The following is a 144179-nucleotide window of genomic DNA, read 5'->3' on the forward strand; positions in this document are numbered from 1 at the left end:
CGTGTGCTGGCGGTGGTATTTCCAGACTTGGACAGGCGCTTACAGGAGAAGCAGCAGCAGGAAGGGGGTAGGTACATGTGTGTGTGTTGTGTGTCACCAGCATTTGTAAGTGCACAGTTGCATGGATACACTGCCAGGGTTTAAAGGTGCTGTGCAGATCCTGTTACCCACAGTATAGCGGTGCTCTCCTGCCTCCCTTCCCCTCCTTGCAATGTGTTCCCTGGTCTGTGTGCAGTCACTCCTTCACAAGGTTATGTAGGCTGGCACTTTCTCCACGTGAACTATGCCTGTAGCATCATGTGTGGGGGTGGTGTGTAACAGGTTTTGGGACCTTGCCTGTGCCCTGTCCAGTTCAGTACTTGTGGGTTCCATGTCAGTTGGCACTGATGCTGAGTCCAGACATGGGAGTTAGTCTCTCAAGTGTCATGCCTTACAGCACGCATGTCCTATGTTGTGGCCTGTGACATGATGTGCATGAGTGTGCGAGACGCATAGTGCAGGGATGGTGGCGTGTGTTGCAGTCATTCCCATTCAGGACCATGGAGTTGTGTGGCCACTACTGTCCCCTGGGGCATATTTTCCTAGGTGTCATGTGTGTCATCACAAAATGTGGACACTCTCAGTGTCTACAGCATAGGTTGTGCTCTGTGCCATTGTCCCCTGGCACCATGTATATTGACGTAAAATATAGTACAAGTGTCCACTGTACAGCCTGACCTGATTTTCCTTGTTCATACTCACGGTGGCCAGTGCCTGTGTGTCTTGTTACAATCATCTGATGATGACCATTTGTACATGATTATTTGGACAGGCGCACCTTGGGTATTTTGTGTCCAATCTTGCATTTATCCAGCCCATGTGTATTTCACCCAGACTAAGAGATGTAAGTGCTTCCTGTGTCTCAACAAATTGTCTCATGTAGGGGGTGGTTGGTGCGGGCAAAGCCTACATGTCAAAACCTGATATCTCCTTGCTAGGTCTGGCCAGTGTGTGATGTTTGTCTGCACATACACTCAAGGTGCAGTGAGCCAGTCATGGTGGGCATGTTTTCAGTATTACCTATGCAGCATGTGCCTCAAGTTCATTGATATGGTCCCTGCTCATCCCTATTTTCGGCAACGCTGTGTGGTGCAGATGCAGTGCTGGATTGTCCCCATTGTCCTCTGTTAAACTCCATTTCATGTCATTTGCTATTGTGTCATGCTCTCCATAGTTTTTCAGTGGCATGGTGGGTCAACCAACTGTGTGTTCCATGCCCTACATCTGTACCTTGTTTTGTAGATGTTACTGATCTTTCTTTTCAGGCTATGCACTGTAACCTATGTAGATTGGACTCATGTGACATATGTATACAGGTGTATGATTAATTGCTGTCTCTTCACCTTGCACACAGCATCGTCGGGGGACACGGAGGGAGACATGAGCACAGACGGAGCGGAGGGACCGAGCACCAGTGCCAGCGGTGACATCGTGCCTGGCACATCGAGTGGAACTGAGGCGGAGGAGAGTGAGGCCGAGGACCTGTCCACTGGCACGACAGAATATGAAGCTGACAGGTCCGAGGATGATCTCTCCGAGTGGGCGGAGGCTGCACCAGCAGCTGACAGCGGCACAACATCTCTCCCCGCCCCCTCCATTGCCATCAGCCGCCTCCCACTTGCTCGTGTCCCTTCCCAGCGTGCCCAGTCACCACATGTCTCCTTCCTGCCAGGCACCGCACCCGCTGCCCCTGTCTCCACTGCTGCCGCCAATGCCGAGTCTGTGGACATCCAGCGGCAGTTGCAGGTTGCTCAGGCTGCGATGCTTAATGTCCTCCATGGCCACAGCCAAGTGCTGAACAACATGGAGGCATACTTGGAGGGCATTTTCTCATCGCAGGCTGACCAACGCAACTTGCTGAGGTCCATTGACTCGACACTGACTGCAGCAGTGGGTCTCCTGCAGCGCTACATCCAACCCCCTACCCCTGACCCATCCACACTTCCCACTCCCATGCCTGTCCCACATACACCCAGACGTCAGCATGCACCCACCACAACAGACACAGGCACCACACCAGCAGGGAAGGTCAAACGCACACCTCCTGGCACACACACACAGGGTGAAGTAGGCACACCCACTGGGTCAGGGGGCAAACGTAAGCCACGCAGCCAGAGTGGGAGTCCGCATTCCACCAAATCCACTCCCTCCAAATCCCCTCCCCTCAGCTCTCCTGGCCACATATCCGGCAAAGACTCCTTCATGGCCGCTCTGTCCCTGAGCCCCACAGTGACACCACCCCGCAAGCGGTCAAGGGAGTCCCCGGTCAGGGTGGTTGAGTCCCCCCGTGTCCACACCCTCCCCCAGTGGCGCTGCGACCCATCCCTCCGCCCCCCCCCCCTCCTTGGGGCCTGTGGTTCCTTCGGGTGCAGGGGAGTCGCTGGAGGACCTTGCTAAGGTGTGCAGCGTCATCCTGGCCTCCGCCTTTGGCCCTGCCCCACCCCCTGTGGTGGAGTCCTCCATCCCTGCACCCACGACGCCTACCCTTCGCCCTCATGTCCCTGCGGTGCCTGGTCCTTCCCCCCCACATGATGCCCTCCCCGCTCTGGAAGACGAAGGAGTCTGACTGTGCAGGCAAGCTAGGGGACACACGTCCCACTGTGTCCCCCACCTGGATTTGAACTTTGGATTGCCCTATGGGCATTGTACATTTTGAACTTTCAAGGGACAAACAGATTTTTGGATGCTGAATAAAGCAATTTATTTTTCCTTAGTACACTACTGTCTGTCTGGTATTGCTGTTGGTCGACCTGCCCCATTATTTTGGGTGGTGATTATGTGTTGGGTGTGTGGGAATTGTAGTCTTGTGCTGGTCATAGGGTGGATCCTGGTATCTGTGTGCCATCACAAGCTGTTGGCTACATAACTTTGTTCATGTAAGCAGTTACTGCATGGTGACATCGTCCCAAGGTGTGTTCCTTCCTCTGTGTAACCTGACATCTTCCCTGCAGGGTCGTTCCAATATGTGGTGCTGAGCTGTGTCTACATTGGCTGGGTGTGTGACGGACTCGTTAGACTTGGGCCATGCATGCTGAGCAATGTCTCCACCTGCATCATTCGTGGCGTCCTTGGTGGTCACTGTACTTGTGTATGTAGACTGTGGCCATGACTTCATGTGTACATGTTTTCTTTTTGGCGCTATGCATATGTATACTCCCAGCCTCGCACACATGTGGTACATGTACTGCAGGATCTTTGTGCACCTGACTGACATTTGTGGGCATTGGATCTGTGGGTACTCCACCCTTTTCTTTGCAGGGGCACTGCTGTGAGTGTTAGGCACCCACCCCTCCTGTGTCTGGGCACTGCTGGGAGGACTCTGCACACACCCCTCTTATGACTGGGCCCTGCTGGGAGGCCTCTGCACACACCCCTCCTGTGTCTGGGCACTGCTGGGAGTGTTAGGCACCCACCCCTCCTGTGTCTGGGCACTGCTGGGAGGACTCTGCACCCACCCCTCTTGTGACTGGGCACTGCTGGGAGGACTCTGCACACACCCCTCCTGTGTCTGGGCACTGCTGGGAGGACTCTGCACACACCCCTCTTGTGACTGGGCACTGCTGGGAGGACTCTGCACACACCTCTCCTGTGTCTGGGCACTGCTGGGAGGACTCTGCACACACCCCTCTTGTGACTGGGCACTGCTGGGAGGACTCTGCACACACCCCTCTTGTGACTGGGCACTGCTGGGAGGACTCTGCACACACCCCTCTTATGACTGGGCACTGCTGTGAGGACTCTGCACACACCCCTCCTGTGTCTGGGCACTGCTGGGAGGACTCTGCACACACCCCTCTTATGTCTGGGCACTGCTGGGAGGACTCTGCACACACCCCTCCTGTGTCTGGGCACTGCTGGGAGGACTCTGCACACACCCCTCTTGTGACTGGGCACTGCTGGGAGGACTCTGCACACACCCCTCTTGTGACTGGGCACTGCTGGGAGGACTCTGCACACACCCCTCTTATGACTGGGCACTGCTGGGAGGACTCTGCACCCACCCCTCCTGTGTCTGGGCACTGCTGGGAGGACTCTGCACACACCCCTCTTGTGACTGGGCACTGCTGGGAGAACTCTGCACACACCCCTCTTGTGACTGGGCACTGCTGGGAGGACTCTGCACACACCCCTCTTATGACTGGGCACTGCTGGGAGGACTCTGCACCCACCCCTCCTGTGTCTGGGCACTGCTGGGAGTGTCAGGCACCCACCCCTCCCGTGTCTGGGCACTTCTGGGAGGACTCTGCACACACCCCTCTTGTGACTGGGCACTGCTGGGAGGACTCTGCACACACCCCTCCTGTGTCTGGGCACTGCTGGGAGGACTCTGCACACACCCCTCTTGTGACTGGGCACTGCTGGGAGGACTCTGCACCCACCCCTCCTGTGTCTGGGCACTGCTGGGAGGCCTCTGCACACTCCCCTCTTGTGACTGGGCACTGCTGGGAGGACTCTGCACACACCCCTCCTGTGTCTGGGCACTGCTGGGAGGGCTCTGCACACACCCCTCTTGTGACTGGGCACTGCTGGGAGGACTCTGCACACACCCCTCCTGTGTCTGGGCACTGCTGGGAGGACTCTGCACACACCCCTCTTGTGAGTGGGCACTGCTGGGAGGACTCTGCACCCACCCCTCCTGTGTCTGGGCACTGCTGGGAGGACTCTGCACACACCCCTCTTATGTCTGGGCACTGCTGGGAGGACTCTGCACACACCCCTCCTGTGTCTGGGCACTGCTGGGAGGACTCTGCACACACCCCTCTTGTGACTGGGCACTGCTGGGAGGACTCTGCACACACCCCACTTGTGACTGGGCACTGCTGGGAGGACTCTGCACACACCCCTCTTATGACTGGGCACTGCTGGGAGGACTCTGCACCCACCCCTCCTGTGTCTGGGCACTGCTGGGAGGACTCTGCACACACCCCTCTTGTGACTGGGCACTGCTGGGAGAACTCTGCACACACCCCTCTTGTGACTGGGCACTGCTGGGAGGACTCTGCACACACCCCTCTTATGACTGGGCACTGCTGGGAAGACTCTGCACCCACCCCTCCTGTGTCTGGGCACTGCTGGGAGTGTCAGGCACCCACCCCTCCTGTGTCTGGGCACTTCTGGGAGGACTCTGCACACACCCCTCTTGTGACTGGGCACTGCTGGGAGGACTCTGCACACACCCCTCCTGTGTCTGGGCACTGCTGGGAGGACTCTGCACACACCCCTCTTGTGACTGGGCACTGCTGGGAGGACTCTGCACCCACCCCTCCTGTGTCTGGGCACTGCTGGGAGGCCTCTGCACACTCCCCTCTTGTGACTGGGCACTGCTGGGAGGACTCTGCACACACCCCTCCTGTGTCTCGGCACTGCTGGGAGGACTCTGCACACACCCCTCTTGTGACTGGGCACTGCTGGGAGGACTCTGCACACACCCCTCCTGTGTCTGGGCACTGCTGGGAGGACTCTGCACACACCCCTCTTGTGAGTGGGCACTGCTGGGAGGACTCTGCACCCACCCCTCCTGTGTCTGGGCACTGCTGGGAGGCCTCTGCACCCACCCCTCTTGTGACTGGGCACTGATGGGAGGACTCTGCACACACCCCTCCTGTCTCTGGGCACTGCTGGGAGGACTCTGCACACACCCCTCCTGTGACTGGGCACTGCTGGGAGGACTCTGCACACACCCCTCCTGTGTCTGGGCACTGCTGGGAGGACTCTGCACACACCCCTCCTGTGACTGGGCACTGCTGGGAGGACTCTGCACCCACCCCTCCTGTGTCTGGGCACTGCTGGGAGGACTCTGCACCCAACCCTCCTATTTCAGGATATGTACGCTTAGAACATACACAGGTGTGGGTTCGCTCCATGCATACGAGGTGGGGGTACGGGTCGTACGTACACTGTTGGCATGGGGGTACGCTCCATGCATACGCGGGTGAGGGTACGGGTCGTACATACACGGTTGGGGGTACGCTCCATGCATACGCGGGTGAGGGTACGGGTCGTACTTACACTGTTGGGGTGGGGGGTACGCTCCATACGTATGCGGGTGAGGGTACGGGTACGCTCCATGCATATGCAGGTGAGGGTACGGGTCGTACTTACACTGTTGGGGTGGGGGTACGCTCCATACGTACGCGGGTGAGGGTACGGGTCGTACTTAAACTGTTGGGGTGGGGGGTACGCTCCATACGTACGCGGGTGAGGGTACGGGTTGTACATACACGGTTGGGGTGGGGGTACGCTCCATGCATACGCGGGTGAGGGTACGGGTCGTACTTACACTGTTGGGGTGGGGGTACGCTCCATACGTACGCGGGTGAGGGTACGGGTCATACTTACACTGTTGGGGTGGGGGGTATGCTCCATACGTACGTGGTTGAGGGTACGGGTCGTACATACACTGTTGGGGTGGGGGTACGCTCCATGCATACGCGGGTGAGGGTACAGGTCGTACTTACACTGTTGGGGTGGGGTGTACGCTCCATACGTACGCGGGTGAGGGTACGGGTCGTACTTACACTGTTGGGGTGGGGGTACGCTCCATATGTACGCGGGTGAGGGTACGGGTCGTACATACACGGCTGGAGTGGGGGGTACGCTCCATGCATACGCGGGTGAGGGTACGGGTCGTACTTACACTGTTGGGGTGGGGGTACGCTCCATACGTACGCGGGTGAGGGTACGGGTCGTACTTACACTGTTGGGGTGGGGGGTACGCTCCATGCAGACGCGGGTGAGGGTACGGGTCGTACTTACACTGTTGGGGTGGGGGGTACGCTCCATACGTACGCGGGTGAGGGTACGGGTCGTACTTACACTGTTGGGGTGGGGGTACGCTCCATACGTACGCGGGTGAGGGTACGGGTCGTACTTACACTGTTGGGGTGGGGAGTACGCTCCATACATACGCGGGTGAGGGTACGGGTCATACTTACACTGTTGGGGTGGGGGGTACGCTCCATACGTACGCGGGTGAGGGTACGGGTCATACTTAAACCGTTGGGGTGGGGGGTACGCTCCATGCATACGGGGGTGGGGGTACGGTCCGTACATATCCGTACCCACGCTATGGAATGCTTGTGCGGGCCGTACCCAGACCTTTGCCACGTGGGTACAGCCGTCCTGCCATTGTTGGGGTGATGTAGGTGTGGGCGTGGTACTACTTGTACCCACGCTCTTAAGGCGTGGGTACGGGACGTACCTGTATTGTTGTGTTGCCGGTTCGCGTCGTCAAGCACTTCCGTTGTGGCGGATGCTGGCTTTGCTGGACACGCCCCCGCCCCCTCGTAGTGACCAGGGCCTGGGGGTCAGGTATGTCCAGGGCATGTGTGCTGTGTGACTTTGGTGGGGGTTTTGTGGCCTGCCCCTGCTCCTGCCCCCCCCCCCCTTTACCCCCTCCCTTTGTTGTTCTGACCTTCTGCGGCATCTGCGTCGTAACCTGTAGAGGAGGTCGACTGCTATGAGGGCCGGGATGACACGTAGGTTCGGGTCCATGTCTGTCCGTCGCGTGCAGGTACTCCTTGTTCGCGTCGTCCTGATTTCCCGGCAGTTTTTGGCTGCCGGAAAATATTGTCCGTGCGGGATGATGTCGGTGCGAATCGTACTTCCTGGTTCGTGAATGGTAGGCTGCATGCGTCCCGACGTCACGTCGGCGCTTTCCCGGATCACATTTGTATGTTTATTTTCGTCGGTCGCGGTTTTGTACGATACGTACGGAAATGGTATTTCCGTGCGAAGCGTACTTCCATGTTTGTATATTGTTACGACCGGGTATGCATCGGACGGAGAATATGCTCCGTCGGACGGTTCGTACCCGGTTTTTACACGATCGTGATCGGCACCAGAGTAATATAATAGTAGTAGTAGTAGTAGTACAGAGAGTCATAGCAGAGGCAGTTAGAAGCAACTTAGTTAGAGGCAGGCATAAACAGAATTTGGAAACAGATAGTCAAGGTCAAAGAAGTAAGCTTTTGTAAAAAATAGAATTAGAAAGTGGAACCATAATTTATAGTTCGGAAAAAAAAATGCAGTAAAAGTTAGGGAAATATAAATGTCAATATAACCACTGGAGGACTTACCGGGGCCAGCAGCAGGAGCCTCGGTAGAGGAGCGGTCCTCTGGTTCCCCCGCCGACTCCGACCCCGTCTTCTTGCCCCTGGATGGTGCTGATGATCATGTAAAATATAATAAAGAAAGAGACAAACATTAAGGATTGCTGTGAAAGAAATAATAATAAATCATTTGGAAAAATAAGTCAAACAACATTTTAGGAAACAACAATTGCAATAACATTGACCTATCTAATCAGATGGATCGACTACTGGCTTCTTCCTGCATTCACAGATCGTCTACTTATTTATGAACACTCCAGTGTTCCATAATCATTCTGATTACAAATACTAACGAAGCCTAGTAAGTACCACCTGACCTACACCACCTATTCCAGACAGGCCAATTGTTCACTAAGTCTGCATTTCCATTTTTTTTCAGCCATCAAATGCATAGATGAGATGGAGGACACATGCATACATTAGTGCATACATGCATGTTGGACCCGGCCACGTAGCATGGCTCTACTTGTCCCCGCACCACCTAACCTGGTACCTGCAGCCCCGAGCCCACGGCCTAGCCGATCCTTTCCACCAGAACACACGCACCCGACCCGGACATCCTCGTCCATGGCCTCTCTCCCTTCGGCCACCCCGGGCCCGCGTGCCCACTTCATGCACCAAGATGGCCGCCCGGCCCCAGCGCGACCCGGGCCTAGCGGCGCCACTCCGGCTGGAGGACACCACGCTTGCCAGGGGATGAGAGAGGGAGGAGCAGTTTCTATCGCACCTCTGAACTCCCCTGGGACGATGAGTTTCGATCGGCCCTCCGGCCTCCCTGAGAGCTGGCTCCACGCCTGCTGGGTGTCTGGGACTCCTCCCGACCCGGCCCTGAGAGGATCAAAAGACAATGGCAGGAAACCCCGACAAGCGACCCCCAGGTGACAAGACCCCTGCCTGCACAGACTCCGGACATCAAAGAGGGGTCGACCTATAACAAGGGGTGCTCTGAGACTGTCCGGCAGATTCGACGCTGGAACAACGAGAGCCTGCTGACGCGGTCGCGGCTCCTGGAACTTAGAACCACCTGAGCCCTGCTGAGTGACTCGCGGCTCCCTGAAGATCGTAAGACCTCCGAACTTGTACCTGAGCCCTGCTGAGCGACTCGCGGCTCCCTGAAGATCGTAAGACCTCCGAACTTGTACCTGAGCCCTGCTGAGTGACTCGCGGCTCCCCGAAGATCGTACGACCTCCGAACTTGTACTTGAGCCCGGCTGAGTGACTCGCGGCTCCCTGAAGATCGTAAGACCTCCGAACTTGTACCTGAGCCCGCTGAGTGACTCGCGGCTTCCACAGACTCCACCGGTCCCGCCGGACCCCAACGACAACAAGCCTATCCCCCAGCTCGAGGATTGTGAGCTGTGCGCCGGGTACGTCCTTGCCTTGAACCTTTACCAGAGACTGTCCCGCTACCCCCTATCCCTTCCGAGACTCATTGAGCCCGCGCTCTCCTTGTACATATTTGCAGTGCTAACCTGTTTGATAAAGATTGATTCCTAAGAACGCACGGTGTGGTGTTTCTGTGTCGTGTGGTGCCAGAAGTACGATCCTAGATACGAGATTCCTCCTCCTGAGGAGTCTCCCGCCAGTGCCCGGCTACGATACTTTGAGGGTGGGTCTCAGGGTAGTCAGGACCCCCTTTCCGGGCTCCTCTGAGGTCGCCGTCTAACATTGGTGGCAAGCGACGGGATTCGGGCCCATCACCTAGAGATCGTACCGTGAACGACGGACGCACTACCGACAAAGATGGCAGAAGGAAACGCCATGATCCCCGCAGAAACCAACGCCAACAGGGTGTTCCAGGTGGAACAACTAGAAGAATACACGCACAAAGAACTAAAGCAATTCTGCAAAGAACTTAAAATCGCTACCACCGGTCTCAACACCAAAGAAGATTTGCAGAAAGCACTGAAAGCTTGGGTGGATGCCGGGGCCTCCCGCCCAGAAGGCACGGGGGAGCGCCCCGACGAAGCCGAACCCCCCCAAGGCGAAAGCAGCAGCAATCAGGTGCGAGGCATCGTACCAGACGGGGGCCTATCCCCGGAAGAACTCGCGGACAGAGAGAGAAGCCGCAATCACGAACTCGAGTTAGCCAAACTCAAAATCGAAGGCGAATTAAAGTTAGCGGAAAAAAAGCTAGCAGTAGAGCAAATGCGCGTGCAAGGCGAGCTAGAAGAGAAGAAGCTCCAACGGGAACACGAAGGAAGGAAGCTCCAACTAGAGCACGAACGCAGCTTGAAGGAAATCGAGCTCAAGGCCAGAAGCGAGGAAGGGAGGCCCCCGGGAAACCGAGAGGCGGCCTCCCCAGCGGAGCAGAAGGTCCACATCCCCAAGGACGTGGTCAAAGAATATTATAAAAACGATGACATTCAACAATGGTTCAGGGCCTACGAGGTCGCCATGACCTCCCATCGGGTCCCGCAGAAGGACTGGGGGGCGGGGTTGTGGGGACGGTTTCTGAGCGAAGGAAGAGACACCCTGCTCGACCTACCCATCTCTCTGCAGACCTCCTACAGCCACATGAAAGAGGCTCTACTCACAAGGTACGGTCTCACCCCCGAGATGTACCGTCAGCGATTCCGGGACTGCAGGAAAATCCCGGGCACCACCTGGGTGGAATATGTAAACTTTTTCAGTCGGGCCTTCGATGGGTGGATCAAGGGCAGCAAAGTCACCACCCTTGAGGAACTCACCGACCTCATGTTGTGGGAACACCTGGCTGCGAACTGCTTTGTGGAACTACGCCAGCATCTGCTTGACAGCAAACTCACCGATCCCAGGAAGCTGGCGGTGGAAGCAGACCGCTGGACCAACACCCGGGTCCCCCGGGGCATGGTAGGAGAATACCCCCGAGCCAGTCAGGGACCACCCCGCCAGAGAGGAGGAGGGAACCAGGGAGGGCAGCGAGAGTCCCAGCCTAGCCCCCCAAAGACCCAACCTCCACCTTTCCCAGCGCCCCCCCCACCAGTAACCGGACCGCCCGGGAGACGGGGACACCGGGTAACCGTCACTTGCTTTCGTTGCCAGAAGCCCGGGCACTACGCCAATGACCCAGAGTGCCCCATGGCCACCCAAATCACCCCTGCAAGACAGATAGCCAACATAGCTCTGGGGGAGGAGGTTGAGGAAACCGGGGAGTGGGAACCCGCAGCTATGGCCCTAGTATCCCTGGGAGATAGAGAGATGGTCCCTGGTAGCCTCCTGCCCTCCAACACGAAGAAATACGGGCAGCTCGTCAAGATCAATGGCCACCAAATAGAGGCCCTGCGGGACACCGGGGCCAGCATCACCGGTGTCCTCAGGCACTTAGTCCCCGAGGAGCAGATCCTCCCCAACGTCTTTTGCCCGGTAATTTCCGCAGATAACAGAGAGAGTATGTGTCAGGTAGCCCTGGTGCCGTTTGAGTGGGGTGGGGTGACAGGTAAACTGAGGGTTGCCGTAAGAACCTCCCAGCCGGTCGACTGCCTCTTTGGGGACGACCTGGAGAGTTCTCCCTGGAAGCACGTCGAGCGCAAGGCCCACCTAGGAATGATGGGACTCCCCGAGTGGGTGTGCGCCACCACCCGATCTATGTCAGCTCGACTCCCCCCCCTGGGAGAAGTCGAAGACGCCCCGACCGAAGAAGTCAGAACAGTAACCGCCGAGGGTCCTCCCGTCCCCCCATTGGAAGGGTCAGTCGCCAGCGATGAACCCTCACCGTCCGACACCGCCCCGGTCCCCGAGTTAAGCGATCTACCCGAATTGGCCCAATGGCGCCACGAGGGCGGGCCCACCCGGGAGGAATTTTGCCGGGAGCAAGCCACTTGTCCTTCCCTGGTCGGACTGCGGCGCCAGGCCGAGGGCCAAGCCGCAGGCGACCAAACTGGAACGCACCGAATTTATTGGGAGAATAACATTTTGTACAGTGAGCAGAAGTCGGTGGAGCTGGGATCCGGACGGGTGCTGGTGGTACCCCTCCGCTTCCGAGACTTCCTCCTGGGCTTAGCCCACGACGTCCCCCTCGCCGGCCACCTGGGTCAAGACAAGACCTACAGCCGTCTCGTGACCCATTTTTACTGGCCTAGAATGAGAGCAGCTGTAGAAGCCCACTGCAAGTCCTGTCCCACGTGCCAAGCTAGTGGGAAGAGTGGGGGGAAGCGCAAGACTCCCCTCCAACCCTTCCCGGTCGTCAGTACCCCCTTCGAACGAGTCGGGATCGACATCGTGGGGCCCCTGGACCCCCCCACCTCCCAAGGTCACCGTTTCATCCTGGTCCTAGTGGATCACGCCACCCGATACCCTGAGGCTATCCCTCTACGCACCATCACGGCCCCCGTGGTGGGTCGGGCCCTGATGGGGATCTTTTCCCGGGTGGGTTTTCCCCGCGAGGTCGTGAGCGATCGCGCCACTAATTTTATCTCGAAGTACATGACGTCCCTGTGGCAACAATGTGGAGTGTCCTATAAGTTCACCACCCCGTACCATCCCCAAGGGAACGGCCTAGTAGAGAGGTTTAACAGGACTCTGAAAGGGATGATCACCAGCCTAGAAGAGCCCCTCCGGCGTAAGTGGGACGTCCTGCTCCCCTGCCTCTTGTTCGCTTACCGAGAAGTCCCCCAGAAGTCCCTAGGGTTCAGCCCGTTTGAGTTGCTCTATGGACACCCCGTCCGAGGTCCCCTCAGTTTGGTTAAGGAAGGGTGGGAGGCGGCACCCCAGACCACCCCACGAGATGTGTTCCAATATGTTCTGACCCTCCGGAACCAGACCAGGAAGTTCCGAGCACTGGCCGAGGCCAACCTAGAGGCAAGCCAAGAAGAGATGAAGCGCTGGTACGACCAGAATGCCACTCTGGTCGAGTTCCAGCCGGGCCAACAAGTATGGGTCATGGCCCCCGTGAAGCCAGGCGCCCTCCAGGACAGGTGGACCGGGACCTACAAAGTGATTGAGCGGAAGAGTCAAGTCACATACTTGGTGGACGTCCAGTCGCCTCGGGATCCCCTTCGGGTCCTTCACGTGAACCGCCTCAAGCCTCACTTCGTGCGGACAGAACTGAGCCTCCTGCTGGCCACCGATGACGGGGCCGAAGATGAGTCCGATCCCCTCCCGGACCTCCTGTGTGTCAAGGAGCAGGATGGCTCCGTGGAAGGAGTGAACCTCTCCCCAGCTCTCACTGCCCAGCAACAAGAGGACTGCCGCCAGCTCCTAGGACAATTTGCCGACCTCTTCTCCCTGATCCCCCGAGTCACCGACTGGTGTGTCCATGACGTGGACACCGGGGACAGCCCGCCGGTGAGACACCGAGCATACCGGGTCCCTGACCGGGTCCGGTCCTGCATTCAAGCTGAAGTCTCGAAGATGTTGACCATGGGGGTGATCGAGCCATCTGACAGTCCCTGGGCCAGCCCCGTGGTCCTGGTCCCGAAGGCAGCGGCCCCCGGTGTCGCCCCCAAGCTCCGATTCTGTGTGGACTACCGGGGGCTCAATGACGTCACCCGAGCCGATGCCCACCCCATTCCACGGGCCGACGAGCTCATTGACCGACACGAGGCAGCCCGGTTCCTCAGCACATTCGACCTCACCTGCGGATACTGGCAGATTGCGCTCACCGAGGGAGCCAAGGAGCGGTCCGCCTTCTCCACCCCAGATGGGCATTACCGCTTCCGCGTCATGCCCTTCGGAATGAAAAATGCCCCGGCCACCTTCCAGCGACTGGTGAATAGAGTCCTGGCCGGGCTGGAACAGTTCAGCGCGGCCTATCTAGACGACATCGCCGTTTTCAGTTCCGAATGGAGTGAGCACCTCCAGCACCTCCGGAGGGTGCTAACCGCCCTGCGCCAGGCAGGCCTCACAGTAAAAGCCAGCAAGTGCCAAATTGGGCAAGGATCAGTAGTCTACCTGGGGCACCAGGTCGGGAGTGGCCAGGTCGCCCCTCTACAGCCGAAGATCGACACCATCTTGGCCTGGGAACCCCCCACCACCCAAACGGAGGTCCGAGCCTTTCTGGGCCTCACTGGCTACTACCGAAGATTCATCCGGGGGTATGGCAGCCTTGTCGGCCCCCTCACAGAACTCACATCCAAAAAACAGCCAAAGAAGGTGCACTGGACGACTGCCTGCCAGGAGGCGTTCGATGCCCTAAAGAAGGCCATGTGTACTGCCCCCGTCCTCCAGGCTCCCGACTACTCCAAGGAGTTTGTAGTCCAAACCGATGCCTCCGAGCATGGCATTGGGGCCGTCCTGTCCCAGGTGAATGACCAAGGCCTAGACCAGCCCATCGCCTTCCTCAGCCGGCGGCTGTTGCCCAGAGAACATAGATGGAGCACCATTGAGCGCGAAGCCTTTGCCGTGGTCTGGGCACTCAAGAAACTACGCCCTTACCTGTTCGGCACCCATTTCAAAGTCCAAACCGACCATCGGCCCTTGCTATGGCTCATGCAGATGCGAGGAGAAAACCCCAAGCTACTGCGGTGGTCAATCTCCCTCCAGGGGATGGATTTCACCATAGAACATCGCCCTGGTACGGACCACGCCAACGCTGACGGCCTCTCCCGGTTCTTCCGCCTCAGCGAAGAGAACCCCCCAAGATGATGGGCAGTTCTCTCCGGCTTTCAGCTGGGGGGGACGCGTGTTGGACCCGGCCACGTAGCATGGCTCTACTTGTCCCCGCACCACCTAACCTGGTACCTGCAGCCCCGAGCCCACGGCCTAGCCGATCCTTTCCACCAGAACACACGCACCCGACCCGGACATCCTCGTCCATGGCCTCTCTCCCTTCGGCCACCCCGGGCCCGCGTGCCCACTTCATGCACCAAGATGGCCGCCCGGCCCCAGCGCGACCCGGGCCTAGCGGCGCCACTCCGGCTGGAGGACACCACGCTTGCCAGGGGATGAGAGAGGGAGGAGCAGTTTCTATCGCACCTCTGAACTCCCCTGGGACGATGAGTTTCGATCGGCCCTCCGGCCTCCCCGAGAGCTGGCTCCACGCCTGCTGGGTGTCTGGGACTCCTCCCGACCCGGCCCTGAGAGGATCAAAAGACAATGGCAGGAAACCCCGACAAGCGACCCCCAGGTGACAAGACCCCTGCCTGCACAGACTCCGGACATCAAAGAGGGGTCGACCTATAACAAGGGGTGCTCTGAGACTGTCCGGCAGATTCGACGCTGGAACAACGAGAGCCTGCTGACGCGGTCGCGGCTCCTGGAACTTAGAACCACCTGAGCCCTGCTGAGTGACTCGCGGCTCCCTGAAGATCGTAAGACCTCCGAACTTGTACCTGAGCCCTGCTGAGTGACTCGCGGCTCCCTGAAGATCGTAAGACCTCCGAACTTGTACCTGAGCCCTGCTGAGTGACTCGCGGCTCCCCGAAGATCGTAAGACCTCCGAACTTGTACTTGAGCCCTGCTGAGTGACTCGCGGCTCCCTGAAGATCGTAAGACCTCCGAACTTGTACCTGAGCCCGCTGAGTGACTCGCGGCTTCCACAGACTCCACCGGTCCCGCCGGACCCCAACGACAACAAGCCTACCCCCCAGCTCGAGGATTGTGAGCTGTGCGCCGGGTACGTCCTTGCCTTGAACCTTTACCAGAGACTGTCCCGCTACCCCCTATCCCTTCCGAGACTCATTGAGCCCGCGCTCTCCTTGTACATATTTGCAGTGCTAACCTGTTTGATAAAGATTGATTCCTAAGAACGCACGGTGTGGTGTTTCTGTGTCGTGTGGTGCCAGAAGTACGATCCTAGATACGAGATTCCTCCTCCTGAGGAGTCTCCCGCCAGTGCCCGGCTACGATACTTTGAGGGTGGGTCTCAGGGTAGTCAGGACCCCCTTTCCGGGCTCCTCTGAGGTCGCCGTCTAACAATGCATACAACAAATTGTGGGTTGGTTGCATGATTCTGATCTAGTTCTGCTACTGACTGACCATGCTAAGCCTACCACTCACTAAACAAAGTACAAAAGGTTTGACGGAGGACTGGGGTAAGCAGCACTCAGTGACAGAGGAGGTGTCACGCAGACCGCATAAAACCATTATTAACTAATACTAACAAACTTAACCTAGTTTCCAATATCCATCCACCACTATTTCACAGTAGGACAATGGAAGGACTAGAGTCTCTCTAGCAAATCGCATTACCTAACTTCAGTTCTGTAAAATAAACTCTTATATAATCAGCATCAGCACAAGCTAGCGCAAACTAAGTTGCAAACAAGTAAGAGTACCACCGAGCACCTGGGTCCTTAAATCAAAGAACATTTTGCTTTTTGGAACTTAATTTACCAGCAACGCTTGGCACGCAGCAGTAATCTTGTCATTCATCAAATTTAATAGAGTCACTCAGCAGGCACCGGAGGTTCGTAGTTCGGGGAGCCGCGACGGCGTCAGCAGGGCTCAGATGGTTCAGAATTCGGGGAGCCGCGACGGCGTCAGCAGGGCTCAGATGGTTCAGAGTTCGGGGAGCTGCGACGGCATCAGCAGGGCTCAGATGGTTCAGCGTTCGGGGAGCCGCGACGGCGTCAGCAGGGCTCAGATGGTTCAGAGTTCGGGGAGCCGCGACAGCGTCAGCAGGGCTCGGGTGGTTCAGAGTTCGGGTAGCGTTCTTCTGTTCGGTGAGCGATCGAGCCGCGACCAAGTCAGCAGGCTCTCGTCAGTCCAGGTCTTCTCTGCCTCTCGTCCCTTCAGCACCCCTTGTTATACTCCCCCTCCTCTTTGAAGTCCGGAGTCCTCGCGGAGAGGGGTCTGGTGCCTGGGGGGCGGTGTGTCGGGTTTCCTGTCACTCAGCCCCTTGATCTGTTCAGATGTGTCCGGGAGGGACTCCAGACGCCCAGCAGGAGAGGCGCCCGCTCACCGGGGGCCTGGTGGCCGATCGAAACCTCCCTCGGGGAAGAGACCAGAGGTGTGACAGAGTCGGCGCCTCTCGGTCTGGTTTGGGGGGGGGGTTTCGTTCTCCCTCGGCCGGGCATGCGTGTTGGGGATCTGGTCGGCCCTCGGGATGTTGGTCCATGGAAGCCGGAAGGCCGTGCCCACGAGGTTCGGCGTGTTTGTAGTGTGACTTGCTGGTCGGGAGGGCCCACGCCATGAGGCCGGTCTCACACCAGGGCATTTCTCTTTTGGTGGTTTTGAATATTAGTGGTACCTGTTGAGGGCTAGTTTGAAGTTGTTACGAGGAAAACAAGTTGAAAGAGGGAAAAACAAGTTAAAGGGAGCCTGAAAGATACAGCAAGTTAATAGGAAGAAAACCGGTTAAAAGGAAAGAAACACGAGTAACAAGGAGCCTGAAAGATAAAGCAGTTAAGAGGGAGAAAAACAGGTTAAAGGGAAGGAAAACTATTTACAAGGAGCCTGAAAGATAAAGCAAGTTAATAGGAAGAAACACAGATTAAAAGAAATAAATTAGATTACACTTTGCCTGAAAGATTAAGCAAGTTAAGAGGATCCTGAAAGATAAAGCAAGGTAATAGGAAGAAGATGGGTTAAAAGGAAGGACAAATGTGTTACAAGGAGTCTAAAAGATGAAGCAGGTTAGGAGGATGGAGATATGTGGGGGAGAGGGGAAGGAACCTGGAGAGGAACCAAGGATGCAAGGCACTTCTGGCGTAGCATAACGAAGGAGAGCTGGCCTAATTGGATTGTGAATCTGATATCCAGATGAGTTCAGTTTTAGATTTGGAATATTTTTCAATGTTTTATATAGCTTGGAACAATTGCACCCACTGCCACTTCACCTGCCACTGCACACACACCAGCTCACTGACCAACCCCACCCCAAACACAGCAGATACTACATGAACAAAAACACCAACTTGTATGCCCCCTTATCAACACTTATGAATTATGGAACTTGCATTGCCACCCTTGCACCCGACATCATCTTTCTCTCTGAGACCTGTTTCAACCCCACATCTGCCCCAGAAATTGCCACAGGGGTCCCCGATGGATATAAAATCAGCCTCTCCACGCACCTCACCTCCAGACCTTCACCTCACTTCCCGAAATCTGAAGGGCTCTCAAGACCTGACTCTTCAAATAAGCCTCCGGGGCCAGAAAGCGCTGGATACTCTATTGGGTGATTGAGTGTGTTTAAATGCGTTGGGAGCCTTATGGGGGAGAAACTTCCACTAGAATGTCTGTCAAGGAAGTGATCAAGGATTTGACTGCAATCACGGTCCAAAAAGAAAGTTACAGCAAAATATTGTGCTATCGTTTCAGAGGAATTACTCCAAAAGGTTGGGCCAGGGTGTTTAGGACCATAAACATTCATAATTGTAAAAGTGATGCCATAATTTTTGAGCTGGACTAAAACCCTCTACCTTCCTCGTCATTCTTCTGGGACACAAGTGAACTGTTTAAACGTTTATGATGCAATATTGCCACTCTATTTTTATGCCACACAGGGAGAATAGCAAGTTTCCCCACCCATTGTTTCTTAAGTTAATAAATATCTGCATCAGTTAAGTAAATTACTTGAAGTAATGCTAATTGGCATTTTAGTCTTGACATGTGAAATAAATAATGTTGGCCTTTGATGTTTTTTTTTTAAACCTTTGACGTTCCATGTTGTTATTCTGAGCAGCATTCTGGAAGAAGTCATCCATTAACATCAAAATAATACATAGACATGGTATTTGTTAATGTAAAAATATTCGCTGGAAAAACAAATTAAAGAGGTGAAGACAGATAGGAAAAGAAGAAACAAGTAGGGAAGAATAAAAGGGAAATAAAACCCTAAAAGAATGTAAAAACAAGTGGGCAACACTGGAAAAAAATTCCTTGGTTGCACAAATGTCACTAGTAATGATAGAGACCATACTGAGGAATGTAGAGGGTGCAGAGCACCTAAAGAAGAAGTAACCAGACTCTGCCCTGATTAGTAAGAAAAGAAACCACAATGAACGTAAGAAGAGATGTACATTACCACTTGATAGCGATATACGAGACTGGCATGTGTAATACAATGTAAAACAGTTACTAGGAAGTTAAAAATGGAAGGATAGATAGTACAGACGAAACACTTAGCATGGTATACAAGGCGAGGGAGTCTATTGGAGCAGTGCACAGGAACATTGGTGTAAGGAGGATGAAGACAGATGCATATTCCATATGAGAGTCTGATACTGAAATACAAAAGAAGAAAAAGAAGGAGGTTAAAGGGAAATTGATCCCAAGCAAAATCACAGTACCTAAATATGAAAAAGAAGTGAGTTAATCATGAAGTCAAGTCAAGTCAAGTCAGAGAATTTATATAGCGCACTACCTACCCAGAGGGTCTCAAGGCGCTTAGAAAGGGGAGGACAAGCTAACTTAGCAAAAACAACAGTCATGTTTTGGCAGTAGCACTGATCTCCATTTCCTCATAACGATATTGGTAGAGAAAGTCCTGCAATTTAGATGGATCTTCAAAAGTGTAAGGGATGGGTGTGGCCAACCAACATGGCCGATCGGAGGTGAATCCGATCGGCTCCTTCCCAGGCCCTGCTGAATATTAAGAAATAAGGCGTCTTACCGGCTCCAAAAACTCAGCCCAGCGATGCCGAGGTGGCGCTGACGACGGGAAGCTGCTCCGCCTCGTTCAAAGCCCCAGAATGTGGACAGAGAGGCTCCGCTGAGGAGAGGGTGGCCTGGCAGCGCTGGAGAGAAAATAGCGGCCACCCGGGCCCTGACCTCACGGGTGCAGAAGTGATGAATCCGCGCATCTCCTTTCTGCAGAATTGCCCCAGGGTCTTTGGCAAGATCACTTGCAGGGGAGCGTGCCTCGTTGAATCGTCTCCCCTGCTGCCGTCAGAGAGGAGAAGGAGGGCACCACGGGATTGATCCGGTCTGTAGGCGATGCCGCTCGAGATGGCGGGCTGCCGATATGCTGGGGCCGCAGACCGCCGGAGTGAGTGGCCTTGCTTCTGACGCCCCCCCCCCCCCCACCAAGGTGAAGTGCTCCTCCTGCTTTGAGGTTGCCTCTTGCGTGAATGGTGGATTGAAGAGTGAAGTCTGGGGTGGGTCCCTCTATATAAGCCACACTCTCCAATACTTGCGACAGAGACCTGTTGGTGATTCTGGGGGAGCTGAGCACCTTCCTCCCCTGGGAATTGCAAGTGGCCGGTAAATTGTTGTGGTGAGGCGGGCAACGGCGGAGGGGCGGGAAGCCCACATACTAAACCGCCGGTGAGCGTCGCCTGACCCTAACATGGCTGCCATGGAGCCATTCCCTACCGACCTGCAGCTACCACGAGGCGCTTGATGGACAGGAACTGGCACCGCTGGGGAGGCCAAGAAACAGTGCTGCTGCAGACACTAGACAGAACTATCTGAGCACCTGGCTAAGTCTGCTGCCCCTTGCACAACACCCAGTGGGACACCCGAGACTGACTGGTCTGGTCAGACGCCTGGAGGTGAGGAGGAGTGAGGACTTAGGAGCGGTGGAGTAAGTGAGGGGGGCTCTGCTCACGGGTAACAGCGGTGCACTGGTTCCACGCAACTGAAGGGGCAGCCGAACGCTGACCGAGCGGAGGGTCCCCCTATGCCACCCAAAAAGAACCCCAATAACAAGGTCTCCAATTACTTCACGGTGGCTGGAGTGGGGGCGACAGAAGAAGAGGTGACGCCACGATAGGCAAACATGGTGCCGACCCGGGACGACCGCATGTCTTCCTTTCGCGAGTTCAAGCAGGAACTGCGAACAGAGCTAAGAGCGGACATCAAGGCAGATATGGAGGCCTCCTTCGAAACTTTCCACGCTGAGGTACGAGAGAAACTGGTAGCTGTACATGCAGATGTCAATTCAGTGGGTACGCATACCCTCGACCTTGAAGTAAAGCAGCAGGAGGTGACCGACAAGATCAAGTCTCTGGAAGAAAGAGCTGCTGAACTGTGTGGCCAACTACGTGATTCATTACTCAAGTGCGAAGACTTGGAAAATCGCTCTCGCCGTGAAAATATCAGAGTCCGAGGCCTGTAAAGGCCGAGATCTGGAAGCATTCATCGTGGGCCTCGTCTCCTCAGCCCTAGGGGAAGACGGCCCTGAAGTCCAGTTGGAGAGAGTCCATAGAGTTGGCCCGCGCCTGCCGGGGGAGAATCAATACCCAAGAGATGTCCTGGCAAAGTTCAGTTCATTCAAGGTCAAAGAAATGGTCCTGCAGAGGGCACGGGCTACTGACACGCTCACCTTCCAAAATGCCACGTGCACGCTCTATCAAGATGTAGCTCAGGCCCACTCTTCTACGACGCCAACAGTTCCGCCCAATCACCGAACACCTGCGAGAGAAGAAAGTCAGGTATAGATGGACATACCCTTTTGGGATATCTTTCCAATGGCATAACAAGCAGCACCACTGTGTGGAACTATTGGAGGCGGCAGATTTGCTAGGTTTGGAACTCTCCACTACCTCATTGGATCCAGACGGGAGGGGTCAGCCGGATCGACGCAATGGAGGACAATGTCGTAGAATGGGCAGGAGAAACACGAAATCACCGGACTAAGGCCTCTGATTGGGGGGCCACGAGGGGCCCTTCACTTCACACCGTTAGAAGTGCAACTGCCCAGAAGTCCCTCTGTGTGGTTCTGATGAGGCTATGCCCCCCCTTCCCCTCCTATCCACCCAAGAGAGCCTCATGTCAAAGAGTTGGAGAATTGGATGGGGCTGAGGACTTGCATCTTCCGTACCTGGAGGGAACTTGGGTGCCCAGGCGCTACCTGATGCTTTACACCCAGCGCCTGGCAGGGGCATCAGGCGAGAACACTGTAACTGCGGTGTCAGGTCAGAGGGACAATAGTATCCACACTGTGGAGGGGGGGGTCAAGGTGGAGGGCGATGGTGGCCGAAGTCTTGCAAGTTACTAAAAGTTTGATTTACATTTGGGGAACTTTGATAAGACCATCCATTGTGAGGGCCTAAATTCCAGTGATAAATGTTATTCAGTTGGGGAAAAAGTTTTTTGTTTTTTTTAAGCAACGTATGCCTTGATCTGTGCTATGATAAGGGCTGAGGGAACGGAAATGGTATTGTTCCTCGAGTGTATTCTGGTACTGGGATTTCCCTCTAGGAGGGGGATGCTACACACTCATTTTAAGTTTTTGTTCCGTTTTTTTAATCCAGCTAGATTTCATGGTGCCTTTTTTTCTATTGTTTATGGGCGGGGAGGGAGGGGGTGGGAAACAGGGGGGACTGTTCAGTGGACCCCAATGCCAAAAGAGCGTCATTCCCTTCGAGGTGCACATGGCAGTTAGAGCAGTTACTTGGAACGCCCGGGGACTGAATTCCCCAAACAAGCGTCAGCGCTTCTGGAAGTACTTGCTTGATCACAATGTCCAAATAGCAGCTCTTCAGTAGATTCACCTCAAAAAGTCTGATGAGCAACGGTTACGCCACAAAAGCTTATCCCCTCATATTTCATTCTTCACACTCCTCGAAACACAACGGGTGGCATTGTTGTTTCACTCAGGGACCCCCTTTCAAGTTCAGGACACTAAAACAGACCAAAGCAGGAGGTTCCTTATGGTTAAGGGGGACCTTAGAGGCCGCCAATGCACGTTCACAGTTCTCTATGCTCCTAACACACGTCAACAAGATTTCATTCTCTCTTTCCTTATGACTCTGGAGAACTTTGCTCAGGGGGGACATATTACTCTTGGGGGACTGCAATCTAATCTGGGATCAGGATAGGGACACGACACACTCACACAGGGCTCCAGGAGGGGCGTTCAGAAAAGTGCTGCAGTCACAGCTTCAGCTTATGGGGTTGATAGATGTATGGAGGGATACTAATCCCATGACACAAGATTACTCATTCTTCTCCCATTCCCACAGAACGTATTCCCGTATTGATCGCATCTTCATGAGCCAATCTTTGCTCCCATTTGTACTGCAAACTCAGTTTCATCCAATTTGCCTATCGGACCACGCCCCCCACTGGAGTTGTCGATCACTTGCCCAAACCCACGCTCCTAATATGCTCAATGGTATTTCCCCAACTTCCTATGTAGGGATAGACTTCTCTGTGATGACCTTAGAAGGACAATTAGAGAGTTTCTCAAGCTGAATGTCCCCGAGGATACTTCTCATGCGATAACCTGGGACGCACTTAAGGCAGTAGTCCGAGGCAAGTGCATTGAAGTGGCCACTACTTTAGGTTCTCAAAAATGTGAAGATCGCCTTCAATTAGAATGAGATTTAACGGCTGCTGAACAGGCCCATAAGGCCAACCCTTCAGCTCCGGCACTACCGAAAGTCACGGCCCTAAAGGGGAAACTGTAGGCTATCTACACCAACAGAGCAGAGAAAACCATCTTACGGTTACAATCCAGGGGCTACGAGGGCGGGAATAAAGCGGGAGATCTGCCGGTGTGCCAAGTACGGGCTAAGCAGGAAAGAGAGTATATCAAACTAATAGTGGATGAGAAGGGCGTTTCTCACAGATCAGAGGAGGGGAAGGCGAAGGCCTTTGAGAATTTCTATAGAACACCTCTGTACAGAAGGCGATCGACTCTCTTAAACTCCAGAAAGCTCCAGGGCCGGATGGCTTCTCAGTCCACTTCTATCGTACTTTTGCACCGGAGCTCGTTCCCTTCTTAACTATACTATTTAATATAATTGCTTCTATGCAACAAGTCACTCCTTCCATGGTCGAAGCAATCGTGGCAGTGCTTCCCAAACCTGGTAAGGATCCCTCAATTTGCTCTTCCTACCACCCGATTGCTCTTCTGAATCTAGATGCAAAAATTCACTCAAAATCCTGGCCACCCGTCTCAAGACAATTCTCCCTTGTCTCATAGATCCGGACCAGACCAGATTTATTAAGGGCCGACAAACCCATGATAACTTGCGGCGTCTCATCCATATCATTGAGAAGGCCCGCAAGAAAAACATCCCAACAGCGCTTCCCTCGCTAGACGCGGAGAAAGCTTTTGACCGCGTGGAATGGACTTTTTTATTTCAAGTGCTCCAGAGCTTTGGCTTCAACGAAACCTTTCGTGATTGCACTAACTATCACTCCCCCAGCTCTCGGGTCCTTGTTAGAAGGGTTGCTTTTCCCCCCTTTCGCCTAACTCGGGGGACGAGGCAGGGCTACCCCATATCCCCCCTTCTTTTTGCCTTGAGCATAGAACCTATGGCCCACAGGATCAGGGGAAACCAAGAAATTCAAGGCATACGTATTGGCACAGACGATCATAAGATATCGCTGTTCGCCGATGATGTGCTTCTCCCAGTGTCGGACCCTCTTGTCTCCCCCCACCATCCATGCAGAGCTGGAGTTGTTTGAACGGGTGGCGGGTTTTAGGATCACCCTGACCAAATCCTTGCTACTGAATTTAACAATAGCAAGAGACGATTGGTGAAGGGTGGAAGAGGTGTCACACTTTTGCTGCACCATTAAGGAGATCACTTATTTAGGTGTTAAGCTTACCCCTCTAGAACGGGATGTGTATAAAGCTTACTTTCCCCCCCCCTTCTGCCACAACTAAAGATTGATTTGGGTAAATGGAGTGTGGCTTACATCACCTGGTTGGGCAGGATTAATGCCATTAAGATGAATGTTCTCCCTCGCTTACTTTATCTTTTCCAAGGTCTGCCTATCCCAGTGGAGGGAGGTCTATTTAGGGAGCTGCGGCATATGCTGACCAAATTTATCTGGCAGGGGAAAAGGGCACGACTTCCCTATAATTTGCTTATTAAACCACGCAAAGATGGTGGCCTAGCATTACCGGACTTTCAGTCCTATTACCAGACAGCGCAAATGCAGGTAATTACGGAATGGTCGCTGCGGGCTTCGTAGAAGCATTGGCTCCACATAGATAGACAGATAACAGGGTCCACTATTTGGGATCTTTTATGGAAACCGAAGCAAGACAGACCACTTAATGCCTACATTAGCACACCTACGTCCACCACACTTAAGGTCTGGGATATCCTCACTAACAGATTGCACCTTACGACCTTTCCCTCCCCTCACATGCCTATACATTTTAATGCTGCATTCCCCCCCGCACTACAAGAAACTCCCTTCGAGGCCTGAAGGGAGGGCGGTTGCCACATGATCTCTCACTTGTTTGACAGAGGAGAACTCCTCACTTTTCAGGAATGCAAGAAACAATTTGCATTGACTAAAAATGAAGAATATCACTACTTGCAGCTGAAACACTGGGTGCAACAGCCCTTGGTGTGGATGGCCGCCACCAGGGAGTTGCTCCCTATCGAGAAGTTTGCTCAGTCTGGGTCCTCTTCCAAGGGATGTATCTCTTATCTGTATGCTCTCATTCAATCGATGAGTCCCAGATCGACGCGGCGTTTCAAACGCTTTTGGTATGCTCTTGTGGATACCCCTTTGGAGGATAAGCACTGGAAACATTTAGGTAGGGATATAGTGAAATTCAACCCCTCAATGTATCTTAGGGAAGCACACTATAAAATCATGTACGATTGGTACTTGTACCCTCAGAAACTTCAAACGATTTTTCCTAGTTCATCGGATAGGTGCTGGAGGGGATGTGGGATGTTAGGTGATTTCAGACATATGTGGTGGGACTGTCCCGCCATTAAACCTTTCTGGAAGGAAATGTTGTCCCAAATCAAGCTTATCTTAGGCTATCCTATTCCCAGCTCCTTAGAACAAGTTCTGTTGGGGGTCAAAGATCCAAATTTAAAACGACAGACAGAGGGCGACAAATCAATGATGTGGCTCTGTGTGGGGGCCGCCAAAATGGCAGTTGCCGCGGCTTGGAAAAAACAAGAGGCCCCATCCTTAACCCAATAGCACCAAGACTGTCGAGGGCTTTGGCTCTGGAGTGCAAGGCTGATATAATTGAAGACGCCAGGAAAGGTTTTGATTACATTTGGTCTTCGCTGGTCAGCTACTTGTCGGAGGGACTTTCTTTGACGGCTAGCCACCCAAGTCTTAGGGCCCTCAATTCGTTCCTTATCTAACTACTCCACGTCAACGGAATCTTTGATTAGCGTGTTGAGCGCCTGAGTGGAGGCCCTGATAACCCACTCCTCGCGCTCACTTTTTTCTAATTTGCACCATGACATCACAGTTATGTTTGCTTCTTTTTTTTTTAGGTATAATTAAGTTTCCTTTCTCTGTTAGTCTCTTGGGAGGGTGGTTTGTAATTCAGAAACATGGGCATGGAAGCAACATGTCATGATGATGCCGTGTTATATATCAAGGTTCAATCACCACGGACCTTGTGGGAAAGCTGTAACCTTCATGAGTGAACTGTAGATCCGGGTGGAATATATTTACGACTAATGTTGCCTATGTAATGCTTTTGTCGCACTCTCTGAGAAAATTTCAATAAAACAAATTTTGAAAAACAAATGTAAGGGATATCTTTGTAAGTGATCTTGACGAAACATGGGTGGACTAACCGCATCTAATGTTCATTAGTTGCAGACAGTGATCAAGGAAGTAATCCTTCTGACAGCTGTGACATTGGAGACATCCTGTGGGAAATATACCTTATGAACAGACTGCCGTAAGGGCCCTGCTTGTTTGGCTGTAGAAAGAATGCCCATTAAGTCAGTGTGCTGAAAGATGAGAATAATTATGCCCCTAGGTCTGGAATGAGAAGTCGTAGCAGATGGTTTGGGGCCCAGGTGGTGAGCTCCTTGAATGTTTAATGGGTTGTGCTCGTGTAGATGGACAATGGAAGGGATTTCCTGTTGCAAAAAGGAGATTCTGCTGGAACCTTGTGAGTTCTTCGATATACCTTAAAGACAAGTTATTTCTCTGATTTCAGTTTTCTAAGTCTTCAGTGGTCCGCTGGAGTTGTTCAATTTCTTATGTCAACTGAGATACATCTGGAATGGAGTACTCAACATCACTAAGTTGCTGCTCTATAGCTGTAATATGTTGGTCATGAGTGGATCATTTCTCCTCAATGTATAGAAGGGAAGCGCTAGTTTCCAGACAAAAGAAGATTTTAGGGCTTTGATTTCTTCGGTAACGTCTTCTAATGTGAGAGGGGATGGTGATTTGCAGAGAGATTCCAAGTCTTTCTTAGGTCTTTTTACTGAAATAGAAGGATGTTTAGTACAGACTAATGCAGAACCAACCATCCCGAAGTCATTGGTGCCATTCATTAGGACTGAGAAATTCTCAGGGATGAGGTCCAGTTGATGATTTTCATGGCAAATAGTAAGCTTGGCTGAGGATGGGAGAGATCTACCCTTTTCCCTCCGCTTCGGAGATCTGCCCATAAATGAGTATGATTTTCCCACACTCATAAAAAATAAAAATGAAGGAGAACAAGTTGTTACTGTAGAGAAAATACCTCCAGGCACACCAGAATGATGGGACCCACTGAGGTGTCAAAAACAGTTGTGCAGCATACCTTAGGAGATCTGCGCCACTCCTGTTGTGAATATCATGCAGAGGATAAATAATAGCAGGACCACAAGTGGCATGGAAAAACAGACAATGCAACACAGTAACACACAACTGCTGAAAAAATTCTGTATTGCCAGAAAATTCTTCAAAAGTAACAAGAAAGCCTCTTACTTTGCTCCAAACATTGAAGTAATATTGCACAGGATGTAAAGGGAGACAACTCCAGTCACTGGGTAAGAGTGTTTGATTCACCTTAGAAGCATGGAATGGCAGCACTCCTGACGTACGCAGTTCAACATGAAGGACAGAATGCTGCTGTTGCATTTAAATTGAATAGAAATGACAGGATTTGGAGGTCACTTCCGACCACTGAATTTAGTGGTTGTAGAAGGAAAGGATGCGGGAAGTAGCATTAATCCAAGTCATTTTGGCAGCCATTTGTGACGCGCCATCTTTCCTGATTTTGATTTGATTTAGATTTTCCATTCATAAAACGCGGTCTAATGCCCAGAGATGTCAAGTCACTAAACCTGATAAGGGGAAGACGTGAAAAGGAAGAGGCAAATGCATCTCTAACCTATTGGGAACAAGCAACAGAGTAAAAAGCCAGGCCTTAAGGGCCTTTCTCAATAGAAGCAATTCTGATTAAATGGGTGCGAAGGATGTTCCACAGTTTAGATGTGATGGTAACAAAACTTTTGCCACTCCAGTTAGCTAACCGGTACCTGGGGACCTCAACCAGATTGTTGGTGGAAGACTAGAGATTTCTTGGTGGAACATACCAGTGGAACTGGTGTATTCAGTGTTCCGGTCCGTAATTGTGCAAGGCCCTAAAGGCAATACTTGAGACTTTAAAGTGAATCTGTTTCTTCCTGGAGACCCAATGAAGAGAGATAAGAGCTTGTTTGGCAGACTGATGTCTGGGAATCCCCAGCAGGAGTCGGTCCGCCGCGTTCTGAAGAACCTGTAGCCAGACGCGGCCCATGCAGGTAAGAGTGGTGGGATGGTGGGGCCATTGGGGGGGGGAGGTGATTTCGACAGACAACAAAGGAAAATGAATTATTTTTATTTTTTTCCTTGTGGTCGTCTGTCAAATCCCCCCCCCCCTAACCCGGCCCTACCGCTCTTATCTTGCATGGGCCGCAGCTGCCTGTAGCTTGCCAAGAAGACCTTTCTGTAGATTGACAAAGAGGGCATTACAGTAATCTAATTTAGAAAGGAGAAGAGTGAAACAATTGTTTTTTGGAGCTCTTGAGGTATGAATGGAAAAATTTTCCTGAGCAATTTTAATGTGTAGAAAGTGGATGAGGCAATAGCATTTACCTGGTGTTTAAAGGATAAAGCTGTGTCGATGATTGCTCCCAAGTTTTTTGCTTTTGTTACTGGAGTTGGGAGTGAACCAACTTCCTGAGGCTACCAATTAGGTGAACAAAAGGAGATGTTGGATCCAAAAAGGGATACCTCAATTTTGCCTGAGTTTAATTTATCTATCCGGACTGTATGTTTCTGGGATGTCATAGTGATCTAGATGTTATAAAGATCACAGTTCTGGAAAATGTTTATGATATTGTCAAAAATGTGATGTCGGAAAAGTTTGATTAGCTTATGTAAATAATGAGGAGCTATCATTCTGTCATAAATTTTGCTATCAATGATACAGTTTCATTTCTGATCTTGTCCACTCGGTTTTGAAATGTCATCCTTGAAAATATACTCACCCTAGGTGGTAACTTGGTTTACCTGGACTTGTGTTCTATCTATCTATCTATCTATCTATCTATCTATCTATCTATCTATCTATCTATCTATCTATCTATCTATCTATCTATCTATCTATCTATCTATCTATCTATCTATCTATCTATCTATCTATCTATCTATCTATCTATCTATCTATCTATCTATCTATCTATCTATCTATCTATCTATCTATCTATCTATCTATCTATCTATCTATCTATCTATCTATCTATCTATCTATCCCTCTGACCTGGGTCAATGGCATACTCTCTCCCCAGCAGCTCTGCGCCTGCAAAACCACCCTGAGCCTCGAGCCTCCTCCTGGTAGGTGTTCGAGACCCCTGCCTGCCAGTGCTCCCGTTGTGCCTCTGCAAGCCGCCCGGCCTGACTGACCCCGCCCCTGGGAGCCCGTAAAATCAGGTGTTATCATGTGGGGTGACTTCTTTTTCCTGGCATTGTTTTTCCCTGTACTGTACTGTATTCTGAGGTATTTTGTCCACCTGTGTACCTTTTGCACCGTTTTCCCGCTTCTGTCTCCCACCGATGCTGCCCTTTCGGCCCCGCCCCCCTGCCCACAGGCACTCCCGCCTCCCAGCTGCTTGTCCTTCCCCCCTCCCCTACATAATGGCGGCCGTTGCTGGGGAGTGGGAGTTAGACCTCTGACCTCGGTCGAAGGCATACTCTCTCCCCAGCAGCTCCGCGCCTGCGACACCGCCCTGAGCCTTGAAACTCCTTCTGGGAGATGTTAAAGACCCCTGCCTGCCAGTGCTCCCGTAGTTCCTCTGACAGTCGCCCAGCCTGACTCCGTCTGACGGACCCTGCCCCTGGCAGCCTGTAAAATCAGGTGTTATCGTGTCGGGTGACTTCTTTTTCCTGGCATTGTTTTTCCCTGTACTGTACTGTATTCTGTAGTATTTTGTTCACCTGTGTACCTCTTGCGCCATTTTGCCCGCTTCTGTCTCCCGCCGCTGCTGCCCCTGCGGCCCCACCCCCCTGCCCACAGGTACTCCGGCCTCCCAGCTGCTTGTCCCTCTCCTACATAATGGCCGCCGCCGGCGCGCCAAAGGCGCGCCTAAGGCAAGCCCTTCTGCTCCCGTCCGCGACCCGACTGCAACCAGTGCCAGCAACCCTGGACCTACGACCATCCATCACTACGATTCCACCGCCCTCCTCACTATCAAACCCCGAAGCCCACAAACTGCCAACAGGCCTCACCGAGCACGACCCACGGCCAGTTCTCCTGCCTCCACTGCTGCCAGACCTTCACCACCACCCCTGCCGTCAACGCCACCGACGCCAGCACCAACGACGCCCTCAGATGCATCCTCCTCAACGTGCGCTCCGTACACACACGCCATAGAAATCTGGAACCTACTCGACTCTCTCTCGTCTCTCGCCCGACATTGCCTTTTTCACAGAGACCTGGACCAATGCCACCTCCACCCCTGACATCAACACCGCCATCCCGGACAGATACAAGATCCAGAGAAAGGACTGCCTGAACCACCCAGGAGGAGACCTTACCATCGCCCACAAAAGCTCCTAACGCCTCACCACCTCCAGCGAAACCTTCCCCGCAGCCGAACACCTGCATTTCCAGATCCAGACCAGCCCGTAGACCACTCTCCGTGGAACACTCCTCTGCAGACTCCCCAGCCCCGGACACCCTTCGCCACGGCCATCACCAACTTCATCGCACCCCACGCCATCGCATCAATGAACTACATACTCATTGGAGACCTCAACTTTCACCTCGATAACCCCAGCGACCTCAATTCCACCACCCTTCGTGACAACCTCTGCAACATCGTACTCAACCAACTCGTCACCACACTGACACACAGAGCAGGGCACACCGTTGACCCCATCTTCGCTGCAGGCAACAGCGTGCACTTCAGCCACACAACGCAACCACCATGGACTGACCACCACTGCGTCCACTTCACCATCGACAAACCCAAGGCACCCAAACCACTCCCCTGCCCGCCACGAAGAAACTGGAGCAAGGTCACCGACGAACAACTGAACTCCACCTTCTCCCGAGGTCACCACACCCAGACATCCAACGCAAACACCGCAGCCAGAGGTCTCCACACGTGGATCTCCAACTGCACAGATGAACTTGCCCGCTACGCAACCCCAGCAGACAACACCCCAGAAAAGCCGCCTGGTTCACCACCGACCTCCGAGAAGCCAAGCGCACCTGCAGACACCTGGAAAAGAACTGGAGGAACTCCAAGACAACCAATGACTACTCCACCTACAAGAAGACCAGCACGGACTACCCCAACCTGATCAGAACGACCAAAAGAAACTTCATCCACAACAAAATCCTCGCCAACTCCACCAACGCCAAGGAACTCTTCAGTGTCATTCAGCAATTCACAAACCCACACAGCGAAGCCACAGACATCACCCTGTCTCAGGACCTCTGCGACAAGCTGGGAACCTACTTCCACCTCAAGATCAGAACTCTCTACAACAACTTTATCAACACCACAGCCAGCCCACCGCCTGCCCAAGACACCGGCCAGCCCACCATTTCCAACTGGACACCAATCACACCCGAGTACAAAGCCGAGGTCATGAAAGGCATCCAATCGGGGGGCCCTACGGACCCCTGCCCCCCGCACAATTACCACAGAGTGACAGACACAATCGCACCCGAACTACAGCACACCATCTACACCACCTTCAAAACAAGCACCTTCCCAGAAGACTGGAAATGCTCCGAAGTCAGGCCCCTTCCCAAGAAGCCCATGGCCGACCCCACCAACCTCAAAAACTACCGGCCCATCTCCCTCCTCCCCTTCACAGCTAAAGTGGCAGAGAAAACAGTCAAATAAGAACTGTCGCGATTCATCGAAGAGCACGCCGTCCTCGACCCGTCCCAATCCGCATTCCGAGCCAACCACAGGACCGAGACCACCCTACTCGCAGCCACGGATGACATACGCACTCTCCCCGACCAAGGCCACTCCGCAGCCCTCATTCTCCTCGACCTGTCTGCAGCCTTCGACACCGTCTTTTACCGTACACTGATCGCCAGATTACACGACGCGGGCATATAAGGAGCTGTCCAGGACTGGATCAGCTTGTTCCTCACCGGAAGAACTCAGAGGATCCGACTACCACCGTTTCTCTCCGCCGCCACCACGAAAATCACCTGCGGAGTCTCTCAGGGATCTTCTCTGAGCCCAACCCTCTTCAACATCTACATGGTCCCCCTCGAATACATCGTCTGACAACACTGCCTTAACATCGTATCCTACGCCAACGACACCCAGCTCATGCTCTCCCTCACCAAAGACCCCATCACTGCAAAACTCAACTTCCAGAGAGGAATGCAAGTAGTCGCAGTCTGGATTACCACAGCTGCCTCAAACTCAACGCCGAGAACACAGAAGTCCTCGTTCTTGAAACCACCCCTTCAGCTTGGGACAACACCTGGCGGCCCACCGCCCTCGGTAGCCCACCAACCCCCACAGACCACGCCTAAAACTTCGGCATCGTACTTGATTCATCAATCTCCATGAACCGTCAAGTCAACGCCGTCACCTCCAGCTGCTTCAACACCCTCCGCATCCTCCGCAAGACCTTCAAATGGATCCCCCCCCGAGTCGCGGAAGAATATCACCCATGCGCTCATCACCAGCAGACTGGACTATGGCAACGCACTCTACGCCGGCATCAACAAGTCCCTACTCCGCAAACTCCAAACCCTACAAAACACTGCGACCAGACTGGCCCTCAGCATCCCCCGGCGCGCACACATCAGCCATCACCTTCGGCGACTCCACTGGTTCCCCGTGGAGAAGACAGTCACTTTCAAGATCCTCACTCACGCCTACAAATGCCTACACAACAACCGTCCCAAATACCTCAACGACAGAATAAACTTCCAGGCACCCAGAAAAACCCGCGATCAGCCAACCTCGCACTGGCGGAAACCCCGCGCATCCACAGAGCCAGAGCAGGCGGAAGATCGTTCTCTCACATCGCAGCCAAGACCTGGAACGAACTACCAGCAAACATCAGGCTCGCCCCCTCCCTGAACACCTTCAGTAAAACTCTCAAGACCTGGCTCTTCGGCTGAACGGAGCTGCATACACCCCCTCCCCCAGCGTCTTGAGACCCTCACGGGTGAGTAGTGCGCTTATAATTCCCTGATTGAATAATCTATCTATCTATCTATCTATCTATCTATCTATCTATCTATCTATCTATCTATCTATCTATCTATCTATCTATCTATCTATCTATCTATCTATCTATCTATCTATCTATCTATCTATCTATCTATCTATCTATCCATCTATCTCTCTCTCTCTCTTGAAGAGAGGAGTGAGGGGCACATTAAATATGAGTAAGGCTATGCATCTTGTGCTGAGGGGAATGGGGCCAAAGGTGAATTGGGAAGTGAGATGATAAGGGATCCGTCTGTGAGGAGTAGGCAATTTAGGGCAAAACAATTTCCTATAATCCATGCAGTGGATAAATAATAGCAGGACCACAAGTGGCATGGAAAAACAGACAATGCAACACAGTAACACACAACTGCTGAAAAAATTCTGTATTGCCAGAAAATTCTTCAAAAGTAACAAGAAAGCCTCTTACTTTGCTCCAAACATTGAAGTAATATTGCACAGGATGTAAAGGGAGACAGCTCCAGTCACTGGGTAAGAGTGTTTGATTCACCTTAGAAGCATGGAATGGCAGCACTCCTGACGTACGCAGTTCAACATGAAGGACAGAATGCTGCTGTTGCATTTAAATTGAATAGAAATGACAGGATTTGGAGGTCACTTCCGACCACTGAATTTAGTGGTTTTAGAAGGAAAGGATGCGGGAAGAAGCATTAATCCAAGTCCTTTTGGTGCCATTTGTGACGCGCCATCTTTCCTGATTTTGATTTGATTTAGATTTTCCATTCATAAAACGCGGTCTAATGCCCAGAGATGTCAAGTCACTAAACCTGATAAGGGGAAGACGTGAAAAGGAAGAGGCAAATGCATCTCTAACCTATTGGGAACAAGCAACAGAGTAAAAAGCCAGGCCTTAAGGGCCTTTCTCAATAGAAGCAGTTCTGATTAAATGGGTGCGAAGGATGTTCCACAGTTTAGATGTGATGGTAACAAAACTTTTGCCACTCCAGTTAGCTAACCGGTACCTGGGGACCTCAACCAGATTGTTGGTGGAAGACTAGAGATTTCTTGGTGGAACATACCAGTGGAACTGGTGTATTCAGTGTTCCGGTCCGTAATTGTGCAAGGCCCTAAAGGCAATACTTGAGACTTTAAAGTGAATCTGTTTCTTCCTGGAGACCCAATGAAGAGAGATAAGTGCTTGTTTGGCAGACTGATGTCTGGGAATCCCCAGCAGGAGTCGGTCCGCCGCGTTCTGAAGAACCTGTAGCCAGACGCGGCCCATGCAGGTAAGAGTGGTGGGATGGTGGGGCCATGGGGGGGGGGGGGGTGATTTCAACAGATGACAAAGGAAAATGAATTATTTTTATTTTTTTCCTTGTGGTCGTCTGTCAAATCCCCAACCCGGCCCTACCCTGCCTGTAGCTTGCCAAGAAGACCTTTCTGTAGATTGTCAAAGAGGGCATTACAGTAATCTAATTTAGAAAGGATAAGAGTGAAACAATTGTTTTTTGGAGCTCTTGAGGTATGAATGGAAACATTTTCCTGAGCAATTTTAATGTGTAGAAAGTGGATGAGGCAATAGCATTTACCTGGTGTTTAAAGGATAAAGCTGTGTCGATGATTGCTCCCAAGTTTTTTGCTTTTGTTACTGGAGTTGGGAGTGAACCAACTTCCTGAGGCTACCAATTAGGTGACCAAAAGGAGATGTTGGATCCAAAAAGTGATACCTCAATTTTGCCTGAGTTTAATTTATCTATCCGGACTGTATGTTTCTGGGATGTCATAGTGATCTAGATGTTATAAAGATCACAGTTCAGGAAAATGTTTATGATATCGTCAAAAATGTGATGTCGGAAAAGTTTGATTAGCTTATGTAAATAATGAGGAGCTATCATTCTGTCATAAATTTTGCTATCAATGATACAGTTTCATTTCTTATCTTGTCCACTCGGTTTTGAAATGTTATCCTTGAAAATATACTCTCCTAGGTGGTAACTTGGTTTACCTGGACTTGTGATCTATCTATCTATCTATCTATCTATCTATCTATCTATCTATCTATCTATCTATCTATCTATCTATCTATCTATCTATCTATCTATCTATCTATCTATCTATCTATCTATCTATCTATCTATCTATCTATCTATCTATCTATCTATCTATCTATCTATCTATCTATCTATCTATCTATCTATCTATCTATCTATGCCTCTGACCTGGGTCAAAGGCATACTCTCTCCCCAGCAGCTCTGCACCTGCAAAACCACCCTGAGCCTCGAGCCTCCTCCTGGTAGGTGTTCGAGACCCCTGCCTGCCAGTGCTCCCGTTGTGCCTCTGCAAGCCGCCCGGCCTGACTGTCCCCGCCCCTGGGAGCCCGTAAAATCAGGTGTTATCATGTGGGATGACTTCTTTTTCCTGGCATTGTTTTTCCCTGTACTGTACTGTATTCTGTAGTATTTGGTCCACCTTTTGCACCGTTTTCCCGCTTCTGTCTCCCACCGCTGCTGCCCTTTCGGCCCCACCCCCTGCCCACAGGCACTCCCGCCTCCCAGCTGCTTGTCCTTCCCCCTCCCCTACATAATGTCGGCCACTGCTGGGGAGTGGAAGTTAGACCTCTGACCTCTGTCAAAGGCATACTCTCTCCCCAGCAGCTCCGCGCCTGCGACACCGCCCTGAGCATTGAGCCTCCTTCTGGGAGGTGTTAAAGACCCCTGCCTGCCAGTGCTCCCGTTGTTCCTCTGACAGCCGCCCATCCTGACTCCGTCTGACGGACCCTGCCCCTGGCAGCCTGTAAAATCAGGTGGTATCGTGTCGGGTGACTTCTTTTTCCTGGCATTGTTTTTCCCTGTACTGTATTCTGTAGTATTTTGTTCACCTGTGTACCTTTTGCGCCATTTTGCCCGCTTCTGTCTCCCGCCGCTGCTGCCCCTGCAGCCCTGCCCCCCTGCCCACAGGTACTCCGGCCTCCCAGCTGCTTGTCCCTTCCTTACATAATGGCCGTCGCCGGCGCGCCAAAGGCGCGCCTAAGGCAAGCCCGTCTGCTCCCGTCCGCGACCCGACTGCAACCAGTGCCAGGAACCCTGGACCTACGACCATCCATCACTATGATTCCACCGCCCTCCTCACTCTCAAACCCCGAAGCCCACAAACTGCCAACAGGCCTCACCGAGCACGACCCACGGCCAGTTCTCCTGCCTCCACTGCTGCCAGACCTTCACCACCACCCCTGCCGTCAACGCCACCGACGCCAGCACCAACGACGCCCTCAGATGCATCCTCCTCAACGTGCGCTCCGTACACACACGCCATAGAAATCTGGAACCTACTCGACTCTCTCTCGTCTCTCGCCCGACATTGCCTTTTTCACAGAGACCTGGACCAATGCCACCTCCGCCCCCGACATCAACACCGCCATCCCGGACAGATACAAGATCCAGAGGAAGGACTGCCCCAACCACCCAGGAGGAGACCTTGCCATCGCCCACAAAACCTCCTAACGCCTCACCACCTCCAGCGAAACCTTCCCCACAGCCGAACACCTGCATTTGCAGATCCAGACCAGCCCGTAGACCACTCTCCGTGGAACACTCCTCTACAGACTCCCCGGCCCCGGACACCCTTCGCCACGGCCATCACCAACTTCATCGCACCCCACGCCATCGCATCAATGAACTACATACGCATTGGAGACCTCAACTTTCACCTCGATAACCCCAGCGACCTCAATTCCACCACCCTTCGTGACAACCTCTGCAACATCGTACTCAACCAACTCGTCACCACACCGACACACAGAGCAGGACACACCGTTGACCCCATCTTCGCTGCAGGCAACAGCGTGCACTTCAGCCACACAACGCAACCACCATGGACTGACCACCACTGCGTCCACTTCACCATCGACAAACCCAAGGCACCCAAACCACTCCCCTGCCCGCCACGAAGAAACTGGAGCAAGGTCACCGACGAACAACTGAACTCCACCTTCTCCCGAGGTCACCACACCCAGACATCCAACGCAAACACCGCAGCCAGAGGTCTCCACACGTGGATCTCCAACTGCACAGATGAACTTGCCTGCTACGCAACCCCAGCAGACAACACCCCAGAAAAGCCGCCTGGTTCACCACCGACCTCCGAGAAGCCAGGCGCACCTGCAGACGCCTGGAAAAGAACTGGAGGAACTCCAAGACAACCAATGACTACTCCACCTACAAGAAGACCAGGACGGACTACCCCAACCTGATCAGAACGACCAAAAGAAACTTCATCCACAACAAAATCCTCGCCAACTCTACCAACGTCAAGGTACTCTTCATTGTCATTCACCAATTCACAAACCCACAAAGCGAAGTCACAGACATCACCCTGTCCCAGGACCTCTGCGACAAGCTGGGAACCTACTTCCACCTCAAGATCAGAACCCTCTACAACAACTTTATCAACACCACAGCCAGCCCACCGCCTGCCCAAGACACCGGCCAGCCCACCATTTCCAACTGGACACCAATCATACCCGAGTACACAGCCGAGGTCATGAAAGGCATCCAATCGGGGGGCCCTACGGACCCCTGCCCCCCGTACAATTACCACAGAGTGACAGACACAATCGCACCCGAACTACAGCACACCATCTACACCACTTTCAAAACAAGCACCGTCCCAGAAGACTGGAAATGCTCCGAAGTCAGGCCCCTTCCCAAGAAGCCCATGGCCGACCCCACCAACCTCAAAAACTACCGGCCCTTCTCCCTCCTCCCCTTCACAGCTAAAGTGGCAGAGAAAACAGTCAAATGAGAACTGTCGCGATTCATCGAAGAGCACGCCGTCCTCGACCTGTCCCAATCCGCATTCCGAGCCAACCACAGGACCGAGACCACCCTACTCGCAGCCACGGATGACATACGCACTCTCCCCGACCAAGGCCACTCCGCAGCCCTCATTCTCCTCGACCTGTCTGCAGCCTTCGACACCGTCTTTTACCGTACACTGATCGCCAGATTACACGACGCGGGCATATAAGGAACTGCCCAGGACTGGATCAGCTTGTTCCTCACCGGAAGAACTCAGAGGATTGGACTACTGCCGTTTCTCTCCGCTGCCACCACGAAAATCACCTGCGGAGTCTCTCCGGGATCTTCTCTGAGCCCAACCCTCTTCAACATCTACATGGTCCCCCTCGCATACATCGTCTGACAACACGGCCTAACATCGTATCCTACGCCAACGACACCCAGCTCATCCTCTCCCTCACCAAAGACCCCACCACCGCAAAACTCAACTTCCAGAGAGGAATGCAAGAAGTCGCAGTCTGGATTACCACAGCTGCCTCAAACTCAACGCCGAGAAGACAGAAGTCCTCATCCTTGAAATCACCCCTTCAGCTTGGGACAAAACCTGGCGGCCCACCGCCCTCGGTAGCCCAGCAACCCCCACAGACCATGCCAAAAACCTCGGCATCGTACTCGATTCATCCCTCACCATGAACCGTCAAGTCAACGCCGTCACCTCCAGCTGTTTCAACACCCTCCGCATCCTCCGCAAGACCTTCAAATGGAACCCCCCTGAGTCGAGGAAGACTGTCACCCATGCGCTCATCACCAGCAGACTGGACTATGGCAACGCACTCTACGCCGGCATCAACAAGTCCCTACTCCACAAACTCCAAACCCAACAAAACACTGCGGCCAGACTGGCCCTCGGCATCCCCGGCGCGCACACATCAGCCATCACCTTCGGCGACTCCATTGGTTCCCCGTGGAGAAGAGAGTCACTTTCAAGATCCTCACTCACGCCTACAAATGCCTACACAACAAGGGTCCCAAATACCTCAACGACAGAATAAACTTCCAGGCACCCAGAAAAACCTGCGATCAGCCATCCTCGCACTGGCGGAAACCCCGCGCATCCACAGAGCCAGAGCAGGCGGAAGAACGTTCTCTCACATCGCAGCCAAGACCTGGAACGAACTACCTGCAAACATCAGGCTCGCCCCCTCCCTAAACACCTTCAGTAAAACTCAAAAGACCTGGCTCTTCGGCTGAACGGAGCTGCATACACCCCCTCCCCCAGCCCCTTGAGACCCTCACAGGTGAGTAGCGCGCTTATAATTCCCTGATTGATTAATTGATTATCTATCTATCTATCTATCTATCTATCTATCTATCTATCTATCTATCTATCTATCTATCTATCCATCTCTCTCTCTCTCTTGAAGAGAGGAGTGAGGGGCACATTAAATATGAGTAAGGCTATGCATCTTGTGCTGAGGGGAATGGGGCCAAAGGTGAGTTGGGAAGTGAGATGATAAGAGATCCGTCTGTGAGGAGTAGGCAATTTAGGGCAAAACAATTTCCTATAATCCATGCAGTGGATAAATAATAGCAGGACCACAAGTGGCATGGAAAAACAGACAATGCAACACAGTAACACACAACTGCTGAAAAAATTCTGTATTGCCAGAAAATTCTTCAAAAGTAACAAGAAAGCCTCTTACTTTGCTCCAAACATTGAAGTAATATTGCACAGGATGTAAAGGGAGACAACTCCAGTCACTGGGTAAGAGTGTTTGATTCACCTTAGAAGCATGGAATGGCAGCACTCCTGACGTACGCAGTTCAACATGAAGGACAGAATGCTGCTGTTGCATTTAAATTGAATAGAAATGACAGGGCAAAACAATTTCCTATAATCCATGTAGTTGTGCCTCTGGAGAAGGATAGCACTACTTTGGCCAGGCAGAAAATCCCAAAGGCTCATGCACTCGCAAACGTCTTTCTCAGCATGTGGCGAGGGATTCCGAAATGACCTCCTTGCACCTCAGACTTGCTCATTTGTGGGTGCAATTCAGGGAGAGTCTCAAAACCCACCTTTTCATAGTAAGGATGTTTATTTGTCAATCACATTTATCCTTTCTTCTTCATGTCTATCTGCATTACAACAAGGCAATTGATTTATCTTATATCTCACACAGGTCACAGCCTATTTAATAATGTCTCAATTTCAGGAAAGACCTTAGATGCTCACCATTTCAGAACATGGAATGCCACAGGTTTCTCTACGGTACCCCACAAACCCTCTTACTTTTTGGTTTCAAATGCCATCTGATATTCACTTTTGATAGCAAACAACTTAAGAAGGAGTGACTCTGGAAGGGCATGTTGGTGACTTTGTATAAAAAAAGGAATTGAATTTAATATATAAAGTATTGCAGTCCTTACTTTAACCCTGTAGTATAATTTCAAATGTTGTCACCATCTAAATACATATGAGATTTAAACAGTATCCCCACAAATGGTAGTGAGCAACAGAGTGGGGAGCACCTCTGCTTCTGGCAGAAGAGATTCTATTGGACTCTTTTACACTTAGCAACAGTCATGATAGCAAAATGCACACAAACCCTTGGGATTGCAAGTGCTGAAATCCAAGTGCCAGCCCTGCAGATCTCCAAAAGAAAAACTTGTCTAGTGAAAGCAGCGGAAGCCTCCACACATTCTTTAGAGTGAGCCTCCTGGTAAAGGTGGACAGGCCAAACAATTCAATAAGCGATCTGAGCTAGGGGAATGATGCTTCTTTAAGAGGAAAATACAAAGCGGCCCATCAAAATATTCATCAAGTGTGTCATGCAAGAGGTGGCATGTAAAATATGTGAAGACTGCTTACATTCAGAAATATTTCGTTATTTGTTGACATTTGCAATTGTTTTACTTTAATAAATGTAGATAATAATAATATTGCATTGAGTGACATCTATTACAATTCACCATTTCTAAACATTCCTGTAGCAAGATTTAAGTCTGAATACCCTAAAACTGATGTCACGTGTAAACCAAACTGCATTTTGGTGTGTACTGTATAACTGGTTATTTGCGTTGTGTTTGCAGCAATATGTACTATATTAGAGAAAGTATGAATTATTTTCTTTCTACAATGCACACTGAAATAAATGCCATGGCCAGTTTCCCACAATTTTAACAAGTTGCTTTGAATATTGCGTTTTTTCTCTTTTGGGTGTTCCCGTTCTTTAGTTACATGTGCTAATTAATCACAAGAGTGTATACATGTGATTCGTGGAATGGACATTAGTTTATATTATTCTGTTGTGCAACATGATAATCAGGTTTACTTGAATATATTTCCAGTATTGAATCTAAACGCTGACTCTTCTGTTTCACATTATTTGTTATTGATTTATGAGTAGTTTCTCAGGACAAGTCATGCAGAAAAATTTCACTGATTCTAACTGAAGTCTATCGAGAACGGAGACATGTAGGGGCAGATTTACAAGTCCCGTACGCCACTTTAGCGCCGCCGTTGCGTCACTTCTGTGACGCAGCGGCGGCATAAAGCCAGTGCCATGCTGCGGGGTATTTACAACGTGACGCATCTAGGGAGATGCGTCACGTTGTAAAGCCCTGCGCCACATGAAACCTGCGTCAGGTTTCATGTGGGCGTTTTGGCGCGGGGGGGGCGTTCTGGTGCAGGAACGCCTCGGAAAAGTGGATGAGTGAATCTCACTCAGTCACTTTTCCGAACCCCCAGCGTCAAAACCTTACACCTGCTTGAAGCAGGCATAAGGCTTGACGCACCATGTCAGACATAGGCAGGGTTGGCACAGTGCTGGAGTTGCGTCGCGCCCGTGACACAACTCCAGCACTGCGCCAACCTTACGGCAGCAGATGCGACACGCATCTGCATTTCCTTGCGCCATGATGTGCCACATTGTAAATGTGGCGCATCCGTGGTGGCGCAAGGACTGAGATGGGTGTCGCAGGGATGCGCCAGGAAACGTAAATCTGCCCCATAGGGGCAGATTTACAATCCCCGTACGCCACTTTTGTGCCACCGTTGCGTCACTTCTGTGACGCAGCGGCGGCGTAAAGCCAGCGCCATGCTGCGGGGTATTTACAACATGACGCATCTAGGGAGATGTGTCACGTTGTAAAGCCCTGAGCCACATGAAACCTGCGTCAGGTTTCATGTGGGCGTTTTGGCATGGAGGGGCGTTACGGTGCAGGAACGCCTCGGAAAAGTGGCTGAGTGAAATCTACAAGATTTCACTCAGTTACTTTTCCGAACCCCCTGCATCAAAACCTTGCGCCTGCTTAAAGCAGGCGTAAGGCTTGACGCACCGTGTCAGACATAGGCAGGGTTGGAACAGTGCTGGAGTTGCATCGCGCCCGCGACACAACTCCAGCACTGCGCCAACCTTACGCCAGCAGATGCGACACGCATCTGCATTTCCTTGCGCCGTGATGCACCGCATTGTAAATGCTGCGCATCCGTGGTGGCGCAAGGATTGAGATGCGTGTCACAAGTTTCCTGGCGCATCCCTGCTGATTTGCAGGGATGCGCCAGGACACGTAAATCTAACCCTTAGCCTTCACTCACTGAACTTGTCAGTGCAGCTGGTCTCTAAGTGCCTGCTTTTTTATTGAGCCCTGTTGTTCAAACATAATGCAGGTGTGAACCATCTAAAACTCAAAATCGGGTTTAATTTTCGCCTGCACTAGAATACAGTTCTGTTTAGAAGTAGCAGCATGGGGGTTGACATTTTATAAATGTATAACAGCAGAAATGTTGGAGATTTTCTTTTTATTTACTCTTTTGGTAAACATTGGTGCTGCCATTTTATTTGTCATTATTTGAGTTACAATTTATGTTGTGTGCACTAGACTAGGATTTTGATTTTAAATAATTTTTTTAAATGGATTCTTCGTATTCTAGTGTTCTTAAGTATGTTATTTTTAATGAAAGAGGGCTTGGGGTTCCACTAACTATCCCTGTAATGTCTCGTAGGATTGATCGTTATCTGAAACACATTGCACTCAAATATTGCTCAGTGAGTTATGCTGTTGTTGTAGTACAACTGGTTTTCTGTCTCAGTTGGCACATTGATTAATTCCTTAGTGCCAGAGGGCCCAGAAAACCTCTGTGTTTCTTTGTGTTTTTAGAAAATCTAGAAAACATATCAAGGTGGGTAAATAGGGATTTCAGGACAGGTTCTCCCAGCCACATAGTCTGTAACATGTTTCTAGTGTACAAAAGGACCATAATCTTGGATTAATCATATTTCAAGAGGTAAATAATATACTGTGTTGAATAAAAGTGAGTTTCTAGTTATACATATCACATAGTGTATTAACACAACACTTATAAAACAAGACAGAAAACTACAGAAGTTTAAAAATGCTTCCTTGTTTGTCCTCCCCTGTGCAAAGTTAAATATAAGGAAGACAGAAAACAATATTTATCTAATATCACTTGACTTGATAAATAAAGTATTTCAAGATACGCCCTACACCCCAATAGAGAAATTACATTAGATTAATTAAATGTTGCAGTACCCCCCCACTCCACCCATGTTTTGCTTCGGTTTTGATGCAACTTTGACTGATATGTATTGAGTCCCTGCTAACCAGGTTCCCTGTACCAGTGTTCTTTCCCTAAAACAGTACAATTGTTTACCCATTTGGCAAAACCTTTAGTACCCTCTGTAAGTCCATAGTAAATGGTCCCCCTGGTATCTAGGGCCTGAGGTGCCAAAGAGAGTGCCTTATGGGTTGCTGCACAAATTGTGCTATCCTATGGGACCCCATACTAAGCACATGCAAGACCGCCATGGCAGGCTGCATGTCTTTGTGCACACGAAAGTGAAAACCCGATATGTCACACATCCCTTGGTGTCAAGTCTCTAACACTGCATGTCATATTTGTAAGTCACCCCCACAGCAGGTCTAACAGCCCTAAGGCAGGATGCTGAATTCTACCTGTGGGGGCATTCCTGCATGAGCAGATATGCCCCTCGGCTGGTCAGTCCTATGTTAGAGGTCATAGAAAGCTGCTTTCTTTGCCTTTACTGGCTTCAGTTGTTTGAAAAAAGCTTGTCCTTCTGATGCGCATTCTGTACCTATTCTGTATGTGTGCTTGTGTGTATGCACATGCTGCTGCGCCCTGCCCACACCGTGGGCAGGTTTATTAGAGTTCTGTGTCATGGCTTATTTGGCCTGGAATTCAAATAAAAACCATTTGGCTCGAGCAATGCCTTAGTTACCCCAGGACAGACTGCCTAACTAACTCATCACTCTTCCTTGCCATTGCCTACGCCACATCTGTAGCGACTAACCTTTAAACCCTAAATCAGCCCTTAATCTTCTCAACCTTCTGATGGTTCCTTCTCAGTAGGAGTGTGAGATGTAAGTAAAACCACCTGGAGACACATAGAAATGTAACCTTTTGAAGGCAGATAAGGACCACTAGGTCAATCTAAACCGCCCTCTTTTATCACAGCAAATCTTAAACCCATGTTTAATCTTGGTTACCAACCTCTATATTTCCCTCAAATCTGCCTCAATTCTTTTCTTTTTGGAAGTATAAACTCTCTTAGAATCTGAGCCTGCATTGGCCAGTGGGATTTTGTCTGCCACTGCCATCAATACGTAAGCTGCACCCACCACATTTCAATATGTTCCTGTGGTGTTGGAACTTAAGTTTATGGAGCCTGTGAGCGTAGCAGTCGACCAGGCACCGGTCCACAAGGAGTGTCCAGCAGACAGCGTAACAGACGCTAGAGTGGGTACTGGTGTGGCACTGATGAGGCAAGGTTGAGGCGAGATGCCATATGCCACATAGACAGGAAGAGAGATCAGCAGTAGGAAGCAAGGCATTGTGCAAGTTTTTGGCACTTATGATGTACCCAAAAAATGTAGTACTCAAAAAGAGTTGCACATGTCACTGCGTATGTACCTCTGCATGCCCACATTTTGGTAAAAGATAATGGTGATGGAGAGATGGTAGACCTGCCTAAACATCTAGGTAGAATGTGGCTTCTCTGCTGAGCATAATGCGGCAATGAGTCTGATAATTGAACTTTATGCTGTAGTTTCCTGCAGAAATAAGTTGTGCATCCTACAAAGCCCCACATAATTTATATCTTCAAAGCACCTTCACAAATACCCCCGCAGTGTCCCCTGAAATATTCTAAAGCCCACTCTGCAGTCTGGCGCAGTCCATTGCAGTAGATATCTTTTTTAAATGCCACTTGCTCCTCCTAGAAAAGGATTCATCAGATTTCCAGTCAAATGATCTAAGAAAAAGGACTCCAAGAGAAGTCAAGCCAATTAAGAAAGTTATGAATGGCAGGTAAGCGGTTTAAGCAAAGGAAATAGGTGGACACCAATGACCATGCTTATAAAATGAAAGGATCATCAGAATGAAGGCCATCCTCTTATAGCTGCCTTCAAGGACCTGTGCAAGCTGTTTTAATGCCACAGCCAATGTAACATTCTGATACCTGCTCTCTCATGATGTGTTGGCCCTCCACTAACCAAAACCCATATGTGCCTTGTTACCATCCACTCCCACATCAATGTTCAGAAAATGGATATTATGGGAGCACTGTACAAAACATCAGGCAGTGCTCTCGCGTTTTTTAAGGCGTGGGCAATTGCCCAGGGCTTCACCTTTGAAGGGGTCCCTTGAGAAGGATATATTTCTCTCTCTTTCTCTTTCTCATCTTTGTCTATCTCTCTACCTGAGCCTCTCCACGGTAATCTTGAGGATGTTTGGGGCACTGGGCAAGACACATATGAGGAGTGATTAAGTGATCCCATTTCTGAAATATATACGTTTTATATTTTTGGAGAATGTGTGCGGTTCAGTTTGCAAAAACTGGGTAATTCAAAATTGTTTGAACAAGGGCCCAAAAATATGTCATAACCGGGGCCCCAAAAATCCTTAATGTGACGTTGTGCTCTCCAGCGCCTCAGCACTTTATGGATAATGGAAAGTAATGATTCCTAATGTATTGCATTACATATTTTGCAGTTTCTCATAAATAAATAATTGGAAGTCAATAACTTTGGTTATTGGACTGCTTATCATATTCTATGACCCCTCATTCCGTAATAATAGTGTCTTCTGTTCAGATGCCAACCAGCGATTCATTTTTAGGTCTCACCTACCAGACAGCACAAGCTACCTATTTACGACAAAACCTACTGTCTTGGCTTTATTATCGCTCTCATTTACTTGCTTTTTATTTGTTAGCTTGTGTGGGCTTTCCTTCCTCTATTTGTGTTTGTATCTCTCTTGGAACATTGCCTCATTACTTGTGTCCTTTCACTACTTACTTTTCAAGCACTACTTTTTTCATTTTTGGCTAAGCAGTCCATGAGAGTGCAGGAGGTTTTCAGCTGTTCCATTTGTACTTCTGTTACCTACGGGCTTCACTCTCGCCCCCTCCACAAAGCATTTGCCCATGTGTGCTTCTCCCTCCTTGCTCTGTTTTTGCTTGTGTGCTTCTTCTGCAGCTCCATGATCTCCGCCCGTGCTCCACACTACTCACTTTCTCTCTGTCAGGTACCTCTCCTCCAACCCTCCATATTCCTTCCACTTTCCCAAACCCTCCAAGATGCTTCTGCCCTCCCAAGCACTCTGTGTTGCTTCCACCACCTATTTAAAGAAAAATTAAAGTTACTTTCTTTTATTTTCATTTACTTAACCATCTCAGATCATTAAGTAAACAAAAAACAAAAGGGTTTTAGTAGGCGCACAAATGAATGGTGCACATGCCTACATGTTGCAAAGTTCATCCGTGTGGTAGGGGGCGAATCCCATAGGTATCAAATAGGGGACCTATTGGCTTTGCCAATGCTTTTTTTGTTTATGCATGCTCTCTCTGTGCCTGGGACAAAAGTTGATGGCTGCTGTGCTGAGCCTGGCAGGGTTCACCCTCCCAAGGAAACTAACTCATCCATTCAGTGTGGCTGCTGCGCCTCTTCCTCTTTCACAAGTTCTTACAGTGATCTCTTCTACTCCTCCACTGCTAATGCGATAGACGGAAGTTCAGTTTCTTCTAGAAACTATGACATTCTCATACGCCCATGCTCACATGCACAGTTTAAATGACAGCGTGGTCCTGAAGCACTTTAACCAGCCCCAATGTGACTTACTGAAAGACACATGCTGATTGGCCAATGTACTGTGCGCTCATACTGTTATACTGAAGTAAGTGTGTGTATATGTGTATGTATGAATGCATGATTGGTGGTATTCAAATCACATAATCCTGGAGAAAGGCAGCCTCTGTACAGGGTCAAAGGTAAGGATACAGTCAACAAGTGAAAAGGCATTGGCACTGGAACGATATGGGAGGTAGCTGGTTCATGAGCTGTTATTGCATAATTAGTAGTGTTGTTGAAAGAGGTGCATCATTCACTTTTTCCTAAATTGGAGCAGGGTTGTAGTGGCCTTGATGGATTCAGGGATATTGTTCGAGATCCAGTGTGCATATCTGGAAAAGGCCTTTTGAATTTTTATCATATTTAGGTCTCAGCTAGATAGCGAATGCGGTCTCGAAGAGACTGTTGTATTCAGTATGTGGGCTTCAGCTCGCCCATAGGCTTTTCAGGTGCTGGCGCCATCATCGTTCTCATATTCTTGCTCCACATTTGTCCATGGCATGTATGCATTATGCCTCTTTTTGTGTTTAGCCCTCCCCGAGACCATGGACCAATTACTAGTATCCATCCAATGCTCCCATTTTAGAAACTGTTTTAGGGACTACATTTTTCTGTGTTTAGAGCACTTGACACGAGACCTTGTGTTTTCACTTGCTCTGAGCTCCGTTTCTGTGAACAGGCCTGTAATATTGCTCTTTTCTTGTCGCATTTTCTGTGCATTCAAAGATGGAGGTAAAATATCAGATGTTTTCGAGGGCACCGGTTTACTTTTCTTTCTCTGACTTCAAAGTGAGAGGATTTTTTTAAATGAATGTCCTGGTGTTCATTTGCCCGTCCCCCTAACTCCCTCCCGCTTTACTGCTTGACCCGTTCCCATAGCCCCTCCCTCATTGCAGCTTGTTTTTAAACCTATTGAAAATCTTTGGCTGCTGTGCTACATAGCTTTTTAAAAACAAATTGTTATGCCGTGGTCAACGCAGGTTACGCCATAGTGCATCTTGCTTGTTAATATATGTCGGGATCCCAGTCCAGGGGACATTGGGGTGCTTTACATTTAGCAACAATTACATTGCACAAGGTCACATACATTTGTACGGATGTGCGCAGAATCACAGGATGATGAGCAACATTGGACTCAAATCTAATTATAGCAGGAATCAACGCCAATGGAGTACTTTATTTTACATTCACCATCTGTCACATTACACACAGTCAACTTCATTTTTTATTTTTAGGATGTGCCCAGAATCACAAGATGTTGGGCCGATGCCAGGACTCAATAAGCCACATCCTCTGCATTCCACGTCTCCCCCTATTCTTCATCTTGTCCTGTGCTTCCCCGCTCTCCTGTTTCTTCAACCTCACCCAGACCCTCTTCCTAGTTTATGCACAGTGAGTGCCACCAGTGTATAACGGTTCAGGAGCTAAACTCTGTCGCCTGGCCTAATTCATTCTTGTGTTGCTTCAATCGCTTTAATATCATTTTTGTTTCAGTTTAATGTTTAGTTTTGTTTGTTCCTTATAGCTAATTGCTGTGCCATTCGCAATACAGAAAAGCAGACAGTAATCTGTCTTTATTACACAATTACTGCCAAAAATGTGGCTGGGTTTGTGTACTTAACATATCTAATACGGCTATGGGCAGTTCTTGCCGACAGTGCTAATGAGAGATGCAGAGTTGTGTTAAGTGCATAGTGTAAAAAGCTGAGACCTCCAGCTTGAAATGGCTGTGTATTGCGGTGCTGCACTTAAATTTCCCTCATTTACTTATGAGAGGGCTTTCCAGAGCAAGAACCTGCTGACCGTGGTTCCACACTTTATATATCTGTTACTTTACAGCTCAGTGATTCTGCTGACCAAGGACTTCAATTGAATCTCTGATGTTACAAGTTTAATTAGGTGAACTGAAGGCACCACTGTTAGCTGCTCATCATGAAGTTATTACTGCTTGAATAATCTGTGGAAACAGACACCTGGTGTAGTATTTTTAAAGTGCATTAAAGCTGCCCAGTTTGCTGGTACAAGTCACTTTCTCTCACTTCCAGGTGACTTACTCTCTAAACTAGTAGTTTATCATTTAATGCCAAGTACCCAGTCTTGTGACAGGAGCATGCGGGTAGACACAAAGCAAATTCTCCACTACTGCTGTGCCAGTGCTGAACCATTAACTGCTGCATTTGGTTGACAGTTCACCTCACTGCCATCTACCCCACCTCAATCCAAACAACCAATCTCCAATCCAAGCCACCCCACTACAATCCACCCCATTACAGTCCTACTCAATACAATCCACACCACCGCAATCTAATCCAACCCATCCCACTACAATCCACCCCACTCCAATCCACCCCACCCAACTCCAGTCCAATCCACCCCACTCCAATGCAGTCATCCTGCCCCAATCCGATCCAACCTACTCAATTCAAATCCACCTCACTCCAATCCACCTCACCTCAATCCCACCTCTCTCCAGTCCACCCCACACCACCCCAATCCAATGCACCCCATTCCAATCCAATCCACCACACTCCAATCCACCTCAATCAATCAATCTGTGACATATATAGAGCGTGCTACTCACCCGTGAAGGTCTCAAGGCGCTGAAGGGGTTGGGGGGGGTGCTGCTACTGCTCGAATAGCCAGGTCTTGAGGTGTTTCCTGAAGGTGAGATGGTCCTGGGTCAGTCGTAGGTGTGCGGGGAGGGAGTTCCATGTCTTGGCTGCCAGGTAGGAGAACGATCTTCCTCCGGTGGTGGTTCTGTGGATCCGTGGGACGGTGGCGAGGGCGAGGCTGGTGGAGCGGAGCTGGCGGGTGGGGGTGTAGAACAAGAGGCGGTTGTTGAGGTATTCGGGCCCATGTTGTGGAGCACTTTGTGTGCGTGGGTGAGCAGCCTGAACGTAATCCTCTTGTTGACGGGGAGCCAGTGCAGGTTTCTCAGGTGGGCGGATATGTGGCTGTGGCGAGGGATGTCGAGGATGAGTCGTGCGGAGGCGTTCTGTAGGCGCTGAAGACGTTTCTGAAGTTTGGCTGTGGTTCCTGCGTATAGGGCGTTCCCGTAGTCCAATCGGCTGGTGACGAGGGCCTGGGTGACCGTCTTTCTGGTTTCGGTGGGGATCCACCGGAAGATTTTTCAGAGCATGCGCAGGGTGTTGAAACATGAGGACGAAACTGCGTTGACTTGCTTGGTCACCCCAATCCAACTCACTCTAATCCACCCCACTTCACTCCAATCCACCCCATTCCAGTCCATTCCAACCCACTCTATTCCAATCCACCCCATTCCAATCCAATCCACCTCCCTTTAATCCAGTCAAATCCACCCCACTCCAGTCCAGTGGAATCCACCCCATTCCAATTAACCCCACCCCAAACCACCCCACTCTAATCCAGTCCACCCGAACCACAATCCTATCACTCTAATCCAATCTAATCAACCGTAGTCCAATCCACCTCACCCAATTTCAGTCCACCCCACTCCAATCACCCCATCTAGTCAATCCAGTCAATCCACCCCACTCTACCCCAATCAAATCTACTCCACTGCACTCCAGTCCAGTTCACACCACTAGCTCAATCCACTCCAATCCACTCCACCCCATTCCATCCACTCCACCCTCCCCCCCCCCCGCACCACTTCACTCTATGGCACTCTCTGTGACTAAACCACTGAACTCTACTCACTTCTATTCATCTCTACTCCCCTAACTTCACTCTACCACACTCTACTCCAACAAATCCACTCTATGACACTGTACTCCCTCACTCCACTCTATGTCGCTCTACTCCCCCACTCCACTCTATGACACTCCATGTCACTAACTTGTAGCTATGCTAAACAGCAGCCGCAGTGGTGCACAATATGGTAAAAACAGATTGCCACAGCCAATAGCTCTTGTATAGGTGCGACCTATTGGCTTTGCCAGTGCCTGTTTACACTTCTTAGTCTGCAGTCTGATGGTGTACCGGCTGCGGGTGTGCCGAGAGCCACCAGGGATTGAGAAGAGGGACTGAAGTGCGGATAGGTGGAGAGTGTCCGTGTGTGAGTGTGTGTCACTATCCTGTGAGCTTTTGAAAAGGCTGGTGGAGACCTTTACATCGTAGCTAGTCAGAACGAGGTCAGCGCAAATGATGGCTTGTCAATAAATCGTCCAACAACAACCAGTCTTTATTCATCAGCTCAGAAGAAAGAAAAGACATTTGGGACAGGAGTTTGGAAAGCTGCTAGTGCTTTGATGGCTCAAATGAAGCGCACTCATCTCTGAAGCGTGATGAGCCAAGCATTCCAAGCAGTTCCAAACAGGCTTTGGTAAAATTATGAGCTTTAAAAGAAATGTGCAGAATCCTTTAATCCAAGCGTGCCCGGATTCTCAAATAATGAATCTTGGAAGGGCTGTCAAAAATGGTTCACCCTCTTGATAGAACAGGCAGTTCCTGGAGTGGTCCCAGGAGTGGTCAGTCGATGTGACCCGAAGATGCTGAAAAGAGCCGTCCTAGACGAGTGGGTGTCAACAGACTGCAGTACCAACGCGAGCTGAGGAGAGTGAACCCTGCTGACATTTTTACAGCAAGTACACAACTAGACACAAACAACATATAAATTGGAACCTCTTTTGGAAACCTCCCCTCTTCTTCTTCTCAAACACACATTACGAACAAGACAACTTCTCCTTGCACGCCCTTAGCTAATGGGTCGCCCCTCAGACACTGTTCGTCGTTCGTAACACGATATTTGTAATAACTTAAAGATGTGTTATCTCTGGCGTCCAAACTTTATTCTCGTGTTCGCTTCCTCCCCTCCTATTACATGTGGCGTTTTCTATCAACACTGATGGCCGTTGTATATTATTTGTTCTTTTTAAAATTGAGTTGTATGCCTTGTTTGCTGAATTGTATCCTTTAATTCCTTGGCAAGAACAACTCTGTTAGGCCAAAGTGTTTAATAAAACTTGACTTCATCTCTTCTGGGACATTCTTTTGCTTCCCTTTCGGTGCACTCACAAGCTGCATATCGCAGCAGGTGGTTGTGTGTGCAGTTAGGTTGCCTGGTGGAAGTTATATGCACTTTTGTTGTCGTGTGTGGCATTCCACTGCTATGTGTACAGTTTTAGTTTGATAAAGCTGTGTGTACTCTTGGAGTGATACCACATTTCTGGTGGTGACATGCATGCATCTGTGTTGTCATTAAGTATGAGTTGTGTTCTGCTCATCTAGCAACACACTGCATACTATATTGGGCGGGTATGTGTTTTTCCACCAAGGGGCTGATTACGATGTCGGTCGGAAAGCCTCCGACCACTAGTTGGAAGCTTTGCGAGCGCGGTCTGAGGCTTTACAACCGACACGGTTGGTTTGCGGTCTGAACACCTGATTACGATGTTGGCGGTCGGAGCGTAAACCGTCTGGTCATTCAGACTGGGTTTTGGCTGGGTGTCGGATGCTTCCAGCTGGTCAGATCCGCGCCGTAATACCCTATGGATGGCATTTCCGCCTTTGGGTTTCCGATGCCGGTTTCCCACTGCCTTTCCGACACAAATAGGCTGTCGGAAAGCAACTTTTTTGGGTGCCCCTAGCAGGGCCCCCTTGTGGCAGGCACCATGGGGTGTCTGCTATAGGGTGCAGGGTTTTACACACACATCCATTTCTCTATAGGGGCCGGTATTACGGCCGGTTTACAACCGTGACACAAGCGCCGATACAGAAAAGTGAGTATGAGACCAAACAGTGTTCGATCGCATCATAATTCGGCAGTCGTAACTGCCAACCTGAGGTCGGTCGGTCACAAGTCCGAGACGGTGTCGGTCGGAGGCACTCCGACCAATATCGTAACAAGTCCCCAAGTGTCTCTGGGCCCCAGGTTTGACAGATTTGTTAGTGGCGATGGATAGCTGCCTATACCAATGTGTTTGAATGCTGCCATTTTGTTTCTCGTACCACTGGAAGGGGTGGTTATAGGCTGTGTTGTGGAGCTTGTACCTGTCACACCTAGAGTGTGTTGTGATGTCCCAAACTTTGTAAATGATTGTAATTGGTGCTAACATCAGTTGGCTTGTGTTTTTAGTGTGTTGATTTAAAGTTCCTTGTGACATGCATGTGTTTCTCTCACCTACTTCATGGTGTTATTCTCCTGTAAATCACCTGCTTGTTGATGAGTATGAAGTGACCACATCCTTGCATCTCTGTTTTCATATATGTCACTCTTGCTTGGTGGAGAGGACGATTTTTATACTATTCTCTGCCACTGTTGTGAAATTTGCTCGGATTGTCTCTACGTGGCAAGAGTGATTATAATTTTTATGGTGGTTTTGCATGCTTATGGTTGGAGAGATACTTTGTTTATTTCATGCATAAATACAAAAGGGAGTTGAGCTGTGTTCTGTCTCTCTTAGTGGCCAGACTCACTCTTAAACCTGCGCCAGGGAGCAGAAGGTGAGCTTGAGTAAAGTGAAAGATTGAACTGAACAGGGAGAAGGATCCTAATATATGTTGGCTGACAAATCCTTGGAATAAAATATACATTACATAAGTCACCCTGAGCAGCCAACACTACCCAGATACTGTACTCTATTTTTTACCGTTTGTTAATTACACCAACCTAATTGGCGAAATTGACTAAAGAGTTACATGCAAAATGTTGGCCTTGTAGTGAACAAAGAAGTGATTTGAAACACATGTTGTTTACATGTGCACCTTAAATTACTTTTGGAGGACATTCTGGAAGGAGCTGAATACATTGTTTTGTGTCAATGTTCCATTCAAACTCTCAAACATATTCTTGGGCAGTCTCTCGAAGAACTGAATCAACCACTGCCAGAGATTCAGACTGCTTGACTTATTGCTGGCGGTTGCCTTCCAACACATAACTTCGAATTGAAAAATGTGCAGTAACGGCCATATTTAAATCTTAGTGGTATGCTGTCTGCTTCAGTCATAAACTGGATAGTGTCACCTGGTTCACTGGTGGTTAAAACAGAAACCTTGTGAAAACCTATTACAACTTACCCCAATTATTCTTGATTATTAGCAAAGAGCTATCATATTTTCTGTGAAGAACTTAACAAATTACTTTAATTGTTATACTTTTATTTCTGTCTGTAGATAAACACTAATATTTTATAAGAATTTTTCATGCAAGATTGTCTACACCGCTTCCATTTCATGGTCACTCACTGCTTTTCCTTAAATACACATCATTATTGTAATTTTTCAGTCCCTGTTCTTATAACCCCCTCCTCCCCTTTCTTCCCTCTGATTTTCTTTTGTTAGATGCTCATATTCCTCGCATAAGCTTTTTCAAATAACTTTTCTCTCAATGATGTGTAACAAATAGGTTCACAGTTTTTCAATACTTATGTAGTTGTCTATGTTTCTAGAATGCAATAATCTCCTTTTCTTTTCCCAAGTTCGTTTTGTAAACCATGTTTATTCTAATAAAGTGATATCATTTACAATAATGCTTCACGCTTAAAACAACTAATTTTGAACTGCATCTGTATATTAGTGAAGCTTGCCACCCCGCAGGATCCTAAAACAAGTTTCCTAATCAAAGGACACCTCAGTTTTCAAAATGTTAACAGCTCCAGTTAGACAACTGTGACACAGCCCTTTAAAGTTATTTTCTATGTGTAAGACCGTGTGTTACACGGGCCTCTCGTTCAGTGATTACTACAGTTGTCCATGATGGGAGCTTTGTTTGTGTTTATGATCCCAAACATGCCTAGGTTGGGAGGGATAGATGGTCTGGAGGACTCTTGGCGTGGACTTTGCTACAATCATTCCTTATATCGTAGTCATTGTGAGATGTCAAGGAGCGGTCGAAGTATGTACTTAGTGGTGATCTCCAAGAGTGGGCTAAGGTCCTCCGTTGGCCAGCACTATGTTGCATATCTCTTTAGTTATTTCATGCCTGTTCCCTTAGTGATGGATGGTTTATTGCTTCTGACTGGTACAGGACTGGATGATGGACATGACCCATAGGGGTTCTGCCTTATTTGAGTCTAACAGGGTCAAGCAATAGAAGGGATTTACTATGCATGTTTTAAATGCAATGGGGCCCACGCCCACTGAGTGTTATGATATTAGCATTAATGAGAGCCAGGTGGATTATGTATGAATTTACATTACAAGATAGTAGCCATGCTAGAACCAGGTCAGCTCTTGATAACTTACCTCTACCTAGAAAACTGTGTGCTGATTGTGGTGTTCCATTACTGTGAACTTTAGACTGTAAGCTGTATTTCAAAGAGTAATTAGTCTTCTGGGTTCTATCTCAGGGTTATCGGATGGCGTTGTTATCTTGGAAACATTCATGTTTTCTCCTCTTTTCTGAACTATAAGTGGATGTTTTGAATCTTGACTGGCAATGTGTTGTAGTATTTGTTTAGTACCCCTATGTGGGGCGCTGAAGTGATTGCACAGTGTAGGGTATGTGGTTGGAAGAATGTTGTCTTTGTTTTGAACCTATGTGGGACGTATTTCCATGTTGTGCGGGGTGATGAAACAACGTGGCAACGCAGTCCCCTCCTGCTTCCACACCCTCTGCATTCTCCGCAGAATTTTCAGACCGATCCCAGTCAACTCCAGAAAGACCATCACTCAGGCCCTCGTCACCAGCCATCTCAACTACAGCAACGCCCTCTATGTCATCACCTCCACCCAGCTCCTCAGACCACACAGAATACTGCTGCCAGACTCCCCAAACAGAGCCACATCACCCCAGCCTCAGAAACCTCCATTGACTCCCCATCAAGAAGAGATGCTAGATCCTCATGCACGCCTACAAAGCACTATATGATCAAGGATCAGCCTACATCACCCAATGACTCAGCTTCCCTCAACCGCAAGACAACTGCGCTCCTCCTCGCTAGTCCTTGCGCACACATCTCCGCATCTGTTTCAGCGGATGCCCTCCTTCTCCTACATCGCTGCTAGAACCTGGAATGACATGCCCCTCCACCTTCAAACAGCTCCCTCCCTGGCGGCCTTCAGAAGGGGACTGAAGACCTGGCTTTTCGATGGAGTCCCCGCAGCCCCAGCTCCCTGATACTCCTAGGGGTGACAGTGGCGCACCATGCAAATGCTGTTTGATTGAATGATTGATTAACTGATGACCACCGAGGTGCGTTAATCTTGTTATTATGGGACGCAGCATGTGGCAGTGTTGGATGATGACGCGCAGTTTTATGGTTTTCAGGATGCATGTAACTTTGAATAGCTCTGCTGGCCCCTTTATGGTATTTCTTTTGATATACTGGTTAATGCACTGAATTGGCCAATCAGAGAATTTGTGTATAGCTGGGGTCCTGAGCTGGCAAGGTTAGAGGGAGAGAGAAGTGTAAATATATGTTGGCATGGGCATTTTTATTATTATTTCATTTCTGAGTGTCTTTATGAGATGTAAAGAAGCAGTCAGGTTGTATAGATATTTGGGACTTGCAGTGGTGAACTATATTAAAGTCTGCCAAATTGTCTAGCAATGTGTGACTGATCTCCTCAATTTTTCCATACCTGTTCATTTGGTGATGGCCATTTTTGACTGTACAGTGCTGGTGATGGACAACCCTCACAGCAGATATGTCTTATGGGAATTTAAGAGGTGTAAGTTATAATTTGCTGCTGACCGCTGGGTATTATGGTTTTAGTATTATTGCGGGCCATAACTGTTATATATGCAAACACATACGTATATTATGCCATGGCAAAGCAAAGGTCAGCCCTTCTTAGATTACCTGCATATCCAAAGCAGTTTGCTGGGTAAGTTGTTTGCAATTTGTAGATTGTCAGCTGAGGATTGCACTTGAGGGTGAAACTGTTTCCTAGGCTCTGTTGCTGGGATGTGTGTGGTGCAATTATTTAGGAAATAGCCATGTTTGCTACTGTCTTCGTAAGTGTATGCTCCGGGGTGCCTATAATGTTGGTTGGTAGTGAGTTCCAGAGCTCGGTGGCTTGTACTGAGAAAGCAGTGCTTCCTACGGTTTTCTTATGGCAAGGTGGTCTGATGATATGTGGTGTAAGTCTGGAGTGCATTGTTCTGCTTCGTTTGTATTGCCTATATTTAACTTGCAGGCATAGCGGTCCTTTACCTTGGGAGGGTCTGTGGACAATGCAACGTGCCTTAAACAATGTCCTTCTAGCTATAGTTAGCCTGGGGAGTGATTGCAGGACTGGAATCATGCATTCTCTTAGGTGACTGCTGAGAAGAAGTCTTGCAGCAGCATTTTAGATGAGTTGTATTTTGCATATCGTGAAAGTTTTTCCACCATTGTAGAGTTGTAGAGTCTGTTGGCATAGTCAGGTTTGGAGATTACGAGTTTGAGAATGGCTTCCAGTATATGCTGGTGTGCAATGTATGGGATGATGCAACATAGTGTTTTCATTGTTTAGAAGGCACTCTTTGTGACATTGTTATCATGCAGTGTCAAGGATAGGTCCAAATCCATGGTTTCTCCTAGGTTTCTAACTTCTCTTAATGTTGTTGGAGGAGCTTGAAGTTCCTTAAGCCATACAGCTTTAGGATGGCAGGTCATTATCTATGTCTTTACAGAATTGAGCCTTAGATGGCTATTCATCATCCATGTGTTTATGGCATGAAGACAATCATCAAATTGTGAATTGTGAGGTCTTCGGGCGATCCATTTTTAAAATGAGTTGGTGCCATCTGCATAGTTGTAACAGGTGAGGCTGTATGATATAAGAAGAGTTGCTAAAGGGGTTAGGTAGATGTTGAATAATTGAGGGGCTATGATGGACCCATGAGGAATGCCACAGTGTTGTGCATGAGGAGGTGATGTGAAAAAATGGCAGGTAGACTAGAATTTGTCAGTCTGTGCAATAATAAGCAATTTATTTTAGAGCATTTCGTAGTGTCTTTTTAGGAGCTTGTGATGGTGGACAGTGTCAAATGCAGCCAATAAATTTATAAGTAATAAGGCAGCTACTCCATTTTTTCCACTTTGAATTTTGGACAATCACCGATGGATATGATGCCTGACTGTGCCTCCACCTGGTCGGAAACCGGAGTGTTGCCTCGACAGTAAGCCATAACATTTGGTATAATTTCTAAAAATGGTCCACTTAATATGGGCCAGTAGTTAGTTGGGTAAAATGAGTCAAGTTTTTTGTTTTTGAGGAGAGGTCTAATCTAGGAGATTTTCAGTTTAGTTGGAAATGAACCTAATTATATGGACTTGTTGTGTAGGCATCTGCCTACCTTTCCTGCACAGGTTGAGTGAGGGATATCTTTAAAGATTTCTGGTTTTGCTGGGTCTGAAGGAGATCCAGATGATCTAGCTGCCATAATAATTTTTTAGGAAAATCTTTTTTTGACAAGGTTTTGAAAGTATGCATTGATGATCTCGAGGTCTCTTTCTCTGGTGGTTAGGTCATGCATTGTTGTGGTGTTATCCATATTTCCGATAAGGTCATTCTCAATCTTTTGAATTTTTTAGATCAGTTCATTGGAGATTTTGTCACAGAAGTTCTGCAATAGAGGTGTTTCTATGTTTACGCAATAAGCACTGATGAATTCTGTTAGAATTTATGGAGTTCTTCAGAAGGGCAGTCTACTTCAGATATGAGGGTGGAGCAGTGGGGTCTTTGTGTGGTTCTGTAGGCTCTGTTATAATGACATAGCATGCTTTTGTCTGCTTCATCTGATTTACTGAATTTGTGTTGTAGAATGTTTGAATTGTCTTTTCATTCTTTTGATTTTGTCTTTAACCCATGTTGTTATGTTTCGATTTAGATGTCCGTACATAGGTTTTCCTAAATCATGTCCTTATTTAGGCACAATTAGCATTGCCCTTATTTAGGCATAGAACCCCAGTCCATATTTAGGCATTAGCCATGCTATCCAAATACAGGCATGGTCGCCTACATCCGTCCATCCCAACGTCACAACGAGTTCTTAGAAACCAGACCCTTAAGCCATTGGGACTTTCCTCAGCTAGGATTATTGATTTCTCCAAGAACTCATTTATTATGCATGAACTACTATTCCTTAGGGGTTCATTCATGACGTCTTCCTCTGCCCGACTTTACGTCAATGCTAACATTCCTAAGCACCTTCCAGGTATAAATATACCTTCCCTCACCATGGCAAACCACGGCTCGACTGCACAGCTCGATATGGCTCGCCACGGCAAGTTCGGAAGAATTTGAGTCCCTGCCTGAAGAACTGACCAGACGCTGTCATCCCTGCTCGTGGAGAATCCAGCTTCCAGTGTTCTGACTCCATTCGCGGGGTGTTAGAGTTTGAGACTTGGAAAGAGATTTCCACCTCTCTCATTCTAAGGTATGGAGCTGACTAGAACCTAGAGGGACTCTTGGCATACAAACTTGGCATACAAACTTGGCATATGCAAAACTATAGCATACCATACTATAGAATTCAGCACCTACTTCTTACCTTGTACTACACTTAGGTTAGGTACACTGGGGAAGAACGATTTAGAAGTATCAAACGAATATCCACTTTTTAGCCTATGTTATTTATGTATGTGTATATGAATATATGTCATAGAAGAGAATGCTGTTGCAGTATTATTTCTTCTTACTGCTTATGCTGTACGTATTATATCTCGCATACTGTCTTGCGATTGTAACAGCTCATATCTCTTACACGAGAAACAAGACTGTTCAATAAATCCTTTTATTGAAATGACCATCTATCTATTTCTGTGTAACTCTGAAGAAACTAAGCATGCACGATTGACTGAGTGAAACTGTTATCTATTGTTTCCAAGATTCTGAGACGCATTCCGATTCTAAGGGAAACAAAATTGTCATGTTTATGCGGTTGCCAGAAACTACTTCCTTCTTGTTTATTCAAGGAGTTTCTAGTGGCCTCTGAGTTAGCTGGCACACAAAGTAATTAAGTTTAATGTACTCAATAGAGGCATACTGACCTCAGTCCTATGCCACAACTATAGTGTATATTATTCCAATGCGCAGAGCCTATAAGGGAAATAGGAACTACACTACATGGCGCCCAACGTGTTTGGTAAGGCACTAATTTAACACTAGATACTGAAGTAACTCAGTCGTGTTTTTCTCAGAGACCCCTACTCATAATACTCCCTAAGACGTCTGGAGTGGGGAGGGTTAATATCCGCCATAGCTGAGTAGGACAAAAATCCTATGTATTAGCTGTTTGGTCTGTTCAACGTTGAAGGATACAGTGTTCCAAAATATTGTACACCTTATCTTTGTTTCCTTGAAGCTTGTTCTACATTTTTTCAAAACCAATGTCCCCAAACAGGGATAATAATACCGTGACCGGTGGAGCTGCGGCTGACGAAGTCGTATCAGCTTTTAATCTTACAGGTTTAAATGAAACCGATGAGGTTGTTATAAACATCCATCCAAATTTAAGGAGAGCCATCACTCTAAAACTTATAAAACATGGCCTAACACCAAGAGGTGGTAGAGCAGTTTTTGTGATAGAGGCACATGAATCTTTTCAGACAGAGGTATTCTATTCATGGATAGTATTCCCAGAATCAAATCCAGTAACAAAAGTGTTTCACTTCTATAAGGAAGATGAACCACCTGAGGAATATATTCCTTTCGTGGATGTTGAAATTCCACTCACATACCAGGAGCATAATCGCTGGTTTAAAGGCGCCCTAAAACATTACAATCACATTACCAGGCTCGGTCCACTAGGTAGACCAGGAGCAACATGGCTGATTTTAGCCGGCTACACACCTCATCCTGACATCGAAGAGATGTCAGACGACAAATTACTCACTCAACATAAAGAGTTAATAAAAATGTACAGACAGTTAGTCCAATATGTCATGCGGACTTTCACAGTCCAACCACCATTAACCATTCCAAATCAAACCCCTCACCAGGGCAATACACTTAAAATTACTCCACAGACTTTACACGCAGTCATGTGTAAAAAGCCCACAAAACGTGAACAAATTCCATTCTGGATAGCTCAAAAAATTACTCAAATCGAAGCAGTATTTCCTAATACTAGCCCTTATGAGAAACACAGAAACCTAACAATCTGTTTACCAATGGGGATCTTACCACATCTGGAAGACTGCACCACTTGGTGCACAGTCTTTGCTGCCATCTATACTAAAACACATGGCATTCCGTCTATTGCGGTAATACCTGATGTCCTGAAACAAATTCAAAATGAATACGGGGCAGACCCTGCTCTGAATTTAGGTATGAAATTATTAAAAAAGTTCAACCAGGTCTCAACAATAATATTATCTATATTAAAGGAGAGGCAGCATCAGTGGCGATCCGCCAACGCTTAAGGGAATTTGATGTAACAGAACATCAACAAGAACTTCCCAGAATAATAGAAAAATCCTATGAAGAATTAGGCAGAGATAGTTAAACCACAACTGTCTGAAGGTCCTGAGAAGGAATCTATTAAACACAATCCTACATCTTCTAAAAAGAAGTGGGAAAATAATAAACAACATTCAAAAGAGAAACGTTCTCAATCCCAAGGTAGGTCTCCTCAAAAGGAGCCCTCTGAAAGGAGGTATATCCTCAGGAATAGGGATAATTTGAGAAAACCTGACAGGTATCAAGATACTGATACCTGTTCCTCTCGTACCTTTCAGATATCGTCACAGACATCCGAAATAAGAGAACGGTCAGATCACAAAGAAGAACGCGTTAAGTCCAAAGACGATCAACACGTTCAGAAAAACAAACCAAAACCTCAATTCACTAAGAAGAAGGTAGCAGGTCTGAAGATCAGACATGCAGAGAATTGTGAGAACACATCTCAAAAACAGAGAATGGGCTCAGACAATGCTGGACAGCGCAGCAGAAGTAACAATAGCTCGCCAGAACCTGAAGGAACTTCTGGAGGAAGTGGACTTGAATGAGTACATTACAGTTGAGACTGTAGACACCACGGTTAGTACTCCACAAAGGTTATATGAAATAACACTCCGGATGGAGGCAGAAATACCAAGAAAAGTGAGAGCATTCTTTTGGGAGAAACCTTCAAGGGGTTATGATATACTTCTAGCAGAACAGGACTGGCCACCAGAATGTGTCAGGGAGTGCCCAAATGGTGAAGACATCATTATGCCAGCCTTCTCCAACCATGTTCCAATACACCTAAAATATACATATTCCAGGAAATGGGCAGTAGCCCAGGATCCAGCATTATACAAAAATCATGTAGGATGGGATGAGGACTCACCTCACCACAAGATACAGTCAAAAAATCAATCTACTGCACAAAGGCAGTACACAATTGAGCTAGAAGCTAAAAAACAGGGCAGGGAGATCTTAGATCAACTTGAATACCAAGGGGTGATTGAAACATGCACCTCATCAAAGAACAATCCTTTATTTCCTGTCTCCAAACCAGACAATACAGATCGTCTATTTTGGATTACAGCACCTGAACACTTGCTCTAAGACTTTTGCAGTGCAAAATGCACACAGTACAGCATTAATGAATAACATTGTGCGTAAAAAATATAAAACCACTCCCTCAAGGGTTCAAGAACAGCCCGGGGTTATTCTCAGCAAGAGTAACAGAGTTACTACAAATTTATGATGACGAGGCATTGTCATATGTCGATGAAATATATCTGACAAACGATGACCTGGATAGGCACTTGAATAGGGTGAGTACCGTTATACTGGGCTTTGCCTCTGAGGGCTATAAATTTAACTTTAAAAAATCCAGAATTGCCCATCTCAATGTCCTTTTCCTAGGATATGAGCTTTAAAGTGAAGGCAACATTTTAGAAAAGTGTGCGCTGCTCCAACCTCCAAAAACGCTGAAAAACGTACTGTCGATTCTAGGTTTCCTGAATTTTGGAAGAACATACATTCTAAATTACGCAGAAAGGGTTAAACCTCTCTACGAATTAATCAAACCTGATTTCAAAATCAAAAATTGGACACAGGAACACACAAATATTCTGCGTTCACTTCAAGCTGACTGTTAGCAACAAAACACTTACAGACACGCGTTAATACACGCAATTTACTGATCCGAATAATTTCGGGTCAATACGGATTCACCTACTTAACTTTTAATGAAGGTGAAGATGCACCAATTGCATACAAATCACATTTGTATACACAAGCGGAAATGCGCTTCACCTCAACAGAAAAAATTCTGACAGCAGTTTAAACCATTATAGCAAAATAAAGAGCTCTAGCTCAAGGGAAATGCATTATTGTCGTGACTCCGGTACCAGCCTTAGAGGCAGTTACAAAAGCGAGCATTCCAAATGCAAAAGCTTTACATCCAAGATGGATACAATGTGTTATTTCTATTGCTGCAACATATGTTGAATATGTTTTTGATCCTTATTTAAAAACACAAGCATTCCTGCAATATGAACATGAATGTCCTCTGCCTATTGAGATTCTCCCTCTTGATCAGCACGAATTTATAATTTATACTGACGGATCAGCACAACCCGCTACGGAAAGTACACAAGCTTACAGTGCATCGTGCGCAATCCGTAAAGGACACATGCGCGATGGTAAATTCCGACCAATGGTCACTAAAACACAATCTCTAGGAGATTTTACAGCTCAGCGAGCTGAACTACAAGCATTCAAATTGGTACTTGAAAATACGGATCGCGAATTCCCCACACTTATAGTGTGCGATTCTTTTTACTGTGTTCAATCATATAATGAATATTTACAGAATTGGTTTCAAAACGGTTTCAAAGATGCAAAAGATGGTCCAATCAATCATAAAACGCTTTGGGTAGAAGTAGTTCAGTTGTGAGACGGACTACAAAACACTCACGTGATACACACGCTGAGTCATCAACGTGATGGCGTTTACGTTGCAGGGAATTCATTGGCTGACGAAGCCGTGAAGGGGGCTGTCCAAACAGCTTCCGTAGCTGCGATCACTCGTTCAAAAACAAGAATAGACAGTGAGATATTATTGGCTGTCAATGCTTCAAGCTAAGGCAGTGGTACAGCGTTACCTAAAAAATTCCACTCAAATACTCGTATATAATTGATGCGAACAACGTTCCGTTTGCTCGAATCCCTGGAGTGGGGGATAGGGTACTTCCAAACATGGAACGTAGATTAGGACTAATCCTAACAGCACATGAAGGGATAGTCTCTGCCCATGGAGGTGTTTCTGTCACAGTATCGTTATTAAAACAGAGATATTGGTGGCCCGGCATTAGGAAACAGACCAAAAACTATGTTTTGAAATGTGAAATATGCCAACAGATGAAAGTCTCTACAGTGAAATGTCCTGCGCAGACACCCCTGTTAATTTCAGATAAACCATTAGCTTGTGTTTACTTGGATCACTGCGGTCCCTTGCAAAGGGATGGTAACTATAAATATATCATGGTCGCAGTGTATTCGTGTTCAAGGTTCCTATGGATGTGGCCTCAGCGCTCGGTTGACGCTCGAACTGTTATAAAAGATTTGCGAGTCTTTATCGGCACATACGCAATTGGCACACTACATTCTGACCAGGGCCCTGCGTTTAGCTCTCGGGCTTACAAAGAAGCCATGGCCAGTTTGGGCGTTGCATTGCGGTACTCCTCTCCATTTCATCCTGAGGGAAATTCCATTGTGGAAAGGAAAAACTGGGACATAAAGCAGTCTATAACAGCTAGGGTATTAGGTTTGGGTGATGGGTGGGTCAAAAATGTTTATGGGGTTCAACGCTCATTAAACAATTTGCCAAGAATTTCTCTAGGGGGGGTCACTCCATATGAGGTCCTATTTTGGACAAGAATGTGGGTTCCAGATCTCGAATGTAAAGGCACAGTGGTGGAAAATAAACAATTTGATATCAAAGATCGTTTGACTGTTTTGCAGGACTTAAATGAACTAAGATCGAAACAAAGCAACGTGTTCCTGAAGCCATCCACCACTGGGGAAAATCCAGCTGTCCCAGCAAGGCCTGTCTGGATCCCAAAGCTTGGGGATCTAATCAGAGAGAAGATCGTGGACAAGAAGGAATTTGGGCCTTCTTACAGACAACCAGTACCTGTCCTAGCCATCCACATAACAAAAACAGTACTTCTGCCCCTCCTTGCTGGAAAAAAGGAGAAAAGATTTGTGTCCATCGACCTCATCAAACCACACTATGTGGCCAATACTAAGTAGTAGGCCTTGTGGTCTCTAACCAAGTAGCAGATGCACTCCTTTAGCTACTATCCAAGAGGTTCAGACTGAAAAACTCATCACCTTCGAGGAGTCAGTAGTAAGAAATGAAGGACTAAGCAGCAACGCTATGGAACTCATTCCTCTTGAAAACCGAATAACAGTTCGTCCTGATACACCTGTCTACACCAACGTAACACGTGATCAACTGGTGCCAGCGATTTCAACGAATGCTGATGCAATTTCAACCATTGACAGAACTGCCTCTGGTTATTTCATTAACTTTGATACGTTTTCTGAGGATCCAAGCGAACCGGAAACAATACCAGCCAAGACTTTTTTCATCTCCTGAAAAAGACTTATCTGGTTTCACCATGGATTGAACTATGGATTATTTCTGGAATACTTTTCTTTCTGCTTTGGCTAGCTTTAGTAATGACTCTGAGCATGCTGATAAATGGAAGATATATTCACTTGGACACAGAAAGTAAAAATATGAACTTACTTTTGAAGCCACACAAATCATCCCATCGTGAAACAAGAGACTTGTCAGCAGTGAACATCACAGCTGTTCCTATACAAGATGGTATAGTTTGGGACAAAACAGATTATGATATATTCGGCCCGTCTGAACTTTTGAGATTCCACACTTATTTAAGATTTCATTAAGTGACTTTATTAACTCCAGTACCTATTCTGGTGATTGGGACTTTGAGACTGTTAATAACATGATGTCTGATCTAGAAAGGTCTGCTGCATTTTCTAACCATGAGTAATTAGAGGGTTCAACAGACTATGAGCAGCTTTATTGTTACAGCCACTATGGTCATCATTTCTTGCATAGATCTGCAACACCTAGAAATGTATTTATGTATTACCAATGGGATTATTGTCCTACACCACCAAGGGTGAACAAAACAGGAACGAACAATATGTTACCTAATACAAAGCAGATTTATTCTGCAGCCTTTATTGCCCAACTGACTAGACAGGGTTTTGACTTTTGGAAAGACGCAATTGACACAAAATCTGTCTGGGGTACAAAAGATTGGCAAGTGCAGGGGATAGAAGCTTTGTTTACAGCCTGCATCATGCCACAGCAAATAATGATTTTGAATGAAACTGTCCAACAAACGTCTTGCCTTGGGTTAGCCAAGATCAAAGACATGAACACACAGTCCATACCTACACCTGCAAGTAATAACATTACACAGGGGGAGGTCAAAGTACATACAATTTTACAAAACAACAGATCAGATCCTGAATGGGAAAAATGGTTGCTCTGGCCCACAGACACAAACATCTGTCAAGAAAGATACCTGAACAGAATACAGGGTTTTACAATCAATAGGCCAGACCCACGTTATGTCCAAAGACAGCATCCAGGGGTAGTAACAACATACAGTGTAGGAAAATTATGCCTTGGTTGGCTATAGACATCTACACTAGAGGATGTGAAACAACACTTTTCTTTACTTAAAGAAGGCGCAGACCTTAGGGATTTCTTGCTAGGTCCAAGAAAACCGCGTCAAAAAGTTTCATCTTTGCCGGCATCTATGCTGCTTATAATGAAATATGGAAGGTTACCCAAGCAGACGCCGCAGAAAGAATACGAGAAATTGATCGTATTAATTTAGAGAAATCTCTCGCTGTGGTCGACAATGGGTTAACGACTCTGTCATCAAGGATTTATTCACTGGGCAACATTGTATCCTCTGCTATAGACATTGTGAAACAAGATTTGGTCCTGCTGCGACAAGGCCAGTCTCAATTACGTTCTATTCTGTTATTAGGCTGGAAGCTACAAAACATGCGTGCAGGCTATGTGCCTTGGCGTTTCATCAACACGTCGTCTCTGTTTTTAGAATACAATCTCACTGATAAACAGATCGAATTGGCACAAAGTGGAGCACAGTATACAGTGCTGAGCATTGAAAAACTGGAAAAATTGCCATTTACAGTAGCCGAAAAACCAGCTACCGAATGGATCAATCATGGCAAAATAACTCTGCCTGTTCCAACTTTCCATTTTCAGTTTTGCCTCAAACAAATGCAAGCAGGCAAATATAGAAGGTTGGGTAAAGAATACATCAAGACATCCTGGGATTTACCTTCCACACACAGATGTTGGAGTGGGGGGCGTGAAGTGATTCTTAGCAGTACACACTGTGAAAATGCACTGAGCGGTTCACTCATATGTCGGGATATTAGTTTACATGGGGTCTGTAGCAGTTCTACTGCAAATTTATCCTGCCACCTGCAAGGTTCACCAGCCGCTGTGATTAATCCAACGTTTGGCTAACTTTCAAATGGGAGTTACCTCATGTTGAATGATCAGAGCTGTTGTGGCATGTTGCCAGGCATCCCATATCAAGTAACGGTTGGCTCGAGGGTCACTTGCTGTATGCAAGTTTTGTTCCCCAAATAGACACAGTCAGGGAGTCGCCTTGATGGCCTTCACTGAACATCTCTTCTATACGAATTGATACTTTAAGCAGAATGAAAGCCATTCTTTTACAACAGACCGTGACATTGACCTTGGCCAAAGAAACCTATGATCTACAAATTGCAAGGACTTCGGCTGAGATACAGGCTCTGTTACATACAAACTGCCCTACACATTTCACAGAAATGTTGGGACGTATCTTAAATATGTCTGTTAAGAGCGGTATTGTGCATTTATTTAAGACCATATGTTCAGGTCTGTTAACACCTTTTCAAGCAGTCCTCGGAATCATTCCAAACTTTGTGCACCCGGTGTTTGGTGGTCTGCCTCTAATTCTAGCACTCGTTGCAGGAATCCTGTTTTTATTCCTACTACTACGCTATGGCAAGCCAATCCACCCGCGTCACTCCCAGCACCATGAAGAAAGCTCTCCTGGAAAGGAAGTCTCGTGAGCGCATAGTACAACTTTTGGGCTTATCTCGTCTACGAGAGTTAAATACCACATGGTTTCTGTCATTCAGACCAATCTGCATCTTACCTGTTCTACGCTGCCTGGTGAAGAATGCGTGCTAGACATCTGTCTAACAATCCCATCAGTCATGCAAACGGATATCGATACTCTGCTGGACCCGATAACGGCCCATGCTCTATGTTGTCCCCAGAGGCAACCAATCCTGATGACGGCATTCGTTGAGATCTCACAGACGCAACATGTTACTGCTGAGGTACGAGATGGATCAACAGGTACACAGGTAACATCGGAAACGAACATTGCTACTGGCGATGCTTCAAATCTATGTGCAGTTAATCTTCTAAGCGAGGTATTCCAACTGTCACCGACATCGGTAGACGATCTTTTGTCTACAGAAATAGAGGATTTCATGTTTTCGCCAGCCCCTTACACTGACTTTTAATTCGGCTCACAGTGTACCGAGAATGCAACAAATTTGCCCGTCATTTTTCAAAAGAAAGACAAAACCTTGGAACTTTTTTCATACAAATTATTTTTTCTTCTAAATTTGAATTTTTATTTTTTATGGCAAAGTAATCTGCTTACAGTAGAACTATTCATAGAGAACAGACTTTTTTTAACACTTCCAGGGACACAGTGTCACCTTTATTCACCACAATTTCATTTATGTACCATGACATGAAATGGCTTTGACCTTTTCTTCTGTAATCATGAGCCATTTCATCATATGTATATATTTAGGATCATTCATTTGGGCATTCCCTGTAAACATATGCTTAGAATGAAACATTGCTTTAATATGTACAGCACCTTTGCAATTCATGTCTAGCAAAAGTTTTTAAAACAAAGACTTATTCATAGTATGCTTTTACAAATGTTTTTGCAAACATGCGGTACTCAGTTTTAAATGTTTAGCATTTCATGTTTAGCATTTAGTATTTTCGTTCATTCGAAAGTGGAGTGGGTGTTGTGTTTCGATTTAGATGTCCGTACATAGGTTTTCCTAAATCATGTCTTTATATAGGTACAATTCGCATTGCCCTTATTTAGGCAAAGAAACCCAGTCCTTATTTAGGCATTAGCCATGCTATCCAAATACAGGCATGGTCGCCTACATCCGTCCATCCCAACGTCACAACGAGTTCTTAGAAACCAGACCCTTAAGCCATTGGGACGTTCCCTAGTTAGATTAATTACGGAACCTCCTGAGGCACAGCCGGGAGCAGTTAGAATTTTGCGCAGCTCTTCATTTTAAAAACTGCATTTCTGTGTTTTTAACTTGCACCCACCTTCACTTCCTGACACACGAGTACAGTGTGCAGGCACCCTTCTGCATCAAAAACGAGCGCTAGAAACGGCCGAAATCGCCGATCCACTTCTCCCGCCATTGTCCTCGTTGCGACAGGGACACGCCCACTTCGAGGCCACGCCCCCTGCAAGCCCTACAAATAGCGCGCTGATCACTAGCGCGGCAGATTAATTACGGAACCTCCTGAGGCATGGCAAACCACGGCTCGACTGCACAGCTCGATACGGCTCGCCACGGCAAGTTTGGAAGAATTCGAGACCCCGTCTGACGCACTGACCAGACGCTGTCATCCCTGCTTGCAGAGAATCCAGCTTCCAGTGTTCTGACTCCCTTCGCGGGGTTTTAGAGTTTGAGACCCGGAAAGAGATTCCCACCACTCTCATTCTAAGGTATGGAGCTGACTACAACCTAGAGGGACTCTTGGCATATAAACTTGGCATATACAAAACTATAGCATACCGTACTATAGAAAACAGCACCTACATCTTACCTTGTACTAGACTTAGGTTAGGTACACTGGGGTAGAACGATTTAGAAGTATCAAATAAGTATCCACTTTTTAGACTATGTTATTTATGTATGTGTATATGAATATATGTCGTAGCTAGAAGACAATGCTGTTGCAGTATTATTTCTTCTTACTGCTTACGATGTACGTATTATATCTCACATACTGTCTTGCAATTGTAACAGCTCATATCTCTTGCACGAGAAACAAGACTGTTAAATAAATCCTTTTATTGAAACGACCGTCTATCTATTTGTGTGTCACTCTGAAGAAACTAAGCATGCACGATTGACTGAGTGAAACTGTTATCTATTGTTTCCACGATTCTCCCTTCTTGTTTATTCAAGGAGTTTCTAGTGGCCTCTGAGTTAGCTGGCACACAAAGTAATTAAGTTTAATGTACTTGATAGAGGCATGCTGACTTCAGTCCTATGCCACAACTATAGTGTATATTATTCCAACGTGCAGAGCCTATAAGGGAAATAGGAACTACACTACAATGTGGTGTTCTTTTTGTGGTCAACCCTGGATGTGTTTTTTGTAGGTATCTGTTTGTCCAGTGGTGGAGTTCAAGTTGTAAAAGTTGTGTGTGTCTTTCGGCCGCATGGTTATTGGAGTTTTTTCAAGGTGGATGTTGAGTTGCTGGATGTCTAGTTTCTTCCATTTTCTGGTCAAGTGTTTGTTGTTGTAGGATTTTGTGGTCTTTTAAGTGTTGTTATTGATAGGTTTGTATAATCTTTAAGTGATGATGCTGTGGTTGCACCAGCTTATGTGGAATTGTATGTAATTGTGGTTTGTCCTAAGGGTACAAATATAATATCTAGCTTTCATCCTGCGCAGTGAGTTGGGCCAGAAATGGTTTGTTGTAGGGTGAAGGCTTCAAGGTTGGTTTTGATTTCTTTGGTTGTGGATGGATTCTTTTTTGTCAAACCGTATGTTGAGGTCTGGTAGAATGCATGAGTTTGGGTGGTCCAGATGGGTGTTAGTTACTTATCAAGTTGGACATCTTCAAAGTTGGCATTGCAGCATGGTGGTCTATATATTAAGAGGAAGGAATGAGTTATAGTTGGAGGGTGACATCTTATCATCAAAGATTCACAGCTGTCCATGAGGAAGCTTTCGATTATTTGGTATTTGTAGTGTTTTTTCATGGATGACAGCCTGGCCTCTATCAAATTTGCCAATATGATTTTTGGTAATGATGTGATTATCAGGAGAGATGCGTTCATGGCATGTGGGTGCAGAATATTTGCTGAGTCATGTTTCTGTATTGTAGGTGAGGTCTGATGTTGTTTCTCAGAGTAGGTCAAAGATGTGAAACTGATTTTTATTCATGGATAGTGTATTGAAGAGTAGGCATTTTGGTTGTTCTGTTTATGTCTGTTTCATGCCCAGTATTATGTGTGGAGGTGGGGGAGAATATGTCTTTTTGGTGTGGTTAGTTTGGGGGTGTAGTGTGCTTGTGGCCTTTGGTGGAGGTGGAAGGGAGATTGTTTGGTTGGAGAAATGAGAACTTTGAGATCCCTTTCTGTGTGTGGGGGGGGATTTATTTGGTGGGTCATGGTGTTGTAACTGCTGTGTTGTCTGGTGATTTTTGTAGTGTGGGGAGTTGTGGTGGGAAAGTATAATCAGGGAATCTTGCAATCATATGTTCGCACCTTTGCTTGATTTTAGGTTTCCTTCTGGCAAGTGATATTGTGTTTGAAGGTTAGTTGGGTTATGGTTATTGAATTGTTGTATTGTTTGTGATAGGTTGTGTTTTGCAAAAGTTGGATGGTTGATGGGGAGGTTTATTAGTAGTTAAAGTAACTCAGTGATTGTATATGAGGGGTCTGCATTAAGTATAGGTGGAGTTTAGGGAGTATTAATTGATCAATATTTTGTAAGTGAATAGTTGCTTGCTTGATATTCTTATGGTGTAGATGCAGAGTTCCTCGCCTCTTCCAGACTCTTCGAGACACAAAAAGGCAACACCCTTAACCTGTTGCCTTTTACCTGGATTCCTGGGCTGGAAGAAACAATGGTTGACTAGGATATATATCTTAATGGCATAGTGAAAGAGTATTTTATGATTGGAAGATAGCAAAACAAAACAATTTATTTCTGAGGGGCATAAGGTGGCGCACAAGCACGATGGCCGCACTAGTGTGAGGCTCCTACAGCTCGGTCCACTAATTCGATAATTTATCCTGTCCAGAAGGTCCCAGCACGCAATCCGTTGAACTGGAGTAGAAGGTATGATCTGTTGACCTGGCGCTGTGTTTGTGAAGCCTCCTGAACACTTCTGCTCGCTGTTGCAGCTCCTTCAAGGTAACACCGCTGGACCAGCTTGACACGCCTGGATCCCCTGCCGGGCATAGTGACGTACAAGAGCGCCGCGGCGCCCACGTGGAGACTGGGCCAATCACCTAATGTGGCCAGAATTCATGGCGCTGTGGAAATAGAGGGTGAGTGCGCACTGATCCGGAACCTGCGGGCACTCGACACCTCCTGCACATGAGCATACGGAGGACTAGCAATCAGGGAAGGCTTCCTGTTCCCTACTGAGACTCCTGTCCTGTAACTGCGGCATACCAAGGACTACTGGCGCACCCTGCTGGTTGATCACAGGCTCATTGACACGGCCCCCGCTGCTACTTACGGGGCTGGCTTGAAACATCCCTGGCTGCACGCATCGGCGCAATAAGGATTCCATACACGGACCCGCCATTGCGACACTTGCTGAAATCCGACGGCATTGTGGCGGGCCTGCACAGCCATTGCTGAAGCATCGTCCCACTACCAGAAAGGGTGCCTGAAACATTGCAGTAACTGTATTTGCCTCACAGACATTCTGCACTCAAGCTCACTGATCTACATTGGGTCGGTAACCTGCAGAGACTGTGTTTGCTCGAAGGCATCACTTGTCCTCAGCCAAACTTGCCATGTTGAGATCGCTAAACGCCCACGACCTTATTCAATGTAAGCGCACTGATCCGGCCTCTCCACCCCATTTGCTTGGTTAGCCTCTCACTCCCTGTGCAGCATACAGACTTAAACAATTGGTTTTGCCTACCTACATCTCAGAATGCCCGATATGCCGCTATGATTAAAGCAACAGAGAACGGTACTCCCGTGCTAACTTGCCACACGTCAGCTTGTAATAGCAAAATATAAGCAGCAATCGTTGCGCCTTGCCCTCCTGGTATCCTGTGCCTCTTCAAAGCATATCCTGCTGTGAGAACTGCCTGCACGAACTGAAAAGCTCACCTAGCCCTCCACTAGACAAGCAATAATGACCTGCTTCCTCGGAGTCACACGGCTCTCTGCAGTTCCCTCCAGACTTAAACACAGCGGAGTAAACACACACAAGCTTACATACCCTGCATCAACAAACAACAGCAGTAGAGCACGTAAAGCGCCCACCTCACCTGCAACGCCCCACCGGTAGGAAATGTATTGATTGATGCTGCCCTCAGTAAGAAGAACACTTACTCACCAGAGCTGACCAGAACTACTTAGGAGGATACATCCACTGCCTAGTTTCATCATTACAAGCCCACAGTTCGCATTATCACAACTGATACAGAATCATAAACATGGTTGACATTTGAAGCCAGACAGAGTGGCCGCGCGCAGAAAGACGATCCTGATAAGGCCAGTGAAGAACTCACACAGGGGTCAACACCATCACGGGATGAAGACATGAAATCTCTCCTCCTTGAGATGAGACAAAGTCTTACTTCGATCGCAGATAAAATGGATGCCATGAACAGTCGGATGGATGCCATTGTTTACAAGCTGGATGGCCATGATAAACGCATCAAAGAAATTGATCACCGCATCTCAGATGATGAAGACACCACGTTGCACATTCAGACACAAGTGGCGCAAATGGATAAGCTACTTAAAATAATTGCTGCAAAAAATGAAAACCTTAAAGCGCGCAGCAGGAGGAACAACATCCGAGTAATTGGCATTCCGGAGAGCACCAACACAGGCCGATGGAGGAGCTTATCGAGAGATTGTTGCGTTAAACAATTGGCGCAGAATCCTTTTCTTCCCAATTCATAGTGGAAAAAGCGCACCGTTTTCTTGGTCCCAGACCTCCACCGGGAAGCACGCCGCGCCCTATCATCGCGCGTTGTTAAATTACCGAGACCGTGATGTGGCCCTCAAAACAGCACATGAAAAACAACAACTCACCTTCGAGGGAAACACGTTCACCCGTTATCCTGATTTTACGGCAACTGTTCAAGAAGAGCGACGTAAGTTTCTGCCCGCTAAACAAAAATTTTACCAGGCGCAAATCGATTATGCTCTCATGTACCCTGCCCGCCTGCGGGTCACACATCAGGGCAAGCAATATTTCTTCACTAATCCGCAGCTAGTGGAAGACTTTCTGAAGTGTATCAAATGTCACAACAACTCCCGCTCTTCACAAGACCATCATTTAGATCGCCCTCCCCGGCTGAAGAATAATTGGAACTTTATACATGTCGTCACCACACGCCGGGGCTGCTGAGAAACTATACCCTTGCAATGACAAATGAACATTGACGTGCAGATTCAACAGATTGGGACGTCTGAAACTTCGAACCAGATAAGTGACATTCTAGGGCTATATGACTCTTGGTACCGAGCAACCCCTCCCTCGATGAGTTTGGCCTCTCCAACACCTCGCAACTCTGAGGGCAGGGCCTAGTAGTTCCCCCCGAGGGCGCTCCCCCTTTTTTGCTGCAGACAAGCATGTAGACTGTTTTGGTTTTGTTGGGGACTTTGGTGGGGGAGGGAATGTTTCTTCTGGCATGATTGGGATGGTACAGTGGGTGCAGGTGGGAATGGGACTGTTCTTGAAGTTTGACACAGCACAAGAAGTAAAATGCGAAAGGCAGCTGCATTACAACTATTCTATCCACTTTGCAGAAGTTGTATGAACACTGCGCTACATATTATGTACCACCTTGCTACATGGCAAGTCCAGTGTCTAATCAGACCTTACATATCTTCATGTGGAACGTCAGAGGATTAGGCGACCCACAGAAGCGTCGGCAGGTTCTAGCATATTTAGACCGGCACCAAGCCCAAATCGCACTGCTCCAAGAGACCCACCTAAATCTCAGACACAATAGTACTTTTGCACATAAATGGGCGGACCGTAGAATATTCTCCTCCTACTCCTCCTACTCTAGAGGGACAGCCATACTCATCAAAAAACGAACTTCATTTGCCCTAGCTGGTTCAGCACAGGATCAACACGGACGATACTGCATTACATGGGGCAGATTAGGTACAGAATCTGTCACCTTAGTATGTTGCTATGGCCCCAATATTGATACCCCATATTTATTTGCCATGCTCTGGTTGGAAATTATGGAGATAGGCTCTCCTCACATTAAATGGGGGGAGATTTCAATACCACTCTCAATCCCTCCATGGACAGATCTAACCCTGCACCACATCATTACAACAGATCAAACAAAGTGCTACAAAACATAGTGACAGACAGCGGATTATTGGATACTTGGCGCCATGTCCACCCACAAACCACTGAAGGCACATACTACACAACCCATCTTGGGCCTGACTGGATTACTGTCTAATATCACACGGCCTGGGTCCATCGATAATCGCTGTTACACATCTAGCGAGCACATACTCAGACCATTCTCACCCCCGGGATATGGTACTCCACGCAGTGTCTGGAGATTATCATCCCTCACGCTGCTTGACGCAGCATTCCATACCGAACTAGGACAGGAAATCACAGATGTTTTTCAGAGGAACGTGGGGTCTGTGGACAGTTTTGAAACAGTTTGGGAGGCCTTTTAGGTCATGATCCGTGGGTTTTGCATCTCGAAAAGTTCTGGAGTCCTGCGCGACATCCAAGGAACATTGAAAAACCTAGAGGCAGAGCTCAAGAGACTGGAGACTGCTCTCTACGGGTGCAGATAGAAGGACCCAACGTGAGTTCCGTGAAAAGCTTTCGGACTACACAGACACTGCTGATCGCGAGACTAAATTTAGAGGTAAATACTAGGCCTGGGCGAAAATTTCGTTCCGTTCGCGGAAATTGCGATAATTTGACATTTTCGCGTTCTGCGGAGAGCGCGAAAATGTCAAAATTTCCGCTTTCCGCAGCTTGGCGATAATTTGTTTCTTGCTCGCGCTGTAAAATAATACATTCTCGCGCGCGCGCGATCGCCTTACCTGAATCCCTGCGTTCGCCGACAAGTTTTCTTGATCCGGTCGCGTTCTCCATGAGATGTTGGATTGTTTTTAGCCATTTGCGCTGTCTTGCGACAGTTCACGCCCGCAGTGACGTCATGCGTCGCGCGATCACGTCTTTCTTCTCGCGATCATGCACCGCGAGACAACTCAAAACAAGATGGCCGCTCCCGCGAGCAACCACATGTGTAAGTTGGCGACCCGCAACCATGCAGAAAATCTCGCGAACATGCGGGGAAAAAAATTCCACATCTTCGCGATATTTCCGCTTGTTTGCGATAATTTTAAACATTTTCGCGATAATTTGCGAAAGTGGATTTCGCAAATTCCGCCCACCAAATACGGAGAACGAAAACACCCCGGCAGGGCTCTAGCAGAGACAATACAAAAACCCCACTTCTCAAATTACATCTTAGAAACTGTAGGTCCTGAAGGAGTACTGTACAGAGACACTGCTGATATACTGCCTACGTTGACCGCCCACTATTCTGCACTATATACCTCAGGTAGACGAGGCTCTCTAAATCTAGATAACTATCTAGAAGATGTAGCCTTGGGATGGTTGGGCGACTCACAGAGAGAATTCCTGTGTGCCCCTTTGAATTGGATGATATGAGGGAAGCCATTATGCTTATGAAGTCCGGAAAAGCCCCAGGCCTAGACAGGCTCCCGATTGACTTCTACAAAACATACATCGATCAGTTAGCCTCCATCCTAAAAGAGGTGTATGAAGATGCCCTTGAGACTGGAACGCTCCCACCCTCAATGAGAGAGGCACTTATTACCTCGCTACTGAAGCCCGGGAAACCAGCGAATCAATGTGATTCTTATAGGCCATTGTCCCTCATCAATAATGATGCTAAAATTCTCGCTAAGATCCTAGCCAATAGATTAAACGTATTTATGGAGAAACTTGTCCTTCCTGATAAGGCTGGGTTCATCCCAGTTCGTGCGATCACACACAACCTATGTAACCTTTTTTTTCCATATTACATACTGTGGATCCCAACCTAGCGCTAGTGGCGGTCTATTTAGATGCCACTAAAGCGTTCGACTCCGTTGAGTGGGACTATCTACTACGTGTACTACAACTAATGGGCTTCCCTCCACTGTTTCTCTCATGGATAGGTCTATTATACCGACTCCCAACAGCTAAAGTCCTGATTAATGGGCGGATGTCTCCAGTCTTCTCCATCACTAGGGGCACTAGGCAGGGTTGCCCATTTTCCCTCCTGCTTTTTTGACCTAGCGGTTGAACCTTTGGCGGCTAGGCTACGGCAACATCACCAGGACAAAGCGTTACACTGTAATTTGTGCCAGATACTCATATCCCTCTACGTGGATGATATTACCCTTTATGTTACAGATCCGCAACAAAACATGAACCCACTTTTGCGAGAATTCATCATCTTTGGGAAGCTATCCGGGATTCACATCAATTGGGGGAAGTCACAAATATTCCCCCTCACCTCTGCGGCCACACAATTTCCCCTGGATTACCCACTAGAGTGGTGCAACACAGACATGCGGTATTTGGGCATACGCATATTCAGGGATCGAGATGAGCTAATCCTCCTCAATTATAGGAAGCACGAGACCATATCATAAGCTGCGTTACGCGATGGAACTCACTGCCACTTTCTATGGCAGTGCGCACCTCATTAATTAAAATGGTGGTTCTCCCACAGCTGCTGTACTTGTTCCTGAATATCTCGTATCACCCTGGTAGGCACTTCTTCAAAGCACTACGTTAAAAAATGATCAGATTAATATGGCGGGGAAAACAACGACGGCTGCAATGGAATATACTCACCAGACTCTACTCTCTAGGTGGATTTGATGTCCCTAACTTTGAGCTATATTATGTATGTGCCCAAGCATATTATGCTTACTACTGGTTCCACCCACCCAAATATATGCCACAGGTTGCAGTGGAGAAGTGGTTGGCAGACCCCATCCCCTTAGCAGGCATGATATGTACCACTCCTCAGCCTCGAGACAAAGAATCCCCATCGATCACTTGTACAGGCGATGCCTGGAGGCGCAATATGACCCTGTTAAAAGCCCAAATGCTCTACTGTCCACTACTCCCATTACTTTATTATCCCCGAATGCAAATACTCCAGGAGACAGGGTTTCGTAAAGTCATGGAACGGACGAAAATCGCAACCTGGGGAGACCTATACCGTAATGGGACATTCCGTACTCTAGAGAAAATATTCTGTGAGGTTTCGTCATCTCCACTAGATGTATTTCTTTATGTATGACTCCGACAAAGACTGCGACACAATACCCCAGCATTCCCACTGGAGCCCTCTACATTAACCCCTCTGCACCTGATACTACAAGCTACCTCTCCAGGGTATGCTGTCTCCACACTCTATCACACAATTCACTCTCAGCAGGAAACAACTCCATGCCCCGCTCGTGCACACTGGGACATAGAGCTAGGCCACGAGCTCTCATATAAGCAGTGGACATATTGTTGTCTGCAGACAGAGCAAATTTCAGCGAGTAGCAGACTTCGCATTACGCACTTCAAATGTTTACACCGCTTATACTATACTATACACCAGTCAAAATGTACAAATATAAGCTGAAAGACTCCGATAGATGCGATAGATGTGGCATGGAGGGGGCCAACTTTCTCCATTTAGCTTGGGGCTGTCCTTGTATACATGACTATTGGAGTCAGGTCTTTGAGACTCTAAAGCAAATGACAACACTAACCTTGGTGCGCACACCTCTAGTGGCTTTATTGGGTTACACTGAACTAACAGACAAGCCATATCGTAGCTACCTTGCAACAGCTCTATTAATGGCCAAACACTGTATTATGTGCAGATGGGGCAGAGGGAGGGCACCGAAATTTAACGATTGGCTCACTGACTTAATATATTGTCAGGAACAGCTGAATAACTATGCTGAATTGCTCCCCCCGGCATCGCGACCTAAGGATATTTGGGATCCTTTGAAAGGCTACCTCATGACACATGCATTAGATGCCCCTGCCTCAAATTAAGAACTACAGCTGCTATAGGTATATTAATCTGAGACGCTCACAGGGTGACTGTACTATATACTCCAGGCCACTAATTAGCCTTCCCCTTACCAACTGTGTTGTGCAATATCTGTGTTCTGATACTTGGCTGTAGGTATTAAACCCTGTGGTATATCGCAAATGCTCAAATGAATACTGAATAGTACTATAATGTGATGCACTTTCTGCCGAATTGTTTAGCCTATGCTCCAAGGTTAAAGGACAGTGTTGTAAACAAGGTTGGTTCCACTATATGCTATCAAATGCTTCTGCCTGGAATGTATACAATCTGTAAACTTGCATATCTGTGTCTGTTAAATAATGGATTCTTTTGTTGCTGTACTTTCTCTTTGAAAATCAATAAATACATTTTTTTTAAATTATTTCTACCAAGACAAATAATCAACAGGCTGAACAGAGTACCATCAAAGGATCAGGCAGTGTAAAAGAAATTACGCTGCTGTGGGCGTGTTGTCACAGCTGAAAATGACACATCGGGAGAAAAATAGACGTAAGGCTGGTTAGCGGTACATAAGGTGACGCTGACCACCCTAGCATCACAATTCATTGCGTGAAGAATCAAGAAACATATAACAAATGACAGTATTGGAAAAAATTATTGGCACACTTTACAGAAGCCAGCCATGGAGCAGGGAGAATAGAGCAGCAGGAGAAGACGCCTCACTCACTAGATAGTGACATGCTTCATCATGGGCGTCTTTCCACACCCAGGTAAGATGGTACTACCTGGGCGGACTCAACCAAAAGATGTTATGGGAGTTCTTATATAAATTATTTCTGGTTATGCAGGGAACCAGTTCGAAGGAAATTTAAAAATACCTACAGGTGTCCCCAATCTTTAACTTTATTCCATGCTCTTTGGGATCTCAATGTGCCAGCAATGTGGGTTCCATTTGGATTACTCAAGCAGTTATTGTGGTTGATTCCAATTAAAAAGCTTACTTGCATACCCCAATGCCATTCCGTCCAGAGGCAGAAGCAAGAATCCGCTTGGTTGTTGCTACTCAGGAAGAAAAAAGGGTTTTGGACACAACGAAAGTGTCTGTTACATCCACATTTTGCTCATTAAACATTCTGGTAAGGAAACGCATTGATTTGTTCAAATCTGTACCTGCTCACTTGCTAATTAATGGCTTAAATCTTACAAAACATGTTTCAGTTTTGTTTACCCTGTGTGCAATAACGAGGCCATTTCATCTCGGCTGGAAGAAAGACAACTGTCTGCCAACTGGATGGAAGCTGTCTGTAAGATACGGCAATCGCTCACCTTCTCACAGGTACACACTCTTTTAGAAATGGCTGGATAAGACAAATAGTGGATTCTACCATATGCTTTTATTGTTAAACCTTTGCAAGGCATTAAGAAAGATACCCCCGAGTCATTGCCCGTCCAAAAGGTTTCGAAAACGTCTTTGTACCTTTGAAGTAAGCCTTGTCTTTCGCACGTCCTCTGGAGTTAACTGATTATGCCACATCAGTTATGTTGCACTGTCATGAAAGAAGGCTTTGATTTGGGAGTGATGCTGCAGAGTCATGGGGATCCAAAGACAACGATTGCCTACCACTCCGCTGTTCTTGATTCTATGCAAGTCGATTCTGCCTCCACGCCTGCGTGCGATTGTGGCTGATGAACATCTTCCGGAAGTTCCTGAACACATTGGGGCAGATTTATGAGCCCCTTGCGCCACTTTTGCGTCACTTTTAACATGGGAAAAGTGACGCAAAAGTGGCGCAAGGGGCTCATAAATCTGCCCCATTGTACCTGGGTGAGCCCATCCTGTGGCTGTACCACAGGCTTAGGGGCATCGCTATTGACCCCAAAATCTCAGCACCTTTCTATGTCTTTTGTCAATATACCCTTTATGACGTAGAAGGCAAATGAGCTGATTTCCTTCGCAATTTATTGGGCGTTTTAAAGAAGAAATAACCCTTTTTATCAAGTCCTTTATGGGAGCAAAAAGACATATTCACCTGCCACCTAACAGGTACAATACACACATTTCCATCTGTAGAACCGTCTACACTGAAGTAAAAGGCTTAGGGAATGAATATGTGATACTAATGTTTACCACCTTGAGAATCAGCAGGTAGATTCTCTTTCATTGCATATTCTTTTCACTGCATGAAAGGATAGTGTCCTTTGAAGTCAATAAAAATGAATTACTTTGCCAAAATTAATTACCTGTTAAGATCTTGGAGGATCAGGATCAGGTTTTTTTTTTAAAGGAAGTGAGGAGAGAGCATTTAAAATGTATAATTACTTGAGATACACCAAGAATAACCTCTTAATTTAAGATAGGAAAATGGGTGAATTCACTGAGCTTGAGCAGGAAACAATGGTTTTAAACTAGATTGTGTAATGGAGAGGGGGCATACATTCTGATGAATGCATCAGTTTAAACGACAGTATATAACATTGTAAATGGTAACCTAAAATGAATACCAATACTAATTGTTTAGTGTGTGTATATTGCTGTTGAAATTCACAACTGAGCATCATGTGTATAGGGTTGCATTTGGGAATTAAAAGTGGAAAACATCGTTTAAAAAAAAAAATATTATTAATATTGTTCATATGATGTTTGTATTCGAAACATTGCCCTGGAAAAGCGATTGTTGTACAGAGACATGCCCTAGCAAGCAAGCATGCATGATGGTTACATAAATGGGAAACACTTGCAAGGGATCTTGCAATCCTAATGATTTTAGGAATGTAAACATTAAACAACTAGAGAAAAATGTAAGTGAGATCCATTGCATACTGGTATGAAATATAAAAGGCCTCTAGGAGAACTATGCTGAGAAGAAATCTATGAAAAGTAGTATTGCTACTGGACCTAAAAAAAACGAACTGGATATTGTAGTATAGATTTGCTAAATTATCTTTAAATAATTTACTATGATTTTGATATAAATTAATAGAATATGAGGAAAAGGAGTCTTTGTGGGATTGACATTTATATAACATTGAGGTTGGTCCCAAAAACATTGAATGCCTGCTCAAACCATCTGAAAATAATAAGGATGTTGGAAGGATCATTCGATCCTGGTATGATTCGATGTCTCATATATGCGCTATACATGTGTTTGTTTGTTTCGCCTTTTAGAATAATGTAATTACATATGAATATCCAACCCTGAAGAACCTATCTTGAATCGCGAAATACTTGGTCAATTCTTTTTCTATATATTTAGAAGAATGAAATAAATGAAGGATTGTGAAATATACTTCAGTGATTTTCTCCTCATTTGTAAATTACTTTGTTGGTGTTTGCTGAAGGAGACTCCTTAGTACAAATAGAGGGAACACAATGCTGGTCTTTTCTTTTTGCACAGGCCCACCTTTTGACTAAACACCGACACTGATCAATCAAAACTAGGATAGACTAGAAGGGCTTAACGAATTTTGTTTCAGAATATTGTCCACTCTCTCCTGACACCTACAAGATGATCATGTAAACTTCTACCCAGTACATACCTTATTAGTCCCCACTTTTCCAAAATCCATCATTGGTACATTTTCTTTCTATAGATAGGTACGAGTGACTGTCGAGAAGTCTCATACTCATACCCCCACACCTCACTAAGATACTGCCTGAGTGAGCATAGGTAGCAAAGTCCAAGCTGACATTTTAAATCATGATGCAGCTACATTGACATACCATTTCGAACCCTCTAATATCAGATCTATGGGAGATCACTCAGTACAAGGCAGGCACTCATTACATGAGGTGTTTGCCATAGTAATACTGCACCTGGGGGCCTATTTACTAGAAAATGTCGGAGCGCAGAGCTGTGCCAATTCTGGCAGCACCACACTCTGACATTTTCAAAACGCAGGTTTGTGCCGAATTTACTAAAATACCCCTGTGTTTTCCCTAGCACTGGCGCTAAAATTAGCTGCCTAGTACCATGCTGCAAGTGTACCTGCATTGCAGGGAATGATTCTGTATGTGCAGGAAGGTGTCCCTTCCTGCACATAAACAATCTTTAATGGCAATTTGTGACTTCAATGTGTGCTGCAGGATGAGGCACACATAAAAGTAGCAAATTGTCATTATTTAATGATTGTGTATGTGCAGTGAGGGACAACTTCCTGCACATAAACAATCATTAATGGCTTTTTTCTCTTTTTAGAAAAAGCAAAAACGAGGAGAAATAAAAGCATTACTCCTCTTTTGCAATTCTATCACCTGCTCATGCATGGCATTAGTTTTTGGCACTAACACAGATTTACACCTTCTTGTAAATTTGGGGCAGCGTCAAAGAGCAATGGGTAATGCATTGGAATGCCCATAGCAACACCCATCGCACGTCCCTTTGCCAGAGAGGACTGCGGAGAATAGGGGCATATTTATAAGGAGGCATTAAGGCAGGCTAAGTGGCTTAGTCCCACCTTGTAAATATTGAAAATGGCTACTGGAGCGTCAAGAGAAGTGAGACTCTGGGGGCGACAGGGGATTGAAAATATGCCCCCTGGTGTTACCACACCTGGTATTAACAATGTCACTGTTATGTGTAATTATGGGATGCGATACTACCAAGGGATTCAAAGTAATGCTATTTAGGTGCCCTATGGAATGAGAACTTACTTGCCAGAATTGGTGTTCTCAGTCTGATTTCCACATGATTGTACCAAGTCTAGAACATTTTTGGGAGTACAGAATACACTAAAGTAAGCTGCAGAATACTGCATACTGTAATACCATTTGCAGTATTATTATTTACTTAATCTTGCCTATCTGGGCAGAAGATACATTTATAGCTATAATTCAGATCTTAACTTAATTATAAGTGTAATTGGGAGGTACATATGACTTCAAGAAGCTGAACATGACAGGTATATCTACATGCATATGTTTGATACCATTTATATTTCTTGCTTTCATACAGTACTCCAGCAGTCACACACATGTAACATAGCACATCACATATGAACTTAATGAATCTATGACATCAAGATGATTATGAGTTTATATTATCAGTGAAAATATCATTAAAGTTAACGTTTGACAGGGAAATGGGGTATGTTTACTTGAAAAGACCTAGGACGTCAGCATATAACTTTCAATTGTTTTTGTTAAGACCCTACTTCAGGGAAAAAGCTGATTTTTTGTGCGTATGCGCATGCATCCACTCTTTTGTTTGTGCACTTTGCCGGGAAAGGGGGAGGTTTGACGGGATGAATTTGGACATTTTTGCCTGGGGCACCAAAAACTCTAGCGCCACCCAGGTCATAAATATGCCCCAATTATATGTAGAAATCTACAGACAGTAGGTCTACATTTTTCATGAATCATGCCAAAGGATGTATGCCTAATATGTTCTTTTGCATAGAAAGCAAGACTGCACAGCTCCCTGCTCTACATAGGTTCAGTTTCTAGGCGCCGGACCTCTGCGTTGGGTGCCTGCGGCCACGCATCTGAGGACCCTGGCAGATGTGCGACTGTTGATTTCTGAATCTGGTCCTCTGTGTATATTGGATGTGCACCAAATATGTTCTTATGCATAGAAAGCAAGGCTGCGGAGCTCCCTGCATTACATAGGTTTGGTTTCTAGGCGCAGGACCTTTGTGTTGGGAGCCCGCAGCCACGCGTCTGAGGACCCTGGCAGATGTGCGACTGTTGATTTCTGAATCTGGTCCTCTGTGAATAGTGGATGTATGACTAATATGTTCTTATGCATAGAAAGTAAGGCTGTGGAGCTCCCTGCAGTGCATAGGTTCAGTTTCTAGACGCAGGACCTCTGTGTTGGGAGCCTGCAGCCACACATCTGAGGACCCTCGCAGATGTGCGAATGTTGATTTCTGAATCTGGTCCTCTGTGAATAGTGGATGTATGACTAATATGTTCTTATGCATAGAAAGCAAGGCTGTGGAGCTCCCTGCATTGCATAGGTTCTGTTTCTAGACGCAGGACCTCTGTGTTGGGAGCCTGCAGCCACACATCTGAGGACCCTCGCAGATGTGCGAATGTTGATTTCTGAATCTGGTCCTCTGTGAATATTGGATGTATGACTAATATGTTCTTATGCATAGAAAGCAAGGCTGGGGAGCTCCCTGCACCACATAGGTTCCGTTTCTAGGCGCAGGACCGTTGTGTTGGGAGCCCGTCGCCACACGTCTGAAGACCCTCGCAGATGTGTGAATGATGATTTCTGAATCTGGTCCTCTGTGAATATTGGATGTATGACTAATATGTTCTTATGCATAGAAAGCAAGGCTGTGGAGCTCCCTGCACAGCATAGGTTTGGTTTCTAGGCGCAGGTCCTTTGAGTTGGGAGCCTGCAGCCACGCATCTGAGGACCCTCGCAGATGTGCGAATGTTGATTTCTGAATCTGGTCCTCTGTGAATAGTGGATGTATGACTAATATGTTCTTATGCATAGAAAGCAAGTCTGTGGAGCTCCCTGCACTGCATAGGTTCTGTTTCTAGACGCAGGACCTCTGTGTTGGGAGCCTGCAGCCACACATCTGAGGACCCTCGCAGAAGTGCGAATGTTGATTTCTGAATCTGGTCCTCTGTGAATAGTGGATGTATGACTAATATGTTCTTATGCATAGAAAGCAAGGCTGTGGAGCTCCCTGCACTGCATAGGTTCTGTTTCTAGACGCAGGACCTCTGTGTTGGGAGCCTGCAGCCACACATCTGAGGACCCTCGCAGATGTGCGAATGTTGACTTCTGAATCTGGTCCTCTGTGAATATTGGATGTATGACTAATATGTTCTTATGCATAGAAAGCAAGGCTGTGGAGCTCCCTGCACAGCATAGGTTTGGTTTCTAGGCGCAGGTCCTTTGAGTTGGGAGCCCGCAGCCACGCATCTGAGGACCCTCGCAGATGTGCGAATGTTGATTTCTGAATCTGGTCCTCTGTGTATATTTGAACAAAAAAGGAAGTTGTACCTGCCAACTATCACTTGGAAAGAAATCCAAGTACATTATTGCAAACATCACTAGACATAATGTTTTCCTTTTTGGTTGTAAAACATCTGATTGCTTATAAAAAAAACTGCTGCAAAGGCTAATCCTATGATCTTTCAAATTAATCACGAGGTCTGTAATTTAACATTGCATTAGGGGAATAAATAGGTTTAAATCAATTTAAACAAGATTAAGTTTCCTCTTATAATAATAAACATTCCATGTTTAGCTTCAAAAATCTTTTAGATTCAGAAAATGGTAATTTCTAGGCATTAATGTTACACCATCTCTTTTTTCCGCAGGGTGAATGAAATGCCTGCCAACCCAAACCATCATCAAAGCCAAGTAGGAGATGTGCATAAATTGTTTCTCTTGGAGAAGAACGACCAGAGCCGCTCTTATGTTTTAAAGGCAGAAGGCCACATAGGAGGTATTAAATACTCCTTCAGGGGCACTGGAGGTGAGATGTGGGAAGGTATTAGCTATAGTTGTGTCACTGGCAAGGATACCAGTAGGAATATTGTTCATTACTACGTCATAGAGTCTGGGGTGTGGGCTGCCGTCAAGATCGGTCTGAGACAGAAAATAGGCCCTTGTATCAAAATAAAAGTATACCTCATTAGTGAATTAGATACCTAAAAATGTGGCCCATGTTTTCAAATTGGGGGCAGTTTTGAACATGTAATGCATGCGGTATGAGTGTTTTGCAAGGTATGGAAGACTGCATGGATTTGAGCTTGCTGCAGGCAATGTTTGTTTAACATCAAGGAAATCCACTGTGAAAACCTGCCCAGCAACCCATAACACAGGCCCACAAATAGTCCACTCACTGACATACCAGACCAACCCATCTGGCGCTGCCACATTGCCCTATAGGCCAGTCCAACCCTGGCATTGAGTAGGACACAGAAAATACTCTGATCCCTTTTTAGAAGTAATGTAAATGCATAGACTACGGCCACAGCAGATCTGGACACAGGTTATGACACAGAGATTGACTGTTGACAGGGAACAGTAGTGTGCACAGTCAGCAACAGGCTGACCAAAATGTCCCCTAGGGGATGTTGAGGGCTGTTCGCAACAGGTCCTAAATGATTGGCACTAGTTGACAAGAAACAGTACGCCACAGGAGGAAGCAGCTTACTTGAGTCTCAGTGCTATAAAGAGGAAAATCTGCACGATATTCAAGTAATTGCAGGACAGTATGCAGTCAGTCAGCACTAATATGTGGGTTACCCGTGATGTATGTGAAACAATGGAAAAACAAAAACTGAGAAACCACATTGGAAGACAACAAATCATGGAAAAACCATTTTAAGGGAAGACAATTTTAAGGAAATTCAATTACATCCAAAATGAAAAGAATATTTTAATGGAAATATAAATTTAAGGAAAACTTCAAAATTATGTGACACTTGGGTTGAGTTTAGGACTAGTAGATTTTTGGGTTCAGGATAGACAATGTTTAGAGGTTTTTAGTGGTCAGGAATGGGTGGAGTTAAGGCATAGAAAGAAGTTTCAGGGTCCACGTGTTGTGGAGTTTAGGGGTGGTGAGGGTTTTTTTAGGTGTCAGGAATGGGTGGAATTTAGCGGTGGTGAGGGGGTTTTTGGGTTTACGGATGAACAGAGTTTAGGGGTATGAGTTGTTTTCAGGGAACAGGGATTGGTGCAGTGTAGGGATGTGGTGGGGTTTTCAGGTTCAAGGATGGCGGAGTTTAGGGCTCGTAGGGTTTTTAAGTTCAGTGATGGGTAGAGGTTAGTGGTGGTCGACAGCTTTTAGAGTTCAGGATTCGGTAGAGTTTAGGGCGGTGGATAGTTTTAAGGATTCGGAGATGGGTGGTATTTAGATGTGAGAAGGGGTTTTTAGGGTTCAGGTATGGGTAAGAGTTTAGGGGTGGTGAGTGTTTTTTATTGGTCATGGATGGGTGTAGTTTAAGGGCAGTGAGGGTTTTTTTAGTGTTCAGGGATGGGTGGAGTCTGGGTGTGGTGAATAGTTTTAAGGGGTCAGGAATGGGTGGGGTTTAGGAATAGAAAGGGGGTTTCAGGGTGCAGTAATGGCTTGGACTTTCTGATAAATGAGGTTTTTATGGTTCAGGAATCGTTGGAGCATAGGGGTAGAAATTACGTTTAGGGTTCAGGGCTAGGTGAAGTGTAGGGGTAAGGGATGGGTGTAGTTTGTGTATTGAGAGCCTTTAGGTTTCTGGGATGGGTGGAGTTTTGAGATAGAAAGGGCTTTTAGGGTTCAGGGATCGGTGTAGTTTAGGTGTGGTGAGGGGCATTTAGAGAACAGGGATTGATGGTGTTTAAGGGTTGTAAGGGGTCAGGAATAAGTGGTGATTAGGGATCAGCGAACCAGAAGCATCTGAAGTAATTGTTTGACAATGTAAAATATATAAATCTGAAATAAAGTCTCATGAAGCAAAGCACTGAAATGATTACCTCTGCCAAAATGGTTTCTGAAAGTAAGCTCTGTAACCATTTACGCCTCAAAAAATAAGCATGCAAAAGAAAATTTTGAACAAAAAGACATTCTATGACATGATTTTTACGAAAAGGGAAATACCATTCATTCTGAAAATTTCCATTGAACAGTTTCAGTGAAATGGTTTCTCAGTAATGGTATTTCGTTAATTTATTTTTCTATGAACACACATACAATTGTTACCTGTGCAGAGTGAAAGTTGGCTTGTCAGCGGCATGTTTGGTTCATACCATAAGGTGCAGACATGTTGGGAAGCATTCCGCTAAACAAAATTAGTGATGTCATTAGTACTGCTCAGGACCTGATTAACAGTGGGTCTGTGTATTCCGACCCTTGTGTAAATTCCTGTTTCCGCACGGGTCAGAATTACAAGTTTTCAGGTATTTAATGCATCCGATAAATATCGGATGCGTTAAATAGCATAACCTTCAATACATTTCAGCAGGTCAAACCTGCTGAAATTTAACAGGGGAAATGTGGACAGTACTTACCGTAAAAATACCACGAAAAGGCCGCTTGGTCTACGAGATGTGGAGGAGTGTATTGGGGTGTCCCTTTTAAAGGACGGTTTCCCTCACCCACCTGAGGGTGGCATGCTTCATCATAGGGAAACCTACTCACATTATGAACCTAGTTATAATGCGGGCTACAACCCCCTCTCTGAGCGATAGGAGCTCAGGGATGTTTTCTGTGTTAGAAAGAGGTATACTAAAACCTGTGAGTGAGAAGGTTGTGGTAAGGATTGAAAAGAGGAAAGGTACATGTGAGGTAAAACTTACTCCATGACACGGTATCAACTTTATTTGGATGTCCCTGGGCCAGGATGATTAAAATCAGCTACAACAGGAGGGTATTCTGCCTGTCATAGAACTGTGCTGATCGACATGTTTCAGCCTTATACCCTCCTTAGAGGTGTGGCGGCTTTCTTCAGGACCTATGTGAAAAAATGTGTAGTATGGCCCTTGTAGAAAACATTCTAAAACATAAATAAAAGTGATGGTATACAAAACCAGTAGTTCGAGTGGAGTGCCACTCTATCAGAGTTCCACTGGTAGATGTTTACCTGAAAGAGATAAGTTGTTTCAAAAGTAGCATACGCATAGTTAAACAGTGAGCTCACTCCAAAGGCTCACAATAAAGCTAAGGGAACCATATTTAACCAACTATTTTTTAAATATCAATTCATCACGCCACTCAGTATGCGAATCCATAGTATGTATGTGCTCTACCTTACCCATAAAGTCAGGTAATAGGCATCAGCCATACCTTGCCCAAAACCCAAGGTAGCATCAAAGTCCTATAATTAGAAGGACATTTGGGGGTCTCAAAATGATATAAATAATAGTTAAAAATTGAAAATGAAACAGTTGAAATGTCTATTCATTTAATTGTTCTCACACTGTATTAATGGTGGAGAACATCCTGATACACCTACCAGATGGATATGTGTTGCAATGTAGTTGCAAACATTTGTATATAACACAGGTGATGATTGTTACGGTAGACAGATTATCTATCATGAAGAAGACAATACGGTGTTCAGTAATTAATGTCATGGCGAGTGTGTGATGGTTATTTCCCTAATTGCTGACCACCAGACCATCAGGTTATGCCGCGGCCAGCTCAGTAGAGGTCGATCGTTGCTTAACGGCTTTGATAGGAGGGGAAAGGGGAAGAAAACCGGCTGGTATATCTGACCGGCAGTGCCAAAAGGTGTAGGTAGTTGTAACGTGAAATCGCCCAGGGTCCGAATCTAAACCATCCTTGGGGAGACTAAGGGCACACAGATGGGATGAACCGGGTTAGAAAAGCCGTCCGCAAGGCAACCAGGCAGCATTCCTTACCCAAGTTGGCTTGCAAGCGTGAATAGAGGCAGCACTGTACCTTGGAGTGAAGATGCAGACGGCATGGAGTGCACCTCTGAAGGATTACTGGGTCGCCGTTACGGCGATGATTTGTGTTGATCATTATGACGTCTGCCTGGGGGGGGTCAAGCTTCTGTCACGCCTATTACCATTGTCTGACCAATGAATGCACCATCCCTTCAGAAGTATAATGCAGTTGGGAAATATAGTTCATTAAGGCGCCATACATGTAGGTGTGCAGTGGTGGCAACGTGAATTCAAATTTTAAGTGCACCTGAAGACAGATTGCGTCATTAAGTGCATGAACCACGGTAGATGGGGATAGTGGTTTGTGTAATATGTGGTTCCTGAATCACCATGCATGTAGAAGTACATCGATGGAGTCATATATTGCAATGTTTAGTATGCCAGTGAAATGGGTGGCATCATTATAAAAACAACCAAGTTTGATGGAAGTTGTAATAATATAACCCAATAAAGAGAGAGAAGCCCCACGTACCAAAGGGATAGGCCGTTACTTTAGTCAAAGAAGAAGATAAATTCCCTTCAGTAACCAAATAAAATAATTGTTCAACCAATCATCTCAAATATATTGCAAACCATTCATATCAATCAAACAAAAGACCCATATACCTATATTTTCAATGCCACAAGACAACCACTGACTAATAATGAAATGCCACCTATATTTTATTGAAGAAATGTTGGAGCCATTAAAAAATGTTCATTATACAGAATTCATAAATCTTCATATCATAAAAACATATATCATTATACAATTTCGCGTATTATATAGACAGCATATCAATTAATCAAGAGGGAGATGCAAAAATTCATCAAGTATCAAAAACAAATATTATATCACATATATAAATCCTACAAATAGTACATACACTATATCCACGTATTAAAAACAATTAAAAATGTATAGTCTAAAAGAAAGATAAAACAAAAGAAGAAGAGAGAGAGAGAGACAGACGGCAAATACGACTGTACACTTATTAGTAGTTCGTGGACTAATCCAGGTAAAAAAACTCAAATGCCAAACATGTATGCAGTTCAAGTGTTTTTATCCCAATGACTGGCCGGTACACTGGATTTAGTGTAGCGTCAAAGCGTTTCAGTGAGGTTCGCAGAATAATGACCACCTTTATCAAGACAAATATAATGTGCCTCTCCTTTTAGAATCTTCAAACAAATACCCAAGCAACTGTGGCGAGTATCCTAAAGGGATAAATAGTCCTTGTAGGGAAAAGGGTCCACCGTTTACAATAGGGATACCATCATTCCAACTGAAAAATCCTGTTGTGAATGTTCTATTCAATTGTGCCCAAGAGTTCCAGGTAAATCTGTTTACACTGTCTCTCCTTATGAGTGAGTATTCCAGGATCTCAAACCGCGGGACCAACAAATAGTGTTTTCCAGTCCTTTGTCGCCCATGCGTCTGATCTGCTAGTGTTGTAATTAATATAACACCACTGATGAACAAGATGATAGTGTCGCAGTGGATGTCATGCTCACTGAAGTTTGGTGGGCAGCAGCTATACTCTTGTAGTATTTGCCTACAGAGGTGCATTACTTCGGATTCATCTGAGGTAAAATATGTGGTGTAATCTGTGAGAGTGCTGAAGCATAGCTGTCACACTGGTTGCCAGAAACCTTTTTCGCTTTATGATGGGATCGAATAGAGGACAGAGAGTGAGTTACAGCAGAGCAGCTATAACTAATGTGACAGGAAGCTTCATATATATGTGCTCCAAGTGATATGGTTAGTTCCATCAAAGAGAGTTCCGTGGATGGCGTAATGTCAGTCATCTGTGTGTGAAAGAAATTAAATTCCATTTAACATATAGTCTTTTCGATAGTACTCAGACAATGGGACTATGACCCTCCATGGAGAATAACAATCATTGGACACAGTGAATAACATCACAGTGTAATCAATGGAAAGCACATCAACTTGGGATTGAGGAGCTATATTTTAGACCTGTGACAGAGTTCAGGTCTGTGATAGAGTGAACCAGGGTATTTCATCATTGAGACCTTGGCTATCACTTCACAACCTAAATACCCATCTCTGTTCTTTCCTAAAAATGTATTGGGTTATGTTCATAATGGACTGAGGAATGACAGGTTTATCCAATACTGTCCAGGTGAGATCTTCCACTTTGTGACCCTTCTCTAGAAAATGTGTGGTCAGTTTGGTGGCTTGTTTGCTGCATCGGATGGTACTTTTTGTTCAATTATTCGGGTCTAGACCTTCCGTGTCATCATTCTGACGTATTTTAGTCCACGTGGGCATGTAATCAAATAAACCAACCGTTCTGAAATACAATTTGTGCGTTGTATTTGTTCCCATGGTCTGTTTATGCCTATGTTCATGTGGGTGAAATGAGAGGTTTTAGCACATACAGCACAAGGGCCGCAGGGGAAATTTTCTTTGACAAGGTGGAAGACCCCAGAGGGTACTCTATTTATTCATATTCAGAGTCCTTGGCCTTGTATGAACCAAATTATCTCTCAGGTTGGCACTCCTTTTGAAAGCGAACATTGATCGGACTAATGATATAGACCCTTTGTTAAGTATATGCCAGTTTTTGCTAATAGATCTCTGAGTGAGGCTCGATGTGTTGCTAAAGGTGTTGCGGTCGTACTTCTAAAAGAGCTTCACAGTTGTTGTTTTTTGCTCTTTTGGCAGATTTATATATCAGAGGGGGTTATCCAAAAGAGGCTTGGGTTGTTAACTTGAATAAGCAAGCAGAGGATTTCTGGCCATGGGTTTTTTGTACAGGTCTGTTTGTAGGCTCTGATCTGAAGGGTATATCAACAGATCTAAGAATGGAAGGCATTTCTGACTGTATTCACAGGTAAGTTTCAGGAAAATATTACAAGCATTATGCTAGTGATGGAATGAGACTATAGCTTTTGTAGTGCCTTGCCACATGACAAAAATATCATGAATATAGTGCTTCCAAAGTAGGATGTTAGAAGGGAAGATGTAGTGGAGTTAAGGACCACGTCTGTCTCAAAGGAGTATATGATGAGGTTCGCTCAGCGGGAGTCAAAGGTACTGCCCATCGAAGTCCCTTGTAGTTTGGCTACAAATGTAAAGAAACTTTCTATCATGGCTGGTGTCGCACATTGCATGATGAATGACACAGGAGTCAGAGTGTCCACCTCCTTGGACCTTAATAAGGCTTCTATGATAGACAAAGTTAGGTCCTGCAGGATGCAGGTGTAGAGGGACTCTACATCAAAAGACACCAGGAAGTCAGTCTCGATGTGGAACTCCATGTCTGCCAGAACACACAGCACATCTTCCTGTAGATAAGTTGGCATCCCTCATACTAGTGGTCTCAGAAAGACAGCCACAAATTGAGAGAGGGGCTCTAATAAATACCCAATTCCTGAGATGATTGGATGTCCAGGCGCTGGCCTTTGATTCCTATGAATTTTAGGTTAAACGTAAAAATAAGGAGTAATGGGATCTGTGTTGATGAGAAAGTCTGCCTCTTTTGAGGTCAGCCAGCCACTGACTTTTGCATCTCCTACTATGGTGATGATGATTCCTAGAAGCCTCTTGGTGGGGTCCAGTTTCAATGGACGATATGCACTCCTGACCTCTAGCTGTCTAAGGCATTCTTCTCTGTAGGCAGTTGTGTCCATAACTACAATAGCACCCCCTTTGTCGGCTGGCTTGATTGTTATGGATTTGTCTTTGCTGTAAAGAGTGCAGAAAGTCGGTAGGCTCAGCAGAGAACCAGACTCAAGATCTTTCATTACCGCCTTCAAAAGTCAGCACTTCAGGGGGTATTTAGTGTGGTGGAGGACATAGATTTTCTGCAGAGCTTGGTATTGGTGAGTTGATCAGTGATAACAGTCTCTTCCATGTTTGAAGAAAAGAATTTCAAGAAATTTTTCTAAAAAACTGTGATAGTTCCTGATTCATCTAGAACAGATCCCCTTGGTATGTGGGCACAAACCTTAACCCTTTGTTGAGTAGGTACGACTCAGCAGTAGTGACCCCACCCCACTCAATACCCCCTGAAGCGGTGACTTTTGAAAAGGCGGTGATGACAGATCTTGAGTCGACACTATGCTGAGCCTACTGACTTTTCCATAATCTTTCCAGGGATGAACAACAGGCTTGATAGGTCTTGAGTATGGACGAATTCATAACAATCAAGCAAGCAGACAAAGTGGGTGCTACTCTGGTTATGCACAAAGCTGTCTACCGAGAAGAATTCCCTAGACAGCTAGAAGTCAGGAGTGCATATCGTCCATTGAAAATGTGCCACCACAAAGAGACTTCTAGTAATCATCCACACCATGGTAGGAATTGCCAAAGACAATGGCTGGCTGACCTAAAAAAAAGCAGACTTTCTTGTCAACACAGATCCCATTACTCCTTATTTTTATGTTTCACGTAAAATTCATAAAAATCAAAGGCCCCAGCGCAGACTTTCATGCATCTCAGGAATTGGGTCTTTATTAGAGTCACTCTCTCAATTTGTGGATTTCTTTCTGAGACCACTAGTACAAGAGATGCCAACTTATCTATAGGACACCAAATGCGTGCTGTGTGTTCTGGCAGATATCAAGACTGAGTTTCTGGTGTCTCTACACATGAATCCCACAGGACCAAACTTTGTTTACCATCGAAGCCTTATTAAGGTCCAAGGAGCTGAACACTATGACTCCTGTGTCATTCATAATGCAATGTACAACACTAGCCACAAAAGAAAATGTCTTTGAAATTGAAGAGAATCTATTCCTACAAATCTCAGGGACTTCGATCGGCAGTACCGTTGCCCCAGTCTAGTGAACCTCCCCATGCACTCCTTTGAGACAGAATTGGTCCTTACCTCCCGACACTAACCCCTTCCATTCTAACATCCTACTTTGGAAGCGCTATATTGACGATATGTTTGTCAAACGGCAAGGCACTGCAGAAGCCATTGTCTCATTCCGTCACTGGCTCAATGCTTGTAATATTTTCCGGAAATATACCTGTTCATACAGTCAGGAACGCCTTCCAGTTTTAGATCCATTGATATACCCTTCTGATGGGACCCTACAAACAGATCTGCACAGAAAAGCCATGGCCAGGAACGCCCTTCTTCCTTATTCAAGTTAACATCCCAAGTCTCTTAGAGATAACCTGCCATTTGGTGAATTTTTAAGGTAACAGCGCAACTGCTCTGCTGTCAGAAAGTACAAAATCCATGCAGCAAATCTATCATCACAACTAGCGGGTGGCCAATACCTTCACCCTCTGACACATAGATCTGCCAAAAGAGCAAGAAACAACAACCATGAAGCTCTTTTAGAAGCACAACCACCAAAAGAACCCTCCAAGAGGCTGGTATGGGTAAACACCTTTAGCACCACATCGAGCCTTATTCAGAGATCTATTAACAAAAACTAGCCCTAACAAAGGGTCTATATTGTTACCACAACCAATGTTTGCTTACAAAAGGAGTGCCGACCTGAGAGATAAATTGGTTCACTCTGAACATGAATAAACAGAGGACCCTCTGGGGTCTTCCGTTTGTCAAAGGATATTTACCCTGTGGCTCTTTTGGTGTATTTGCTCATACCTCTCATTCCACCCACATTGACATAGGCACAAACAGACCCAGGGAACAGACAACACACCAATCGTAACTGAGAACTGTTGGCTTATTTGATTACATGCCCATGTGGACTAAAATACGTCGAAATGGTGATTCAGAAAGGTCAAGACCTGAATAATGAAACATAAAAGTAACATTTGATGCAGCAAACAAGCAACCAAACTGACCACGCATTTTCTAGACAAGGGTCACAAAGCGGATGATCTTACCTGGACGGTTTTGGATGAATCGGTCATTCCTCAGTCCATTATGAACATAACCCAATACCTTTTTAAGAAAGAATAGAGATGGGTATTTAGGCTTGCGAAGTGATAGTCCAGGTCTCCATTATGATGAAGTACCCTGGTCCACTCTATAGCAGACCTGAACTCTGTCACAGGCATGAAATATAGCTCCTTAATCATCCCAAGCTGATGTGCTTTCCATTGATCACACTGTGATGGTATTCACTGTGTCCAATGATTGTTTTTCTCCATGGAGGGTCATAGTCCCATTGTCTGAGTACTTTCGAAAAGACTATATGTTAGATCGAATTTCAATTCTTTCACACACAGACGACTGACATTACGCCATCCACGGAACTCTCTTTGATGGCACTAACCGTATCACTTGGAGCACATATATATGAAGCTTCCTGTCACATTACATATAGCTGCCCTGCTATAACTCACTCTCTGCCCTCTATTCGATTCCATCATAAAGCGAAAAAGGATTCTGGCAACCAGTGTGAGAGCTATAACAGACCTGAACTCTGTCACAGGCCAGAAATATAGCTCCTCAATCCCAAGCTGATGTGCTTCCCATTTGAAGAAATCAAAACCTTCTCAGGGGTTTCACTGATACATCTGGTCCTTTTAAACCAACAAAGAAGAGATTGGCACAGAAGCTGTAATATAAAAACAATGCATTTATTAAACCCCAGATGAGGGAGATTGTGTCACACAGTACCCTCAAGTCACTGTAGGAGGCATTCTAAGGAGTACAGAGAACAGGGGCCTTATATACCCACACAGGGGCTCAAAAGAAGGCGGTACAAGTACACATGAGAAGAGTTACACACATAGATGGCCATACAGAAAATACACAGTCAACAAGTAGAAGGAGCAATGAGTTGCTGACATCAGTTAGAACAGCCTGACAGTTCTATACTAGGAGCAGGTACATTCTACTAGCTAGGCCCTTCTGAGCATGTGCGAGGTTCTGGAATAGGGAGAAAGCAAATGGCTAGCACATAGCTAACTAAAATGGCTGCCAAGTACAACATGGCTTTCAGCTCATGCTAACAGATCCCTGCAATCTTTAACAGATGGTCCTTTTAGCATGAGCTAAAGACATTCCTATGATCCAGTAGGAACACAGAAAATATTTGCACATTAATTTTCATAAATTTAGCAATATCCTAATTCATTGCTAGGTGGGCATTTTACATTCTAAACATTTCAGTAATCGGGTATATATAAGGTATAAGCAGGAGTACAAAGGGAACAGAGCATTGGGTCATACAGATAGCAGGAGAGAGTAATGACTATCATCCCAAACAGAATTATTAACTTTCTAGTCCTAAGCAAATCCCAGAACCATCTAGTAAAATCATTTTTAGGGCTCCTGTGCATTTTAGTGACCATCCATTTCAATTTCAGAATAGCCAACAGCACATATCTAATAAAAACATTTTCACTAGACTTTTCAAGTGTTTCCTTTATGAGGGCTAGAACATCAATAATTATTCAAGGAAAGGGCAAAGTAACATTGGTTAACTGCTCAGGAAAAAGATTTTCGTGTAGAATAAACATTAAGAGAAATACAAATATTAAGGAAGTCACACAAATTATTACAAAAACACTTCTGGCTCCAAGGGACTAGGATGACCACACAGGGCCATAGGAATTAGGACGAAGAGCTGCAAAGGGCTGCTCCTCCTCAAAAATGGGAAGACTAAAGGGGTACATTTTTAACAAAAAAGAAGAAGTCCTTGGGAAATTGGAGCCACTGTACAACCAGCCAGAGGGGATCTTCTCCCTGTGTCTGTTTGAGCCTCACAGGCAGGCTCTTGTTGTTCCCACGGTGGAGCTGCACAACTCGCAACTTAGGAATCACGGTCCAGTTTCAAGGGAAAAATTTCTTCTTTCAGGATAGGGCAATCACCCACCAAATGCCCTCAGCGATCCTGTCCAGTGTCTCAGGCAGTGCACCAGTTTTCTTCACTTCAATCTAACAGGCACCAGAGACACAGCACCTGTACCCTGAACTCAAGTCCTTCCCTAACTCCTGTATTGCTCTGCTGGCACACTGCTCTTTCGTTGGGGCCACAGATTGTATCCAGTGTGCCCAGGTATCTCTTAATCAACAACCAAAGGTGCAGAATTTACAGCCAGCATTCAGGAGCGTGATGCTGAAGTACCTGAAGCAACCCTTGTTTCAAAGGAGGTTACCTCAAGCAAAACTTCCTTGCCGTTCTGGTCGGTCTGTGACTCTCAGCTGGGCATCAAAAACTTGATCCATGATTTCTCCTTTCTGATTTGTGACCCCGTCTTTCGCCCAAGACAGTGGCAGGGGTACACACTTCATCCCAGGGCTTCCGCCTTCACTGAGGTCCTAGTTGCCAGCAATGCCTTTGCTGGTTACCTTCACCTTGACTTCAAGCTGGACTGGTACTGACTCCCCAAGATAGATTTGATGTCCGGGCCCCTCTGGCAATGGTTGTAAGGCAGCAAATATCTATTGGTGGACAGAACAAAAGGTCTTTAGACAAGGCAGAGAAATGGTCTATCAACAGAGAGGATAGTCTCAGAATACTTCCCAGTCTTGGGACGCCCCATATATTAACAAGGCACCCAAGAACCTCTTTCATCTATGTGAGAGTAAAAAAAAACAACAGCCTGGACCTATTGGCAAGTATAAAAGGAACTCTTTGGTGAACTGACAATAGTAATACGTCACCCAATCCCAAGCAGCCAAGGAAGTCTGTGTTCATTTACTAAATTCTGAGGAAAAGAGAAAAACAATACAGACATACTCCAAACCTTACATCTGTGTATTCCTATATTATTCATCTGAAGACCCTCAAGAAAAAAGGAAATGTTCTACACTTTTACTAATAGACTTTGCATTACTTGTACAGGACTGCAGACACTTCTAAAATGATTTCTCTTAATAAAAGCACCCACATTGTACGCTTAGGACTTTGCCCTCATGTTATAGGAGCAGCAGGAAAATCTAAAACTGCTAATTAAACAGGGATTTTTATTACAAAAAGAACTAAAAACTTCAACATAATGGGTACATTTTCTCCAGCAGAACATGTTGTGACAAACTCCTATAAAACAATAATTTCTTCAAAAATGTTTGCTAAGGATCACATGGGGTCTTTCCTGCATTCTACTTTTCACAATCCAAACTATGCAACATCAGCTCTAATAAGGACTGTCAGTTTATTTATTTATTTATTTATTTATTTTTGAAATTTATAAAGCGCGAACAAATGCCCATAGGCGTCTCGGCGCTGAGAAAAACGGTGTGAGGAACCCACAAAGCTAAGAAGAAGAATTATTGACCAAAAAGCCAGGTCTTCAATTTTCTGCGAAATAACATCAGAGATGAACTTTCTCTGATGTTAATTGGTACCGAGTTCCAGAGCCTGGGTGCGGCCACCAGAAAGCGCCTATCACCCCGAGACTGTTTTGGTTCGAGGTACTTGCAAAAGGTTGAGGTTGTTAGATCGGAGAGATCTAATAGATGGACATGGCCGAAGATGGACCTTCAGGAAGTCAGGGCCTTGATTGTGCAGAGCTTTATATGTAATACAGAGTGTTTTAAATTTGATCCTGTTGTGGATTTTGAGCCAGTGCAGATTTTTTATTGCATCTGAGATAGGTTTATATTTCGGGGTTCCTGATAAAAGACGGGCTGCAGCATTTTGAATTGTTTGTAGCTTATTGATCACTCTAGCCTGGGCATTAACAAACAGGCCATTACAGTAATCAAGGGAGGACAGCACTAAGGCACTTATCAGGGTTTTTCCGGCTGTGGATGGTAAGAATGGCAGTATTTTCTTGATCAGCCTCAGTTTATAGTGGGCAGAGGCTGCTGTTTTATTTGCATGGGCCATGAAATTCAGGTGATCATCAAAAATCACTCCTAGGTTTCTAACAGAAGTGACTGGTTCCGGGGGGGTCCCATAAGAGGGAGGCCACCAGGTGGACGACCAACATGGTGAAAGATGTCCAAAGATGAGCACCTCCGTTTTTTCGGAGTTAAGTTTTAAGCAGTTGGAGGCCATCCAGTCTCCAATTGCATGCATGCCTTCCTGGAGGTTTCCTGCTACTCTCTCTCCATCCCCGTTAATGGCTAACACAAGTTGGGTGTCATCTGCGTATGAAGTAAGACTCATCCCATGGGCTTTGATGACAGATGCCAAGTCCGACACATAGATATTGAATAGTGTCGGGCTTAGGGATGAGCCTTGAGGAACTCCACACGGTAGTGACAACTTGTCAGATTGACAATGTCCCAGTGTGACCATCTGTGTTCTCCCTGCCAGAAAGGAAGAAAGCAGATTGTGTGCCAGATAGCAAATACCCCTCTTTCCGACAAGGTCCATCAAGATCTTATGGTGGACCGTGTCGAATGCTGCGGACAAATCGAGTAGTATCAATATCGCTGTTCCTCCCTGATCACGAATCGTTCGTATATCCTCAGTGGCTTTGATTAAGGCGGTCTCTGTACCATGAAACTTACGAAAGCCAAATTGGGTGTTATCTAAGGATTGGTGTTCTTCTAAGAATTCTGAAAGTTGTGTATTCATAGCTTTCTCAGCTACCTTAGCTAAAAAAGGTAGATTGGCTATGGGACGGTAATTCTTAGGTTGTTCCTTGTCCAAATTGGCTTTCTTTAAAAGAGGCTTAATCAAGGTGTTCTTTAGTGGGTCCGGATAGATCCCTGTTCTGAACATGGTATTACAGACTGAGGTGATCTCAGGAGCTAGGTAGTCCATCACTGAGCGAATAACCTTGAAGGGACAGGGATCTAAAGCCGATCCCGAATTCAAGGTAGAAGTGATGTCCTTGATTTGAGTCTCTGTGAGATCCGTGAATTGAGGTAGTGTATGGTCATGAGTGATGCCATCAGATAACGTGGGTTGATTTATAATTTTTTCAGAGAAGGCTTGATAGATGTCGTTCACCTTGGTGAAAAAGAACTTAGCTAAGGAGTCGCAAAGAATTTGGGAGGGAGGTGGAGTAAGATCTGGAGCATTTCCCGCTAGGATCTTAGTGATCTCGAACAGTTTTTTACTCGAGTTTTCGGCATTGTTGATTTGTTCTGTGAAGAATTTTTTCTTGGTTTCAACAATGCAGGTTTTATAAAGCCTTAATGCATCCTTATAGCTGGCTTTGTCTTCAAAACTGTAAGATCTACGCCAGTGCCTTTCCTTGTTTCTGCAGAGTTGTTTCTGTTTACGTAGTTCCTCTGTGAACCAAGGGGCCGAGGGTGCTGTTCTATTTCTAGAAAGTTGTTTGGTGGGGGCTAGAGTGTTTGTGGCAGAGCCTAGCCACTCCTGAAATTGACAGGTAGCAGTGTTCGGATCAGTGGAAAGGCTTGGTCGGGTCTTATCTAAAAGAGAGATGAGCTCCATACGATCAATGTCTTTCCAGACTTTAAAAGATTCCGGTCTCTGGGCAGGTTCTCTCCTGGCTCTATTTGCTATGACAGAAATCCTCATTAGAATGAGATAGTGATCTGTCCACGGCATGGGCAGGGTGTCTATTATTTTCAGATCTTTTGAGTTAGAGAAGATGCCGTCCAAAATATGACCAGCCCTGTGGGTGGGGGTAGTAACCAGTTGTTGGAAGTTCAGGGTGTTCATATCTGATATCAATGTGTGGGTATCGCTATCAGATAATTTCTCAAGATGGAAGTGATAGAGATCAGGGTGTGTACAATATTCCCACTACCACGGATAGAGTAATCTCACAGTTACACGCACATGCATACATCATACGCTAGGGCCCATTTCACTAACATACGCTCAAATACTCTACCACCAATAAACCTGTGGAATTGGTCCACCAGGACCAATCTGGCTTTATACCACACCGCAACACGGCGCTCAATTTGCGGCGCTTACACGGGGTGCTCGCACGTGTCCCATTTGTGCGGGAGCCGGCCATCTTGGCGTCCTTGGACGCCACCATGGCGTTCGATACGCTTGAATGGCCATACATCTGGGCGATGCTGGCGAAATTTGGGTTTGGCCCGGGTTTCATTAGCTGGGTCAAATTGCTATATTCGGGCCCGTTGGCGCAGGTGGTGGTGAATGGGCGAGTCTCGGCCCCATTCGCGCTGGGGCGGGGCACGCGGCAAGGTTGCCCCCTGTCGCCTCTCCTGTTTGCCCTGGCCCTGGAGCCCCTGGCGGAGTGGCTGCGGTGGCACCCTTCTATCCGTGGTCTCCGCTGGACCCCCGAGCATGAGGACCGCGTGTCCCTCTATGCGGACGATATCCTTCTGTATCTCGCCTCCCCGCGTAAGTCACTGATCGTCCTGGTTGATGTTTTGCGCTCATTCGGTCGCAACTCAGGCCTGGTCATCAACTGGGCGAAATCCTGTGTCTATGTGCTTTCCGGGGAGGCTCCGGTCCTGCCACGGGACTGTCCGATCCAGATTGCCTCCCAGGGTTTTCGGTACCTGGGTATATATATCACTCTCGACCCGGAGGCCCGCTATGAGCGGAATTTGTACCCCCCCTCCAGCGCTTGAAGGAGGACGTGGTGCGCTGGCGGCGTCTGCCGCTTTCGCCGCTCGGCCGAGCGGCCTTGTTTAAAATGATGTCCCTGCCGCGCTTCCTGTACGCCCTCCAGAACACTATGGACTTGGTCCCGGCACGCTACTTCCGTGAGGTGGAGGGCCTCCAGCGGCGCCTGTTCTGGGACGGGAGGCCGCGCATTGCTCTGGCTAAATTGACGCTCCCGTGGTACGATGGAGGGGTCGCCCTCCCGGACATTAAACGGTATTACTGGGCCTCCCAACTAGCTGCAATTAATCATGGCCTCTACGGGCCCGCCCTGAACCCGGCGTTTGAGATGGACAAGATGCTCCTGCCCGGAGGCGATTACAATCGAGCGCTCTACTCTGGCGCGCCCGACTCCCGTCTGACGGGACCGACGCGTGTCATGGTGCGTGTCTGGCACGCGGCCAATGCAGCTATGGGGTGGAAGGACCGTTTGACCCGGGCGTCACCGCTGTATGCGTCTGAGAGGTTGGGCTCTCTGTGGACGTCGAAGGGCTTCGAGAAGTGGGACACGATCGGCATCAGCACGGTGGGAGATCTCTGGACGAGGGGGGGATTCAAAACTTTTGAGACGCTGCAGGCGGAGTTTCAGCTGCAGGGCACGGAGTACTTTCGGTACCTACAAGTCCGCCATGCGCTGGGCTCCGTCTTCCCGGATGTCGCATCCATTCCGGAGTCTTCCCCCCAGAGGACAGAGTGCTAGATGGCCATGTCCCGGACAGCACGATCTCCCTCATATACAAAAAACTGATCAACGATAGATCGTGCCTACTGACTAGTATCCGCGAGGCTTGGGTTGCCGATGGGCTGGAGCTGGACGACGAGGATTGGATTTCCGCGGTGGCCTCTCCGAAAGAGGTGGCCATCCCGGCTCGCCTTCGTTTCGTCCAGCTCAAGATCCTTCACCGGGTTTACGTGACGGGGCCAAGGCTTCTACGTATGGGTTTTGCTGGTGACGGAATGTGTAAGCGTGGCTGTGGTGCGTTGGCGACTTTCATGCATATACTGTGGGAGTGCCCGAAGGTGGAGCGATTCTGGCGTGGTGTGCATGAGGTCCTGCGTGTGGTTACGCGTGTCGCGCTGCTGCCTGAAGCGAGGAGATGCTTGCTGAATGTATGGGAACCAAATGACTATTCGGTCCCGCAGACGCGGTGGGTGACTCTGGGATATATGATAGCTAAGCGTGATATTGCTCAATTGTGGGGATCCCAGAGGCCCCCTGCGGTGTCGGCCTGGAAAGAGCATATGGATTGGTGTATGTTTCGTGAAAAGGTGGTGTATGTGGCGAGGGGTAAGCCTGGGGCGTGGGTGAAACTCTGGGGCCCCTGGAACGCCTACCGCGGGGGTATTTGTGAGCCGCCACTACTACCGGCTGCCTCGCCTGCTCCGTCTCCCTAGACGGCCCCCCTCCCTCAGCTGCGGGAGCGCGGTCCACTAGTCCCTGATCTACTCCCATTCCCCTCTTCAGAGTTCTGCTGCTGGTTTGGATCCCCCACTTATGGAGCACGTGCTGTCACTTTTGATCGCGGGTTGCCTTGCGGGTGTGGTTTTTTAGTGTTGTTTTGTTTTAAGAAAAGGGAACCGTACTGTGGGCATGGAGCTGTGTGGCCTGCACCATTGATTACTCCTGTTTCACTACTCTGCACTGCCGAGAGACTTACTACTGTATATATGCAATATGCTTTTGTCACTCTAGCGGCCGGCCTGGTGGTTGTAGGCCCATACCTGTAACTTTTACAAACTGCAATAAACGGTTTCAAAAAAAAAAAAAAATAAAAAAAAAAAATAAACCTGTGGAAGGAAACACTCCTAAACACCCTGCATCTATACCGAGGTCGATAAGACCTGGTTTTTGTGACTGTCCCTAAGCATAATCTATACAATATATACAACAATAATCAATAACGTAAACCCAATAATTGACAAGAAAGAATATCCAACACCATGTTTAAAATTATATTGCTTTATCTAAAATTAGTCAAAGGAAATCAATCAGAGTAAATCATTTCTCATAGTTACCTATTCTAGCTAAATGTCAGAACGGGTCAGGACAAGTCTCTCGGTAAATGTCTCTCAAGACGAAGTCCCTTCAGCATCAATCCTCAGCAACGCAGATTCGGTACGCGGCAAAGGCAAAATGGCAAGAGGCAAGTGGCAAAAACCCTCTCTAGGCTAACATCTCTTATAGTTTCTAAACAATAGAAAGATACATTGGGAACATAGAAAAAACCATAATGTCCGCCGGACTTGCTGAGCAGAGCGAGAAGGAAAGGATGTAACATCGCTACATTTGAGAATCTCCGCTCAGGAAAAGTACACATAACGAAAACTACGGAACAGGAACCAAGAAAATAAAACATGTATCACAATAATCCTGCTTCTCCTCGGCCATCGAGCCACAGTTCAGAGCTTCTCTCTAAGGCTCCTTTGTTTCCCAAGGCTGCCAAGGACACTTTCACTTCTCTTGGAGACTTCCCAAAAACTGCTGCTGTCCTCATGGAAAGTTTTTCAACAAGGACCATGGTCAGTTAGCTTCAGGACCATTTCCAGCAGGGGTCTCCCTCGTCACAGTTTTCATATTATAAATCACAGCCAGGCTCACAATTCGGCCATCTTTTCTTAGGCCAACATAGGCCTTAATAGACCATCTTAATTAAAAGAGACAAAAACAACATTACTACAGCATAGTGATTAAACGGTGTTAACCCCACTAATACCCTTATGTGTATGCATTTATCTAGCACTTGCAACATGGAAAAGCATTCATTCGGAAAGCGTTTTGTGCTCAAAAATAAACAGCACATAGCAACGTTTAAAGATGAAAACACGCACGTTATTTTTTAAAACAGCACATTTATGCACACTCACGTGTAACTCTCTCTTGTTAGGACAAACGGATTGATTAATATAAACGCACTTGCACAAGACAAATAATTAATTATTAATTATTAATAAATTAATACAATGAATAGACATGCCAGAGCTTCAAAAGCCCCAGAATTTTCAAACTGAAAACTCTGCTCCAGCAATCCCCCCTTTGGTGATTTTATCACCAAATAAACCCAAAAAAAAAAAATTTGTGAAAATTTAGTCCCATTTTAGGAGAAATCGGAAATGTCTTTTCCCCTTTACACAACATTAAACACCAGTCACTCTTTCATCATCCCTTTTTGTCTCTAAGTAAACACTCTCCCTCAATTCTTCTAGTTCAATTTCTTGAGGTTCTCTCTTCAACCTCTTGTTTTTCTTTTCTTTATTCAATTTCTTCCTCCCTCCCCTGTTTTTACAACACACACACACCAATCTTATTATTAATAAAGCAACAATTATACAAGTTAAGGGAAACAGTATTCTACCTATAATAGTACTACCTATCTTTGCAATAAAATCCTTAACAGCTATCATTCTATTAGCTATTTTAGTCCATAAACTCTCAGCTGCAAGTGGTACCAATTCTTCATGCAAATCAGTAATATTTTTGATATAGACCTTTAGGTCTCTGCTTTCGTCTGGAATGTAAGTGCAACAATGTTGAACTTTCAGCATTCCACAGACTCCACCCTCCTTGGCCAATAGAATATCAAGGGCAAGTCGATTTTGCATAGACATGGCACGTACGGCACTTAATTCCGTATTCACCAAAAGAAACCCTCCAGCGGTATTTGTCGATAAGCGATCAACCACTGTGGACAGTTTCCGAATTCCATAAGCATTCAAAGAAATTCCCACTGCTGGAATCAAAACCCCAAAAATATCACCCACTATTTCAGACCAAGTTTCTCTCTTAAAACGCATTAGTAAGTTAATATGCTCTACATCTGTTATTTTATCTATATGAAAAATCTTTGGAAAAACTAGGCCCACATAACACGTGCCATACCAATGGTCAGGCAACTTGTAATAAGCCTTATTCCCACAAACATAATATACTCCTGGAAAAATTGTATCTTCTCCACCTCTGAAACCCCAACCTGTTGCAATGAAGTATGTATCATGGCACTCACTAGTCCCGACAAAATATGTATCATATTGGGATTTCCTTCTTGTAATACAAAGTTTACCCTTCTGTGGTGCATCTAGAGCTAAAGTTGGACTAGCCCCATTCTTCAACTCTTTTCCCATCTCAATGTCCCAAATTGTCTCACTCACTTTATATTTTCCTGCTTTCTCATGCATGTTCAATCTCCTTTCTTCTACCATATCCAGGAAAGCTTTCTCCTCTCCTTTCAAACTGCAAGTTAAATTATTCTTAAAAATGTAATCTAATGTTAATCCTTTTTCTTCAATAAAAATCTCACCAAAAGTGTTAGCTTCTTTAGCTGGATTCAGCTCTTTGTTCATTGGCAAGTGCCCAAAAATACTATCTCTGTTAGACATCTTATAATCTACTTTCCCTAACAAATAAAAAACACTACTTAAAATACTACAGGAAATACCATATGTAGCTGGTAAATGATGATAAGTAACACCCTCTGAAACGGATGCAGGTAATTGCATACAGACGTAGCAATCCCTTACTTCCATTGTTTTCACATATTCATATAACAGTTTCGAAAAAACATTACTAGAAAAGTTATTAATTGACCTATCTTTGTGTATGTAAGTATTACTAATTCTAATTGGAACTACTTTTTGTGAATTCTTCTCTATATTTGTCACATTCTCTGTATGCATCTCAAACCCTACTTTAAAAGTAACTAATAAAACTAAAACACCCCATAGAAGCATTAATAACCCAGTACAGCAGCAGCACATCCTACACCACCTTTTAAAGAAGGCACATCTATTTCTATTATCCTCTATGTTAGCCATTTTAGTTTAGCCTCTACTACTCCACTACTGTTTGAACTTTTTCAATTTCAATTCTCCAGCAATTCTTCAGCTTTCAGTTTATCCAAATGATCTCTTTGTTCACTTAATCCAAGTGAATCCTTCTTTTACTCAGTTTGGATACTTGTCATTCTTCACTTCAATTTCTTCAACATCAAATTGTATTAGATCTCCAACATCAAAATCTTCAGTATTCGACTCTTCTCCAATGTCAGTCAAGAGTACTTTCAGAATTTCACCAGTATCTTCCTCAACCACTTCTCTCAAGATCTCTTCCGGATTATCTCGAGTCACTGCTTCTTCTTTTCCTCCTTCAGACAGTGCCACATAAGACCATTCCGGTGATCTGTACTTTTGGTTGGGTTTTCTTACTCTTTTTATTTCCACTGGTTCGTTTGACTCCTTTGATTCTTCTCCTTCAGCTTTTGAACTTTGACTCGAAACTTCATTCACTTGTTCAGCTTTCGATGTATTTGCTCTTATTATTTTGTATCTCAGCCTCTTAACTCTGTTGTTAGGCCAACGGTCTCCTCTTAACACCTTTTTCGGCTTTATTTCTTTATTACTTCTTTCTCCAATCCAAGTTCTCTTTCTCAGAACTCGACCCTCTGTTTGTTCATCCTCATCATCTGTTTCAAGTGCCTCTTGTTTCCGTTTTCCAGCAGCTCTCTTCTTTTCCACAGATTTTTCACCACTGTTTGAGACTTCCCTACTCCTGTCCCTCCTCGGGTCTCCGACACACAATCTTCTTGCTGTCTACTTGTCCCTTCACCTGGCTCATCAAGAATGTTCCCTACACCTCCTCGGGGGTCTTCCGCAATCTGTCCCTCTCTATCTTCTTCTGACCCTACTTCTTTAAGTATAATCTCAAGTGCTTCTTCAATCTCCTCCTCTTCTGATTCAGGAGTAGTCTCTGTGTGATTTCTCTTTTCTTTTCTTTTTCCTTCACTGCTGTTTGAAACTTCAGGCTCTTTTACAGAATTTGATCTCTTCTCTGATACTCACAGTGGTTCATTCGAAGCTTTTCCTACTTCTTTCCCCACTGATTCTGTATCTTCATCATCACTGGAATCTGACTCTTCAAAATACTCTTTACCAGCCCCTTCTTTCGGGTTTGGAACTCTCAGAGTATGACTTGCATGTACCCAGTGCTTCACTCCAGCACACTTTACTGCAGTCGTCGTAGTCAGAATAACTTGTCTTGGCCTTCCCCACCTTGGAATCAAGCAATTTCTTCTTCTGTGAACTTTTATTCTCACCCAGTCTCCTGGACTCAGATCATGGGCTTGCTTCTTCTCAAGTGTGGTAGCTTCTTCTCCAACCTGGTGAAACACAGAATGAACTGCGTCAGCCAGGCCTTTACAGTAATCCAAAATCATGTCATCAGTTATTGTCACCAATTTATTGACAGGCACGAATGCATGGCGCATAGCACGTCCCATGATTATCTCGTGCGGACTCAAACCAGTAGTTCTATCTGGAGTAGATCTCATTGTCATCAGAACTAGAGGCAAAACATCTGGCCATTTCATGCCAGTGGCTAAGCACATTTTTCCAATCCTATTCTTGATTGTGCCATTAATCTGTTCAACCACACCAGAAGCCTCTGGTCGGTATGCACAATGTAGCTTCTGCTGTATTTTCAATGCTTCACAAATCAAAGCCATGAGCTCATTTTGAAAATGTCCACCTCTATCAGACTCAACTGTTACTGGAAACCCGTACCTAGGAATCAACTCCCTTAACAGTAACTTTGCCACTGTTAATCCATCATTTCTTCTAGTCGGGTAAGCTTCCACCCACCTTGAAAACAAACAGACTACCACTAGAACATACCTCAGTCTGTTTACTTGGGGCATTTCAATGAAATCAATCTGCATTCTTGTAAAAGGACCTCCTTCTCTGCCTATTGTTCCCAGACTCACCACTGTCTTTTTCCCAGTGTTAAATTGCTGACAAACTAAACACCTCTGACAGATGCTTTCTGCAATTGTCCTGAACTTTGCATTGTACCAGGTCTGCTTGAACGACCTAACCATCGCGTCCCTCCCCAAATGTCCCTGGCCATGATACATCCTTGCCATTGACGACAAGATGGAGTTGGGCATCACTGGTCTGCCATCTCTGTAGACCCAAACATGGTCTGTTTCTCTTGGAGCACATCCTGCCTTAATCCAATCTTTTTTCTCTTCCTCTCCTGCCTCATCTTGCAACTGTTTCACTTCATCCCAGGTCTCTAGGACATTAGTAAACATCACAGAGAGTAAAGACATTTCCCCTTCTCTGTCCCTGTTGATGGACTGATTTGTTTTTGCACAATACTGTGCAACATCGTTAGCATAACGGTTTCCGACCGTTATAAAATCCTCCCCTAGTCCATGGGCAGCACATTTTACAACTGCTAACTCCTTAGGCAGCTGTATCGCCTCAAGCAATTTACTAATCATTTCAGCATTCTTTATTGAAGTTCCACTCGATGTCAAGAAACCTCTTTGTAGCCAAAGTTGGCCAAAATCATGCACCACTCCAAATCCATACTGACTATCAGTCAACACAGTCGTCCTCAAATCTTTCCCAATTTCGCAAGCTTTTGTCAATGCTATCAATTCAGCCACTTGCGCAGATTTCACCCCTTTCAATGGTGATGCTTCCATGACCTCTGAAACTTTGCATACCGCATATGCTGCACATAGCACACCATCATCATTTCTCAGGCATGATCCATCCACAAACAACACATGATCACTCTCATTCAAGGGTAGATCTCTTATGTCTGGTCTTGGTTTTGTACAGTACTCAAGCACATCCAAACAGTCATGATCATCTTCCATTTTCACACCCACATTTTCAATGTCTGGTAAAAGCGTCGCTGGATTCACATTCATACATCTCTCGAGAGTCACATTTGATGCTCCCAGTATCACTTTTTCATATTTAGTCAATCGACTATGTGACATGTACTGAGTTCTGCTTCTTGTCAAAAGAATTGCCACATTGTGAGGTACGAATACCCTTACAGGATATCCCATTATGATTCCCTCACTCTGTTCCAGGCTCTTGCATGTTGCAGCCACAGATTTCAGACAACCTGGTAAACCCACAGCTACAGGGTCAAGTGTCGATGAGAAGTACGCAATAGGCCTTCTCAGTAATCCATGTTTCTGAATTAACACTGAAAGTGCACACCCATTTCTTTCACTGCAGTACAGCTCAAATTCTTTCTCATAGTCAGGCATACCCAAAGCTGGAGCCTCACATATTTTACTTTTGAGCTCTTCAAATGCTGCTATTTGTTCTGCATCTAGATCCAATGGATCTGTCATTTCACTTTTTGTCAGTTTAATCAGTGGCTTTGCTATCAAGGAAAAATTAATTATCCACTGACGACAATAACCCACCATACCCAGGAACATTCTCACTTCTCTCTGGGTCTTTGGAGCTTTCATTTCTCTGATTATTCTGATCCTGTCAGTAGTCACTTTTCTCAGACCCTTTTCAATATTGTGTCCAAGATAAAACACCTCTTTCTTGCAAAACTGTAATTTGGCTGGAGATACCTTTAACCCTCCATCTGCCAGATGATTCAGTAAAGCTATGGTATCTACTTCACAAGCTTCACGTGTCTTTGATGCCACCAGTAGGTCATCAATATACTGCACTAGCACTGAACTCTCGGGCATGATCAAACTTTCCAACGATTTCTTCAATAACTGATTGAATATCGAAGGATTCTCCGTATACCCCTGTGGGATTCGACACCATGCTAAGATACGCTGGCCAAACCTAAATGCAAAAATCGGCTGGCTATCATGATGCAATGGAATTGAAAAGAACGCATGACACAAATCAATCACTGTATACCACTCAGCATCGTGTGGAATTTGATACAGGATCACTGATGGATTTGGCACAATAGGACAACATGCCACCACAATTTGATTAACTTTTCTCAAATCCTGTACGATCCTAAATTTCCCATTGGGCTTTTTTAGTCCCATTATCGGTGAATTACACGGACTACTCAGTAGTTCTCTCAGGACTCCTTGCTGAATCATTTTCTCAATTATAGGAGTTATCCCTTCAATTATTTCTGGTGTCATTTTGTATTGAGGAATGTTAGGATATGTGATTCCCTCTTTTACTGCAATTTTCACTGGATCTACATTATTCATCAATCCCACATCCTCTCCAGTAAAATCCCAAACTGTCCTTTTCACTGTGTCTCTCAGCTCTTGAGGCAAATCCTCCGGATTAAACACAGCAAATGCACCAATTAACTCACTTTCTCTATTTTCTAGAGTCACTCGGTACAAAGCATCTTCATCTGGTGTCTCAAAGGCTATTCCATCCGGTGTACAAAAAATTGTGCAGTTCATCTTGCACAACAAGTCCCTACCCAATAGGTTCACTGGACTCGTGTCACAGACAATGAATCTATGCATGTCTGAAAATTTCCCTATCTGTACTCTTACAGGTTCAGTAAGACGTGTTTTGATTTGTGTATTGGCTACACCAACTACTTGGATTGCTTCATCCGAGAGAGGAAGATTTCTAACATCTGTTGACCTGACAGTTGATCTTTTCGCACCTGTGTCTACCAAAAAAGTAACACTCTCCTCATTTATTTTCCCATCCACAAATGGTCCTGCCTGGTCTATTTCTAGAGTTGCACCAAGTATGCACTCTTCTTCCTCTCCTCGGCACCGTCAATAATCACCCTCAGACTCACTCCCTTCACTCTTTAACAAGTACTGCTGTACTTTGTTAGAACATAACATGTATCACAATAATCCTGCTTCTCCTCGGCCATCGAGCCACAGTTCAGAGCTTCTCTCTAAGGCTCCTTTGTTTCCCAAGGCTGCCAAGGACACTTTCACTTCTCTTGGAGACTTCCCAAAAACTGCTGCTGTCCTCATGGAAAGTTTTTCAACAAGGACCATGGTCAGTTAGCTTCAGGACCATTTCCAGCAGGGGTCTCCCTCGTCACAGTTTTCATATTATAAATCACAGCCAGGCTCACAATTCGGCCATCTTTTCTTAGGCCAACATAGGCCTTAATAGACCATCTTAATTAAAAGAGACAAAAACAACATTACTACAGCATAGTGATTAAACAGTGTTAACCCCACTAATACCCTTATGTGTATGCATTTATCTAGCACTTGCAACATGGAAAAGCATTAATTCGGAAAGCGTTTTGTGCTCAAAAATAAACAGCACATAGCAACGTTTAAACATGAAAACACGCACGTTATTTTTTAAAACAGCACATTTATGCACACTCACGTGTAACTCTCTCTTGTTAGGACAAACGGATTGATTAATATAAACGCACTTGCACAAGACAAATAATTAATTATTAATTATTAATAAATTAATACAACGAATAGACATGCCAGAGCTTCAAAAGCCCCAGAATTTTCAAACTGAAAACTCTGCTCCAGCAGAAGTTCATATCACCCATCAGTGTGAAAGAGTCTTCCATCGCCAATACTTCCAGTATTGAACCAAGATTGGCAAGGAAACCAGTTCGAGCACCTGGGGGTCGATATATAAGTATTCCTTTAAAATGAGATGACGGAGTGAGCTTAAGGTCAAATTGGAGGGCTTCGAAAAGGCTAGAAGGCATGGATGATATTCTCACATTGATATGATCCCGGGCTATAATGGCTAGCCCGCCCCCCCGCTTTCCGACACGATCTTGCCGGTAGGCTTGGTAGGCTGGAGGGGCGGCAATTGCCATGTCTGGGTCAGATGCCTCGTCCATCCATGTCTCTGTTATAAAGAGACAGTCTAGGTTATTATCCAGGATGAGATCAGATACTTCTTGCCGATGTTTAACTAGAGAACGACCATTTATAAGTGCAATTGAAAAGTATGTGGAAGTACTAGTTGTCATGGGGTTCCTATTGACCTTTTCATTGACTATATGTAAGTTGGTATTACAATAAGGACAAATGAGGTCAGTAGATTTCAAAACTCTACATAGATCATGACGAACACATTGGGTGTTAGTCATTGTGCCTAGTTTTAGCAACGCAGTTTTTGAATAGGTGAGTGGACTTTGGCGGGGGTTGTGAACAGGGGTTCTGGCCCTGGGCCCGGTCCTGGCGCGGACAGGCGCAGACGGGCGCAGACGGGCGCAGACGGGCTTGCCTTTGGCGCGCCTTCGGCGAGCCGCCGGCGCGCCCGCTGCGCTCGCCCGCTGTGCCGTCTTGGGGCAGTGTCCATTTATAGGGGGAGGAGGATGGGGAGGTAGCCGCAACTAGCGCGCTACCCGACCTACTCCCAAGATGGCGCCCACCCTCAGCTCGGTCCAATGGCAGGGTCCCGAGTGAAGAGGGAGTCCTGCCGGTAAGGAGGCGAGCGAGGTGAAGACACGAAGGTCTATACACAGGTGAGCAGTGCAGGCTAAAAGTTACAATTTTAAAACCATACAAAATGAATTACGATTTAAAAGCGAAGCGTGCAGGCTAGAGAATGCTGGTCCAAGCAGCAGCCAACCGCACCACTGGCACTCACAATAGTTTGCATCAATTGTAAAACACAGCGTAGCATTCACACAGCCCCCGGCTTCCGCCTCAGGGGTGATCACACCAAAATCTGTGCGAGAATGTTAGGTGACGAGTTAAGTAGTCTGGGAGGGCGGGAGGCAGCCGCAACTAGCGCGCTACCCGACTTACACAGACTAGCTAATAAAAGACTAGCAATGCCCTTGCAAAACTGCATGTAGCATGAGAATAACATAAACAATAATGGTGTTATCACCTGAGAATTTTAGAACAAAACCTACCCGCATCTAGTTCCCCTTAAAGATCAAATAAGGGAACAGCAATCTAGACTCCTCATCCTTTCATAATTTCATCTGACAGGCTGGGCAGTAACATAGCATATTTATTTATTCATTGTATTATTGCTAACAATTTGTAAAACAGTATTACTGAATAGCCAATTAAATGTCTCATGGCTATTTCCTAGACACTTTAGACAGGCTAAAAAAAAAGTGAGAAAAAGAGAGAGAAAATATAAATTTGTAGAGGAGGCTTCCTTCCCCCATTTTGACAGTAGGAAACCTGAAACAGGTTTCACTTCTGTCAATACTATCAACCTCTATTTGTAGCAACTGGGCATAAACAAACTCTGAGGAGGTAAATAGCACATTGAACTAGCTAAAGAACATGAATAACCAACCACCAATTCCCCTAGTAAGTATACTTGTTATAACATGAGGAAACATGAAGTCAAACTAAATCCCATTGCCTCAGCCCTTGTACAGTCATCTTCAAACTAAAAGCATTAGTGCTTTATATATGGCAAAGCTATCTGTTAATCAAAGCTCACATATACCATTATATTGCCGTTTATTCATATGAGTGCATAAGAACTTGCTTTTGCCAACCAAAAAAGTAAGCAAAACCTCTCTTTCTCTCCCTGCCCTGCCATCTCGTCTTTCAAAAAGTTTCAAAGGTCTAAATGTCAAAGCAAAGCTTGCTGTGAGCCCTGCTAGGCTTCTAAATGTAGAACTCGACCTTTAACCCATTACCAGCTGTCCCATTTTGTGTGCAAGGGTTTCCATGCAGTTCTCCCAATTCAAAGTGACCCTGGAGACTGAGAGCTGAAAAGCAGACCCATTCCATCCCTGTTTGCCAGTTTAGAGGTAAGAGAATAACTGCTGCTGGTTTTCTATATTTATTTTCAATTGTAAGCAGTGTGCAGTATACTTTTCTAGCAGTATATAGGTCAGCTGTTTGTCTTATACTTAAATGTGTGCATTTACTGAAGCCTAAGGCAGTTTAAAAGCTGCTCTGATTGGCAGAACTGCATTTAAATAGTGAATTTTACCCAATTTCGACTTTGGTGTTTGGTGCACTTAAAAATGAATATCCTACAATGTTTTTGCATAATAGTCATCCCCAGAATGTCCTCTACATATCCCAAAGAAGGGGAATCAGAAATGTATAAGGTACACCGTTATAAAAATGAGTTTTGTACGCCTGGGTAAAGTGACATTTCGCATTTAATTTCCCCCATTGCTTTAAAACGCTGCTTAAATTCAATTTTAATGCTAGGAGTTCACAGTAGTATTATTAGTCATTCTAAAGATTAAAAAACACATTTTATGCACTTATTTTAATAACATTTTTTTTCATATAATCAAAAAAAAATGTTGTTTAATAAATCCAGTCATTTTGATGAGTCCACATATGAAAAGCAAGCTGCATCCCTTGCCTATCATATTTAAACGCATTCATTCATAACCCTAAACACAGAAGCCAAACTTGGAACATGAAAAATCTGCGCCACTTTTTAAAGGACAGTTATTATTTAACATCAAAACCACGGATGTGCTTATTTAAAAAGGCATTAAGAAAGGAAAATCCCTACTGTCAATCTGTTCTCTGTTATCCAAAATAATAAAACTATATTTCTAACTTTTTAAAACAGCAGTCTGAAATGTAGGGTTTTACCGAGGTTGCACTGACTTCAGATTTAGTTGACTTCAGCATTTTCTTTTCTGTGGCCATGCGAACAAAAATAGCCACGTGCTATTTTTGCAGCTGTTGGTTGAGCAGTAGGCGTTGAATTCTCACGCCTTTCTCAGGAGAAAAAAACCCTTTTTCTGTATTTCTAATGTCTTGACAAAGTGTAATCTCTATTGGTTTGTGTCAGACAGCTGCTTCTCAGTGAAACAGTTAAACACAGTTGTTGGAAAGCTTCTTTTTTAGTGTTGAAATGTAAGCCCGGTGACAGTCTATTTAACTGAGGCATTTCAATGCAGTCAAATCTATCATTCTATAATGTATGTTTAGTTCAGCAACAACCAAATTCACTCATATGATGTGAATGCCTTTAAATATCTAATACAATGTATTTAAGGAAAATGCTGTAATATTTTGTATTTTAGTTTATTTATTGCAAAACACACAATTTAGTTTTTGAGGCCTATTTTATTCCTATTCAATGTGAATTCTAATTTTATCTTTAGCATCGTGGCAATTTGCACCCATGTATAGTGTCTTACTCTGTCAATTTAATAGTAACATGCAGCTATTTAGCATATGTTATATAATTTATTTCTGGATTTCAATTTAATATTAATTAAATGACATTTTACATAACAGAATGATGACAGCAAAAAAACACAAACAAACACATTGCGCTCATTCCAGACATTTACAGAAGGGGGTCATACATTCAGAACACACAATACAGCGCGCTTAATGCTAGCCATTCTTACACAAAGAGCGCAATCGCTATTTACTCACACAAGTACCATCAATGTCAAATCCCAAACCACATAGACATTTAAACACACATTTAACCCACAAATCAACATTTAGGACAGAAACAAAGGACAGCCCACGGACTGTACTTAAACCAAACCATTTGTAAATATTAATTGTAAGTCATATTTACAAGAAAAGCTCTCAAAAGTAGTTCAAAAGCAGCCCAAAAGACTGTTCCATTTTCAAGAAACCAAAATACACCAAATTCGCCAATTTGGCTGGCAGAACACCAAAAATCGCTCTGCATATCACCACTTATAAATGTTACTAAGTGTACAGACCAGGATCCTTTTAATGTACATATTTAGTTCCTTGGGGTACTAGTCACCGAGGAAGAAATACGTTTTTATACCTAAACCTATTTAGGTATTCCCTCTAGGGGAGCCGGCTGATTCCATACAAGTTCCATAATGGTACCTCCAAGAAAGCAACACATTCTACGATGTGTGCTAAGAACAGGCATGCTAAGAATATTGCAGCATATACAATATTATACACAAAGTAGCACTTAACTCAAAGTGTGCCGTTCAAGTTTTCAAAAGTTTCTCATTACCTGCCTACATAAATTGCAATTTATATATTTCCAAATTCCAAATATTGGCCAGTTTCCATACAATTCCAAAAAGCGTCGCAACAAACGACCTTACCAAGCACAAAAAATCTCCAACTTCTCAATGCCAAGTTCTGAGTGACCAAACGGTGGTTTTTAAAATACTCACGCCAAAAATGTTCTCAGTCAGGAGTGGTAAACAGTTGAAGGAGTCAAATCAGGAAGACCAGAAATAAACTGGGCTACAGTGTAGGGAACCGTCTTACTAGAGTCCTGTTCTGTCCTCCTCAGTAGATTCCTGTCTCCCATCAAGACCACTCCCTTGAATAGCCACTTCTCTGATGAGGTCCACGTTGAGCGCCAATTGAAGAAATCAAAACCTTCTCAGGGGTTTCACTGATACACCTGGTCCTTTTAAACCAACATAGAAGAGATTGGCACAGACGCTGTAATATAAAAACAATGCATGTATTAAACCTCAGATGAGGGAGATTGCGTCACACAGTACCCTCAAGTCACTGTAGGAGGCATTCTAAGGAGTATAGCGAACAGGGGCCTTAGATGCCCACACAAGGGCTTAAAAGAAGGAGGTACAAGTACACATGAGAAGAGTTACACACATAGATGGTCATACAGAAAATGCACAGTCAACAAGTAGGAGGAGTAATGAGTTGCTGACATCAGTTAGAACAGCCTAACAGTTCTATACTACGAGCAGGTGCATTCTACCAGCTAGGCCCTTCTGAGCATGTGCGAGGTTCTGGAAGAGGGAGAAAGCAAAAGGCTAGCACATAGCTAACTAAAATGGCTGCCAAGTACAACATGGCTTTCAACTCATGCTAACAGATCCCTGCATTCTTTAACACATTGATCAGACTGTCATGGTATTCAGTGTCCAATAACTGTTTTTCTCCATGGTGTGTAATAGTACGATTGTCTGAGTACTATCGAAAAGACTATATGTTGAAAGATCGAGATTCAATTCTATCACACACAGACGATTGATATTACGCCATTCTCGCAACTCCCTTTGGCAGTGCTAACGATATTAGTTAGATCACATGTATATGAAGCTACGTGGCACTTTAAATATAACTGGTCTGCTATAACTCCCTCTCCACCCTCTATTTGATCCCATCAAAAAGTGAAAAAGGATTCTGCCAACCAGTCTGACAGCTATGCTTCAGCACTCTCATACATTACATAATATATTTTCCCACGGATGAATCCGAAGTAACGCACCTCTGTGGGCAAATGCTACAGGAGTATACCTACTTCACACCAACTAAACATCCCCATGACACTACCATCTTGTTCATCAGTGGCATTATATTAACTATAACTTCTATCAATATTGGTTGTTTTTATAATGACGTCACCCATTTCACTGGCATGCTAAAAATTACAATGTATGACGCCATCGCTGTACTTCTACATACATGACGATTCAGAAACCACAAATTTAAAAACCACTATCTCCATCTACCATGGTTGATCCTCTTAATGACGCGACCCGTCTTCAGGCACACTTAAAATTTAAATTCACAATGACACCACTGCACATACATGTACAGTGCCTTAATGAATTACATATCCCAACAGCATTGTAGTTCTGAAGGGACAGTGCATTAATTGGCCAGATAAAAGTAATTGGCATGATGGAAGTTTGACACCCCTGGGCAGGATTCATAGCGATCCAGTGCTCCTTCCGAGGCGCAATTCATGCCATCTGCATCATCGCTCTAAGGTATGGTGCTGCCTCTATTCATGCTTGCAAGTCAGATTGGGTAAGGAATGCTGACTGGCTGCTGCACGGACGACCTGGGTTCACCCTGTCTGTGTGCCCTCAATCTCCTCGAGGCTGGTTTAGATTCGGGCCCGGGCGATTTCACGTTACACCTAACTACACCTTTTGGGACTACCGCTCAGATATACCGGACGATTTCCATAAACCCCTCCCCCACACTTTCAACAATAGGCTGTCCTGTTAACATGTCGGCAAGCGACGATTGGCCTATACTGAGCTGGTTGCGGCATATCCTGTCTGTCTGGCGGTCGATTCACCAATTAGGTGAATAACCATCACACACTCACCATGACCTTAATTACTGAACACCATATTGTAATCTTCATAATAAATAATACATCTGTCTACTGTAACAATCACCACCTGTGTGTGCTATATACAAATGTTTGCAACTGCTTGCAACAAATATCCAGCTGGGCCATTCACACGTCGATGCTCTCCATTTGGAGGCCTACCAGGATTTTGTCCACCATTAATACAATTTGAGGACAATTATGCAAATCTGCATTTGAATCAACTGTTTCATTTTCAATTTTTTATTATTATTTGTAATTATTATTTATATCATTTTGAGACCCCACCTGTCCTTCTAATTATAGGACTTTGATGCCACATTGAGTTTGCGCCAGGGTAAAGTGGGTGCCTATTACCTGACTTTGTAGGCAAGGTAGAGCACATGTGTTGGAAATGGCCATTTGTGCAGGGTTATCCCCAAACTTTTTTGCTTTTTCCTCCTATTTTACCCTGACCTATGTGTGTTGGTTTTATGACTCTGGGCACTTTACCACTGCTAATCAGTGCTAAAGTGCATATGCGCTCTGTGTAAATTGTGTTATGGATTGGTGTTTCCATAATTGGATATTTGATTTACCTGAAAGCCCCTAGTAAAGTGCACTGCGTGTTCCAGGGCCGGTGAATCGAATGCTACTTTGGGGCCTGCAGCACTGGTTGTGCCACCCCCGTGAGTAGCCCTGAAAACGGTAACTCAGACCTGCCACTGCAGAGTCTGCGCGCAGTTTGTAACTGCCATGTCAACTTGGCCAGTGCACACACTGATCTTCCCTTTTCTTACATTTTAGTCACCCATCATGTAGGCCCAAGGTACCCCTGTGGGCAGGGTGCAGTATATGTGAAAGGTAGGACATGCCCTGGTGTGTGTGGCATGTCCTAATAGTGAATTACAGCCAATTTCTGTTTTTTCACTATGGCAAAGCTTACAAGTTCCCAATAGTATAGAATGGGAGGTTTGTTTATAACATCTTATAAACATAACTGGCTCCGGGAATCTGGTAAGACAATAGAATTTAGTATGCCTGAACTCAGAGCCTAAAGATGCATCTTTTAGTGAAGGTGATTTTTACATTCTGTGTTCAGCAGGTATTTTCTTGCTCAGTCATCCCGTGTGCCTCTGCTGGAATGTGGATTGCCTGTCTGGGTTTTGGATAATAGAAGGCTGGGGGACCAGAGGAGCTCCATATGGTCTAGGTAGGTCAGGCAAGGGCTAAATAGACCTGGGTTACGATGGGGGAAGAGGGAGGAGATTTCCTTGTACATGAAAGGGACTGCTCTGCCTCTGACAAATGCTGTCTCCACCTCCTGCCAGGAATTCACATCAGAGAAGGCAGAACTGGTTCTGTCCGGGCACAGGCCCTCTCTGCCTAAGAGATCAAATTATTTTTGGACATAAATACTGGGTCCCAGACTCCTGAACTTTAGAACTCATCTGGAACAAGAAGACTGCCAAGAAGAAGAGCAGGAGAAGTTGCAAAAAGGAAGGACTGCTTTCCTGGGTGCTTTGCTGGGCTGACCTGCAGTGGCTGCTTCTGTGTTGGGCAGTGAAAGGCCTGGACTGGACTTTCTGCCACCTAATGTGTGAGTCTCTCCAAGGGCTTGAGGTAGAGCTTGCCCCTGTTCACCAAGTCTCAGGAACAGCAAAGACTTCAAGTTCTTCGACCCGCAGCACTGGGGACTGTGTGTTTTGTGCTGCAACCCTAAGAACACCAACTCAACGTCGTCTACGACGCCACTGCCGACTCCGTGTCCTGAAGGCACCGCAGAGGACACTGCCGCAACGCCACACCACAACCCTGGTCTCACCAACGATGCCTGTTGACGCCGTCACCGAGCCGTTGCTCGCACCACGACCTGTGGGCACCGCACTCCACACTGCCTCGATTCACGCCAAAGTTTTGGCACCGCAGATGGCACCGCCGCAATGCCGCACCGCAACCCTGGTCTCACCGATGACGCCTGTTGACGCCGCCACCGAGCCGCTGCTTGCAGCACGACCTGGTAGCGCCGTGACGAGCACCGCCTCCATCTCGCACCGCGACCCTGGTCTCACCGATGACATCATCTGACACCGCCACCGACCTGGGGACCGCACGCCGCACCACTGCGCTTTGCATCGTAGCACCCAACGCCTACCGGCGCCAGCGCTCCTGATTCCACCAGAGAAGAGCTCAACCTGCAAACGCGAGTGACTTCAAGGGCTTCAACGCCCTGCATATCTCACAGGTACTGTTTTGCGGGTCTTCCTAACACCGTAGCTGTCCCGCGACCAGCCAGAACTGGTGGATTTTGTTGTTCACGACGCCGTGGTAGCCCGGACGGAGCTATCCACACAAGGAACTCTTTTTAATCAGCGTATTTTTGGAACTGTAAACTTTTAAGTATAGTATTGTGGATTTTTATCGTATTTGGTCTTGTCATAACCTCTTCGCTGCTAGGCCTTTTCCCGCCCTGTGCTAAGCCTTTTTAATAAATAAAAATATTGGCTATTTTCTAAACTGGTGTGGTGTCCTTTTGTAGTGCGAACACTGTATTACTGTTGGTTATGTGCAAATGCTTTACACACTGCCTCTAAGATAAGCCTGGCTGCTCGTGCCAAGCTACCAAGGGGGTGAGCAGGGGTTATTTTAGAAGTGTAACTCCCTTATCCTGACTAGAGTGGTGGTTTTTGCCTGGCTTTAGCCCACGCCCTAGCCTACCAAAAATCCCATTTCTAACAACATACATACTATGGCTTTACATACTGAGTGGTGTGATGAATGGATATTTACAATTTAGTTAGCTAAATGTGGTTCCCTTGGCTTTTTGGAGTTAGTGCACTGTTTAACTCTGTGTATACAATTGTTTTAACTTATCTCTTTCAGGTAAACATACCAGTGGAACTTTGATAGAGTGGTGCTCCACTCCAACCACCGGTTTGGATACAATCATATTTACTCATGATTTAATATGTTTTCTCAAAGAGCCAAACGACACATTTTTTCACATAGGTCCTGTAGAAAGCCGCCACACCTCTAAGGAGGGTATAAGGCTGAAACATTTCGACCCGCCCAGTTCTATGACAGGTTGAATACCCTCCTGTCGTAGTTTGATTTCAATCCTGGCCTAGAGACGTCCCCATAAAGTTGATAGCGTACCCTTGAGTTAGTTTTACCTCATAGGCACCTCTCTTGTTTTCACTTCTCACCACGCCCTGCTCACTCACAGGTTTTAGTATTCCTCTTTCTAACACAGAAAACATCCCTGAGCTCCTTTCTCTCAGCGAGGGGGTTGTAGCCCACATTATGACCAGGTTCATAATACTAGGAGGTTACCCTATGATGAAGCATGCCACCCTCAGGTGCGTGAGGGAAACCGTCCTTTAGTATGTTTCAAACCCCATGTGGAATTTTCATGTGTTAAACACCAAAATCCTATTGTTATTCCACGAAAACGTAATAGGCGCTACTTATCACACCCGATAAAAAATGTACTTCAGATATTGTTATTTATGAGGTGTAATAAATAGCACTCGTAATCAGGCCTTTAGTCTTTAGGTGGTTCTTTTCTGGCTCTCTCTGACACTTAAACCCTAATTATGAGTTAGGCGTAACAGTAATTACCACATTGCTACGGTAAAGAGTGCATGAATTTGTAGACTCTCCTGATCATGAATTGAAAAAATGCAGGTGATTTTAGCACATGTGCTAACTACTGAACATCTGTGGTGTACATGTGCTAGTCAACTCATGTTTTTTATCTCATGTGATACTCACCCCATGCGCAAAATAAAGCATGTGGTAAGTAACACTTCATTACAAGTATAAGAGATCATTAAAAACTAGTGGAAAAGACCACCTTAATACACCTCCAGTCAAAAGCAGGTGTTAAAAATCCCTGAAAGTGTAGGAAATTAAAGAAAAGCTATCAAATAAAATCACACACCCCTCCACAGAGGGCCAGACCTACATAAACATCCATGCACAGGGGAAGCTCTCACAGGCTGATTGTAGCAGCTCATAGTTTCATTTTGCAGAACTCCACCATGGATGCAGCAATGCTAGGCTGTTCATGCTAAGCCAAATCCATGTTCTGCTGCGATAAACCATGCCGCATGAGGATTGAAACCATGCCATCAATCAGTGACCTCAAATGTGCTGTAAACACAGGATGAGAGCCAGAATTGACAGAGTAAGGCTGGCACCCATAAGCAAGAGTCAGCTTGAGATCCAGAGGATATGCTGGATCGCAATGAGCACCATACCAATGATATTTTCATTATTATGGATACTCTGGAGCCCAGCATGGGTCCCCACTGCCATCCGCCTTCTGGAAAATGCTAGGTGTGTTAAAATGCTTTGCAGCAGGCACCACACAGCAGGATTTGTGCCTGATATTTGCCAGTCAATGTTTAGTAAAATACTCTGGGAAGTGATGGATGCTTGGAGAGAGTGAGTGAGCAGCATAGACAGTTGCCCTTGGACACTTACACTGCTAATGTCAGCAAAGCAAGCATCTATTGTACAGCAGCATTCCATGACATCCTTGTGTCAATTGACTACACTCATGTACACCTGGTAGACAGAAGTGAGAGTGCTAAAACCATAAAATCGAGCTCACTATTTATGTGCAAATGCTGTGTGGTGTGGATCTGTGTATACTGAACTTCTGTGTTAGGTACTCTGGATCAAACTACAATGCCATGATGCTGCGAAAAAACAGCATTAGTCATACTGTGGTAACACATCACCATCAACCCTTCATCATCAAGACTACAATGCCTTATGCTTGTTGTAGTCCCATCTCAATAGATATCACTTGTACCATTAGAGAGTTATTAGCTCCTATGACATCACATATGTGGATACATGTGAATCAATGAACATATGCGTAAGAAATTACATTGGTCACTCTTCACAATGATAATTATTCTCAGCCAAGTCAACTTTTTAACAACCAAATGTACTTCCATTACAACTCTCATGTCTCCTACCTTGAATACTTCCGATCTCGAGACCTTCTTTCATATCTTCTACTCCGAACAGATTGACAATGACAATAATATTTTCTTTCCACGGCTAAAGGTAGAGCTGAAGTGGAGAACTATCATCAGTTGCCATGCTTTAATGATTATGCTTGGCAATTCGCTTAAGTACCTAGCATTGCAAGGGGTGGTAACTGTTTTTAATGTTCTCAACATCATGTGGATACTAATAGTAGTAATGTATTTCGTCCAACAATCTCCTTTCACAAGTGTGTTTCTGTTTGCTTTTGGTGGCATCTTCTCTATGAGATGGCACATTAGATGCTCATGGTGTCTTACCACCCCCTTAGCCAGGACTTCCAGTTCAAGATCCGTAAACTTCTACTTCCTGTCCCTGCCTGGGTACATGATGGAAGAGTTTAGTAGGTTTCTGCTTGTGATGAATGAGTGACGACGGCAGTGGATTCGATTTGTCTTGTTTTGTACTTTGTCCCCACAAAATGAATGCCTATATACTCCCACCCAGGAAGGAGTTATTGGTGTACCTTTGGGGTGTTCTGAGGTGCTTCTGTTGTTCTGGCTGATTATGTTATCTAGGTATTATTTCCATCACTTCAGGACCTTCCAATGCCTGAAAATGGGCACTTACTGATATTTTGTGCATGTGCTATTTATCAGGTTGGCAGGAAAGGAAGACCCGGACACACATAAAACGGGCGGTCTGTGAATGGAGCGCGCTTCGCATTCCATCACAATTGCCGCCTAGCCTCCCTGCTCTCCAGTACATTCCTTACCTGTTTTTGCCTGAAGCTGTCAGGTTGTGAGATGTCTCCCATGTGTTCCGTCAACCACTGGAGGAGTCTTCTCTTCCTGGCTCGTCTATTCCTCTTCCGGGTTGCTCTCTTTCACTGGCGTTTCTTCGCCTGCAGCCTCTTCGTCAGCTGAGCGGGTCCTAGGCAGTTGGTGCTCCATCTAGTGCCTGGCAAACTGCTAATAGAGGAAGAAAAGGAGGGGGCGCTAGAGAGCGCGCGGCCAAGATGGCTGTGCCTAAGTGAAGCTCCCGAGCAACGGAGCCGTTCTCCTTTGGTTCTCCTGCCCGGAGTGCGCTGCGGGGCTGCCAGGACTGCCTATTCCTGCCCGCGGGGTCCCGGCGCCCGGTGAGACGAACAGTGGTGGCGGGGGCGACCTCAGCCTGCGTGCCGTCCCCTTGGGGATCTGACCGGTGAGCAGTGCGGAGAGCGCTGGAAGCGGCGTTCGGCCGCGAGCATCACCCCACGCCGCGGCCTGCCACGAGGCGGCTGGGCCGCACGTCAAGGAGCGGATCGTCCGCGGGAGGACTGAGGACCCGCGAGGGACTCCCCTGGGGCAACGGTGCACCTGACGCCTGCTGCATCGCCTGCGCTGTGCTGACGACCACATACGCTGTGATTCTGCCAGTCCCCGCGCCCCAAGACAGCAGGGGCCTGCCGCGGTGGACGGTGGTGGAGGACATGGCGGCCGGAGGCACTGGAGGCGGACATGAAGCCTGCACCGCCCAGGGGCCCGGTGAGTGACCTGATGTGAAGGGCCCCTCTCTGGGTGTGAGGCTGTGGACGGGCCCCTGGCGAGCGCCCGACTACTGCCCCTTGGAGGCGAAGCGGATCACTGTGGTGGCGGAGGCGACCCTGGCGGCCGCGTTGTGGCCCTACTGCTTGTGCCGATAGGCCGGGATTGGGGTGAGGTGCCCAGGGGACTGACCGCTTGCCTGCTGCTGGACGTGGGGGAGTTGCTGCTACGGACCCGACGGAGTGCGGCCTGGCGGACGTTGGCTACTGGTTGCCCACAGCTCGCGACGCACCTCCCCCGCCGGCAGCGCTGCCCTGCGCCCTGACACCCCTGGCGTTGGCCCGACTCGTGGCGGTGGGACTGGACCCCCTTCGTTAATGGCGTCTGGTAGTAATTGGAGCCCCAATCGGCCTCGTGCACCACTGAGCCCTCTGAATGCCATCGGCGCAGCAGCTGGCCATGGGGCGGCTTCGGAACAAGCAGGCTGAGACCAGACTGAGGGCGGACGGCCCTGATGCGACACCGGGGCGCCCTGTTGTGACCGTGGCGCCGCCTGCATCGACCCTGGAGGCCAAAATGGACGCCATGTTGGCGGCGGTCGACCGGCTGAGCAACACGCTGGAACAAACCCGCACCTCACTGGAGTCCCGAATCGACAAAGTCACGGTTGACTTCACCCTGCTCCACGCCGACCATCGCAGGCTGGCGGACACCGTTGCCGGTCACAGCCAGGCGCTACAGGACGTGCAGCCGATAGTGCGCAATCACTCTGCCACCTTGCAGGACCTGATCGACAGCGTTAACACCCTTGAGGACCGTGCGGAGGATGTGGAGGGCCGCTCTCGGCGCCAGAACATACGAGTCGTGGGCCTGGTGGAGGGCGAGGAAGGGCGGCGACCTGAGCAGTTTGTTGAGGACTGGTTGCGAGACATCCTGCCCCCAGGAGTGCTCTCCCCGCAGTTCGTGGTGGAAAGGGCGCACAGGGTGCCGATGCGGAAGCCTGTCCCTGGAGCCCGGCCGCGTCCTTTCCTGTTTCGCCTCCTCAACTACCGGGACCGGGACTTGATCCTCTGAGAAACGCGGAAGATGGGTGCCCTTACAATAGGGGGTGGCCCGGTGATGCTGTTCCCGGACTACACTGCCACTGTTCAGAAGCGGAGGAGCAACTACCTGGAGGTGAAACCCCGGCTCCGTGAGCTGCACATCCAATACTCGCTGCTGTTCCCCTCGCGCCTCCGGGTGATCACGAAAGATGAGACACGATTTTTCGATGCCCCGTCCAATGTTTGGGACTGGCTGGAGGAAACGGGCCAACATGGTGGCCCCCGGCCCGCGGACCCGGGGCCTGTGGTGCGTAGGGAGAAGAGGCTGAGACGACGGAGACAGAGGGACCGACGTGGTGGGATAGGGCCGAGTCCCCCGGCTGCGCTGAGTCCGGAGAGGATGCGTGTGGAGTGGCTGGAGGCTCTGGAGGCGGTGGCCACTCTGGGGTCTGTGAGCAGCCAGGGGGACGTGGCGGCTCACATTCACAGTGACATCCTGATTCCGGAAGACCAGGTGTTGCCAGAGGTGACCCCCCAGACAGCCGACCTTCTGGGGTGAACTCTTGTTTGTTTGCACTGTGTCCACTGCAGGTACCCTGGGGGGTCGGGCGGGTTGCTCCGAACTACTCTCGGGGGGGGGGGGGAGCTTTCTGCCTCTGTTGTCCCCTGGACTGTGACTTTTGGGGCCCTGTATGCTTCCGTGAGTGAGCAGGTTGGGGTGCTGCGGGGGTCGCGGGGCTGGAGGGGTAGCGCGGGTCCCCTTACACATGGGCCGGGGACCGGGGTTCCGGGCTTGTTCTGGTTGCGGGGGAGCGGGGTGATGGCGATCCCCACACACACTCCTCTGGGGAGAGGTTGGGCGATTGGCAGCCCTACAGGCACACGAGGCCCTGACGGGGGTAACATGGGGCTCTTGCAGGCCAGGACCAACGGTATTGCTCTTTAGCCCCTCGTAAACCCATCTTTGATCTGGTAGTTCACAGGCGATTGAGCCTTACATGTTTGGACGAATGCCCGGTTCTGGGGTTCGCCCCTGCGGTTATGGAGTTCCTTTTGTTCATATTGTCTTTACTTTTGCCTCTTTACATTCTGCAGTGTTCTGCAGTTCTCTCACACACCATGTTCTTGCAGCAGGCGATCTGGGTAGCGGTCCTTCTGGTCTTTTTCCCCCCCTTCCCCCGGCCGGCCCGCTTCGGCCGATGGGCCTAGTGTTGTCCGCGCTCTACACCGATGGCTGACACTGCAATAGTCACTTGGAACATTAGGGGCATGCACACACCGGCCCGCCGATATTCTGTTTTTGCCTATCTCCAGAGGCACAAGATAGGGGTGGCCCTTCTTCAAGAGACGCACATGACACGGCCGGAACTGGACAGGCTGCGCGCCCGATGGAGGGGACAGCTTTTCGGGACCACATACTCCGCGCATGCTCGGGGTACACTGGTTTGGGTACGGGCAGGCACACCCTTCACATGCTCCGAGATGGTGCTTGACCCTGACGGTCGATACACTCTGGTGCGGGGGTGGCTCAATGGGCACCCTGTGCTCCTGGGATCTGTATACGCCCCGAACGTTGACCAACCGTCGTTCCTTGACCGCCTCTCGGTGGCCCTGACCCCGTATGTGGGTCTTCCCTGGTTGCTAGGTGGGGACTTTAATGCCGTGCTGGACACGAACCTTGATAGATCCTACCCGCCACTCCGTAGTACACAGGCAGTCTCGAACGCGAGGAACCTTACTGATTGGCTGTCACGGTGGGCCCTTCATGACGTCTGGCGCACCTTACATCCCACTGACCGGCTCTATTCATATTATTCTGCGGTACATGATCTTCACGTCCGCCTTGACAGGGTGGTGAGCTCTCCGTCGCTGGACCCTTTGATAATCCAGGCGGATTACCTGGGCCGGACTCATTCTGACCACAATCCTCTTAGACTGCGTCTCTGCTGGGACCCGGGGAGACCCCCCATTCCCACTTGGCGCTTGCAACCGGCTGCTCTTGAGGACGCGGAGTTCCGGGCCTCGCTCGGCACAGCGGTCGAACAGTTTTTTTACCTCAATGAGGGCACGGCGGAGAGCACGTTGACAGAGTGGGACGCGCACAAGGCGGCCATGCGGGGACACTGTCTGGGGGCGACAGGGAATATCCGTAAGCAACTTATGTTGCTACTCACCGCTCTGGAAACTCGGCTACTGGCATGCGAACGTCATGGCGAGGGTGGTGGGCGTGACTCGACCAGGCTGGCCCGGCTCCGGGCACGCCATGCTGAGCTGTTGGAGAGGTTGCGCTGCCACAACTACGCTGCCCATTCGGCACGGGTCCACGCCACATCGGCGGGGCGATTGCTGGCCTGGCTGATCCGACAGGAATCGGGCTATGCGCCAATAGCCTCCATTCGCGGGTTGGACGGCACGCTGGTGCACACGCAGCGGGAGATCCACCAGATACTCACGGCACACTACAAAGACCTGTACACCTCGGTGGGGCGACGGCAGGCACAGGATCTTGATCTGTTCCTGGGGGCCGCCGGCCTCCCCACAATTCCGGATGCCCACCAGGAAACACTGGAGGGTCCCCTCACTCTGGAGGAGATAGGGGACGCGGTGGCCTCACTGGCCTCTGGCAGGGCGCCTGGGCCGGATGGTCTCCCGGCAGAATACTACAAAGCATATCGGGAGTCTCTGGTGCCCCGCCTGCACGCGTTATATCTCACAGCCCTTGAGGAGGCCACCCTGCCCGCCTCCATGAGGGAGGCCTACCTGATCTCTTTCCCCAACCCGGGGCGTGATCCTACTCATCTAGGGTCCTATCGTCCCCTTGCCCTCCTCAACACCGATTACAAGATCCTGGCCAAGGTCCTAGCGGAGCGGCTGGCCCCCACCGTGCCTGTACTGGTGCACAGGGACCAGAATGGGTTCGTGCCGAAGCGCAGCACTTCGCTTAATCTTCGCCGGTTCTTCCGTGTTGCCGCACACGGTGCACAGCATTGGCCACGGGCGGGCTGTCTAGTGTTAGACCTCGAAAAAGCCTTCGATAGCCTGGAGTGGGGCTATCTGGTGGCAACACTATCGCATTACGGACTAGGCCTTGGGTTTCTGCAAATGGCGGCGCTCCTCTACAAGAACCATGTGGTCCGGGTGAGAACTGGCCCGTATATTTCCGAGGCCATCTCGGTTGGCCGAGGTACTAGGCAGGGGTGCCCCCTCTCACCCCTCCTTTTTGCGCTTGCCATAGAGCAGTGTTTCCCAATCTGGGGTCCGAGGACCCCCAGGGGTCCGTGGCACATTTCCAGGGGGTCCGCATGCAGCAGTTCTAAAAGCACTGCAAATTTCCTTGTAAAATTAGCAGTTTGAGCAACTATTAAAGTGTCTAGAAATGCCAGTGATTAATGTACCTGCTGGAGAGAGATGAGAGTTTTGTCCAGTGGCAGCTTTGACTTATCTAATGTAACACAGAGGGTTACTGCAAAGAACGTGTACAATGCATTTTAAAAAACAGTATTTTATGTGCATAGGTCAGTGGGTTACTGATTTTGTCACAGAGATTCTTTTGTCACTGTGCAATTCATAAGGGACAATCGTAATCTAGCACAGTGTCCTATAAACTGTCAAACAGCTGCTTGCAAACTGCATGGTAAAAGTTAGCAACATATGTTTATTCCCAGTCTATCATTATACTGATGCTGCTATGTTCCCACCTCCTGCACATGCACAATTTTGTAATGCCTTTTTGTCAGTTCTATGTGTGCTGCCTAATGTAGCACACATGGAAGTTGCAAAACGTCATTTTTTATTAAAGATTGTTTATGTGCAGGAAGGGTCACCTTCCTGAACATAAACAATCAAAGGTGTTTTGCTTTTTCCGTTGGAAAAAGCAAAAACGAGGAAAGATATGGCATTTCTTCTCCTATCGCCAAGTTAAGACCAGGTTTTTCATGGTCTTAATTTTGGTGCTGTCTCCTATTTAAGCTAACTTTGTAAATAGAGGGCAGCATCAAAATCAATGGGTGTTGGAGTGAAACTCCCACTGCCCCACTGCCCACCTTTTTCATGCTAAGCATTGCGTGAAAGGGGGCCTTATTTACAAGGCAGCGTTAAGCCACAATAAGTGGCTTAACGCTGCCTTGTAAATAAGGCAAAGCCCCTATTGCCACAGGAACATCGCAAAATGTGACGTTCCCATGGCAATAGGGACTTGTAAATATGCCCCTAGAATCCTTAGTAATTTGAGTATTTGTTTTGTGTGCACACGTGCGTTTTTTAATTCGAATTAATGTTTTAAAGTTTGAAATTTAAATCCTACAAATTGCTTGGGGGTCCCCGGCTTCCAGTGGTGACTCAATGGGGGTCCACAGAAGTCATAAGTTTGGGAACCACTGCCATAGAGCCCTTGGCGGCCACCCTGCGGAGGGTGCTGACGGACGGCATTCCAATGGGCGACACCACCCACCAGGTCTCCTTGTACGCGGATGACCTCTTGATCTTCGTGCGGGACGTGGCGAATATTTCAGGGGACCTTGAACGGGTTCTCACGGAGTTTGCAATGCTTTCCGGGTTAAGGGTGAACGCAGCCAAATCGTGTCTCTACTCGTTCCGTGATGATGCTCTGGATCCCCGGTTTCAGCTGGGGGGTGTGTCTGTCCGGTGGCAACCCGACACCTTCCGTTACCTGGGCATCCAGGTGTATCGGCGACCCACTGACTTAGTGGAGGGTAACTTGGGCAGGGCGGTGACGGCGATCAGGGCCCAGATGCGTTTCTGGGGCACCCTCCCGCTTGCGGTCATGGGTCGCATTGCACTGGTCAAAATGGTGGCCCTGCCCAGACTCCTCTACTATTTTGCTAACCTGCCGACCTACATCCCGGCGTCCTTCTTCGCCGCCTTGGAGCGCTCCCTTCGGGATTTTGTATGGGGCAACGCACGCCACAGAGTGGCGCTCTCTAAGTTGTACCTCCCCACGGGTCAGGGGGGACTCGCGATGCCCTGCTTTGCGCACTATTACCTAGCAGCACAGCTGCAATGGGTGGCCAGGTGGTTGGCCGACCGGGAGAGGGATGACACGGCATCCATGGAGCCACCACTCCCCCTGACGGATATTATCGCGTTGTTCCACCCGACGGCCAGAGTGGTCACGCCGGGGCCCCTTCTAGTGGCGGTGGCCTGTAAGTGCTATCGGCGTGCCCTCTACTTGACTCGGTCGCATACCCCATACGCCCCTGCCATGCCGATTGAGGGTTCACCTAGCGGTCGAGGGATATTGCGCTCGACGGAGCTTGCCGACTGGCACGCGGTGGACATCTGTACGCTGGGGGACCTCTACCACGATGGTGCGCTTATACCGTTCGCTCAACTGGCGGAGGAGACGGGGTTAGCGGCCGGTCAGTTCCTCCGTCACCGCTCGCTAATCGCGAGGCTGACGAGTCGGTGGGGTGCTCTTCAGGAGGAACCGGCACAACACCTCATGATGCAGTACCTCCACGTCATGGGACGGGGCAGTCACATGATTCGCTGGTTCGCGGCCTCCTTGCGCACGCTGGTGGCGACGGACCTGTCTCCATTGCGGGGTAAATGGGAAGTGGATCTGGACCGCCCCATGACCGACAAGGAATGGAGGGATACGCTACGGGGGCCCACACGGGTCCCCAGGAACCTGCGGTTTCGCCAAATCCAGTACTTCATACTACACAGAGCATATCTCACTCCCGACTCCATCAATCGCTATTTCCACCGGGCGGACGCTGAATGCCCACGCTGCAAGGCTCTGGATGCTGGACTGGTGCACATGTTATGGAGCTGTCCAGCGCTCGACTCATACTGGCGGACGGTGCATGGAGCGTTACGTACTTGCGCCGGTCCGCTGGCGCGGCGGGACTGGCCAGCCTGTCTGTTGCACTTGTTTCGTAGAACTCCCCCCACGAAGGTTGCCTGTCGTTTCCTCGACCTGGGCCTGATTGTGGCGAAGCGGTTAATTACTAAGCGCTGGAAGGCGGCTGAGCCCCCCCGGGCGCAGGCGTGGCGGAGTTCCCTGCTAGTGTGGGGGGGGGCGGAGGGTACGGCTCTCTTGCGAGAGGAAACGTTAGGCCTCAGACGCACACCCATAGCGAATCAATGGGACGTACACTTGCAGGTCCTGATGCAGCTGGATGGGGATGCCCTGGGACTCTGTGGGACACATACTGCGGAGCCACTTCCTGGAGGGGAGGGGAACGGAGGTGAGACTGGGAGACCCACTCTGGGGATCGGCGGGGAGGTCTTAGCCGAACCGGGCGGATGTGCGGACAATGACAATTGCCTTTAATAGAACGATATGTCACGGGGGATGGGGGGGCCGGGTCTGGGGGGGGGGATAGACTGGGGGGAGGTATCTTGAGGGTCGTATGGTCAAAGATCGAACCTGCTGCTGTTGTTCTGTTGGGCTTCTGTTGTTTAACCTGTTTTTTTTTACCCCCTTTCGGTTGTTCCATGAATCTGTTTAAATGCGGGCGGTGGCCCTGACACTTATCAGTTCGCATTACTCCACACATCGTAGTGGCGATGGATCCTGCGGTTCACCGCATTCACAATTGGCGGATACTCCTCCGAGTACCAGACTCATTGCCTGTGGGATATTACATTTATGATGTATGCTATGTCTATATTAACAAAATGCTAATAAACAGATTTTATAATAGAGGAAGAAAAGGAGAAATAATTTAAAGTATCCTAGACTTCTAACATGTACAGTAGGGTTGTGATATTTATTGTTATGGACATAATACTTATCTGATCGTTTGGGAATCCATTCAGAGTGTTTTCTGTTTCTTTGGTTGTTTCTGCATTTTACCTGAGCTGCAATTACAGAGAAATCAGTATAGGTTAGTTCCAGAGTCTTGTGGATTAGCCTATTTACTAATCTGACCCAGCACCTTTTTGTGCAGCGTTTACCTTTCTTCATTTACCCTATCTAGGGAAATATGTTTTTGGGGTTTTCCCTAGAATTACAGGATATACATATATATGATTTTTGGGTCTAGTGGATATTATGGTAGCATTCCTTAAGGTTGGTATCATACACTCTCTTTGTGATTATGTATCGGGTTCCACAGCCTTAACATTAATGCATAGTATTTTCTATCTTTATAGACACAAACAGTCTCAGTTGGTTCTCTGCATATTTATTTCTTCGGTTGCAGTAGAAGAGGGATGTTCATCAGGTACACTAATTCTACACATGTGTCCAGTTGGTGTTAACCGTTACCCCCATATCTATATGAAGAATACTTATTGTATGATTATGTCGCTTAGGGAGAGCATGCAATCAACCTCCTATGGACAATGTTCCAGATGTGTCAATCGTGATCGACTCCTTCTCCCTTTCTTTGTTTTGTTTCCCCTCTTCCCCACATTCACCTTATCGGCTTTCACCTTGTTGGGCTAATCTGGTGAGTGAGGGAAGTTTGGATCCAGCATCGGTTTTTCAACCTCGCTTATGCGTAAACACCCGGTGAGTCCGACAGAGACCAGTGGCGGCTGGTATTTGAAGAAGGTGGGGGCGAGTCGCGGCGGTGGTTGGATGAAATATAAATTAAAATAGGGGTCATGGGGAGTAATTAATTAAAATTTAAATACTCCCTTACCTGTCTGCTGCCTGCTGTTGCAGCCTCCTCCTCTGGGTTCTCTTCTGCCCACTTCCAGGGCGAGAAGCAGGAAGCGACAGGAAGCAGCCAGCTCCCAGCCTCCCGATAGCCATTCACAACGCTGCAATGCTGCGTTGTGATTGGTCTGAGCACCGTGGATCGGTGTTCAGCCAGAGAATGGAAGGCTGGGCATGTTCTCCATGCAGGCTGTTATGAGGCAGCCGGCCAAAGCCTCATGCGTACTAGGAGTGGGCAAACCACTCCTCCCCTGCTTTGTGAGCAGAGCAGCCCGCCCCATCCCAGTTGATCAAGGTAAAAAATTAAATGATATTCACAATGAGTTTTATCATTTTATTTTTTCCTTTTTCGACCTGCTCTGTGGGGCGATGCACCACGGTCTTAGCAGAGGAGCCGCCACTGCTAAAGACGAATACCACCTGGTATCACTTATATTAATATTAAAGAAATTAGGCTTTTAATACTGACTTTTAAAAATGTGGTTACAAAGGTAGTATGCCTCTGATTTTACATTGTGAGCAATTTTACAAAGTTTTTAGACTTAACCTTCCTAATAGTGTAAAGCTTTATGTTTTACAGTAGGTCCATGTAGAATGATTAGTGTTATTTTGCAATTGGAGCCTGTTTGTGCACAAATTCTCACATGGAACTGTGTATATATAATAGAAGCAGACTACATTTACAGAGTTAATTGCAACCTGTGATATTTCTGTGATTGTCACCCTGGTCAATCTCAAAGGCCCTATAAGGGATGAGGTTCCAAATTATAATTCAACCTGAAATATTTTTCATTTTGATTATAGTAATTAGTTGTGTGTTCACGAAATAACTGTTCTTTTTTAAAGAAAGGGCACAAGCTGAACACTGATGTGTTGAGTATTAGTATTGCACATTGCTGTTCTGTGAGTTTCTAGCCACTGCTCCTCTATGTAGTCTTGGATTGCTCTACTTTGTTATACTTAGAGGCAAGTGTTAAAAGGGGCACTTGGTCCTCAGTTTGAGTGTTTAGGTTACAGAGGCTCCAGGGTACCAGAAGTGAAAGACTCCCTTTTGTGACAATTGGCATTATTAACTTTTGACTGTACTGGGATATCCTAAACCGTAATTGTCAAATAGGCTAGGAAGGGTTTTTATATTGTAAACTCTCTGACAATAGCAATAGCAAGGGTTCTATATTGTGAACCCTCTATCAACTACAATAGGTAGATTTTTTAAACTATGACAAAAACCAAAGGACAAGGCTTACATTTTGAACTATGTAACAAATACAATTTTAAAGGTTTTATATTGTGAAGTCCCTGACATGTGCAATAGGAAGACGTGTAGTACAGCAGTGCATTTGTAGGTATGGCCACACTGTTTGCTATGTGTTTCTAGATAGAGGCTGTATTTTCTTGTCAACAAATACTTTTGGGCTGTCTAAAATGTTTGCTGTCTCTCTAAGCAAAGGTGCATGGTCATGTGTATATTCATACATAGTATAGCCAATAGTTTGCGTTATTGATTTTTAAATGTGGCGACAAAGGCAGTAGGATTCTCATTTTACATTGTGAATGCCTTGGCAAAACCTGTAGGATTAGCCTTGACCCAGTGAAAAGCTTTGTGTTGCAATACGCACATTTAGGGATAGTCTGGTTTATAGAGGTTGAGCCAGTTGCCATGGAAATTGTTACTTGGTACCACACAGAAAATGGGAACAGAAGAGATGTACCAGGTTAGTTGCCCCCTGTGATATGTATCTATGATTTGCACCCTGCCATTCTGCAAGGCTCCTCCTATAGGTGGGATTTCAATTTGCAGCTACACATGAAATCTTGTAAATATTTGTAATTTTGTGTTTGGTGTTTAGGTGTGTGTTCCTTGTAGTATTTTTACTTTTAAAGAATGCATTGACTGGGCATTGATTTATTGTTATTTTTGTGTGCTGCTAAGTTTTGATTTTCTCGCTCACATTACCTCCACAAGTTTGTCTTGGGCTGCTTTGCCTTATTAGCTAAGATTCAAGTACTAAAAAGGCTGATTGGTTCCCAGATTAAGAAATAGGGGTACAGAGCTCCGGGACACTTGAGAAGAAAGACTCTAATTGACACAATTGGTTCCCACTAACGACTGACTGCCTGAAAACATCCTGAACCGGATTTCTTAAATACAATATTAAGGGTTTTTGCAGTGTGAACTCTCTGTGAAATACAATAGGAGGGGATTTTTCATTGTGAACTCCTTGTCTAACACCATAGGCAGGAGTTTTGCATTGTGAACATTGTGATGAATATAATAGGAAAGGGTCTCCCATAGTGAACTCTCTGAGAAATGAAATAAGAAGGATACTGTCAGCTATGATAAGTACAACAGTACACACTGTGTCTGCCCGAAATGTTTGTTAGATAGACCACATGGTCATGTTTAGTGTCATGTTAAAGTTAGCAGGCTTGCTTTATTCATTATTAACTGTGGTGACAAAGACAGTAGCAGTTTAATTTTACTGTTGCTTGTAGGCTTACCCTTTTTGTTTGGGAAAAGCCTAATGTTTTCCAATAGCCACACGCAGAAGCATTGCCAGTTACTAGGATTAAAGCCTGCTAGTGTGCAAATTACCACACAGTATCTCACATATTAAAAGAGCAGACTCCATTTACAGGGTTAGTTGCCCCTGTAATATTTCTTTAGGGCAGGTGATTCTTACTCAGCTTAGTATGTGAAGCCCCTGAAGGAGGGCTTCCAATTTGTCATTCTGTCTGTAATTTTGAAATTATTTGTCATTTGAGTATAGTATTTAGTTGTGCATGCATAAACTTATTTTCTCTTTAAAGCATTGGCGGGACACTGATTTAGTGTGTGTGACATTTATGTGTTGCTCAGTTCTGATTTTCAGGTATTCCACAGCTCTTGTAGTCAGCCTTGGACGCATCAGCCACAATACAGAGAGTCAGGTTTTACATTTTTAACTCTGTAACAAATGCAACAGGAAGAGGGTTTACAATGTGAACTCTGTGACAACTACAGTAGAAAGACCCTTCTGTTGTAAACTCCTTGTCGAATACCATAGGGATGGACTATCCACCGTTTCACAGTGAGAGACCTTCTTAAACAGAACTGTAGTCCAGGTGGTGCTAGAAAGGCTTTAAAATCCTTGTGTACATCTGTAATCTTATGTTTATGGACACAGATTAAGAAATATTGTGCGGTTCTTTGAGGTCTATTTAGCCCATCTGGGTGCTTTAATATGTTATTTTAGCTTTCTTTTTTCGCTACACTGGTGCTATTTGATTCCTGATACACCAATGTGGTAGTAACACTAACTTTCCACTTTGTGAATTGTCTACCTTAAGTCACTTGTTTAATGACTATTAAACTTTTGAAGTTGAATGCAGATTGAGTGGGAGATAAGGTTGTATCTAGGGAATCTTGTTATGTTATGTTATCTAATTTTATAAAGCGAGCATTCACTGAAAGGTCTCTCAGCGCTAGAGCTACAGAAGCATACCTACAGTTATACGCTCGTAGTGGGTAATCATAAGCCACCCTGAACAGCCAGGTCTTCAAGAGTTTCCTAAACTTGAAATAGCAGGAGGCAAACCAAATATCAGATGGTAGGTCGTCCCATATACCGGGGGCCAGTGTAGAAAAGCTGAAGCCACCCAACGTCTTGTAGACTCTTTTACTTGCTGTATCCATTTGAATATATCTTCCATTTATCAGCATACCCAGAGTTATTACCTGAGCTAACCAAAGTGGAAAGAAGAATATTCCCAAGACAATCCATAGTTCAATCCATGGTGAAACCAGATAAGTCTTTTTCCGGAAATGAAAAAAGTCTGTTGCTTATTCTTTGAAAGTTCTTTGTGCTGGCGCCGTTTCAGGTTCGCTGGGATCCTCAGACAACGTATCAAAGTTAATGAAATAGCTAGAGGCAGTTCTGTCAATGGTTTGAATTGCATCAGGATGCGTTGAAATCGCTGGAACCAGTTGACCATGTGTTACTTCCTTGTAGACATGTGCATCAGGATGAACTGTTATTTGGGTCTCAAGAGGGACGAGTTCCATAGCTTTGGTGCTTAGTCCTTTATTTCTCACTGTAGAATCTTCAAAGGTGATGAGTCCCTCAGTTTGAGCCTCTTGGATTGTAGCTAGCAGAGTGAGCCTGCTACATTGTCGGAGTCCACTTGGCCTACTGCTTAGTATCAGCCACATAGTGTGGTTCGATCAGGTCGATGAACACAAATCTTTTCTCCTTTTTACCAGCAAGGGGCGGCAGTAGTACTCTTCTCGTTCCGTGGATTGCTAGGACAGGTACTGGTTGTCTGTAAGAAGGCCCAAATTCCTTCTTGTCCGCGATCTTTTCTCTGACTCGATCACCAAGCTTTGGAATCCAGACAGGCCTTGCTGGGACAGTTGGTTTTTCCCCAGTGGTTGTTGGCTTCAGGAACACATTGCTTTGTTTCGATCTTAGTTCATTTAAGGCCTGCAAAACAGCCAAACGATCTTTGATGTCAAACTTTTTATTTTCCACCACTGTGCCTTTCATGTCAAGGTCCGGAATCAACATTCTAGTTCCAAATAGGACTTCATATGAAGTGACACCCCCTAGAGAACTTCTTGGCAAATTGTTTAATGAACGTTGGACCTCATAAAGATGTTTGACCCACCCATCACCCAAACCTAATACCCTAGCTGTTATAGACTGCTTTATGTCCCGGTTTTTTCTTTCCACAACAGAATTTCCCTCAGGATGGAATGGAGAAGAATACCGCATTGCTACGCCCAAACTGGCCATGACTTCTTTGTAAGCTCGAGAGCTAAACGCAGGACTCTGGTCAGAATGTAGTATGCCAATTGCGTATGTGCCGATAAAGACTCGCAAATCTTTTATAACAGTTCGAGCGTCAGCTGAGCGCTGAGGCCACATCTAAAGGAACCTTGAACACGAATTAACTGCGACCATGATATATTTATAGTTACCATCCCTTTGTAAGGGACCGCAGTGGTCCAGGTAAACACATGCTAATGGTTTACCTGAAATTAACAGGGGCGTCTGCGCAGGACGTTTCACAGTAGAGACTTTAATCTTCTGGCATATTTCGCAGTCCAAAACATGATTCCTAGTCTGTTTCCTAATGCCTGGCCACCAGTATCTCTATTTTAATAACAATACTGTGGCGGAAACACCTGCATGGGCAGAGGCGATCCCTTCATTTGCTGCTAGGATTAGTCCTAATCTATGTTCCATGTTTGGTATTACCTATACCCCACTCCAGGGATTTGAGCAAACGGAACATTGTTCGCATCAATTATATATGAGTATTTGAGAGGAAACCTTTCAGGTAATGCTGCACCGCTGCCTTTGCTTGAAGCATTAACAGCCAGTATTATTTCACTGTCTATTTTCATTTTTGAACGAGTGATTGCAGCTACGGAAGCCGTTTGCACAGCCCCTTTCGCGGCTTCATCAGCCAATGAATTCCTTTCAACGTGAACGCCATCACGTTGATGACTCAGCGTGTGTATCACGTGAGTGTTTTGTAGTATGTTTCGCACCTGAACTACTTGTTCCCAAAGCGTTTTATGCTTGATTGTGCCACCTGTGGTAAATAAAATCTTCTTTACCGGACTGAATTTTATACGGGATCTTAAAATAAAGTAAAATAGCTCAAAATAACAAGAGGCAGAATCCGTGGTATAAGAGTTTCTAAATGGGCTTTATTCCATTTTAAATGGCCGACTCGAGTCAAGGCCTTCAGGTTCCGTCACCACGAGGGTTCAGGAAGTGAAGTACAATACTTTATTGTCAGACATGCATTTTTATAATAAGTACATTACAATGAAACGAATGTAGAAGGCGTAACATTTGATAAGAAAAGTGACAAAACAGGTATGTAATCGAAACTAGGCGTAATAAGGAATAAAAGAAACATGATTGGTTAGGATTATCAGACATAGGTGGATTTATAAGATAATACTTGGCATAGATGCGCGCGCAGCAGCATGACGTGTGGGTGACGTGCAACTAGGGGGTGAAGGGACTTGACATTTAGCTCTACATGTGGAGACGAGAAGTCTGGGGGGTCAAGTCAACCTAATCCCAAATCATATCTAACATCCTATGTTTAAAGAACTATGTTATCCACAAGGAAGGACTCTCGGACAGAATCTAGTCTATACTGACTGTGTGCGTGCACAAACGCCTAAGTGTCTATATGAGATGCGAGAGGCAGAAAACTTTCCATGGCAGCAAGGCTATGAATCACTTGCAGGAGGACGGAAAGGCTGAGTCCTTTGCTTGTGAGCTAAAGGAAATGTTTACCTAAATCACTAGACAGGAATGCATCGGCTGAAGAGCAAAATAGATAATTCGAAGGTGAAATACAGCTTCTTGGCAGGCAGGCGAAAACTGGCCGAGGCAGGCACCGTTAGCTGCACAGGGAGTAGGACAAAGTTCATGGATACAGATGCGAGCTCAAGCTGAAGCTGTCAAAGACAGAGAGCAGGGAAAGGCTTTGAGGACAGAATCGGGCCTACTTGCCTGAACTGTAAAAATGGAGTAACTTAGCCATATAAAGTCGGTGGCCTTTCATGCTTAGGAATCGAATATCCAGCCCATTGATGGCGGATCTGACAGAGAACATGTCGACGGTAGACACACATATGTTTGCGTCTTAGAAACTGGAACTGGAGGGAACATACATGTACTTGTAACATGCATATAGAACCGTTGGGGTCCAAGATAGGGGACATAACTGATCAGGAAAATCCACATTTCCACATTCCCTCCTTGTCCCCTACTTGCCCTTCAAGAGATATCAATCTTCATCATTCCATCGATTTGCTCATGGAGCATCATTTCTTCTTCCTTCTTCTTCCGGCATTTTGAACGAGAACTGTGATATGGAATGCATGATGTGGCACACAGACCACAAATCGCTGGTCCACATTGCAGGCATAAACAACAACTGAAGAGCATAAGAAGGCCAATACCTAGGAAGGATAGAACTCTCCATCCCCAGGCTGATATCACACTCCAAAACCACCCGGACCACGTCCAAGTGCCTGGATTTTCGTGTATCTGGCTCACAATCTTATGAAGGCGTGTTATAGCTTTATATACAGATGGCGAATTTTCTGGTATAAATATGCAGCAGCTGGATCCGATGACCCTGCAAGCTCCGCCCCTATCGGCCAGGATGACGTCAAGGACAAGACGATTCTGGAGAACAACAATTCTCATCACTGATTGTTCCTCTGTCAGATTGCCTAGGGCGGCTATAGTCTCGTTTACTACAGCTTCAAGAGTCTTGGTTAGTCTGCGTATCAGCTTACTATTTGATATTGTACCTATATAGGGAAAGATACCTTTATTGAAATCTACATACTTGTCCCATGCCGTCTCAGTATAATCGACAACTGGGAGATCTCTTCGCTCTCTATTGTGTACTAAATGAACATTTCGATAATAATCAGGGGGGGCTAGGAAAACAGGTGGCAGAAGGAATGCTATGTAACAGGTACCATCCCAATCTAGAGGCAGACGCATATATGCCGTCTGACCACATATCAAGTAAGAATGGCTAGAAGCTCTAAATGAAGATTTACCTTGATCACTATATTCTACTGTAGTAACGCATTGGCTATGGCCCATATGTATGGAACCAACTTTTCTCACACATAATTCACCCTTGACTGGAAATACTGACATAGTGGGCAGAATTAGTTCAACTTCGGATTTGACATTCAAAATCATAAGATTAGGCGTAAAATTACCTAATTTATACACTTCATTTTCTAAATCAGTTCCTGTTCTACTGGGGTGACCCTCCTTATTGGGGTGACAGACTTTGAATAAAACTAGATTCAGATTTCCCCATATCCAATGTTGTTGATAAACTGCTGTGTCTGGGTCTACTTTAATAAACTAAACCATGCTCCACAGGAGCCATTGTGTGTGAACGGATGTGGAAAGAAAGGCAGAACTCCTTTGTTATTCTGATAGGGAGGGAGTCGGCCACACACCCAACAATTGGTGGCATTACTAGTCTGATGGGAATGATGTAACATACTAATGAAGGTGTTATTGCGCAGCGCAAGTCTATAGGACAACTCATGTGGGGGTAATTCACTAAAAGAATGTTCATCAGTTATATTGAAAGCACGTTTAGAAACAGGATAATACATATGCAACAATATACTTGCAGTAACTATTAAAAAAACTCAAGGAAAACAAAATTAATAAAGTCACAATACAGTGGCTACGCAGTAATTTACAATAAGCATGTCGTTTCATTATGATTCTGGACTCTACATCATTCAGACCTAAGGGATACATGTCGGGACAGATTCAACCGCTTCACCTTGGAGAGGACTTAAACAATCAAATCGTCCGACAGTTTAGATCTGGACCTGAGTTTCTGCTTATAGAGTTCGGTGCTACTGGCCTCAGCCAAGGGTAGCTTTGAGTCAATGGGGGAAGACACACGGGGAGTACTGTTTGTGTCAGGAGGAAGTCCATGAAATTTCTTGATATGGCTGGAATGCACCCAGCCTTTTCTCCCTTCGATCTTCACAGCTGTTCTGGTCGTCAGCAGGACCAACTTAGGAAGCCTCCACCTTGGCTCCAGTTGGGTTTTCCGATCGAAATTCCTGACGAGAACATAATCGCCGGGAATTACATCATGAGGTTTCACCTCGGTGTTGTCGGGAAAAGCTGCGACTACCTGTGAACGACAAGATTGTAGTGCAGACATCAAGGAAGCCAGGTAATCTGTCAGCATATTACAGTCAACATCAGTTATTTTACGGGGTATAGGCGTCCCCCACATATTCGGTGGTCTACCAAAGATCACCTCATAAGGGGATAGCCCTGTTCGAGAGTGTGCTACCATCCTCATGTAAAATAGCGCAACTGGTAAAGCTACTATCCAGTCCACACCTTTTTCCTGACTTATTTTAGACAGTCTGATTTTTAAAAGTTGATTATGTCGTTCCACGAGACCTGCTGCCTCGGGGTGTCGGACACAGTGGAATTTCCACTGATATCCCAACAAAAGCGAGACATGTTTCATTAATTCGGATGAGAAAGGCTGGCCGTTATCTGAATATACAACACGTGGTAAACCGTACCGTGGGAAGAATTCTCGAACTAGCTGCTTGGCAGTA

This window comes from Triturus cristatus, chromosome 3_2 (genome assembly GCF_964204655.1).
Source record: "Triturus cristatus chromosome 3_2, aTriCri1.1, whole genome shotgun sequence".
NCBI lineage: Eukaryota > Metazoa > Chordata > Amphibia > Caudata > Salamandridae > Triturus > Triturus cristatus.